Here is a 144,179-nt window from a genome sequence, read left to right as displayed (position 1 = left end):
AGTCAAAACATTTTTTTGGATTCTTTACACATTACTAGAAGCACCCAGTTGTAACATCAGTTTTGTGAGGTGACCTCTTTAAAGTGTCAGCATACGCATAACCAGATAAATTGCACCTATACATTGTGCTTTACATCATGACCACCTGGAGGGCTGTAAGCAGGCATGTGGAAGGGGCATATGAGGCATGAACCCTACAAATTCATAAACAAGAAGGAAGCCTATTCTTACCACAGTCTGCCATCTCCACATCCTCGTTTGCATCGGTTTCAACCACAGCAGATTGTGGTATTGTCTTTAATAATACATTCCGGTAAACCTGTAACATAAATAAGTCAGATCTACGTGGCAGGTAACACACGCACAATCATTGTACAACCAATTAACCATAAAACAATGCATCTTTTCTTTTAGGGGCACTTCCACTTTTTGTATTTTCATTTGGCAGTATTTGTGTAGGTTGGACACCACTGGTTTAGAAACTAAGTGTTAAGTCATGGAGACAGAAAACCTTTTCAGTTCCCTCGGTGTGCACAGCATGCTGTTTAGTCTTTCTTCAGTGTCCCAGGGCAGTACTCTCCTCGGATGATCTCAGATACCCCACATGAAGCAAAATACTTCCAAAAATAAGGCCATGTCTTGTGTGTATGCATGGTTATGCTATTAGGTGGCATGCTACTTTGCTTGTGACTTAATCTCTGCACCGTTCCGAGCTCCAGAAGGCTTCCAAGGTCACAAGCAGAGGTTGTCAGGCGCCGGAGGATCTTGGGTGAGTACTCATGTTAACAGGTTTATCCCCTTAACGACCAACGACGTGCCAGACTAAGGATTGCTTTCTTTGCCCAAACTATTGCTGTAATGTCTTAATATCGAGGCATTCATCAACACCGAAATCTGTTTCAGGGACCTCGTGTGATCCCTCCCCAGGGTATCAACGGCCTCAATATACAATATGGCGGCAGAAGCCTGATTTAACAGCGCTTAGGCTGTGATCAGCAATTGCCTCCTAAGCTCAAATGGTGTTGCTGAAATGCCTCGATTAGCGAAGCATTCAGTGACACCGAAAACTCGCCCAAAGACTCACTGTGGCCGTAGTGTGAGTCATAGCAAAAGATTTTGCCTCTTGCAAGGTGGCGGCGCTCAAAAAAAACAAAAACAAACAAGTTCCTAAGAGGGTCTTCCCCAGAGAACGCTGAGGTCCCCCCTGCAGGTTGAATGCAGGTCCTGCATTCAACTATGCAAGTCAATTGTGCCCAGCCTACTAATCACAATTAGTAGTAAAAATAAATAATGTGGTAACATCTGACGATAATTCTCCAGTGACATCAGTCAGCGGAGCCATCCAGTTGCAATAAAAGGGTTAGAGGGGAAAAAAGTTAGCACTGTATCTACAAGAAAAATACCGACATGGAAAGTGTAAATACTGGCATTTGAAATACCCATGGGGTGTCTAGTTTTCAGAAGTGTAATTTGATGGGGTAAATCGAATTGGTCGGATTCAAGGATGTCCCAAATAGAACATGCTCGCAGACTAACCAGATGTCTAAATAAAAATATAAAAAGTCCCCCAAACAACCCGATAAAGCTATCCATGGGGGGTGTCGCTGTACTCAGTGAGACGTATTTGTACTTGAATTTATAATTCCTCGTGTATGTCACTATCAATGTGTATGGGAAACAGAATAAAATGTCTACCACAAATTGACAAAGGCCGACGGTAGAAGGAGTTAAAAATACCCTGGGGTGTCCAGTTTTCAAATATATATGGTTTGACGAGGGAAAATTGAACTGACCGGCATCAAAGATGTCCCAAATAAGACATAGCAATCTGCTACTTGTACTCATTGCCGTATAACTTGCAAAAAACAGACACTGGGTATTAAATATTTTTTTGAAAAAGTCAGTGCTTTTTTCCATTTTTTATAGTAAAGAGGATATCATCAAAATAATGCTAGCTAAAGAAGCCATTCTTGTCCTGAAAAATATAATTTTTGTGGGTTCAGTAAAAGAGAGAAGAAAACTACGGCTAAACACGAGCACCGCAAATATGTTAACAGCCTCAGACATGAAGAGTACAAATAAAAACACACCTCGGTCCATGAGGAGTTAAAGATGAAAAGCATTATGCATGTTTTACTCGCATACAAAATTGTTAAACAAATATCGGGCAGGGTGGTGTGAGATCACCTCTAAATTTTTACCAACCGATTGCTGCTACGGTAGGATTTTAAAAGCAAGCAGGTATTTTGCCGCTTCCCGTGGGGGATTACAGAGCCAGACAGCCTTCACGCATAGCAGATCCACGAAACAAAGGACAATACTGAATACAGAGCGGAGAGGAAAACAAACATTGGGAAACCTACAATGAACTCATTTTTGTGTTGTGTGTAGATGCAGCAGAGAGTTTGTTTACTTACGTGACTGTTTGCCTGCGGCTGGTTTCTGTAACATTTCATTATGTCATGGAACAGCCTCTCCTCTTTTGTGACCTGAGAAATTATACAAAAATACACCAAGGTTATGCAGGTGCGCCTGTCATAAACAGTCACGTGTCTGACTGTAAAAGCCATTAACCGGTTCCTACTTTCCTCAAAGTACTAACTAGCCACACCTTCACACCTTTAACCCTTTCAGTATTAGGGCTTTAAACAAAAAACCCCCAAAACATTTTGCTAGGATATTTAGGTATTTTGCGTTCTTTTTATCAAGTCAAATTCTCATAAAATTACTACACTTTACACTAAAACACAAGTGTTTTTATTGGGGCGCAAGTTGCGTTTTTGGTGGATTACCAAATTGGGTGAAGTCCCCCACACTGCCCAGGACCCTTAATGATTGGCACTTCAAGCACAGTACCCAGTACCCTGAAATAAGGTTATGTTAAAACATACAGGGAACCGAGCATGCCCACGGTGCCAGAGCTAGCTTTTTTATGAGCAGTTCCCGGACAATTACAAACTGTATGCTGATTGCTCGGTTAAGCAGCTTCTGGAGATTAACTCTTCCTTCAGATAGCAAACATTTCAACATCCCTTTAACTGGGAAACAGGACTTGCGCACTTGGATTTGTCTGTAAACGACCCAGACAAAACAAATGAAAATGAACCAAAAATAATTTTCATTCAAATTTTGTTGCCTCATTCACGTTCTCGCACAAGGTCCATCTTCTCCACTGACCGCTTCCATGTCTCGCGGATTGGTGATTGAGGGAGAGGGTCTCCCCAAAGATAACTTCCAGTGAACTTCTGCAAAAAAGGCAGAGCATCTGGCGACATGCTCTCCCTGATTGGAGGATGTCACCAGAAGCGTCAACATTTTTGCCAAAGTTCACGGGAGGTCATGTCTGCAGAGATGCAGACAAAGAAAGGAGGACAAGAAGATGAAGAGGATGCTTGAGAAGTAACGGAGCTGTGAGACAGTCGGCAGAGAGGGTAGGGAGACATTAAAAGAGCATGAGAGAGTGAATGAGAGAGAGTGCGAGCGAATGCGTGTGGACAAGTTTTGTTTCCTAATTTAAAAAGCCCACAGAGTTTGGTCCGAAAAAGGAAAGGGACAAAAACAAACTGAAAGCCCCTCATTTGCAAATGTCTAGAAAAAGAGTGAAGGTTTTTGGGAGGCGGGTGAGTAACCGGCCACAAATGGCAAGAGGCGCAGAGTAGTCGTATAACCTTTACATAGGCATGTAACTAAAGACACTACAATGGCATTGTGATTGAAGACAAACACTTTTGAAGCTCTAGGCGTGAGACAAAGACTTTTCTTATTATTGTTATGGGAGGTTTACGTATTCACTCGATGCATTGGGCAGTAACTGCATTATTTATACCAGTTCCAAAAATCTACACAACACCTGTGAGTTGGTTATGAGTCAGTCAGATGATGACCAAAGCAAAAGTAAAGAAAATACTACCTTTAAATCATAGTGTGTGGAGTCTACACACACCTTCTATTCAGGCAGAGGTAAATACATATAAATAACCTGCGGAAGGAATAAAACATGGCCAAGGGTGCTGCAAACAGACTGCTGGGTAGTCCCAGACAAGACAATACTGCACAAAAAGCACGTTTGGGTCCTTTCTGTGACTTGGTGGTTACAAATTAACTTTTCTTGTAAAATGGGTTAAAAATATAAACCACCCCACCCCCCCCACAATCATCTGCAAGAGCAGAGAATCCACTCATGCTTGTCCTTCTTAGAACTCGCATAACCCGGGACCTGATTTCCCGATGGTGTGTGATCAGTGCAGGGACACCCGAGGAAAGCCCTGGGCAGTTTCCGTACAGAACCCGCAGGATTTCTAGGATTTTAAGAGCCCACTCCTGTGGCATCTGCTGTGACACAGTTGGAAGAAAACAACCAAAAATAATTTAAAGAGCAAACTTGGCAAAGATGATGCCTTTATTGGCTAATTTGAATTCAATAGACTGTAAGCTTTTCAATCAGAGAAAAGTCTACGAGGCTTAGAATCCATAATTGAGTTGGTCAATAAAAGTGTAATCGTTACCAGATTCCCGCTCTCTCATTCTACAGCCACCGGTACAACTCAATACTTTATGAAAAGGAATTCAGGAACTGTTAGATTTAATCTGTCATTTGCCTGTAACCATTGTCAAGGGATGTCTGGAAGGTACTGGCATTCCATCTGCTAATAAAGGTTTCAGAAGCCAGAAAAATACCAGCAAGAAATTAAAGTATTCTAGGTGGTTGGGCGGCCCTGTTCTAAAGCCCTAGCGCCAGATGTACATACCAATTCTATTTCATTGTCTTCTATGTAATTTCTGAGCTGAACTTGGCACTTAAAGCTTCTGAGGGCATCCTCCTCAGTCACACTGCCATCACTCTGGAAAGAAGTACACGAAGGAGTGATTGTGTTGGGTATAAGCCACAGCCATGTATGTAGTAGGAATGCCATGAGGAGTTAGGAAGCAAGTACAGCATAGAAATGTCAAGCAAAGTGTCATTCGGCAGCATGTGACCAGATTTGTTCCCCTTTTACCCCCTTACAAATTAACTAACTATTCAAAAGCCAGCCACTTAACGCAAGGAGAGATGGAGAAGAATAAATATGCAGAGAAGTACCCCTCCTATGGTGTATGGTGGTTTTTAATATGCATATACTGTGTGTTGTAACCTGGAAACACTTTTACACGTTTAGTACAGGGCTTGACAGACACCCAGGGTTTTGCAGGACTGCCATCATGAATTGGGTGTAGAGGGAGACATGAGGCGCCCAGCGGTGTCACATAACGCATGCTATGTATCCACGCTCACGTCACTCGCTTCAGCGCACAGCCGTAGGAAAGCATAGTGTGCGGGATTCGCGATGGCAGAAGGCAGGCAGGTGAGAGGGGGAGTACTGTATGAGTGTCGATATGCTATAGTGTCAGTCAGCGATGGGAAGTTCGGGTCAATAAAGTGAATCAGATTAATTCGAGTCATTCATTGAAATGATCCGAATCTTCAGATCATTCATTGTCACTCACAGGAGTTACTATTTCCCAGTCCCGCCCTGCAGTCATACTGACAATTGGCCCCGCCCCTTTTATTAGTCAATGAACCCTCCTGCCTGCCTACTCTAGTGATGTCACTGAAGGCAGAGAATCTTAGAGATTCGAATCATTCAGAGAATCACTGACAATACTTTTATAAATAAATACATTAATAATCTTCACTGCCCCTTAGTTTGCCCACCTTTACCTCTAACTGCACCTTACGTTAACTTTATTAAATTAACCCTCAGTCCTCCGCATTTAATAAACCCTAAAGACCCCATTAACCACAACTGCCCCTAAATGAACCCTTAAGACCCCATCAACAATAAATGCCTTTAAATTAACCCTAAACACCCCATTAACTATACCAATTTATTAGGTAATGTATCTGGAGTACATGCAATTAATTTAGGGGCCGTTATGGTTTATGGGGTCTTTAGGGTTTATTTGGCTGGCTCCTATTGCAGTTCTACCATCCTCACAATGAAGTTATATACAGAAACAGCAACGAGGCTACAACAGAAGTGGGTAAATACGGCCAAACTAGTAAAGATAATATAAAATCACTGCTTCCGTCAAATAAGAATGTCAGTTAACCAAAAACACCCTGATCCTTAGTGCATATGATTGCTGAGAGCATTCAGGAAGATCGTTACAATCTTACAGGAACCGCCTTTACCTAAAACTATGCACCGACTCGGGTCCCGCCGGGTCTGAACTCTTATGTGTAGGCGCAGAAGGTGCTTTCTTTGATTCCAGAGGCAGTGCACACGCTAGTGCTTCAATCAGCAAAAACCGACAGCGGAGGAGGAGGTGGCGTCCACCAGCTCTGGAGCCGCAGCATTTGTACCAAATGAATATTATTTTCAACGGGTAAAGAAACAGTAAAGCACGTGGATTGTACTTTAATATTTCTGTCGTCGGTGGGGGTTCTATAGCCTCAACCCTCTCAAAGCACACCTAGCAGGCCAGGGTTTAGATATTACTCAGCGGTGTCTAAGGTGTTTAAAGGGCTTTTGTTTTTTTTTTGCAACACCTTAGACACTGCTGAGCAATACCCAAACCCGGGACTGCTAGGTGTGCCCCGGGGAGAGGGTTAAGGAGCACTGCTATAAGGCATTAGATTTCTCCTATAAAGTTGCACACACTAATAATTATGCCTGCCCAGTATTGTCTACTCTTGCATTAATTAGTATTCTAATACACAGCATTTTAACAATCGTTCCTGCCTCTATCGTATAAAGGTCTGTCTAACCCCTTTACATTCTGCTTTAACAGAACAAAGGTGGAACCGGAGTTGATCCTTTGCAACAACCATAGGACACGGTACGCGTTTGTCAGACCAACCTACACCAACTGCCGTAACGCTGTATAAGCTACTCCAGAACCAACTTTGCCCACCAGCAAAAGAAAAAAGCCATTCTAGTACGACAGACGCGACACCAAATCACACCAAAGCTTGAAAATTAAGCAGAGGAAAGTAATTGTTTTGGCGTCAGTGCCGTTTTGTCCAGTGTTGCCGTTACACTCACCTTTCCCATGATATACACAGCACAGAGAAGAAGCTGGTCTATGTGTCGGTCTTTCATCAAGTCTGTGCAATGGACCAGCGAGTATTCAAAGAGTGTCCAGGTCTTCCGTCTTAAATCATTAGAAACATCCAGCTTCAGGCATAAGTCTCGCAGACGAACGCTCGCTAAGTGGTACACCTGATGAGTACAAATTAACATGGCTATGTGAACGAGACTCAACATTTCAAACACCAATTTCATTGCCATCCTCTGATCCTCAAACTTGGTGGTAAAAGGCCAACTGCCTTTAAAAGGGCTTTGTTTCACTTGTTCATTCAAGGGTATGAAGAACACTCCCAGAGGCTTTGGGGTCACAACCACAAGTGGGCAGTATTACAGGGTCTTCAGGGTGTGGGGGTCTATTCATCTCGGCTATGATCTCAGGTGTACTATAACCAGACCCCAGCCTTCATACCTTTGATGAAACTCTACAAACTGGGCTTTGGCCGTTTTTACTGGGTAAAAATAACTAAATTCAATTATAATGGGTTTTCAGAAACTTATTGTTGAAAATGGGTGTAAAGAGATTTGTATATTGCCAGTTGCTACCCGATGATGGCTTCATCAGACAACTGAAATCATAGGCAGCACCTCTTACCTTCCTGAAGAACAGCGCCAGAGAGCCGGTTTTCTTGGGCTTTCCAGCTGACGTGGGACACGCTTCCAGCGCTCGACCCAGCTGATGCTTGTAGGACGGGCTGATCAGAGCCTGCGCAGTGAGGGGGACCTGAACACCATTCTCACTTTGTGACGGTGGAGAGGTCCTAACTGATGACAAATGAAAAGTTTATTTACAAACAAAATGCAGTGGAGGTAAACACACGCAGGGGAGAAAATACATAGATGTATGCAACGCATTTACTCATCTACTAGCACTAATATTCAAAAGTTCTCTATGCATTGAGGCTACTATTCTCTCTTCTAAATGCACCAAGAAAACATCTTAAAACGAACACATGTACGCCAGAAAAAGTATTCCAAGGAAAATGTATATACGACCATTAAAAACTTTTAATTGAGCCTGTGCAGTGTGTGAAGAAAGGGCCAAAAGATCTAATGACTCAATTTTCCACAGGGATAGGATCACAGCTTAGTAGAATACATTTCCCGTCAAGAAAAAACTAAACGTGTATAACGTGCATTGAAAAATAGCTGTGTTAAAAACAGTCAGAAATATACAGTTGTGTCTTCCGATCAGGTGAAAAACCTCAGACGGTGTCTCTTAATGTCTCTCTTCTGCCCTCACCTGGGCTGCGCTTGTTTGTGTTCATATAGCAGCGTGCAGCAGGTGATGTTCCTGCGGCTACACATCGCCCGGGGACTGTACATCTACCGAAACGGTATCAATTATCTCGCTTTCTTATGAGCAAGTGCCCTAAGACAAATGCATACTTAGGACCCACTAATCATGCTGATTTCCCGTACGAGGGATTCAAAACAAAAAAGAAAATTGCTGATACTAACTACCTCATGGAAAGATGGTTATGTGCAGCATCATTAGCCATGCGGAGCAGTATATCAGAACTACAGGTCAGCACGTAGCGTTATCTTTAAATAATAAGAAAATATTTAGCAGGTGTTGCCAAACTACTGCTAAGCGATGACCCCCTTAACAAGTGTCAGACTTTTGCTTCTGTGCTTTGCCATTGAACATGAGAAGATTTGGCAATTTTATCAGCCGTTGTCCTTAAGGGGTTAAATAACTTGTTTGAGACAGTGTTACAAATTTGTATAAAACAGGCATAAAATCATGAAAAAAATAAAGATTAGTGGAATGTTCTATGAACTCTCAGCACCGTCTATCTGCACACAACTCGCTCATCATGCAGGGAAATCCTTACCATTTAGAGCCAGTCTCTGCCCTATGGGCACAATGGGTTTATCTGGCGACAGGCACAGCCGATCAGCCGAGGTGGGGTTCAGAGCGATTCGTATCCTGGTGATGTCTGGTGTGGTCACTGGCGATTCTCTCAGACAGTCATCACCAAAGAGCCTCCTCTTCGCACTTCCAGCCGCGGGAGAACTGTATCGGTCGTGAACAGACAGTGGAGACAATGGCTGCAAATCTGAGATAAATAAAAGAAAGGGAACTATAACCTTTCCAGCCAAGCCGTCAGTAATATCAATGTGTGTGTATGTATAATTTTTTTTTTGGCCAAGCTTAACCTCTGGCACAAACCCATGCTGTTCAAATGTAAGGCTGCCTCACCTCGCTTGCTGGCGCCTCCCAGGTCTGTCCGAACTTCTTTCAAACGGGGGTGAATGATTGGTGAAGCTGGCATCATCGGCAAGTGGCCTAAACCGGGTTCATTACCAGATTCAAAGTTACTGGGAATTATAACCTTAAAATAAAAAACACAAATTGTAAATTCTAGCAGCCAACATACTGACCCGTCAGGAACTCCCATTCTAGAAGGGCGAGATGATGAGAGGAATACAACTCTCTCTTCTGGAAAGAAAGGTCTAAAACTAACCAAAATAAAACCAGCAAAGTGTGGAAATGAAGCTCATACCCCCAGCAGGACAAGACAAAATAAGGTGCTAGTGAATAGAATATATAAAATTAAAAAAAAATGGGGGGGGGGCTGCAGCTCACGTGCCTCCCTGTTCCCCAGAACATAACTCACTACAGCCCGGTGCTGACCAAGACATCGATAGATGCAAACACACCAGGTTTTTGAATAGCGAGCCTCCCTATATACCCAGTGAGTACGTGGTGTACACGAATAGGCTTCACGTTTTGTAAACAAATGACAGGGTATACGTACTTCTTCACACGTCGGCACATTCTCCGCAGCTTCAACCAACTCCCAGAGAACCGAGTCACTGGTCCAGGCACGACTCTCCAAGATCTGCTCTTCAATGCTGTTTAGGTGTTTGACCATATCACGAGACAAGCCATCTTCAGAGCGAATAAATACTTCTATCACCTACAGAGATTGGCAATGCTTAGAATATGAAAGCCTTGTTAAAAGAATCCACCCTGACAGCTAGCAAGCATGTACCAAATAAAATCAAAACAACCTAGACTGATATAGTAGTATTAGGCACAATTATTACATATATTCTAAGCCAATACTTTGTTATTGGCCCTGAAGAATGAGCAGCTCAATAAATTAAACACAAAATACCTGGTATGCCCTAAAGGCAGACATTTAAATTTAACCCCTTCCTGACGAAGGACATAGTATGTCTCCAAGTGCCCGCAGTTGGTGCCAGAGGGTGTACTATTACGTACTAACGCTTCAAGCTGATGCACAGGAGATCAAGCCGTCAATTGATAGTTTGGCAAAACCTATGCACATGGGGCATCTCCATATTCAGGGAATGATGCAGGACACAAACTGGTTGTTTCTGTGAGTGGACATACCCTAGGCATTAGCATTACTAAGTTTAAAAAACAGATTTTTTTTTTAATGAAAGTGTTAAATATGTCAAAACAACCAAGCAAGCAAGCTCTACTTGTCTTGAAAAAACCCACAATATAAGATTTTTGTGGGTGCAACGAGGAAGAGAAAAGTTAAGGTAAAACAAGGATGTAGCAGAAAAATTGTAAAATTGCCTTTGTCCTGATTTTCCAGGGTTCCGATAAACACACAGACAACCTGCCCAAATGTTAACCGAACGCCTGTTTGGACCACTGGAAGCCTCAAGGATCACCATCAAAAATACCACAAGAAATGGCTAATTTTCTAGCAACAGGTATAGAAGGCTACTGTACTCACAAACTACAAGCTCTCAATAATAACCCCTGTAAAGAGAGTAATGTAGATTTTTTATGAAAGTATGGACATTATGTACCTTATAGAAGTAGAAAGGGCTCAGCTTTAGAACCTCAATGGTCCATGGGAAGATACGAGGAGAGCTGTACGCAAAAAGTACTATTTCCAGACAGCAGGTTATCAGGGATCGGTGGAATATGTCTTGCTCCAGTAAAGCCTAAAAAATATAACACAAGTTTATATATACATGTAACACACACAGTATTTATACTAGGGACGTTCAAAAAGGTTCCACACTTTTATATTTTCATTGGAAACGGTGAAGGCGGGAGGAGAAGTAATTGGTCGTGTCTTGGCGTGTCATGTGACTAGTTCTGCCTGGCAAGCAGCCTGCCCTTGCAGTTTAGTTTTCACCCTGTGGTGAAGACAGCTGCGAAACTTATAAATTGCACCAAAGAAGAGCGGCGTTCTGTCATACGCTTTTTGTGGGCAGAAGGTGGGCCGGGAGCACAAATTAATCTTCGTACGTGTGCTCAGCTGAAAAAGGTTGCAGAGGAAAGCTGAGCGTTGGATCTGCCCTGATTCATGGCAGCCTTAAGTTCAGTAAAGTGGATTCCAGGTGGGTGTCTGAGCAGCAAGCGCTTAGATGTTTGTTTCTGACACATGGCCCGTTATCGTGAAAAAGGTGATGATTTTCTGCAGAAGATAGCCTGCAAACAGCTCATTACGAGTAGCAAATGAAGGCTTAGATAGAATGTGAGAACGATAAATTGAATAGCCTGCCAGCAGAAGCGGTTGAGGAAATTTAAACATGGAGTAGGCATTGGGATATTCTGAATCTAAGGACATGACCAAGGGGCGATTAAGGTATAAAGCAGGAAAATAGGCAGACTAGATGGGCCAAATGGTTCTTATCTGCCAAATTCTATGTTACTTCAGCCATGAAGATGTACAGAATAAATAAGCTCACCGTCATATCCTTCCCTTGAAGTCTTCGTGATTCCTGGACCACTATGGTCTCTAATACTTTATAATAAAGAATCTCAGCCAGCTTCCATCTATTGATGGCAAAATCTGCAAAACAACCCAGCATTACTTTGCAGACTATTGCACACATTGAGGAGATGGCTTCTATAATATTAATATATATATATATATATATATATATATATATATATATATATATATATATATATACACACACACACACTCTACATATGGATCTAGTAACAAAACAAAAATTCTTACAAAGAACAGTTTACTGTCCCTGACACCACCATATAGAAGAGATGGCTAGGGTGTCTCTGTAACAATCTTGCAGAAACTGTTCAGTGTTATTTAGTGAATATATTTATCAAGGTACCAGATTAAGTATAGGAATGAAATATATATATATATATATATATATATATATATATATATATACATACATACATACATACACACACACACATATATACACACATATACATATACACACACTCTCAGGTTACCCAACTACATAAAACGTAAACATAACTTAGTAACATTTAAGGCGGCACATCAGAGCTATAAGAAGTGTATGCACACAGTCGCACTCACCAATATGGGACCCTGACTGCTCTTCTGTTGATTGCGTGTAGTGATAGCAGAAGCATTGTCCGATCTCTCGGACAATATTTAGTATATTATCAGTGGGATTGCGAGCACATGACCTGCAATAAATAACATCACCGACATGATAAGCCAAAGCATTAACTTGCCTGCCAATACCATAGCTTCTGACAATCGCGATGCCATTTCCACTGGCCTGTCAATTGAAACAGAGGCTATTTTGTTTTTAAAATTGTATACGCTGTACAGCTCTGCCTAACGGTTCCCAGAGGACTTATTAGTTAAAACCCGCTCCAGTCACCTGTTTAGCTAAAGAGAACAGACATAGCGATCATATAATGTAATTATATAAGGTGATTTACCTGAACACACTGATTAGCTGTTCACCTGGACCATTTCTCAGCCCAGCCACCATGCTTTGCAGTCTGCTCACACATTGTGTCGCTGATGAAACCGGAGTGATCATAGCTTCCTTCTCCTTCAGGTATCTTCTACCAGTCAAGGGAGTGGACGGCGCAAATGACCTCTTCTGTAAGATGTTAGCAAAACATTCTAGGTTCCATAAAACTGCATAACAGACTAGCAACGCATTTAAACAGCATACACAGTGTTACTTTACAATCAAATTCACATTTTTCAATGAACCAACCGCACAGCATGTTATATGAGGCATCGCAGCGACCAAACTACGCGGCGAGGGCATTACAGACATTCATAGCGTTTGTGACGCGAAGACCATTTACAACAGTCACCTTTTCAAAATATTGCTGCAGGTTGGACTCCACCTGTTTCCGCGGAGTCCCGCTTGCCACGGTAACCTCAGAGATAAATTTCCTGGGGGTTCCAATCTCTTCGTCTGCATCAACTCCCAGAAAAACACGCTCATCGAAATCTCCCACCGTCAGAACATATTCCTCATATTCTTTATTCAAGGCTTTGCTGGACAAAAGGAACAGGAATAAAAAAATAAATAAACAACCAAATAAAATAATTAGATTTTATTTTGGTCCTGGAAAAACACCAAGGTCCACACTCTATACTCTACTCACTTGTTGTCTGTGAAAGTGGACGTATCCAACAGGCAGTCTCCTTTTAGAATCTAGGATAAGAAAAAGAATGTCTCCTTAAAGTCAAATGTTAAAATAAAACAGGAACTTTACCTTACGTGAGGAACCAACTACAGAACATATAGACTTCTGGACATCCTCTTACTAGTTTTCTACATTTTAGAGTTTGGTATCTGCAATGAACTTACTAGAATCTGCACACATTATTAATTATTGTTTTATATATCGCCATCATATTCCACTGTGCTGTACAATTATAAGTTTCAAACTTTCTAGGAAGATTTACTTAAATTATTGATAAAGATCAACTATTACAACCACCACTTTAGTCATAAAACCCTTCAGCGCGTAGCATTTCTCCCCTAGGGCTACAGAAATTCTGTGTATCTTTGCCTAACAAGGTGTTTCATTGTCGAGATGCCTGGTTGCAATCGGGGTATATTGCGGCATGTTTGGCCCCCCAACCAGCCTGGCACTGGATATTGAAACACCGCTGCAGAGATTTGTGTCCATCCAGCCATAGAAGGTGTGATAGGGTTGAGGCTGAGCCTGTCTGCAGTTCAGTAAAGCTCTTTTCACACAAATCGATGCATCGTTTCTGTATGGACCTCACTTTGTCCCCAGGACATTTTTTTGTCAAGACAGGAAAGGTTCCTCCCCAAAGCGTAACTATAAAGCTGGAACCACAGAACCATCTAGAATGTTTGGTTGTCGATCTCTTCACTAGAACCAAGGGTCCGATAAGCATAAGGAATAATATATATCTATATCTATTCTTCTGCCATTCAGAGTTTAGCAGGCTGTGAGATGGTAAAGTGTGATCCATCACTCCAGTTAACTCATTTCCACTGCACCAGAGTCCAGACACGGTGAGCTTTACACCACTGCAGTTGTGAAGAAGCCCAACTGTATGGAGCAGCCGATAAACCTCAATCTTGGACTGATGTTGGATTCCACAGTAACCCTGGAACCAGGTTTGCACTTTTTTGCACATCAGCACAAGGAGGACCCGTTACGTGACCTTTGGTATGGCCCACTAGTTGCGTCTCTGCATTTCCACTTTAGAACGGCAGCTCTCGCAGATCATGAGAAACTTGACAAAGCGACTTGGTGGGACGGCATCCAATGACGATGTCATGTTAAAAGTCATTAAGCTTTTGTTTGTGGGGGCTGCATGCTTGAGTAAATATTCTGTAAGCAAAAGGGTTTCCATAAATAGCCAAACCCACAAACTGAAGGGGTCTCCATACACTTTGTCATGTAGAAGGAAAGCACCCTGGCAAGAACAATTATTTGGTACTGCAAACCGAGGCGGAGGGTGGCTTGAGAAAGTTAGCTGTGAAGTTTTTCCCACATATTCCACGGGGGAAATAGTACAAAATTGGTACATAACCATGCAGAATATTAAAAACAATACAAGCTTTACATAGTCTAGGTCATCTAACAAAGGTAATGCTTTGTTCACGATAGTACACTAATAGTACACTGCTAGATGCTAATAGTACAAGATTCTAAGCAAAATATTGCACTGTTTTGTCCACTTGGTCTCACCCTAAGGGGCTAATTTTCCAAATTGACCGCAATTGACTGCAACTGACTTGTCACACATTTGGTTTCAAGATCATGCTATGCCCCCAAAGGTGTTTAAAACCAGGTACAAGACCATGTAGACCCATTCATGATTAAATACATACCCTTCGATCATAAAGTTTTGCAATATAAGGCTTGAAGTAATGTTCCTTGATCCCTTTGGCTTCCACTTTAAGTCCATCGTGCAGGTCACATAGTACGTCAATTATGCAAGGAGGATCAGCAGCGTCATCAGCATGCGCAGACAGCATATTTTCTGTTCAGGAGATATTGGGAATGAAGGTTTAAACAAGAGCTAATTTTCAACTGAATTTTTGGTTTCAACAAGACGACAGGTTACCAAGACGTACCCGCAAACGATGGGTTCAGAAGATCTTCCTTATTGGGGCACTGCAGAGCGTGGTTATAAACAAGATCCAGACAGCACAAAAGCAGGTGATAAGAATTAACCAAATCATCTCCAATCCTGCTGAAATTACCTGAGAACAAGACAGATTTGCCAAAACATATACACTTATTCATATTTTCAAAAAGGTATCCCAACCGTGCACAGGCATCTCAATTAAAAAGCCATTAAACACCCTGGATGTTGGCAGCCCCGGTCTAGATACACTCATTTGATTCACTAAGATGCCGCATACTTTATGATGTCGCGTATGTTTTGGTGTATGCTACGTAAGATGTACAAATAGAAAAATAAACGGCAAAATATTTTGGTTTCTGCCGACTCGCTGTTGTGTATACATAAATGTGTAACCGATTGTTTCTATGCCACAAATGTCTGCCAATGTGTTTCCACCGTATATATTTACACATTAAAAAGACTACTTACCCTTGGCATATACAAACAAGGTCCAGCAAAAGTTGAAGAGATCTTTAACGCTACACTGTAGTCTTCTGCAAAGCAAGGTATAGGTGTTAAGTGTCCATTGATTGCTTTTATAAGATGGGTCTATAGCAGCATAGCTGGTTAAGTAGCTTTGAGATAATAAACAAATGTGCAATGTTAACACGGAACAGCCTCCCATCAGAAATGGTAGAGACTATAGTGAGATAATTTAACCATGCGCAAGATAAGCATAAAGCTATCCTGAATCTAAGACACGACCAAGGACCGAGTGTCTACATCGAGAGTACAACACTGCTTATGCCCTGAACACGTCTTGGCACGGATCCGACAGCTTAGCTGTACGAGGGACGGCACAGGAAGGCTGCCCCGGCGGCTGTTCGGTGTTAAGAAGCTGTCTGTTGTATTTTTTGAGACAGACGTGTGGACTGAGAGCCGCTCCAGACGCTTTACCTTTGCTTTCTGCTTCTAGGCAGCCGTGGAGGATCTTCACGTGGATTCTGGAATATGTCTGTAAATATTGGCTCAAATTTCTTGAAAATTACAGTAGAAACCTCAAAATTCCTCTCCAACCTCTCCACTCGATCTCGAAACTCTTGAGGAAGGTTTGACATGTCCATCCACTTCTTCATTTTATTAAAAAACTGAATCAGACTGAAAAACAAAGATCATCGTTTAAGATACTTAAATATCAGGTAAAAAAGCACGTTTATCTTGCTGCACTGCGGTAAATACAACGTCCAGTTCTTATCGCACTGATAATTTTAATAGATATAGCAGGCAAATATTTTAATTAGCAAAAAATGCCATAAAACATTTTTTTAATTGCTATTAAAGAGGCAAAAACATGGCCGTTGTACCTGAGCAGGTAAATAGGGCTCATAGAAGATGACAACACAACACTTTTCCTATTTACATATTATATACAGAACCAGTTAGTTAATATACTTGATAAACAAGACGCAAGATGAGAAACTCCACAGTAGATTCAGTCCAACAAAAATTATTCTGATCATTTGTGTTTTAATTCACATTTATTTTCTCCAGACGAGGGTGATGGGTGCGCGCTCCCCTCTGCATGGACTGATGTCTATAGTAGCAGCCGCCCTGGCTCCTAAAATATCCGTGTGAAGGACATGTGAGAAGAGACGTGTGAAAGGGACACATGGTTCTCACCCACAATCAAATTGTATGTTTCAGAAGAAGCGAGTGTTGGGGGGGTATACGCAGCAGCCGTACAGATCCGGCTTCTTGTAATGTTTTACGCAGCGGGTAACAGCGGTCTCCATAATAATAACCGACCTTAGCTTGGCGGAGCGCAGGATGCGGGTTAGCGACACACCATTCCCCTCCATGGTGCCTCTTCCAACGGTCGGGATCACGCATCTTCGGCACTCGGCGTACAAGGCACACGCCAACCAATGTTTTATTTCTCCCTAATCCATACAGAAAAAGAATGTTCGTCATTAAAGCGGGAGAATGTGTAAATTATATCACACCATATGCATTGTAAGTCGATATACAGTTCATACATTCCATAGGGAATAACAGCCATACAAGATAAAAACGTGCAGTTCCAGATATTAGGTTTGCTATAAAATAAACATGCATGCAGGGTCCGCGCACGTACAGAATCTCAAACGAGGGCGACTGCAATCCAAACACCGGCAAAAGAAAAAATTCCAGGATATACAGAACCAACCCCGCGGTTACCGACGCTGCCAGGAACGTGGCATTTCGGGACAGTCCCGCGTTTCCTGTTACATGCAGACGTTTTCTGTATCAGCTGTCGGCAAAAGACGTCCATAAAATCCGGCCGGTTTCATGAGGACCAAAACACCAGCCGTGTTAGAATAATCCTTCACAGAGCAGCAACACGCTAACGATGTTCTACTAGCCGGTAAACCTCATGTATGCGTTTGCAGACCTAGTTATTATATATATTATATTAATACCCCCTCCCCCCCAGCAGACGATCATAACGTGGGGATTAACAGTTCAGCAAAATATCCTGACATACTTCCACTGGAAAACAACAATATTTGCAGACAAATCTGCATTGGTGCTCGGCTACATTTATAGGTCCTAAAAGTGCAGTTAAATAAAACGACAGTCGTGGCACCAGCTTCTGCTCGCCGCGCCAGGAGCACCAACCTCTGCCTAGCGTGCCTCCCTTGTCGCACCAGCCTTTGCTCACCGTGGCTCCCTCACGGCGCCAGGGGCACCAACCTCTGCTCGCCGCGCCAGGGGCGCCAACCCCTGCCTAGCACGCCTCCCTCGCCGCGCCAGGGGCGCCAACCCCTGCCTAGCGCGCCTCCCTCGCCGTGCCAGGGGCGCCAACCCCTGCCTAGCGCGCCTCCCTCGCCGTGCCAGGGGCGCCAACCCCTGCCTAGCGCGCCTCCCTCGCTACGCCAATCCCTGCCTAGCGCGCCTCGCTCGCCGTGCCAGGGGCGCCAACCCCTGCATGGCGCACCACCCTCGCCGCGCCAGGGACGCCAACCTCTGCCGGGCGCGCCTCCCTCGCCAGGGACGCCAACCTCTGCCTGGCACGCCTCCCTCGCCAGGGACGCCAACCTCTGCCTGGCGCGCCTCCCTCGTCGAGCCAGGGACGCCAACCCCTGCCTAGCGCGCCTCCTCCTTGACACCCCTCATACACCGAATCCCTGCACCTCCTCAGCCCCTATTCATGTACTCTATACCTGCAGGCGATTACCCGTCGCCTGTCCAACCCTCACCCGGTTCCCCTACACTCACCTCCAGGCTGTAAGTGCTCCATGTCTTGGTGAAGTTTCTCAGGGTGTTCTCTGCAGTTTCTTGCTCCAGGTTCAGCTCCCCGCACAGACTTTCCAGCTGTTCCCGAACTTCCTCCCCGGGACCTCCGTCTGACGAGCTGGAGGACTCGATATCCACTTCATCCCTCTGCATTCCGAGTGCTCGCTATCCCCGCCTCACGCACTGTGGAATTGTCGGCGTTATACCCCCCGGTTCCCACGGTCTCCCCGACCTGCGTTACTCGCCTCCTTCCCACAACCCTTCGCGTTCTCAAAAAGGCGCGAAAATCTGAACGTGTCACTTCCTAGTTTATAAAAGATATCCTTCCGCTATACAAAGTACTCGTCACAGGCGTTAGATTTTTTGAACACTAGCCGATAATATCCACTAGAATGGGGTTTAAAAGGAAAACATGAAGGGAAATATTTTGAAAGAAGGGAAATGCCAGGGTAAAGAGCGTTGGAAAGGGCGATGCGGAAGGATACCTATCGAATAAGCAACTCACGTTGCATTCTGGGATTTGTAGTATGCGGTAACTTTTAAAAGGCCACTTTAAAGGGAAAACAATTTGCGGAGAATGGGTGTAGTAAATGCATACTGTTCTTCTGACAGTTATTTTACCTCCAAAGTTGCCCCTGTTTAAGGTTAGGAACGGGGGCAAATGGGTTTATAACCTAAACTATGTAAGTGAAATACATTTTCTTCTGAATGACTTGCTCCCTTAGACAAATGGCTATTGCTGGGTCAAAAAGTGAAAATAGTGTTTTATTTTTCTAAAACTGTTCTAGTTTTTGCATAATATACGTTTCAGACAGATGCATATTAGCATACCTGGGAACTCTCCGGGTTTGGCTCGGAAACCTCCAGGAGAAGCGCCCCTTCTCCTCTGTGTCGCGGGAGTGGGGTCCTGATGTCCCGCTCCCCACCCATTTACCCTTTAAGGGGGTGTACCCTGCGATGCCTGGTGCCCAAAAGTTCCCATGTATGCATATTTTAGCCATTCATATTTCTAGTGCTATTATCTGTCTAATGCAATAGAACAGCACAGTCTTACTGACTCAGCCTGACACCCTGACTCATGGAGTCTATGGCAGAAAGGACTTCATTAGCATCGCCATAACAAATCAGTTTAGTCTGGTGATTGAGCAGGGAAGTCGCCCAAAATATCACGACTGACAACAGCGGCTTCCAGGTCTGTAGATAAAGGGAGTTTTTTTTTTTTGAACAAAAAGTAATAAAAAAAGTTTTCTTTTGTATTATTAGAGTAAGTTGGGACAGGCTTTTGGGAACTCCAAGCCAATGCCCTGTATCCCTTCCCAGCCTCCTTTAAGGCCATTTCGGTGGCTGATAATACTGCAGTGTGGGGGCAGACTATATGGGCCAAATAGTTCTTATCGACTGTCAAAGTCTACGTTTCTAGCGGGGATACAGTACGGGGAGGACTAAAAGTTAATATTGGAGTCCAGTTTACAGAGTTCTTACTTAAATTAGCTTGTCCATTAGTCATTAGATCTACACAATTAGTCTTCTGCATCCCCTCTCTGCCTTTACAGAAACGAGGATGGGGATGCAGGAAACACTCTTTAGCGCACGTCCAGCATACGGTGTTTTGTTATATTCCTCTTCTCTGGATGCAGGGCTCTACGGCCTTCGGAAATCGACCCATTTGCCTGCCCTCTTCTCAAATCCACTCGTGAGGTCTGCGTCCACGTCATTCTCGCCCCTGATCTCCTGTGGTCTTGTGCAGGTTTAAGCGGTTTTAAATAATCATATTGGAAACCTTATTTCTAAATTAGTCAAAGGGAAACCAAATCTCAGAGCTGCTGGACAGATGAGGATACATCAGTGACTGCTGAAACTTTGAGCTTATTTAACCGTCCAACACTAGGTTGAATACTTTAATATCATGGGACTTAGGAGAATTAAAGCTTTTTTGAAGGTTTATGTTTATCTGTCGTGAAGAAAAAGTAGATAAAGGTCATGCAGGCTCACGTGTAAATGTGACGTTTATGAGGGGATCTTATTTGACTAAGGACATTAAACACACTTAGCAGTAGAGAACCGAAGTAAGACTGACAAGAGTAAGAGTGACAGGCCTGGAGTTTTTTCAATAGGTGATATGGACAGTGGAATGGAAGAACATCATGAGAAAGGAGAGTACAACTATCGGTGAAAGAAACATTTAATAATAAGCTTGATGGTCCCACATACCTGGCTAGTGCTGAATGGGTCCACGGAGCTGCCGATTATTTCCCATGAAGGAGGAGAAATAAAGCCAGTAAAACAGAGAACATATATTCCAAAATAGATGCCATGCTTACCAGAAACAATTTTTTTTGTGCGAAAGGACTGCAAAATTTCAACAGGTAGAAGAGGCAGTATCCACATCCACCAGGAGAGCCCAGATGACTTGCTCTTGTAGAGCTTTAACAATTGCAAGGGAACCCCATGCTGATGAATCCCATAAAGGAACATCTGTCCCTGAGTGCTTATCTGGCCTCTGAATCTCTGTCCCGAGCTTTGTTTCCATTTGCTCCCACAGGTCCATGTATAAAATGGACATAGGGTTAACAACGATCGCCTTTTTGCCTCTAGTTATGTATGTACCCATAATCCTTTGCAGCGCTGGTAGCAAGATTTCTGTGGGAAAAGCAAGTCTTCTGGCCTGGTGGATGTGGATGTGTGTTTAATAATGCTTTTGCTACCACCTTGATTTTAAACAAATGGGTTTTCCATCCCCTGTACCCCACCAAAAAGTATGCTGTGTGTGCAACATTTTACTAAACACGTTAAATTCCCATCAGTTACTTAGAACTTCTCTACCCCCGTGCCTTACATTTGTCGGCTGGCAATTCCCCATGAATCAGTTTATACACTTCAAACAATAACCACGGAACCCAAATATCATTCCTTCTCTCCACTCAATGGCTGGCCTTTCTATCAGTTTATAATCTCCAGTAAGATCTCTGTGCTTATTTAAAGCCACTTTGTGTGGTTTATTTTAGCTTGTCTGTACTCAAATGTTTATAAAAATGTAATCGATTTAAAAAAATACTGCATTTTGTCTCAGAAATTCCATAACTGAAAGAATAACCAATAATTACACCAACACATGGTTCTGTGTTCTAACTATAACATGATCCATTGTTTTGTAATACATTTTGTAGAAAAGGTGAAAGGTCAGTAATCCATTTAGCTGGTGTGTGCATATTGCATCACACAAATCCAATTATTACATCACACAAAGGGAAGACCATTGGAATTGACCAGTGAGAAGCAAACTACATGGGTAGGAAAAACAGGAAAGCATTACTAAGTCTGATTACTAAGTTGGTTACCTTGTGTTACATCACAGCCATGACATCACAAATGGACAACCAATAATCAGGTTATGTCTAAGGACAAGCAATAGTTCTATATGGACTAGAAGAACATTATATATTTAACTGGACACAGAACACTAAATCTTTTTCATTATCACATGTGGTACGTTTACTCCTTAGTATAGTTTTGGACGGTGTCTGTTTATCACCAGAAATTGATTGTAGCTGTAGGAAATAGTTGCTATTAGATGTAATGTCTTCTGCTACAGCCAAATATCATCAAGAGCACCTGTTGTCATTTTTCTGCATCTCAGTCCCTTTGTTTTTATGAATAGTTGAGTTGCTTGGCCTTCTTTCTTTGTCAGAGTTATGGCATTTTGGCCGCTAGTTCTCACCAGACTTCTCTGGACAGTAGAAGGATGTACCAGGGTCCCACTGTTTTCTGCCAAACATTCCGACTGTGAAGGGAAGTAAGCATGACGTGTCTTTCGTCTCCTACAGTTTCCTTGAACGACCACTGTGTCTATTGTCCTCAACACTTCCCATTTATTTGTGCTTCTTCCAAGGAGCTTGGGCAGAACTTCTGGAAATATCTGCCTGGGACAGACCTTGCTGATGAAGTATAACTACCTTGTGTCTTGTTGCTGTTCTCAGTCTTGCCACGGTGTACGGCATTTACATGAAACAGTCTTTAGCAGCCTCACCCTATTAGTGACTGTTCCTCACCCAGTTTTATTCCTCCTACACAGCCGTTTTAGTTAATGATTTCAGCTTACATATTACAATGATAATCATAGGCTGCTGTTTAATCATACACCTAACTACATGCCTACAAAATCCCTGGCAAGCATGCCTAGAAGAATTGATGCTGTTCTGAAGGCCAATGATGGTCATATTAAATATTGATTTAGATTTTTCTTCTGTTCGCTCACTTTAATTTTAACTAAATGTAAACTATTAACACAAACATACATTGCCCTCCACAGATATTGGCACCCTTGATAAACATGAGCAAAGAAGAATGTGACAAAATGTTTGTTTTCCTACATGCAGAATCTCTCCATGTCCTTCAAATGTCAAGGTCAGCACTGGTGGACTCTCCTCTTCAGTTCACCCCACATGATTTTCTATAGGGTTCACGTCCATAGGGCATTTTTGACTTGATTTTGATGTATGTTTCGGATCATGGTCCTGCTGGAACATCCAACTATTTTAAGCTTTCTGGCAGAGACAGTCAGGTGTGCATTTAATATACACGATGTCCTTTATCCTAACAAAATGTCTAGGTGGCAGAAAGCTGCCCCAAAAATATTAAAGACCCACCACTATATTAAGCTGTTGGCATGAGGTACTCTTCACCACCTCTGGTATTTATTGCCAAAAGCTCTATTTTGCTTTCATCTGACCCCAATAGAACCCAATCCCACTAGTGTCTGGGAAACTGAAGACGGTTAAGTTTGTTTTTGGATGGGAGCAGAGGCTTTTTTTTCTTGAAATCGCCCAAATAACTTGTGGTGATGTCGGATTGGAGTTTTGGAGACTTTCTGACCTAAAGACGCAACTTCTGCAGGTCTCCAGCTGTGATCCTTGGAGATTTTTTGGCCACTTGAACCACCCTCTTCACAGTGTGATGAGACAATATACACACGAGTCCTCTTCAGGGTTCATTCATAACATTTCCAGTTGACTGGAACTTCCTTATTGCCCTGATGGTGGGAACGGCCATTTCCAAAGCATTTGCCATTTTCTTAAAGCCACTTTGTATAACGCAACATTTTGCCTCACATACGTTATATTCCTGGGTCTCACCCACTGTGATGAATGACGAGAAATTTGGCCTGTTTGTTACCCTATTTATACCCCTGTGAAAGTCACGGTTTAACAATTTCCTGTCACACAGGTGTACTAAAAATGTAAAATATCAATAATAATAATAATTGTGACACTTATATTTTACAATTTTTGGACAAACCTGTGCTATGTTTGCAATTGTTTGATATCCATGAGTATTTTTTGAAAAAGATCAAAAGGGTAAACAATGAACACAATTTTTCACAACCTTCTTTGCTATTTTCCAAGGGTGCCAATATTTGTTGACGGAACTATATAATGTTTTGTCCGCATAGTCTTAACTATTTTTTATGCTTTATGGTTCTTTCATGCCAATGGTGTTCTTTGGAAACTTTTTTTTTTTCATTTAACCAGTTGCAAGCATTGTCGAAAAGATTGTGGGTTTGCAAGTTCTCAGTTCCATTATGTAACCGGTGTATTGAATGTAACTCACACACACATATGGAGTTGCCACCTCATGGCTGGATTCCAGCCTAGTAAAGATCCTTAAGGAAAAATACGTTCTGCTTCTGTCGTGGGGGCAACGTACAGGGGCTGGATACATGTAATTGTATAATATAGTATACATATGAGGTCATGTATTGATTCTTTTTATAGTTTTAACTACATACTGAAAAGCCAGCGGGCAAAAATCCTTGAAGGGAGAAGGCGTGAAGGGCCCTCTGCCAAAGCAGCTCTATAGAGACACACACGACACACAAACTGCAATTTCCCGAGAGCTCCAAACACAAATTATTACCAGTATTTTTTTTATGCAGTGAGGATCCATAAGTTAATATAATGATGGAAAAACAAATCAGTTACTTGCACAGTTAACAGTATTTCAAGGTCTTAATTTCAACATATACATCATTTAGAATCCCAAATCCAAGTGTATAAAAGACAAGTGACAAAAAAAAAACAAAACAAAAAAACAGAAAGCATCAAATAAATATTGCAGCGGTTGAAATGTTCAATTTTCTGGTTGACATGTCTGGACCGTTCTGATAAATAAGATTAAAAACGTGCGACGATCGATAGGAAATCGGAGTTAAGAGAACAGATTTTTAACCATTTCTGTACTGAAGGCGATAACAATTCTCACTTTTGGTCTTTCACATTATGTTAACTAAATCATCAATTCTGAACAACAGGACTTTGAACACAGCTTTGTACTGGGCCAAGAAATGCATGGTTTCTCCCCATCTTCCATTGTCTGTAATGAATACAGTTCACGCTGTACATGCTAGTATGTGTGTGTAATACATATCACGACACAGGACAGACCAGGATTATTAAATCATTTAACTTCTGTTCATGGGTTATTTCCATTGAGTCTCCTGTTAATCAAAATGAGTATTTTCTAGTAAAGACTTACTTAGAATCTCAGAGGTCTATATATTAAAGGGTGATCCAAAAAGTTTTTTTTAACATCTCATTCTTAAGGCAGCTCTGGTTAATTAAATATTAGCTTCTTGGTTACAAGCGACTTTACTGACCCATAAACTGAAATTTAAGCCAATTTATTAATTCCCAAACTATACATTTCCTGTATTGCTGTTGTGTAAATGTATAAGCAATACCTCTCCCAATTTAAAATCTTAAAATTGACTCATTCAGGTAAAAAATTATTTTCTGAAATCTTTTAAAGATAATGTTTAATATCAAAGCGCATATGCCTAGGATGTCACATTACACATTCTGGAACTTACCACAAACATTCTGCGCGAGTATTATTAGAGCGGGCAGGTTTTTTGGATTGACTATGGAAGAAAAGATTAGTCGACATACAGAATAAGGTATATTCTGATAACTATTTCGAAATATTTTGTAATAGTTACCACCGAACGTGCACATAACACGGCAACAGTCATAGCAACCCACGCACATTATAGAAATGAAGGTTAATCTTGGTCAGAGGACACTGGCACCTAAAATGCGGGGGCAGAAAACTGAAGAGGTGTGTGTCTGATTTGTTGGTTTGAATACAACATCCATCTCAACTGTGGAGGAGCTTGAGACAAACGTGTGTTGGGGATAGAGTAATGCATTGTTAAGCTTTCAAGAAAAAAAACTTATGGTTTTAAAAGCAAAAGTAATATATAACCTTTTCTCTTATAAAATCTCAAATGTACCCATAAATATTGACCTAAACTATGAGAATTCATACATTAGTTACTGGGACAGTCATTCATAACCTTCTAGGGGCATGTGCGCTACACACACGCGACTGTTCAAGATTATAGGGTTTCTAAAACGGAGGATCTTCTTGTCTTGGGTACACAATGCTCATTGACCTTTTCTGTTTATGTTGCCCAAGTAGAAGCTTGCGTGTTCTTTTTTTGGTCAGGCGTGATTTTAGATGGAGGGAACAAAACCTCTAATTAAAAAAAACCCACACACCTTACAAAAAAGTAACTTTGCCGTTAATGAGGACGTGTTACAGAAAATGACCCAGTTCAACGGAAACATCCCGCTGCAGATGAGCTTCAAACAGGCAGCGGCCGCCGGGCAGCACATAATACACGCGCACGCTTTTGTTGTAAGTTAGAACAAAGGAAAGGTTTACATTTTTGGTAATACTGGATCCATTGTTAAAATGTTAATTCTTTTTCCTTGCCCTGCTACGTTTTTGTGTGTATCATACAAACCACATACACAATGTAAATGAAGGGGGTCAAAGCCTTTCCAAATGTTTAGGGGTCTATGTTGGCACTTCAGAAATTCTTTGCAACAACTTCACGTGAGGGTGCGAGAGGCAAATATATGCCCCTCGGCACATATCCTTTGTTCTCAGGGGGCTTCAACATTAGGCCTATATGAGATGGTAAGCTTGATTTGGCCTGCCCTTCATAAATACACCATTACTAGAAACTATAGGAAAGTCTCACTTTTAAAGGTGGATCCCTTTTTCCGTTGCTCTAATATATTTTTGCAAACTTCCCTTGCTAACCAAAACACCCCTCGTCTTCTTTTAAGACGACCACCGACTTTTGAAGGGCAGCTATATTTCTCGGCTGCATTGACGTAAAATGCCTCAGCTCCAACTTGTCCATTAAATTGAACTGTGAAGCCGGCATCTTAGAACATAAGAAATGCAGCGCCTCATAAGCTTTTCAGATCTTGGAAGTCTCTTCTACAGACGATAGAAGAAACCTCTGAAGTTCCAAAAGCTTACGACAACTCTACATCTTTTTATGTTGGCCCACTGGAAGTTATCACCTTCGACTTAAGTCTCCATATTTGGAATATTTTAATTGATTTTTTTGGCACCAGCAAAATCCAGCAGCAAGGTTCCTAAAGCAAAGTGCTAAGAAATATAAAAAAAACAAAAAAACTTTTTATTATTACTATTCTTGCTCTGATTCCCAATTTTTAGTTTGTTTGCAATCATTTTTTCACCATTTGAGTGGATCTGATTGTCCCGGACCTGCAATGTTAGCATCACATTTCCTTAAATACTCGTAGAAGAACATCTTACATCTTCATTGGATTGTGGACACTTTTTTTTTTTTTTTTTTAACTTTCAATATTTTAGCTACGTTTTGCCTATAGTGACATCGCGTCAGATTCTGTTTCCACAATAGACCTAGAACATTTCCTAAAAAACACAAAATAACTGAACTGAAGGCTAGGTTTAAAAAAAAGAGAAAAACAAACAAAAAAAAAAACACCAAGGCATTTTCTGGAAAAACATGGTGCAATCAGGATAGTAACTAATGGAATGTCCCATCGACTGCTCCACTTAAACGGTATTATGCAAAAACCTATTAAATGGGAAAAAAATCCAGATCTTTGCCCAAAATACAAGGCTTGAGCCATTAAGCAGTCAGATTGCCCCATACTCTCTCTATAGTAACATAACACTAATTATTAAGTGCTTAATTTCCAACAGCCAGACTCCCAATAGTTACCTTCAGAACACGCAACCCAAATGTACTAATTGCCCAAACACACATGAAGCAAGTGCAGTATTTAACAGTGTATGTGCGATACACAATGTTTGTAGGAAAAAAAACAAAAAACCTGTTTAAAAAAATATAAGACGAGACTCGTATGCTTTTCTCTTATTGATTACTCAACGACAAAGTCATTCTAACTATTTCTCTTTCTAAATTAATATGTACATTTTTAGTTACTGTATATTTTTTTTCTATGTTATCAGACTAGTAACCATAATAAAATAGGGAAATACTTTCCAAGAGGAAAAAAATACAAGTTAGCACTACTGCCCACGCAGTACTTTTTTGTCCAAAATAAAAGTGTATGTATATGTATATATATTCCTAAAGGCCAGGACAGAGAATAAATGTTTTTTTGATGAAGCTCCGCAGTATAGCTCCTTTTACACACATCTGGATGATGTGAAAATTGCTCAGCCTTGAACAGAAGTAATGGCAGATATAGTTATACCCCCGTAATGGACTATCCAGAGGCCATTACTCCTTCCTAGTTCCTAAGGCCAGTAATGGTGCGGTGATAATTTAAAGCAGCAGTCCCTTGCTCATCTTGAGGACCCCAAATGGATGAACAATGTCCCACTGGCATTAAATTGTTAGCATGAAGTTGATCAATGGTTACTCTAGAAGATTTAATCCACATCTTGCAATGTGCTTCGTATCCGCAAGTCCGACGCTGCAAAGTGCGTTTCCCATTAGAAGCCCCCCTAACTCTTTCCTAGCTGGGCCGTGGACCTTAGAGGAGTCTAAACGGCATGTATGTACCCCTGTGTCTGCTGAACTACAGTGATTCCTACCTTTAATGATATTCTTTTATATATACACATATATTTCAAATCTTTATATGGGAATACTCAACTACGACTCCTTTTAATACATTTTTTAATAGGATTTGGGGGATGAAAAGTGCCTTATTTTTTTATAAGGGTGCTTAAAATAGTAAAAGCTGTATCATCCAAACGTTTCAAACATTCAAAGGATTTCTGGCCCCAGATGGCCAGAAAAAAAAAATGTTGGCTATAACGGCATGACATTGTTAACCCATTAAGGACAATGCATTGTGAGCCCGTCCGGGCTTTGTCGTTAAGGGGTTAATTAGGTCCTTGTACCTATGATATGGCCCATGAGCGTAAACAGGCAGATGAGATGCATATAATCAGCTGCTCCGTAACCGGTCCTGTTTTTCCCCCATTAATAAACCTATGCTGGGAGGCACGCTATAGCACGACTGGAGGCTATCTCCGCAGATATCAGACATTGTACTCAGATTAAAAAGATATGACAGAGACTTTCTGAATTTTCCACTAGCCAAGGTTCAATTCATTTGTGCCAAACGTAGAAGACGTTTAGATTGGGCAGAAGAAGCAATGTCGATGCCATCTCTCATTCAAATTCTTAAATGCCAGAAAAACATTTCTTGCACATTAATACATGAAAGAAACCGAGATGAGCTTCAGCACAGACAACAAAATGCACTATAATACTTTTTGACAATCTACCGGAAAACGTACCTACTTATTGCTCAGTATGCTTTAGAACTCCGACGACTCTGCTCTAGAACTCGTCCCATTAGGTCTCGAACATACTATTCCTCGTGTGTGAAAGGATCGTGGGCGTCCATCACTTAGAAATATCGAAATAGTTTTTAAATATTTAGACATTTTAAACTCGCACTGGGGGTTTAAGATGTTTGCTGCCGGCAGGGCCAACATCCGCCATACTAATGGTTAACAATCACCTGAAATAGCGAGCCTCTTGTTCTGCCAGCGCTGCGAGGGGAACCAACGCTATGCTGCAAAGCAAACGTGTTGTTCAGCCATCTGGCACAGAAAGGGTTAATTATCATACGCTGCCCACCACTAACTTACGCATGCAATGTATTTACTATAAAAAGATTTTTTTTTCTTCTTCTGTAACAGAAACGAACATCTTGTTTCTTACTGAAACGAGACAGGGAGCTCCGTCTCTCAGGGGTGTAAGCAGGAGCAATGAAAACCATTGATACCGTTTTTATGTCAAGCTTGCAGCGTTTTATGTATGCATGTTTATAAATACTACTGTTGTGCCACGTTGTCTTTAAAATAAGGTACATAAACCCGTTTCATATGCCATACTTTTATCCCACTTTCACTGCATACTAAAGTTTGAGAGCATGGATCTTGCCTTTATCTGGATCAGTGGACCCAAGGACATGTTGGATAAGCTGAGCTTTATGGCGTTGGTTTTCTTCCATTCTTAGTATGTTTATATGTAGCTGTGTTAAACATACTGGTGCCTGATGACTTGGAATGTCGTAAGGGGGCACGTCTGCTTTTCCATGCATTATCTTTTGGACATCAGAGCATAATGGTTTATTTAATTCTAATATCATGGCTCTGGTACCAGTGATTGGTTTTTCTCCATATACATTTTCTACTGTGGCCATTCCTTCACACTGCGCTCCGGAGAGCTCGGGTTCTGCCGCTTTATATAAAGCCTGTTTGGCTGTTAAGGGGTTGCTGCTTTAAGACCTTGTGCTACTCTCTGTCTTTACACCAAGTACAGAGTTGGATTCGTCTGCAGAGGAGAAAAGGTTAAAAAAAAAAGGACTGCAGTTGAAAGTAAGCAAAATATGGGTCGGTTTCTGCATACTTCTGTTGGAATGAAACATAATCTAATACAACTAAAAATAAAAAAAATGTCAACTGTATTTTGTCTTTCCCATACTAACTACAGATCATGGTTTTGTCTAGCTGTGTAAAGCAGCCGCAGATGCACCAGGGGGACAACACGTCAGTTTAGATATATTTTACTGACCAATGACCCAGAGATCTGGGTAAGCTAGAAATATCCATGGGGAGAGAACTCAAGTCAAGTTATTTGAAGGACAAATTCTAATTGGTTTTATCACGAGTCTCTCCTAAACCAGAATTGTCCTCATCTTTCTCGGATGCCGGCGTTTCGCTTTTATCCCTACAGTTCTGACTACCGGGAGACGTTTGCTCTTGGTCTGTGCCTTCGGCAAGGGGCACAGTCTCTATTTCAGAGGCTTGGGAGTCCCCTTTCGCCTTCTTTCTCTTTCTTCGTTGAGGATCAAGGCCACCTGATTCTGACAGGCGGTTGGGCTGAACCCCTGGTATTGCCATTCCAATGCCGGGAGACAGAAACATAGAGGGATACAGCAGACTTGGAGACATTCCCGGGATAAGGAACGGGTTGAAAGCTACAGGACTGCTGGTGGTCACTGCTGGTTCTGACTGCTCCTGGAAGGAGGCACCACCAGCTTTCTCTGAAGCTGCTGCGTCTTGTTGAGTGTCTTGGTCGGCATCTTTGTCCTCTGTGGCTTTCTCCGCTTGGGAGGAGCCGCTTTTTATTGTGCTTCCTAAAGATGTTGGCACAGACGATGAGATTGGAGAGTTGATGATACCACCAACACCAAACATCTGGGGCATAGTAGCCATGCCAGGGAGCATCATGGGTAACATGCTTAACGTGTTCTTCACGTCCTCATTAGCAGGTACAGTTGTAAATCCTGCAGGGAACCCGACCAGGCCAGTTAATGGGATTCCCTGCATGTTTCTCATGTTCTGAAGCCCCACTATATCCATTCCAGCTATTAAACCATTCATAAAAAGCGGGCTCATGCCAGATTGAGAATCAGATCCCACACTTCCCGGTGACTTCAGCAACTCGCTGCGAGGACGCCGTCCTCTGCGTCTGGGCCCAGCATCATGAAGAACAGGTTCTGATAGAACCCTGCCAAATTTGCTTTCAGAGAGAAACCCCTAAAGAAGAAAGAAAAACAAAAAAAACCATTACTGACTGAATTCAGTGTCGGCATATGTCACTAAGCCAGCAGCCTTGGTCAACTTGAGAAAGTGCAAGTAAATAAAATTTTAAAAAAATAATGTTTTGAAAAAAAGCATTCACCCCTCCCCCCCCTGGCATTTATTGGATTTCATGTAACAGACATACACAAAATAGTCCAAATAGGTGAAATGAAGAGAATAACTTTTATTTAAAAAATTCAAAAAAAATTGGTGCATGCATTTGTATTCACCCCCTTTGCTATGAAGCCCCTAAATAAGATTTGGTGCAGCCAATTACCATCATAACACATAATTAGTTAAATGACATCCACCCGTGTGCAATCCAATCGTCACATGATCTGTCACATGATCTCAGTATATATACACTTTTTTTTTTGGAAGCCCGAGGTGCCGTGCTTTCCTGTGAAGGCGCTCTGTGTGCTCGATTAAGAGCCGCGGCAGAGACCTGGAATTCTCTGGAGGGATATGCTGTCTTCCTTCCCCCCCCGGCCAGAAGGCCTGCAGGAAGGCCAGAACTTCTTGGTCCCCCACCTAATACAAGGAGGGGAACCACTGTAAATGTAAGGAGCCATAAGGCGTCCACCATCTCTCCCACCAATAAAGCTGGAGTCCAGCTTCACTGCGGTACTCAAATAAAAAAAAATCAGTTTCCAAAAATCAGTTTCCGTGTTCAGTTCATATGTGATATCAAAGTAAAAACCATACACATGTATTTAGAAAAATGTGAGGTTAAAGTAAAAAGAATATCCAGCTGGATTAAAAAGAAACTCCAGGCCCATAAGGGTCAAGCAGTAATGGAGTGCCGTGTAGCCAGCCAAGGTGCTCTTCCTGCACTTATTTGCTCCTCAGAAACAATGATGCAGTGATGTGAGTGTGCCCAGGACTTCAAGCTACCTCGGCCCTAAGGCCAGAAGACTAAGCCCCCCCAGTGGTACTACACTTCATCTTAGCCAAAAGGCCAAGAAACGATAGATACACCTGTTCTGCAGAGTCTGCAAAATTAATGAGCAAGCGGCAGCATGAGGACGGAGGAGGTCAAGGACAAAGTTTTTTTATCTTATTTGTTTGTTTCACAGTAAGAAATGTTTTTCATCTTCAAATTACCATTTAACAGACAGCAAATATTTTAAATATTTTTCTGGTCGGTTACTCTTACCCTGCGTCCCGTGTCCTTGTTCATCGCTGGCACCCTATCTTCCCCAGACAACATATTTATATCCAGTTTATTGGGGTCCTTGCAGCGCGGCCTCCTCTGTTTTGGCTTCTCTGAAAAACTCTAAAAGACAATATTGTAAGAAATAGTGCAAAGATCCTATTTCGTCACACAACATACATTAACGGCAACCAAGAATCAAAGGGGAACTGACGCCTTCACAACTAATTGCATTTATCAAAAACAAACTGTTTTTGCTTCCCAGTCTGTGTTTAAAAATAAGGGGCTGCCTAAAAGCATTCATCCTCAGCTTTCCCTTCTTAAATTTCCTCTTCCAGTAACCTAGGTTTCAGCATCATTTCAGGACAGGACAAAGGTTAACAAACCTCTGTGACACAACTGGATCATGGAAATGCTCATTGTGCAGCAAAATACACATCGAGCCCAGAAGCCAGGTAGCCGCGGCACACATACTTTACACTCTACAGGTGTACCCCTTTATGTCTAATATATATATATATATATATATATATAGATATATATAACCTAGTTCCTACATTTATCTGTGGAATACAACCTCTACTTGCCCAGTCCTACCATTACCCCTTCTATAACAGGGGCTGTGTGGCATTCTTACATCAACCTTGACTACGGGGGCCACGGCGAGTACTCTGGATTCCTCTAGTTCACAGATCTGAAATCTTTTCATCAAATGTGAAGAGCTTCAGTTCATGGTGTGTAGAGTTTGGAAATGTTTAAAACTTTTTTACAGGGGTGACCAATAGTTTAGCGGCGAGCAAAATTCTAACAATGATTAAACATTATGCTCCAATAACTTTAAATACGTTCTTAATACAGATATGCTTCAAACACTGATCAATACATGCGCGCACTTACACCGCCATACGTCGGTATGTCTATCGTGCAGTCTGATTGTTGTCGAAGCCACTCCAGGAGGCTCTTGTTGGGAATCACTTTCTCGGCTAGGGGTTTGGCCCCTGCGGCGGACTCGGCAGACATCTCTGCGTGCGCAGCTCCTGACTGTCCAGGCTCTTCTCGCAGGCCCTGAGTAAAACACAGCATGTCACAACATTGTTACTGCAAAGGTTTATTAAACGAGAGACACTTTGATATCCTCATAATACCAAACTCGTTGGGAATGCAAAATAATCATGAACCAACAAAAACAATCACAAAAACTATGTTGTTTAGTTTTTTTTTTTACAAATTTTTAAAGATTACATTATGATTTATTTTACCGAAGCCCCCCTTGTCGTGTAGACAAATAATGCCCTCACCAGTATTCCCGCATGCATCCCTCTGTCCTTGAGGAACATCAGATCCATCCCCTCCACATTTTTTCTTCTCCCTCTTCTCCTCCTCAGGGCAGATTCTTCGCGTCGTAAGCTTCCATTGACAATCTGCCCCGTCACGGGGTGGATTAACCCAGCTTGCAGGATGCCGGACAAGTCCATTCCCAAGGAACTCTGTAACCCACTTATACCGGCCATCTTGGGAGTGCTGGTATTCACTGAATAGGCGCTGGCGCCGGCAGCCTGCTCTCTGCATAGCTCCATAGCCGTCTCCCGCCATCCATTAAGTGTAGCAGAGGTGTGACCCCGAGGAACACCGAGATGCTCCAGATTCCTGTGTTTGGCATCTGACCTAGTGCTCTCAAACTCAAACTGTCTTCTTGGTTTCCGCTCATCGCTGGAAAAACTTGATGCCGCCAGTGGGTCCTGTACAATGATATTCAATGACTAATGAAGAATGTGACACACTTTGCCTGTAGTGTAATCTAAAATTGTGAAGCTATCAGTGTCAATACACAACCTGCATACCCAAATAACGAATATAGCCCCTTATATTTAGATTTCTTTTTGCTAGATCACCCAGGGAAAGAGCCAAGTTTTATGAACAGCTCAAAACGCTCCAGAGAGTTGTCCCACAAACATTGACAGGGACAAAGCCATTAAACGGACTGAATAAATCCAGAAAAAAGGGAAGCCCTTAGGTCGGCCTAATAACAAAAATCTATGTTCAACAAAGTAAAGGGCGGGAAGAAATGAGAACATGCATCTACCACATTTCGCACAAAAAAGGAAGCCTCAATGAGAGAAGGAGAGGTTATGGTGTCTTATTTTGTGTTTTTGTTCACCAGTCATCAGTTGGGGAGACTATGGACCTGGTGAGTACTTGATTTTTGTGTATAATTGCACAACAGTCTTACGTAAATCTTGAGAGGATCCTAGAGACTCGTGACAACCTACCCGGAAAGCATCTACAATAAATGTGTGAGCTGCACACTCCTGAAGATGACTCTGTTACGGACGTGCGTCTTACAGGTGTTGGCTCACCTTTTGTGCGTGTGACCCAGGACAGCCGTTGCTGTAGGGTGGGTTTTGTGCTTCTGGGGCCGTGTAGCTGTTCCTCGTACACGTTGTACTGTTCAGGACTGAAGACGGAACCATGCACTGGGCTTCGAACTGCTGGCTGGAGGATGGCCACTTTCCCTTCAGCACTGCATGGCAGATGTTGTCTATTCGGTTTATGATCACTCGATCCTACAAAAGCGAGAAGACAGAAATAACAGCCGCTTGTTTTCAGTATTGGCCTGTATCACCAGACCTTCGTTTCTAGCAGGACTTACACCATACAGAAAACAATGAAGGTAACAATGGCACTTTTGAGTGTTTGCCCCCTCTTCAGTTTTATACATAATATTAAACCCAAAAACATTTACGTAATCCACAGTGGCAGATTAGGTCAAAATGGGGCCCTGGGTTAGTAAAGCCAATATATGTAATACTATGATCTGCACAGGGAGATAACAAGCTAACGGTGCTCGCCGCTGGACTCTCTGATGCAACTTGAGAAATAAGTTTAGATTGAAGGACCTTGGGCCATTCCGAGAAGGAATAGAGGGTCTTCTCCTGAAGAAGCTGTGCGATGGTGGGAGCGCGTCCATCCTGAAAGTCGTGTGGCGCCTCTCTGGGGGCAGGCAAAGTACAGCACTTGGCCTCCTCTTCTGAATACTTATCGAGGACCTCTACAAGTCAAAAGGAAAACAGCCACATTAGCATATAAAACAGGAGGGGAGGAAATAATCCGAAACCAAAAGATCAGGAGATAATTAGGAATTGAGGTATCCGTCTCAATGCACGGGATTTCTGACAGCAAATAACACAGATCTGCTAAAGATGTCAGGGAAACTGGGTCGCTTGGGTCATAAAAAAAGTATTTTAGTGGGCCCACAAAGTAAAATAATGTTATGAAGACAGGCATACTAGCTTGTGTTAATATATACAATATAATTCTGTAGAACTATTGCGTTTACAAGTTTTCCAGACAATCTATCTCACCCACTCGCTGTTCTCGGTTCAGCAGGCTCAGAATCACAACCGGCTGATCTTGTGTTTTGTTTGTCGTGATAAACACAAATAGATCGCAGCTTTACCCAACTTTAATCTCTCTGCTTTACCAATATCCCCAAATCTCCAAACGCAAATGATCAGACAGATTAAAAAAAAAACACAGAAATGTACCACCACCCCTTATTAAAATTACTTTTTTCATCTGTCAGGAACTGTGAGTGTCCACTCACCTACTTTAGCTGATTATTAAAGTATGCATTCTTTAATCTGTAATAATTATACGTATTACCTTTGGGAGAGGTTGCAGCAGCAGAGCTGCAGTGCACCCCCCCCCCCCATGGACCCATATTTTGTGTTCTTCTTGGCTAATTCAAACAGCCAATCAGCGACAAGAAAGCTTTTTCCATTGAAGCCAATGAAAGCACTTCTTGCACGTATTTGAACCCTTGGCACTCTGGAGTGAGCCAGCGCTGGAGCTGGCTGGCAGTGAGTATAGCCTGTATGCGTTTTAGTGGGCAGGAGAAGCCAAACGCATCATAAGTTTAGAAGATGGGTGGAGGGTAAAGACACAAATGCACTGGGGAGTTTCTGCAAAATCCTTCCATGCATTTGCAAGGTGGACCAAAGTGCGTTTGATGGCTAAAGAGTTGCCTTAATCCAGAATTTTAACAAAACGCTTTTTATGTGCACTGTTGAGAAGAAGTTGTCCTCTAACCTGCGGCATCAGGCCTCCACAATCTCCATGTCCTCCCACAGTCTTTAATGTCTTCTGCCCGTCGGAAGAAAAACAGGAAAGAAGATATCCAGGGTCAAGAGAAACCCAGCATAAATAAAGCAGAGGCGGCTTAAACGCTTGCCAAGTGCAAACACTAAATGCATGAAATGCATGAAATGCAGCATCCACAACCCAACCCAAATCACTTTGTGAATGAAATCACAGGCATGAAACATGCAGGAGTATTACGTGATGAATGTTTCTGTTCATTGCTAGCCCTGGGTTCATGTGAAGGTCTGGACTGCAGAAAACCACCAGTGCAGCAACACATTAGTACACAAAACTGCTCTGTATAAAATTACAGCAACTCTCATAACATTGACTTTAGCACATTAGCGGTTATGTATTAAAAGCGATTCGAGCGCAAAAATTAGTTGATGGTCAGAGGAAAAAAAAAAAAAAAAAGTACTTCGAGTACTTTAATATGTAGTATGATGTAGCAGCTGGCCCCCGACAGCTGCCCTCCTTGTCTGTGGTTTGATGATTCTTCTTACTGATTGGCAGCTTGAAACAGCCAATAAGTGACAGGAAAGTGCTTACATTGAAATCAATGACAGCGCTTTCTGTGCAACACCTGCAGCATTCCCCAATGGGACACCACAACAATGGACTCAGCATCATTTGCATCATAGTGCATATCATGGCTGGAGTGTGTCTTTAATAATATATATATAAATACAATTTCCTGCATGTACATTATATAGTTTTGTAATCTTGATATTTATTTATGGGTAGTTGTTTGAAGCTACTTGATTGGATGTTGTAATGTTTTTTTTTTCAAAATAAATCAATAGTTGTGAAGATGCACTTGAAGCTCTGTAAATTATTACTAGTAATGTACAAAGACGTGTTCTTTATCGTCATCGATTAATGTAAAGAATAGGCACATGTAAGGAATGCTCTAATAATGCATGAGAATGGTAACCGAAGGACTCACCATTACAGCCGCACTCCTCTTCCACCTGTTCTTTCTTCACCTCACACTCTTCAGGTTTTACTTTTTCTGCCTTCTCAGAAGCACCTTTGGATCCCGCTGCTACATTTTCCTCAGCGTTCTTTTCTTTTATATCTATGGCATCGCTCTTTAAAAGACCTGAAAGCATATGGCCGGTTTTGGGTCTCAGTTCTAAAGCGTCCTTTTCATCCAGCAACTGAATACATCCAGATGCCGACAAATCTTTCTCTTCATTGAAATCCTGTACTTTTAGCTCTGTGCTGTCCTCCAATGGGGTTTCTTTAATGTCATTTAACTCTTTGTGCCATTTTACAATTGGGTCCTCTTTAATTTCCTGTAGCTCAGATCCCCATTCCTCCTTTTTATCCTCAGGTAGCTCAACGCAGTCTGGACTTCTGGAACCTTTGCCAATGGGTCCACAATCCTTGTCTTCGTGGATGTTAGGACTAAGTGAGGAATGATCCTCAAATGTTTTATCCAAAAACTCAAGATCCAAAGACAAGGACTGATCAACAGTCTGGCTAAGAGGGGTACAAAAATGATCATTGTTTAAAACATCTGAGGCCCTTTGTCCAATGCTTTCTTCATCATCTGCTGGTAATTCTAGATGGCTCTCAGTGGCATCAAATGGTTCATTTATTCGACCATCAGGTTCTCCCATTGGATCATCACATTCCTGTTCTTGGCTTCCGAGGAAACAGTCTCCAGTAGTAGTTTCTCTAGCAGGTGACATATTCTCTTCTTTGATTTTATTCAATGAATAGTCAGCTGGCTCATTCTTTACTCCCAGGCCCAAGAAGTTCTCCTGGGTAAGAGGACTCTGTTCACTGTTGGTGGCATCTATCAGCGTACTATTACAAGTTTTCTCATCATACATCATGCACATAAGAGACTCGGGCAAAGAACAGTCATCATGGCTGTTAGAGATCATTTCTCCAACCTGAGAGATGAAATTCTCACAACTGGGATCCTGAGGGCTGCTAGTTCTGCTCGGAACCGGCTCCTCTGCCGCCTCTATTTTAATCTTGTTTGCAGGTTCCATATTTGTGGACTCGCATGGCCTTTCCAAATGACATGTTGCAGACTCATACATCTTGGAGTTCATCTGGTAATGGCAGCACATACTCTCGCCACTGTCTCTCTTGTGCTGGGAGTAGTTCCGGTAGGCATCTAGGAAGGTCAGTTGGGGGTCATTCATGATGTAATAATCTGTACGACTCAGACCATGCTTAGCTGTGCCTATCAGAAGGTCACGATCATGCTTGCCACACTCCCACCACACAGGGAGGTAAAGACTGGGGCGACACAGTTTCAGACGGTCGTGGAGTTGCGGATGCCTTAAAACCTGCTCTCTGACTTTCCTTAGAAGTTCAATACGATATAAAGTCCTTGCTGCTCTTTCTTCTGTTATGGGGTCCAAATAAAGGGAGGGGTCAGCTGAGCCTAAAAAGACACAAACGTTTAATAACAGAAATATTTGAACAAAAAACATTTAATAAACAAACACCTGATGGGGTGTGAAACATTCCACAGTTGTATCACATTTTATCAGCATCATAACAAATATATAAGAGTAACGTTGTCATCACAGGACATAAGTAACATTGCTACATAAACTTGTCTTTTATCAGACCTGACAAACAGTGGAGTATTTATGAGGACTGCTGCCCTAGGCCTGACCCAGGCTAAGAAAGGTGGTCCCAGCTATACCCAGACCACCTCCATAGTGTAAATGGGCTGTTAACAAGGAAGAACTCGGATTTGTGACCCTGATTGCCCAATCGAGCGATCTACTCCTAGTAATGCAGCACAGAGGCTGCCAACTCCCTTGGATCAACCGCTGTAGACTAGGTGGTCGATAGAGGTTGGTCGCCGCCATAATTTGGTATTGTTGCAGGATGCTTATAGTCTCAGCAGAACCTTAAAATTCTTAACATTACAGAAAACTAATCGCATGCAATGCAAATTAATAAAATTAAAAAAAAAATAAAAAAAAATACTGTGGATCCCATCCACAAGACCATCTGCTGTAATGTATAACATTCAATACAAACACAGAATCAATAACTAAGAAACGTGACTTATTCCCCTCCCTTGTGCCGTTGTTTTGTCCAACTATCCCTGGACTTGTAGTTTTGACTTATAATGAACCTTATGTATCGGGTTGTCTTAGTCTGTCAATTCTAGTCTTGTTATTCCCCTTGTAAGATTGTAAGTAGCGCTAGATAAATTGTTGGCGCTATATAAATATAATATAATAGCAATAATAACAAACCCTACACGTCTTACAATGTCAGGCAACATACTGTATTAACAATGATACTAAAACCACCGAGAGTCATTCCTCACCATCATCTTTTCTGAGTGGTAGACGGCAAACGTTCCTGCACATGGCCACAAAGCTGTGGAAGTATTTCTCCAAGCTTTCATCTGTCTTCTTATCCAGTCGAGATAAACCTCGGAACTGAGTCCAGTCAAAGCACTTCTTCTCCGGGTCATATATGACTCCAAAGGATGAGACGGTCCTGTAAAAATCTGCCTGCTCTCTCCTGGTCCATCTACAAGATAAGAACATATTGGACAGAACGTGACCAATGGGTCTTCTGATGCATACGTAGAGGAGTACTCATTAAAATGACTCCCTAATGAAAATATTAAAATTAAAATATATGTAAAATTAATGTTTCTTACACAATAAAGCAGGATCAATAAAATACACAATAGGTAGGATTAAAAAGGTCATACATGCCTTCAAACAATACAGTGCTTTGTATATACATACCTTTTCTGCATCTCTTTTACCATGGGGTCCATCTCCCCTCTCCTGGCCATCTCTTCCTGCAGCCAGTAGCTGTGGTTGGCGGCCGGCAGAGGCTCTGGTCTCGCTAGTTCTTTGCGGTTGCATCGCTGGTACACAGTGATCAGCCTGCGTAGTCTTGCTGTGAGGGTAGATGCTACAGGCCAACACAATTTGTCTGACTCCGGGCTATCCTGGGCTTCAAACACCATGCAAAACATTAGCAGCAGAAATGAGGATTTCCAGGGAATAACATACAAACACTGCTAATTATAATAAACCGACTCTCGACTGGCGGGGCCAAAGGTTACCTCAGAGCATTTCAACAAAAAGCCAATGGTTATATCTGATGTACTTGATGATCAAAAATGTTTATTAACAGTGATTTGCACGAGCATCTGGATGAATCTGTCGCTGGTGATAGCTGTAAATGTTGTGAAACAACGTTCTGTGACATGGTGGTCACTACGATAATTTAGCGGGACATTCCCACCTTCATAATATATAATATATATAATATATATTTAAGTTCTAAACACAGATGCTTATGAAAAACAGGAACTGGTTTGAGGAGCGCCCTTGAGCTGTCTGACCCCAACCCTCAGACCCTTTAGCTCTTTTCAGAAGATCTGACGCTGGTTCAGGGTAGGACCTTCACACCCGTTCCAGGCACCAAGAGGCCTAGTTATGGTTCTTCTTTTATGTTATGCAAAAAGAAGAACCACAACTAGGCCTCTTGGCGTCTGGAAGAGGTTTGATGTTGGAGGCCAGACGATGAAAGCTCCACACTGTATATTCTCACCTGCACTGTTCTCGTCATCCGGCTGTCCATTCTGGTCCGAGCTTGGAGGAGCCTTTTCCTGACAAAATAAGACATCAAAATAAACTCTGAATGGTAATTTCAGGTGCATGAATTTAGCATTGAAGCTCCTATAACAGTAGAACAGTTTTACGTATTTATGCCCCCAAGGACATAAGCAGAGAGGGTGAGCTTCAGAGCACACAGATCCACACATTACCATAAACGCCACCCGCGTGCTTGGTGAGATTGCATATCATAAAGTAGGATTTTTTTTACCTTTTATGTAGATGGACCATGGCATTATGCCACTAATGATTAACCCCTGAATTAGTTTAATCTGATTGCCTCAGGGAAACATTATTTGTGGTAAATGATGTAGATTTTATTATTTATGCTGTGATGGGATTTGCGTTTTATTTCTGATGTCCCATAAGACTTAGGATAGACGCATTAGTGGTTGAACATTATGTACAACATTGTTTTTCCTTTCTTTTCATTACACGCGTCCTGTTCCTCTTTTAAAAAGGAACAGTGTAATGTCCCTGACACCGTAGTAAAAATGCATATTATCGTACCCTGGGAGTATTTTAATATGTATTCTTCCAAAACAAGAGAGAAATAAAACAAACACTTACTGACACAGAACATGCCATCATGCTGCAAACTCTTCTTTATTCCTTTGTGATTAAAAATTTCTTGCCATTGATTAACTGTTTAAGCAGCCAATCAGTGCCAGAAATATACTCCCATCGAAAGTAATGGGAAGACTTTACACATGCGCACCGGGGTCTACACCTCCTATGCGTAGCATTCGGCAGCTGACTGGAGGGGAGCATATTACATGCGAGGAGATGCATTCATGCACCAAACATATACATTAAAGTGCATATGATCACATATGAGTATCCCCTTTAGTGTCAGGTGCATATTGTGTATTAGAGAAAGAACAACTGCAACCATTTGCATGTCATAACCCTTAACATATTAACAATGACTTGCTAGTGGGTCGGGCCCATGTATAACAAATATGTCAAAGAATAAAGGCCCTGCTGTAACAAAAGCCTCGTGTATCACACCTGGTCGCTGCATAGTCTTTTCACAACCTGTATACAAGCAACTTTGGATCTAATTTTTTTCTTAGTAAATAAACTCTTTCTTCTGTGCCACAGGTCAATCATAGACTTTTGACATTTGTCTCAGACACCCCTGAGCAATCATGTAGGGCGAGTCTGTAACAAATTATGTTTGTCCTGGAAATTTAATGTCAAGGTTCAGAATAGTCATTCCTCTAACAAGCCAGTGATGCTTCTAACTGCTGCTTATCTGAACGCAGAGTCTCCACTGACCTCGAGTTGTGCGTCCGTCTTCTCTTCGTTATTTTCATCCTTTTCTGCACTGTTGCTTAAGGGAAAAAAAAGTTTCAGATCTAAGTATCCAAGCTTCAATGTTATGCCATTTACCTTAACCCTTAAAAGAACGCTACTTTTCTTCCCACTTACCGTTCGACTAGATCTGGAGCTTGTTCATTGACGCCATCGGCAGACAGAGAGCTCCTATCTGGCATTCCAACCTTCTCCAGGAAGCAGAGCGCTGGATCGGCCCTTATGGCGCAGTATCGTTCATAGCCTAGAAAGGGCAGTGAACAGAGGTAACCTCAGATTTGCAGGTACATCAATCCACAGGCTGTTTATTATGATCACTGACAATCCCTAATTTTAAATAAACGACTACAGAAAAAAAATTATATTTCTTTCAATAAATTAAGTATATTTCGCACAGACTTATTCTGTTCATCACTGTCTGACAGACCTCATATGGATGATAAATACCATGTTTATAAACCCCAACTAGAAGGGATTTATCTGCCTCTGCGTCCCACCAGTCCACAGGTATCTCCACATAATCGATGTCGGGTAACAGGATCTCCAGCTCTCTGTAACAAAGAAGGAACGTTAACACTGAGAGGATCCCCCCTCCATTCCAATTCTTACTGTGCTCTGGCTAACAAAGATGATTTACCCAGAGCTAATTTAGATTCCTTTAATGCAATGCTCAACAGTGTATATATATGGAGGTTCAAAACTTATCATGGACAAATGAAGGATCATTTGGAAGAGGAGGTTCTTACCGAGCATTTACACCTTCCAAAGCCTTGCTTGCAGCTTCACCTAAAACCTCGGCTTTGAGGTAATACAGCATCCTTACTCGAAGAAGGACCCTAAACGAGAAGACAGAGCCAATTTTATACATATTTACGTGTCCAGCGTAAAGGTGAATAACCTTCATGGGGAGTCAAGTGGTATTTCGTTCAGACTCCATGAAAGTAAAAACCAAAGCAATATTATTGCCAAAAAATAGGAAAATAATAAGATATGAGTATTCTAGTTAACTGACCAGCAAAATCACACGGATTAAATCATAAAGTAAGCAGGGGTAAGAAAAGGATCACATTATTTTATTAGAGTAAACCTTCTTTCTATATTGATCAAAGATACATACTCTCGCTGCTCTTCATTTCATGATCAGTGGGAGGTAGACAGAGAGTGATCCACAATCATGGGACCTGGCTAAGCTCCTGCTGGCTCTCAGAAGCCTGTCTCGGTTGTGAGACAGACCTCTGGACCGGACCCAAAAGCTTGACGGGCACAAGGACGTAGCTAGCAATGTTCAAAATAGGCACTAAGTGGCTATAAACCTCCATGCATTTTATAGCTCAGTGTGGTGCACTGTGGCCGTGCATCCACACATTGGCACGGTCTGTTCTGTCCTTATCCTGAACGTCACAGATTACATCCCTCTGAGATATTTGTAGGACTTCAGGACAGCTGAACATCTCATCTGATATCACTATACATCACAAAGCTCCAACACCAACACATTTCTCCTGCAAAAATGTGTGGCCATTCACAGTGCATAGTGATATCAAGGAGCTAAGGTTGTCCACTTTTATACAAACTCTTACGTTAGTGAATATACCCCCCCCAATGTTCCAAAGGCATTGGCTGGTACCATTCAGATGCTTACTTGTTACAGTGCTGCTTGAGATGTTTCTTGTAGCTGTCATCATGCAGAATGATCTCAGGGTTGCAGCTTGCAAGCCAGTCTGCGTTCTTTAGCTCTGGCAAAAGCATCTGATTCTTCAACTTTTTCCCTTTCCTTCCTCGTGGAACAGGGGCAGATAAACCTTAAACAAGCAACATACAGTTATCATCCTAAATGAGACTCAGGCTTCTAAGGAAATAGGGCAAGGAAGGACAAAATCCACAGATATCTACAAAATATAAAAAAAAAGTGTTCTAATCTATACAAATACGTATCGAGACCATACCAGCCTCTAGTCAATGTAGCGTTCATTACTACAACCGTACAACGAACAAGAGGTCACGCAGACTGCAAGAAAGGCGGTGAAAAGTGTTCTGTACAGATGTAGAATTCACACCTCACAGGGGTTGTTCTATCAATAGATGCCTTTACATATTGGCTGAATTATTTTTTTTAGCAAATAAGAATAAAGTGTATGGCTTGTTGATACAGTGAGAAATCAGTTTGCCATTTTGGAGACAGAAAGGAATATTTCCCTGTTTTGAGGCACAACCGGAAACAGCTTTGGATGGGTTTCTTGCCATGCTCTAGATCAGGGGCGTCCAACATGCGGCCCGCGGGCCAAATGCGGCCCGTGAGACCTCGAGGTGCGGCCCGCGTAAGATCGGCAGCCAGGGCAACCGATCTTACGCGAGCCGCGCCTCAAGCCCTGCTACTTACTTGTGGGAGGGTCTTCTGGACTGCACACAGAGGAAGCGGAGTTCACGTGACATCCTACTTCCTCTGTGCTTTAGCAGAGAAGGCAGAGGGAGGCCGCGCCCCCTGCTGAAGTCTGTAACCGGCATCGAGGAGCTGCCTTGCAGGTAAGGAGGTGGGGAGGGTGTTTGAATGAGTGTGTGTGATTGAGGGAATGAATCTGTGAATGAATGATTATATGAATAAATGAGTGTGTGTGTGTGTGATAGCATGGATGTGTAAGTGCTGGAACCTAGGCATGATGGGACTGCGATTGCTGTTAGCAATCACACTCCTATCATGCCAAGTCAGCCAGTACATGCTGAAACCTGGCCAGCTGTCCCCCTTGTGTATTGATGCTGCCAGCAGTATGGGGTCTGCACTTACAGCCACCCTGTACCAGCATGTACTGGCTGACTTGGCATGATAGGAGTGTGATTGCTAACAGCAATCACAGTCCCATAATGCCTAGGTTCCAGTATTTACTGGATGGATGTGTACGTGCTGGAACCTAGGCATGATGGGACTGTGACCACTGTTAGCAATCACACTCCTATCATGCCAAGTCAGCCAGTACATGCTGAAACCTAGCTAGCTGCCCCCCTTGTGTAGTGATGCTGCCAGCAGTATGGGGTCTGCACATCACTTACAGCCACCCTGTACCAGCATGTACTGGCTGACTTGGCATGATAGGAGTGTGATTGCTAACAGCAATCACAGCGAGCACAGTCCCATCATGCCTAGGTACCAGCATTTACTGGTTGCCTGGGTTGCCAGCATTTACTGGTTGCCAAGTCATATTGCTAATTTTGTCCAATTGTGTGTTACCTACTTTTATTAAAAATGTGAGTTTTTATTATTATTTTTAAAGGTGGGGGTCATTTTCGGTTTTGGCTAAGTGAACCCTGGATGTTTTGGTCCAGAATTTTCATTTTAGTTCATCCCTAGAATAAATCTAGGGAATCCGGAATTTGTAGTCGCAAAACTTTCTAGGCCCAGAAATCAGTGAGAGGAAGAGTAAAGGTTTTGTGTTATTTACTTTATTTTAATCTGCATATTTTATTAAAGGCCATATTTTTTGTCACAGTGAAAAATGAGTGCGGCCCTCGCACGTATACAATTCTGATGAAGTGGCCCACTGCAGAAAAAACTTGGACACCCCTGCTCTAGATCAAGGTTGAATTTCATAGACGTGTCTCTTTTTCACCTAAATTACTACGTCACTGGGCACAAAATAACACACAGTAAGTTTGCTGAACATAGGGGTACATTAAATAAATACTCCAGCAGCAAAGCACTGATACAATACCTGAATGATTCTGGAGAGCCTGATTCTGTCCATCCTTGGTCGGTGTAATAAGGTCCCAAATGAAACTCTTGATCTTTTCATCTCCCTTGTAGTGTTTGACACAGTAAACCAAAAGCGCCCTGCAGATCATCTCCATGTCCTTCTCATTCAAGTGCCATTTAAATCGGCCAAGAGTTAGAATGTCCTTCCAGCGTCCCCAGCTACGGTCACAAACAAAGCTAAATGTATATTGTTCATGTGACTCAAAATGATATATTTCTTAAGATCATTTTGGGAGAAAAGCAATTACTATTTAATAATAGTAAAAAAAGAAACTTGCACTATCCCAAATATTTACCCACCCAAATATGAGAAGGTTTTTCTCCACTCTGAAGCACTCAGCCCTGAGGTAGCGCCGTGTTTTGTCATTTAGCCTTCGGGATCTTGTTGGTCGTTCTTCCGTGTCGCTCTCCAGCTCTGAGAACTCCATCAGTTCATCATCCTCAAAGGAGTTGTAGTGTTTAGTCTGTTTCCGGACACGAGGACGATCGATGACCAGACTTTCCTGCGTAGGGAAGCAGATAAAAGTTTCCATGCCCCAGCCGTTTCAGAGTTCCCAGCTGCTGCTATTATTTACACCATCCAATATCTACCTTAAGTCTTCCTAGTGATCAAGTGTGGAAGCAAGAAGATCTGCGACTCCATCAGGAAAGAGAGATTTCATCTTTTAGTCCCCACCGATGGAGGCACAGATCCCCTGGGTCCACTGGTCAGCCATTAAATACAATGGCTGGTGTGCAGAAGGAACCCACGCCTTCTAAACATGCAGCATCTACATTCAATGCAACTTAAAGGGAAGAAAGCAAAACTGAAAAGTGGAGAAGATAAGAGATACTTAATCTTACCACAGGGAGATACCACTTACTTTCTCGTTCTTAGCATCTGTGTCAAGCTCAGCAATCTTTGCCCATTTTTGCCAAAAGTTAGGGTCATCAAGAGAAATATCTGTTCTGTTCCCAGATGATACAAAGCTGGCCTGGAAGATAAAGAGAAATAAAATGTTAGGATCTGATAGATCCGGTTAAATGAATAATTCATAGATCAAAATAATGTAACAAGGCGTAGGTGACCACCGTGACCTCTCATTGTTAGACAGGAAATGTTGACAAAGAAAATTACCGCTTGTAGCTGGTAATCACCCATATAAAGATACCAGCTTTTGTTTTGTATGTGTGCAATAGCCGTTCAAGTTTCACCTCCCAGAGCATGTGAGTTTAGTTTACACTCAATGCCCTATATCCAGAAGTTCAGGGGGCTATATTGAAGTTCAGGGGGCTACCAAAACGATGAGTAGTTTGCAGGATAAAAATTGTCAGGAACGACTATAGGAACTCAATATGTATAGCTTGGAGGAAAGAAGAGAGCAGATGTGATAGAAAACATTGATACTCAAAGGCATTCAACAGGTGTGATGTTTATTTAGGAGGAGATATGTTAGAACAAGAGGTTACAGTCTTAAAGCTAGAGGGTTCAGAGGTTTAGAAGATTTAATTTACATAGAGAATCGTAGTGGCAAAAGCAGTTAGGGGCTAAAAACGAGCAGAGTAGACGCTCCAAATGTTGACCTATCCTCTCCGGCCAAGGATTTAAATACCTTGGCAAACGTGGAGCCTTTCCCTTCACTCTGTATAGTGATGGTTTGTGTTCTACGCTGGAGGATCTGATCAATGTCTTCCTCGCAGAATTTGGAACCTTCATCTTCTTCGTCCATTAACGCTCCATACGCTCCTTTCCTGAGCAGGTCTTCTACCTCAATTTTGGATAGTGGTTGCACCTAAAAAAATAAATAAATAAAAGTAAAAATAAAACACAATACAAAGAAAGGACATATCAGTACCAGAGGGTATTGCAAAGTGTCAGTGGAGGACAGATGGTTGCATCACAGTGAACTTCAGCAAAAATCGGAGAGATGTCGTCAATGAAAGCTCCACCAAATTTACTGAAGTTTACAGGAGGTAATCTTCAGTGAGATGCGGACGAAGAAGGAATAAGAAGGTGAAGAAGATGCTAGAAAAGATGCAGAGCGGAGAGACACAGACGAGGTCGACGGAGAAGGTAGGGAGACATTTAGAGTGTAAGAGTGAATGAGAGAGAGAAGGTGTGAATGAGCCCACAAAATTCAAATGAAAATTTGGAGCTTTTGCTTCGTTTCCAGAGATTTGGGCGAATCGAAGAAATATAAAAATGTCGTTAAATTTGCAATTCGGACGAATCGGGATGAATCAGAAAGTCTAATGTATATCCTCCTGTAAAAACGTAGGATGTACGCTCTTTAAAATAACATTACATACAAAATTACATTCATTTACTTGTCACAGTTCATACATCATACTGAATAATAACGGCATCCTAAGGCTTACCCCATTAGTGTTTCCCTTTCTGTTAATGTCTTGCAGGACTGCCTTGTCGAGTCCCAGCTTTAAGCTTGCTTTGTCAAACATCTCCCGTTCGTAAGAGTTCCTGGTTATGAGACGATATACTTTGACTGCTTTGCTCTGCCCAATACGATGGCAGCGAGCTTGTGCCTAAAATAAACCAAAAGGTATTTAATCAAAATCTTTCTTCACAGACGTCTATAAGGTGGGTATTTAATGGAGTGAGCGCTGGTATGGAGAAGAGGACAGTAAAGAAAAATAAATCATTTTTAATATAAAATACACAATCAGATGTATAATGTTTAACAATTTTTATTGTTATAACGCAACATCAGGATGGAAGATGTGAAGAGCTGACCCATTTCGCCAAATGCGGCTTCTTTAGAAGTAAATAGATAAAACTGTCGCACACTACTGGCATGATGTAGATTATGAAAATATTGATATATTATATTTTGCTCCACTACTATATGGAGCATACTAGGGGTCGTATATCACTCTGTATGAATAACACTTGATTATATCTAATTAAGCAGAGTTGACAAGTTGACAATGCTTATCGTACCTGCATTATGTACACCGATATTTTATGCCTTACGAGACTGCTCTTACTATAATTATATCTTTATTATTTCATTATTTTAATTAACAAAGCAACGTTCATAACATCCATCGTACCTGTGATACGTTTGCAATGATTTCACACCTTATTAGCTTCTCCCAGCGTCTTTGTTCAAATCATCCAGTTTTATATTGTTAATTAGCATCTTTTTCTTTCCCCTTTTTATTCAGGACAGAAGCGTGCACTATTTTAGCGACACTATTTTATCTATCAACCTCTGAAGAAGCCACATTTAGCGAAACGGGTCAGGTCTTTACATCTACCATATAAAAGGTGAGAAGATGGAGACTTGATACTGGTAGCGCATGATATTTCCTTACCTGTAAGTCGTTCTGGGGGTTCCAGTCAGAATCAAAGATTATACAGGTATCGGCAGCCGTCAAGTTAATCCCAAGACCTCCCGCTCGAGTGCAGAGAAGGAACACAAAGCGATCGGAATCCGGTTTACAGAATCTGTCTATGGCTGCCTGCCGGAGATTGCCCCTAACTCTGCCATCTATTCGCTCGTAAGTGTATCTGCAACAACCAAAACACCGAACAATATCAGCTAACCTTACTACTTAATACATGGTGTGACTACAGAGCACCAGCCTTCCACCATATCGGAGGACAACGTAAAATTAGGCTACACCAAACAATACAATGCCAGGTCAGTCCTCAACGTAAGGAAAGAAAAAGGTGAGTAGAAATGATCTTTGTGAGAGGCTTCTGTGGTAGTCCACAGTTATACCAAGTTAAAATGTGTGTCTTTTCCTTAAACACTCCATCATATACAGGTAACCACATCTGGGACTCACCTTCTCTGAATGAGATAGTCCTCCAGGATATCTAAGCAGCGCACCATTTGAGAAAAAATGAGAACTTTATGTCCACCAATAATGAGTTTAGGCAAAAGCTTATCGATTAACACAAGCTTCCCCGCTGCCTGTATCATTGCCTGGAGCTGGAAATCAAACGCATCAGGGCTGTGTGTCTTGCGAAAGTCTTCAAGGATCTTCTCTTCAGCACCTGACAACAAAAAAAAAAGCCAATATATTTAAACCGCTTATTATAACACCAAGTCAGTCTATTGTGGATCACCAGCATCTCAAAAATCCCAACAATGGTATATGCTAAGAGAGCACAGGGGTCACATTAAACTCCTGATTACATTAGTATTCTAATATGTGGTTCTTGTTCTAAATGTAACAACGCCGTGCACATAAAGCACACGATTTATTTTGTATTGTTAAGGCATTGTCACATCGGCAGACCTGCTCACCATTAATGAGATAGGGGTGGTTGCAGCATTTGCGCAATTCCATCATAGTGTTGATAAGATTGGGCATGTTGTGCTGGTTGGCTCCCTTAGCCAGGAATGTAAAGTTCTTCTCCAGAATGGCCCGGTAATATTTCTTCTGGATATTGGTCAACTCAACCTCGATGATTGTTTCCTGCTTCGGCGCCAAGTTCTTTTCCACATCATCTTTCAATCGCCGGAGCATCATAGGCTTCAATATAGACTGCAGTTTCTTCACCTGAAGTATGAAGCAATAGCACAACTCAAAAAACATCCAGTTCACGTTCTTTGCGATAAAATTGTAGTATTTTATCACATATCGATACAAGTAGCTCTAGAGAGCTGGACTGCTAGCAAAGAGTAAAATCTTTCTGCGGTGAACTATGTGCATGATTCGGAGTAAAGGAAGGTAATAAAACATACCTGTCTTGTATGTAGAAAAACCTAACATGCTTTTTGGGATCATTGTGGACCCCAATTCCATTGTTTTACCTCATTACAGCATCCAATGCCCTATGGTATCCAACCAAGCGTTTCCCCATTCCCAGTACATAGGTCAGTAGGTTCTTTTTGATACCAATCTGGTAACCCTTTCTGAATCAAATTTTAGCCATTAATTCTTTAGGATAGTTTTACGAACATCAGAAACTTTCTCAAATCCCTTTACTAAATAAATGCAATCCCTCGGCATTTAGACATTACTGGGACACATTTTGCAAACCAACACACACATGCTATTTATACAACTGCGTACATTAAAACATAAAACAACTGCCCATCCTGGCAGCAAATCTCTCCCATTATCCCAGCTGTAACGAGAAATTATTTGTGCAAAACATTTTACTGTAATTGCAAAATCTCAATTTAATTGGACTGCATTTTCATAATAATTTTACTCTGATTGTATTTTTAGGATCAAGTTTTTAATTGCTGGTAACAACCAGCATATGTGCTATTCCAGTTCATAATACATTACAGCACAATGAACATTAGTGTCTGGTAAATAGATCTCCAGTGATCACAAGCACAAGATGTTTTGGGGGTTTCTCCCCGCACAAGCCATGGTTCTTACTCCGCTCAGGTCTACAAGACTGACACTGACCGAGCCAGAACAATGTTTGTTGTTAATGCAGTACACAAACAAACAAAAGTGTTATCGCCAACACCAAAGTAGTATGTACAAATGTTTGTAGCTGTGACGCTCAGGTGCACCAGCAGTAAAGAGACCAGAGGGCTTTGGAAGGCCGTAATTATAAACAAAGAACAAGGAGCGATTGAAGGGTTCACCATGAATTAAAGGTACATTTAAAATGATTTACCTGTTCTTCAGTCTTCAGATCTCCAAACTCCTCCAGGAAAGTGCTTTCCGAGGGGAACTGGACCGGTTCCAGAAAGTTTAACAGACTGTACAACTCCTCCACAGAGTTCTGCAGCGGAGTCCCCGTAAGAAGGACCTTGTGCTCCTGAAGATAAAAACCCCGACATATGTTAATCATTTTGAATCATGTGCAAACGTTCCTTCCAAACATGTCTTGTGTATATTATAATACCAGAAAAAGAGGGAACAGGCACCCAGAGAAAACGAAATCCTACAAATCTATGCTCGGAGCTAACAGTATTTACGATAATTAAGTACCAATAAAAAAACAATACATTCTGTCTGCTATTGTGTCTGCTATTGAAAAGCTACATTTTTTAAAAACGAGTTATTGACACAAGCACAGCCATGGCAGAAATCGTTGCTCAGGGGTTCCTCACCAAGGCCATTAGTTTTAGACCCTCAAGAAGTTTGCAATTCCTGTTCTTGAGCCTGTGTGCTTCATCGATAATGACGCAGCTCCATCGGATCTTCTTCAGCTCTGGACAGTCTGCTAAGATCATCTCAAATGTGGTGATCACCACGTGGAACTTGAAGATTCCTGGGACAGGTACACCCTTTGTGGAGACAAAAATCACACAACAAACATGGCATTTTAGCTATAAATCAGTGGCACTCTGTGAACCAACCCCAGTCTGCAAAACAGGAAAACTGATTTTACTTTATCTTTTATATTTTTTTATGTAGATAGTAAAACTAAAAAAGGTATGTAATGGCTACAAAAGCCCCCATACACTGCCTAAACTCTTACTGCTCACCAGTTGCACCAGTTTTTCCTACCTGTGAATCACGGTAGAACATTTCATATTGGTGTATCATCTGGCGACTGATTTGGCTCCCGTGGTAAACCACAGCATTTATCTCTGTCCACGTGCGGAATTCTCGCTCCCAGTTGGTGATGGTTGAGAGCGGAGCGATGATGAGGAATGGACCTCGGATGCCCATGAAGAAGATCTCAGAAAGGAAGGTGATGGACTGGATAGTTTTGCCCAAGCCCATTTCATCAGCCAGGATGCAGTTCTTCCTGTAATTACAAGCATTTCAATTTCATCCCCCATAGCAGGACAGAAGGGGCAACCAGAATTTTAGAGACCGAACAGAAAGGGGAAATACGAAGCACCTTCACCTCGTCGGAAGAAAACAAGAACGAGTGATGTCAATGAACTAACACGCACACATGTAAACATACACAAATAGGGCTTGTTTCTCACCTGTTGTACCAGTTGAAGAGCAGCCAGTTCATACCCTCTAGCTGGTACTCTCGTAGCTGGTTGTTATTTTTGTACGTGCGAGACTGTTCCAGTTTCTGCCAGCACTCAGACGCAGGGCGTTCCTGCAAGGATGCTCCAAACATTAGTGAGGTGGATGTGTAACACAAAAAAGATGTGGTTCACAGTAAAAAAAAAACAAAACAAAAAAAAAAAAAAAAAACAGATGCTCACGAAAAAACAGATAGTCGCTTCATAGCCTGCACTACAGCGAGTTCCCACTTGGAACAATCTCAAATGTAAGCTCTCTTGCACAATAAAAGAGGAAAAATCTCCATCTACAGATCAGTCTGATCCTGTCAACGGCAGTCTAGAACCGAAATCTTGGGGAAATTTCCCCTGCACACGGGAACCAACAACCAGGCGTAAGTTTCAGTCTTTTTTTGGCCTTGTCAGTGGGGTCCGGTTGGTATCCCTCTAGGAGCAAGGAGGGAACGCACTGTAGGACAGGCTGTGAAGGGGCCGTCTGTTTTTGGTGACATCTCAGATCTTCTCTGTATGGTATTTCACCCCAAGTGGAAAGGCGAGTCCAGATGGACCTTCTTTCTCATTTGGGCCTAGATGGATACCAACCAGAACCCACTGACAAGTGAAATATATATGTCTGGGGTTGTTGGTTCCCTTCTGCAGGGGAAATTTGTCTTACATTTCAGTTCTGGACTGTCCTTTGGGCAGAATCGGACTGATATACAGACGGAGAGCACAAGAGAGCTAATAGTCCTGGGCAGGAAGGCACCACCATAGGACTGACGTGGCTGTCTGTTCTTGGTGAGCATCTCCGACCTTTTCTGTGGCTTACTCTACCACGATTATATGCCTATTATACAATATACATTTGTGAAAGCTGAAAGGTTCAACTGGTTTACAACAAGAATTGTTTTTGCCATTATTTTTAATCTTAAAAAAATGAAAGTGTTCTTATAAAGTAATAATAATCTTTACTGACAGCTTTTTAATCAAATACTAAATTTAGCCACTTCGATTTTTATTTACTCCCTGAAATCTAAGATATCTACTTATTGCTAAAGCTTTGCCATTTTTTTTTGACACGCAAACTGCTGCCCCAGCCGCCCACACCGGGTTTCCATGAAAACCACCAGAGCAGAACGTGTTGCTGAAAACTGATCTATAAAGAAGATCAACAAAAATATAGGATTTCATGTAATATGCATCAGAGAGGAACACATTTAGAATATTATTAACTCTCCCTTAATTTACTAGCCTACAATTCTCAAATACAGACCCCCCTACTTTCAGACAATGGATTGAGCCGTTTCAAACCTTATTAAGAGTATTGCCAAAACCGTGATTAAATCCCGAATGCCACCGGTTATCTCCAGTTTAAATGTGTTACCTTAAGTGTATGCTCTGGAACAACTTGCAGTAATTCAAATTCCTTGACTTTGGCCGGGTCAACGTCTTCCTCCAGCTCCCAAGTACTCTCTTCATAAGGCAATGAGCACCATTTAACCAGATAATGTGTGACTTCCTGAAAAAGTATAATGCATATGCAGCAATACGTAGAACGTGTGTAGATCATATTTATTTTGGATGAGGAACACAAGGACGGGTGCATCGAGCTGAGGATTGCATCAATCGAACGTTCAATGATTTTAGACCTATTTGATCATAAACCTGCATTCATCTAAAAACGTACACTATATTCCAAATTCTAATAGATTAAAGAACACTTCCCTCTAAAGCGAGGTTCTACCACTAACCATAGCCCACCAACACAGCATTAAAATTCACTAAACCTGCAAACATACCTCTCCTGTATCAGAATCTTTCGTATGAGCCACTTCCAAGACTCTATCCACCTCCACATAGTCTGGATTAAACATATCTTCATCTGGCTAAGGAAGAGAAATACACACCGCACATTAATTGAATATGAAGCCATTACATCCCACTTCAGGCCCTTCAGAATAACAGATAAAACCTGCCAGACCAAACAATTATTGAATGCAGCCTGAACTCATCACTGACCTAATAAAAGCAAACCGTATGATGACTTAAACCTGTGCTTTAGTGAATACAGTCTAATATGCATCGGCAGATTGTATACACAGAGATCTGACCTCAGTAAAGATGTGCTTCATCAGTGCCTGCTTGTTCCGAAACCTCTTAATTTTCTGTTGGATTCTAGGATCCTTCTCCAGTTCTTCCATCGTCGCCCATTTACAATGGAGGTAAGAACTGCAGGAGAGAGGACCCATTACACGGAGGAACTCAAACACAGAAAAAACTCCAGAAAAACCACTTTCAACATCCCTACGGCAGCAAAACTACATAAATTGAATGGTTCCTCAGTGAAATCTCAGCACAGGTGGGGCTCGAAGCCTCCAGCCAGACAAGCTTTTGTACAGCAATTACCTAACCAAAGTTACTTATTAAATGCATCAAAATCTAATTACAAGTTCTCTTTTATAAGGGCCACTTGATGGGAAAGAACACGGACACAAAAGACTTCATTCCATTTTTTGCCAAGTGAGACTTACAGAAGAGAAAAATTGTGGAATCCAGACTGAACCTTAGTATTAGTACATCAATATAGTTTATTTACACTTTTTGGGAAAGGAGATAGACCACTAAGTTTGAGAGCTAAACATATGAGCGGCAACATTGGTGCCTCCATCGGTTTCCACCTGACTTTGTGCCATAAGATAGAAAAACATAATTTACAAAGGCAAAACGTTCGATGTGGAGATGGGTTGGGGTCAGACGGTATCTTAGGGATTGGCAGGCAGGTCCGGAGGTTTACAAAGTGCACAGGAACGGTACTTACAGTAGTAGACGTCTTAAATAAATTACATTCTAGTTAAAAAAGAAAAAACGGCCCTGGACGTATAAAACAAACTAGGACCAGCATCCCTAAGATATAGATGCAAAAAGGGTATTCAAATAAAAGTACAAAAAGTATACAAAAAAAGATTTATTGAATTCAGATCGCTGTGAGATCTCAGGCTTCTGGTGATCTGAAGTGTCTGTATCAAGGGGGGGGGTCTCTAAGGCACACTTTATCTATATCCTGGTATCTATCTATATATACACACACACATATTTAATGTATATTTCCCTACATATATATATATATACTCTCTGGAAATTAAATCACTGAAGATATGCTGCATTTTCCTTTTTTCTCATTCTAGGTCTTTCTAGATGAATAATCCACATTAAGGCAATCCGCTTTGAGACATTACAATAAAACTTACAAATTTCTGTATTTCACATAAAATTCTTCCACGTCCATTTCAATCCCACCCGGTGTTAACTGAAAGAAAGAAAAATATATATATATATATATATATAATTTCAAGGTCCACACCACTATGGCAGTCTAATTCAGAGGTCTCTAAAGCATTTCTTCCCAGCCATTAAAGAGCAACAATCCCCGTGACGCTGTAGGGCATGCGCTACATAACATCATGGAAACTAAACCTCTGCAACAGGGGGACAATTATCTGCTGGCTACACCCAGTCTAACTCAGTCTCATGAATTATGACCTAAACCATAAATGAGCCATCTTAGGACATGCTGAAAAGGAGTATTAATTATCTACAGCATGTGTCATTACAGCCGGTGAGCTGTTTTAGCTGCAGAAAATACACCGGCCTAAAATGTACCATTTTCTGTTAACTGCGGTGACATCATAAGTCGAGAAAAAGAATCCAAAAGCCACCCCATAGTAAAGTAAACAGCAGATCGGACGGTAAAAAAGTACTTTGTTTTGTACATTACAAATCTGATTTAAGGTCATGGTAATCATATTAATCTGACTATTTCCAGAAGAAGAAAATACGTATACTTTGCAATCTTTATGAAACGTTTGAAGAGGAACTGTCAAATTTCAAGTTATCCTCAACAAATTATTGCGCCGGCATACAATATACCAATTTTATCTGCTCAGATAACGGCTGTGAAAAAGTCCACAAAGAGCTGAGGTATTACAGTGCTGGAGATGGATGTATAGCGGAGCTGGCCGTAGTTGGCTCGATTCCCATGTTTAGCACAACCTGGATCATGAAGAATGGAGGATCCCGCACAACCCCGTCTTCCTGGCTAATGGTTTGGTCCTTTCAAGCTTACAAAGGCTTGTGAGGACTTTTCTTAGGTTTCTCCATGATTGGGATTGGGTCATTTTGTGGCCTTTAGATACATGAGCAGCCATCTTTAACAACGCATACTGTTTACAAGAGTAAGAGTGAAGGCCAACCTGTGAAGAGGACCCAACACACAACCATAAATAGAGGCTAGTGGAAGATGTACTTCCTTGACATCAAGCGTTGTCCTTTCTTTCTTTAACATGAAGGGAGCGTTGGAGGACTGATACAATGTGTTGGGGTCTGGGCCCTAATTTGATTCTAGGCTTGATCCTTTAGCTGTGAATTGCCAAGGTCTGTAAATCTCACTGCTCACCTCTTTTTGAATAATTCTTGAGGACAGAATCCTTTCTATTATGTTGGCATCATCTTCAGGAGGTTCCTGGGACACAGAAGGCGCATTAGGAGAAAACACACACCATACACACATGCATCGCACTGCTCTATGCAATCGTAACCGGCATTGGTGTCCTACACACATGCAAGAAGAACGCTATGAAACACTTTGTACTTTCCACTTTAATGCTTATTCTAAGAATATTTTGTGGGGAAATGAACATTAACAAACCAAAAAGTAATAATAGTAAAAAACATAGATCTGACACACACAATGTTTTATTAACAGGAAATATTACACAAAAACACACTACAACACAACGGACAGGAAGCCTGACAAATAAACCAAACGCAAATCCCTTTAATAAATGGGTGGCTCTGGCTTATCTGTTTTAAAGAAAAAATGTAGCTCCTTGGCTGGAATGTGAAATATTACCACGAAACGCTGATGTTTCATTTTTGTACAACAATCAATCAGAAGAAGTTAGGGACACATGGCTGACAAGTGTTTAAGAACTAGGAAGATAATGGCCCATAGTCATGCTTTCTAGCACCGGCCACCTGGACCCCCCCCTCGTGGGGAATGCGGGTGGGAGGTCCCGCTGAGGTCGGTTGGTGGTCTCCGCTCATGCCGCTGGACACACACTATTTTTAATGTTGTGCCGTAACGCAGCTCCCGCGACCCGGAGAGCAGGTACTTCACCCGGAGAGTTCCCAGGTACGCCCATACTCATAAACTAGAACACCATGTTGGCAGTAGATAATCTAACAAAACGTTTGTTGTTGCTCTGAAATAAAACCCTTGAACGTAACATTTCTGGGATATTTGTGGTTGTCTTAATACTTTTTTTTTTTTTTTTTTTTAAAGAGGCCGTCGTGCCAAAAATACTGTTTCAAGGCCTATTTTGGGTAGAGAAAGACAGTGAACAGTGGGTGGTAAGTCCTGTACACATTTTCAGTATTTAAATCAGGAGGTGTCTTTTTGCCACTTTTGTATTAATGCATGCATTGACGGAGAATGTAATCTGTGTGGATTAGCGATTGATATGTGGCACAATTCTGCCCGATTTCAGAAACAGCTCTAAAGTTTATCGTTTACGGGAGCCGTACCTCAGCCTGCCAGGCAAGCGTAGATGCAGACAGTGCAGACGCTCTCCCGGCACCCAGAACGGCAATCGTCTCTCCATCATCGTCCACCACTTTAAAATCAAGATCTTCGTTATATTTCCTCCTCTTCACCTGCCTCCCAGACCTGCGTTTCTGTACAATGGCAAGAAGAGGCAACGTGTGAGAGTAATCATGGGGTGGCTTAGCTTTAGGAGTCGGATATTATTTTTATCTTTTATTTACATAGCACCAACAATTTACGCAGCGCTTAATATCAGCATTCTCCCACCATTCCATGCATGGGGGCCCAACACTGGACCTATAGGTGAAACCACAGTTCTGTACCTGGCTGTCCAGAGACTCGGTGGACTCCTCGTTGCTCTGAGAAGCCGAGTTCAGCATGGACATCTCACCCTCCAAGCTGTCCTCGCAGGGATCGGCTTTCCTCTTGCCTTTCTTTTTTTTCTCTACTGGAGTTGGTCCCTGCTCCTTACTGTCGGTAAAAGAGATTACACGTTAAATGCAAAGAGCCAACATATAATAAACACTTTGATAACCATGAGTACAAAAAAAAACACCACAGTGCTCTTTAGAAGGCAAGGATTATCGATATAAACCGTATTAACAAGCGGAGAAAACCGACAACGTGAAACACGGCTGACACTTTAAGACAGTTGGGTAACACTGTCAATTGCAGATTGCTGTAGGTCAGTAGAACAAAAATCTTCGCCAGAATACATAAATGTGTAAAGTAATGGCCCCGTGTCCTAAGCGGCATATCTAGGATTTGTGTTTCATGAGTCAAGGAAGGGCCTTCTTCCATAGAACACGATGGAGGATAAGAGCCATTGAATTATAAGGATCAGCAGCAAAGGTCACGAGGCCAACTAGACTGGGTTGTCTGGAAATTTGCCGAGTTTGACTTTAACCCAAAGTTACTCCTTTAACCCGACTCCCAAGTTGTGTTGATTTGCCGTAACTCATCTATCCAGGTAGACGACGGCGCCTACCAAACAACCGTTACTCAGGGAATCTGCAGGAGCGTCACGCATAGACAATGCGGAAACCCCCTCCCCAATATCACTATGCATTATGCAGGGCAGGCTTAGCCCTTATTGCAGGAAAAGTTCACAGAGGCTGGCAATTTAATATATATATTTTTTACACAAATTGTAATGGCTTGTAAAATGTAAAAAACAAGCATATAAAGCCTTTTTTTTGCAAATAATTTACCATAAAATCTGATTTGTATTCTTACACGCTACTGATCACTCATTGAAAGTACATGCATGAGTCCCAGGGCCGTAAAATCCGATTCCTGTGCCTCGGGCGCTGGATGATAGTGATTTGCATTAGGTCAAAGAAAGCTGACACAGGAAATGTATTTTCTCCTTAGAATCAGTACCTCGACTGTAAGACCAGCGAAATGCAATCCCTGTTTTTTTAGGTAAATATAAATCGTATTTTACAAAAGAAAAATGTTTCGTGTGCAGAGATCACGTACACTTTGTCACCGACGTATTCTGGACAAAGCCAACAAAAGCAACGGCTCAATCTATACGGCAAAGAACGGGAGGAGGCGGGCGAGGGATCGGGGAATGTGGACGATGTACAGAGAAAGCGAGTCACTTCCAGATGACGTGTTGGATAAGACGGCGTTTAAATCCATAACCTATCCCACTGCGACGAGGAGGCAACACAATGGGTCGATGCAATGGATGCGGAGCGGAGGCACACGGTGTCTCTTCAACGGAGGGGCTGTGATCTCAAAGTTCTCCCTTTTTCTCTTGCCCCTTTTGCGGGGACTTAGTCTTCAGTGTGCCTGGCAGCTCTGTGCCCACCCGTTATACAGGTGAATGCTATATAATGGCATCACTGAGCAGCGTTGCATACATAAAGTCTGGCATGTTTTACATTTTATCTTTCTTGACAAGGCATATTTCGGAACACAAAGTGGTTCTATTAGTAGAAGGCTTTCTCTCCTAGCTGAAGGACCAGACGTACGGCGCATGCACAATGCAGTCTCCCCTAATGGCAGGGTTAAGAAATGAGCCCTGCAGGCTTCTCTCACTGCATACCGAACGGAGTGGAAATGTTTAACTTTCCTGCAATCTAGGGCTGCAACAACTAATCGATAAAATCGATAATAATCGATAATGAAATTCGTTGGCAACGAATTTCATTATCGATTAGTTGAATCGATTATTATCGATTATAAAATGAGGGTTTTTTCAGAGCAAACGCTCTGAAAAATCCCCCTCATTATATAATCCGTTTAGTCTGACTCACCGTCTCACAGCAGCAGCTCCTACTTACTCCCCCTCCCTGTAATCACTGTGACAACTGGCCCCGCCCCTTCCTTCTCCAGGCCAGAACCACATGGCTGTGACACTCATCTAACTGTAAGTATATGTGTATATATATATATATATATATATATATATATATATTATGTGTGTGTGTGTGTGTATATATATATATATATATATATATATATGTATGTAATATATATATATATATTTGGGCTACTGAAAGTTAGGGGAGGTGGGGGTTAATTTAGGGCCAGTTATGGTTAGTGGGGTGTTTAGGGTTAATTTAGGGGCAGTTATGGTTAATTGGGTGTTTAGGGTTAATTTAGGGGCAGTTATGTTAATAGGGTGTTTAGGGTTAATTTAGGAGCAGCTGTGGTTAATGGGGTGTTTGGGGTTAATTTGAGACAGTTGTGGTTAATGGTGTGTTTAGGGTTAATTTAGGGGATGCTGTGGTTGATGGGGTCTTTAGGGTTAATTTAGGGGATGCTGTGGTTAAGGGGGTGTTAAGGGTTAATTTAGGGGCAGTTATGGTTAATGGGGAGTTTAGGGTTAATTTAGGGGAATCTAAATCCTGGGGGCAGTGAAGTGGCATATGTGGGGAGGGCAGTGTGGCATGTCTGGGGAGGACGGAGTGGTGTATCAGGGTGTATAAGGCATATCTGGGGGTAGAGAAGTGGCATGTCTGGGAGGCAGGGTGGCATGTCTGGGGAGGATGAGTGGGGTATCAGGGGATATAAGGCGTATCAGGCACAGTGGCAGATGTGGGAGGCAGCGTGGAGTGGCATATGTGGGAGGCAGCGTGGAGTGGCATATGTGGGAGGCAGCGTGGCATATGTGGGAGGCATTGTGGAGTGGCAGATGTGGGAGGCAGCATGGCGTGGCATATGTGGGGAGGGCAGGGTGGCATGTCTGGGGAGGATGGAGTGGTGTTTCAGGGGGTATAAGGCGTATCAGGCACAGTGGCATGTGGGGGGTAGAGTGGAGTGGCAGATGTGGGAGGCAGCGTGGCGTGGCAGATGTGGGAGGCAGCGTGGAGTGGCATATGTGGGAGGCAGCGTGGAGTGGCAGATGTGGGAGGCAGCGTGGTGTGGTATATGTGGGAGGCAGCGTGGAGTGCTGTGGTAGGCAGCGTGGCATATGTGGGGGGGCAGCATGGCATGTCTGGGAGGCAGCGTAGCAAGCCTGGGCTCAAATGTGCATATATTGGGGGGCTGGTTGGGAAATAAAGACAAGAAATGTATTATCAAAGTTTTTTTTATTCTGCTGTTTGTATTTAACATCATTTGTTTAGTAAATTATTTTAAATAAATGAAAAATTTACATTCATTTTTTTATCCGATTAATCGAAAAAATAATCGGCCAACTAATCGATTATTAAAATAATCGTTAGTTGCAGCCCTACTGCAATCCCTTGGCTTTAATATACATTGAATGCTAGAAACTGCACATGCTACTACAAAACGATCATCGAAAAAAACATCTGCGTAAATACGTATTGGGTTATTTCAACAAATAATTATTGGCGCGGGTTTCTGCTAGCCGGGACCCCCGCCACAGTTAAATGTTAAATGGCTTTAACAATATCCATGTATATCAACAGAGGATCGTGCACCAAAAATGTCATAATTTCCCTCTCTTAATTAATACCGTGGAATATTTCTATATGAAGGTTATCCCTCAAGGAAATACTCTTGTGTAAATTAAAAACAAATCATGCTAAACTCAACATTGGTTACCAATTATTCTTTCACCCAAACAAACCTGATGATAGCCAGGTGAGATTAGTTTCCCAATGGCAACAACTGGGAGCCAAGGACTGATCACACTTTATGGAATTTGGGAACAAACAAATATATGTAAGAGCCCCCATACTTTTGTAGGGTCTAGAAAAGTACTAGGAGCGTAGACTGGGTATGACAATAATATTATTCTGGTTGACCAACTTTCCTGAACACCTTCTCAATATCCAAGGGTACTTTCTCTACCTGCATCCGCCATAAATCACCTTGATCAAAGTAGAAGGTATTCTTTTGCCATGAAGATAACAGTACCCAAAGAGGACAAAAACCAAACATTTATAGCGATTGCTTGATGTCTTTGTCTATCATAATAATCTCACCTTGTTTTCTTGAGTTTGGTTTTGGTAACTGATTCTGAGTTAACTTTCTTCTCCTTGGGAGGCTTAGGTTCCCGAGGTTTCCTTGGCTTCTTAGGCTCCTTGGGGGTCTTCGGCTGCTTAGGTTCCTTGGGTTCCTTAGGCTCCTTGACTTTTTTAGGCTCTTTGACTTTCTTGGGTTCCTTCTTCTTCTTTGGTTTGATCTCCTTCTCGGTTCCATGCTCCTTTTTTTTCCTTTTTTTCTTGACACCGGTCCCACCCCCTCCACTATCTTCCATACCATTGAGATTGGTCATAGAGTCACCATCACAAGTTTCTTGCCCACCATCGGTATATAAGTCATTGTCGGCCAAGAGGCGGGTTGGGGTGTCTAGAAGTGTAACTGTGTGGAAATCCCGGGGACTGGAGTCTGAAAACGGAGTCAGCACAGCATGTTCGCAAGATATAGAGGCACTGGACATTGGTGAGTAGCTAAGTGCTTTCAGTTTGGGAAGCTGCAAGTAACAACAGAACATTTTAACATTAGAAAATGGAGAAAAAATATCATCAAGCAGCATTTTTGTTATTTTAAAACCAAGCGCAACTATCACAACTGAGCACAAAACAAAGCTAAACAGCTTGGCTCTATACTCCCTGCTGGACAGCCTGAAACTTTAGATCATTTGTGCCATTTCAAGTAAGGAATCTCCATAAGCGTATTCAGCTAACCCACCAACAGAGGCGTTCTACAACCAAAAACGCATGGCAAGAGTCCTCTGACCAGGGAACCAGCAGCTCCAGGCACACAGGCCTGATGTTTTAGGGGTCAGGGCAAAGGCCACTTAGGCCATCAAAACATTCGAAAAAGATTTCAGAGCCAGCAGGGACATTTCTAGGATTCACAATCCCTGCATCTTGGGGTTATTTTATCTTATCTTGCATGCAAAATGTAGGAAGTGGGACAAAGTATGGTTTTTATTCTTTCAATACATTATATCTGATGGCACTCAATGGCATTTTACACAACAGGGCATCTCACTTTGCCGTGTGATATTGCATATTATGAGGCATAATGCGATTTAGTATGAAGCAAACTAGATTTCAGTTTGTTAACTTCGATAATAAAGAATCAAGTTCATTTGGAAATATTGCCTGGACAATATACTGTATATAAGTCACATTTTGGCATGCTTGTGATCTGGCATATTGTAAAGCATAAAGACCTATACATTTGGGAAGAAAAAATATGCATGAAAACATTAAATAAATCAAGGGGTCGATTTAGGGACAGGGTATTACTGGGAGAATAATATGCATTCATCACACAATATAGATTCTCAAAAAAAAATGTGTGTATGTATTGGCCAACTCCATGACATGCCATCACCATCCCATTACTAACATGCAAGGTAGAAAACCAAGACTGCAACCGTATTATTTAGATAGACTGGAGCTACCATAACCATACAGTGCATCTTTCTGCATAACTGGAGGCATAGCCCCTGATATAGATACGTTTTTAGTTAATGGAATTAAGGGATCTCCTGCCACAGAAAAGCAACTCATCATCTTATTAGTTGGGTGATTAAAACTTCCCTTACTCTCTATGTTACTAGACTGAATAACGGGCTTTTAAAGTTTCCAAAAAACTGGCTTCGTGAGAGGTAAGCCACCCTTTATTTAACAGAAAAGTAAATTAGACATTAGTGACTTATAAGTGGTATCCAGAGCAGGTTAACGTGTTTTTAAGACAACTTATGGTCCTTTAAATTGGTTAAGATAAAAGTCAAAATTAACTAGATTTTTGATTCTTTGAGTGACTATTTTGGACTTTGAATTATCGCAAATTATTAAAATAATCCCTGGTTTTGATCCAATAAAACATTTGATTAAAACTAGGTTTGCCTACTAGAATGTAGAATTTTATGGAAAATAATTCATAATTCACAAATTTCATCTTTCCCAAAGGGAAGAAAAAAAAATAAAAATAAAAGGCGTTTAAATGTCCAGATATCTACTGTTCCTAGAAGTAGCAAGAGCGTTTGCAATAAACAGAGACCTTCATTGTTAGATCTCTCTAGGTCTGCTTCCTGCTCCTTCTTCCCGTGTGCAGCCAGAGCGCTCGGACTTCCTACCAAACCCGGCGACTTCACAGCGATCCGCGCGGCCAAACGGAAGTCTACGGTTTAACTGCACAGAAGAGCAAAAAAAGAAAGGGCAAGTTTCGGAGGTATTTTTAGAACACCGCGGTTCCTATATGTAAAGCCATGAGTATTTTGCCATTTAGCAATAATCTGATAAAATAGCGGCTCTTGCGTCTACACACGATCGCCTTCAACCTCTGAATAATGCCGTGATTTATAATCCTTAGGATGGAACGGGAAGGTGTTGCTGCTTATATTACATAACGGCTACATAAATCTTCTGGCAGAAGTCTGTCTCCCAAGGACAGAATTTGACATCCGAGTTGAAGGATAGTTAATGCAGACAGACACACAGACAGGTCTCCAGTGGTATGTGTTTATATGGGGCAAATATATCGTCTGTAAGCTTGGAGATGTAAAAGCTAAAGCATGCGTGTGATTGATACTTGGTTTGTACTTCCAAATTTCAATCAAGGCATTGAAACTATGCCTAAAAAGGGACAAACACCATTCCAGCTCCAAACGGTGTTCCCCGGAGATTGTTTTGAGGGCAAAGTCTGCATCAGCTGATAAGCAGAGTACTTTGCGGTAGGAGATCGTCTGCTACACGCTGGGAAGTTCTGCCTCTGCACTAATTAAGATGCACACCGCGTCTCGGCAGCACAGTCATCCGACTGAAAGGTTGCACAGATGTTCATTGAAATGTGGGCTACGCAGTCCGCTCTACTAGCATTGAAAAGTGAACATACATATATACACACAATATATATTATATAGATATATATATATATATATATATATACACACACACGGCTAACTAAATGCTCAATCCTAACCCCCTCCATTTGCCAAAGCAGAATGAAGACACACGGGATCCACTCGTGTAGATTTTATGTAGATTTTGGGTACTGAAGGAATCGGGACAGATTTTAATTGGGGCAGACTTAATATTCTGAGGCATAGTTTCAAAAGTAGTCTTATCACCGTAACACCCAATGACGTCCAAACAAAGGTTGATGCAGTATTTGTTTTATGAATGTATTTAACCTACATTTAATTAAATAACTCATTACTAACCTGTTGCTCTTGTTTCTGTATCTTCATTATCAAGTTATTTTTTTACCTAGAACATAAAAGGAAAATGATTTTAACCCACAATACAATGACAGTAGAATCAGAACAATCAGTGGCACGTTTCTTGCATGATGAAACATTATTACCAGTAAACAAAGGATAGAAAGTATACATCAATTAGGTTGCAGCCATCTGATGACCAGGTAACTGGTCCATTGATGAAATTAATAGAATCTTCACACAGGAGAACATATGTTGGATGTTTAATAATAAAATATAGCCTTTTTTAGAATCTCATGTATTATTCTGTAAAGTTTGGGCATCGGTTACTGCTTTGAAAGAAGAGAAACCAGCATTCCAGATCACGACGGTATCAAACAATCTTAAAGTACTAGGAAGACCACCAGTCAATCTCATGCAAGAGATGAACAAAAGACATGTTTATTGAAGTGAGAGAGTATGTAGGGAGCGGTCCTGAGATGGCCCTCCACAATGCAGTTTAATTCAAGAACTCTTGCTAATTTAACTATACACTATGCAGGGCCAATTCAGCCCTTTTGGCGGGAAGGGCTCATCAGGACGGCCCGTTATAACGAGGGGGAAATTCAATTAATCGAAACTGCAAATCTCAGTCAAAAGTTCCATCAGACTTCTGCATAAACGAATAAACTTAATTTCTCCCATAGAAGCTAGGAATAAAAACACAAAAATGTGCGCAAGAAACGGCAAGTAGACTTGCACAGTCACAGCACGCTCGCACACACTCACACGCTCGCACACACTCACACACACACCACGATGTCTTAATCAGCACGGGGTCTCTACATGGTCTTTCACTATTGTATGAAGAGACCCCTGGTGACGTCTTAAACCCGAGCACAATGTTCTCAGAGAGCTTATTACAAGCTCACCTTTGCTATGGAGGTATTTGAAACACCTGTAGTAAAGTCATCAACAAAAGTTCAGCCCGGGAAACAAGTTGTCATGTTTAGTACCCAGGCTGTGTTTAGAGAAAGTTAATGGTGGTTAGATGTTCCTCACGGTGCTTTTGTGGGCTCAGTTCTGGGCATCTACTGTTGAGTGTTGCGGAGGGGAAAAAGAAACGCATAGATAGGCCTGAAAATATTAATGAACTAAGCAGCTCCTAATTACCCTGCAAATGCCAAGCTGCCATTTAACTCGTACGCTGGCTGCACATTCTAGGAATCGCTGTTGGCACAGTCGCTACGCAGAATACTGCCGCATGGTCCCACGTCACGAACCACTCGCACGAGAAAGAGTTACGGGACGGGCTTCATAACGTGAATCCCCAGAAAAAAATTAAAACCAGTAATCCTGTTCTGTTACGGACCTGAAACTAAGCAAATTTGCAGAATATGGTGCCACTGTGCTCATGAGCTTATAATCTAATTTCCATTGTTAGGCACACGGGAGAAGAATAACATTTAATGGAAATCCACCAAACTTCAAGGACAACTAAATCTACTCAAACGAACAAAATTCACATCCCAGGTAACCTAGCTTCCAGACGGTAGCGGAGCCTTGTGCCCTATAGGGTTTCAATTATGAGCCCCCAATCTAATATTAAACATATCTAAGTGTGGTTCTGGATGTCAAGAGGGGAGAAGAGATGGTGAAATGGTGTGAAGAGGGGCATCTCTGTCCTTCAAACACCACATCCCCTGCTCGCAGGTCTGAATTAATCTCCTCCTGGCGAGGACAGGCCATCCGACAAGGCTCTGCTTTCTACTGCAATATCCTATGGAGCCAGAGCGTCTGTGCCGACTCCTTCCACGCTAAGAAGGCGACTCTCGTGGGACCTCGCGAAAACACAGAAGCCGGATTTTTTGGCAAGGCGGCATTACCTATCCCTGTGAGACACAGCGGCGGGGGCTAGAGGGGCCGGCTAGAATCCATACGCAATGAATCATTCGGCTGCGTACACCTGCTTCCTGCTTCAAGGCCAAAAATCCGTATGCCAGGCCGCTCATTTTTCACGCCTACGCAAATGTGAAGTCGGGTTTGCCTGTACGGGAAATGGTTAATGATGCCATTCCCAGCAACAAACTCTGTTTAAAATGTACCAGTATGAACACAAAAACATAAGATCACATGGTAAAGAGACAAGAAAACCTTCCTTCAGGCATTCAGTAACCACACCAAACATCTCCTCATTCAACTCAACGATGGAGAACGTTGTTCTTGTTACAAAAATGTCAAAACATCTAACACACAACCAGGCATCCAACACACAACCAGGCATCCAACACACAACCACACACAACCAGGCATCCAACACACAACCAGGCTCAATGCTAAATCTATAAAGAGAGCGCGAGGGTTTATCTGACCTCCTGGCTCGTTGGCATCTACTCTTTATCCTACTATGTTGTACGTTGCTGCAAAACATAAATGTGTTCAGGTTGACCCAAACATCCGAGGATTTTGGCCTCCTACTCTTCTAGCTAAAACTAAAATTTGTTGATGAAGTCATCGATTGAGACATTTAATTATTTCAATAATTGAATTTAAACATTTAGCAATCCGTGGAAGTTAAATAGGAGCCGCCGATCAATAATATCCAATACTGAGATGACGTATACAGCATAATTAGGTGGTGACGCACGCTGAGCTAATAGTGACTAAACCTCCTGCAAATCTAGAAGTGACCGTTAAATCATTTGGAGTTAAAATTACTGGAAGAATGTTTGTAACAGATAATCCTGTCCATTTTTGCTCCATAGGACCCCCATTTGCTTCCCTCTTTTCTTGTTTGCTGGATATGAATGTAACACATGAGTGTTTGTATGTTAAACAGTATAAGTAAGTACATTGTTCTTAGTCTAAAAGCCTTACTTGGTTGATTAGATAATAATCAATAGGTCCCGATAGGTTGAAATGTTAGGAAACCTGCCTCAATACCAGAGGCCCTAACTAGTCACCATACATGCGAAGTAAACATATGTGCCTTCCTAGGCTGCTGAACCAAATAATTTAATAACTTGTAGCACTAAAATACCGTCCTCATTATGTTAACGTGTTAGAGCTCTTCAGTCCTGCTCCTCGTGGAAGGCGGGAGGGAGCAGGGTACAGTTGGGGGCACAAGGGTCCAAATATAAGGAAAGGGAACAGGGAGTGGGCAGAGCCAATCACTGATCCCCCTCTCAGAGGTCAAAGGCTGTCTGGGAGGACTGCTAATCAGCTGTGATCCCCAGAACACAAGGTGTGGTCATGTGTCACCAAGAGAAGATGTTGTTTGTTGCCATAGCAGCATAAAATACCCAAGGCTATCAAGAATGACCTCACTTGTTCCTACCCTACAAAAGGGTGAATTGATCGCCTTGGGTACACAGCAAATATTTTACCCTGTAAGTGTATTTGGAAAAACCTTGGCTTGCATAGAGGTGGCTTCCCAGACACTGTGCTTTTCTAGCATGCGCTTTGTCACCGTTCTGGGCCAGACACGAGCAGAAGGCTTTCATCAGCAGACTTCGCTGTGTGCCAGAGGAAAGCAGGCCACGTCTTCAACAAACCCCCTGACAGGTGAGCAACTGAGAAAATGAATTTCACAAGGATTAAACCCAGTGATACGTCCGCCATGTTATAAAACATACACTGTTTTTGCCTTAACCCCATCAGTCCCAGTGGCTTTTGGTACCTTAAGCCCTAGAGCTTTTTTTGCCATTTTTACCATATGTGGGTTTCATAAGGACTACTCTTTTCCGTGTTGGATGTACCCACACAAACTAGCCATCTTTTCTATCAGAACGTACAGGGCCTCCACTCGATCAGGCATGATCACTGATCACCCTATATACTGGTCTGATGAGTTGGGAGTCAAACGTCGTCTATGCTCCTGGAGTTCCCGTAACGACGGAGAATATAGATTCGCTAAGACAACCAGGAAACAAGCGTCCATAGCAACAAGCGTCGTCATGGTCAAGCCTCCAATCGCATCACAAGCAATTTAGGAGGGATTGGTCAGTAAAAGACACCCCCCCTCCGCATCTTAAACAGGGAGGAGCCGTTGGTTTAAATATCTGCGAAACGCGGGTTGGGATTTTTTGTTGTTGTTTATTTTCTGTTGCAAAACAAAAATCAATAATTGTGATTGCTAGTATGTAAAAAATAAATAAATAAAAAGTTTTTTGCAACTTCCTTAGTTCTTCTACACTTTAGATGTAACTGTTGAGCAATGACCAATTCTAACCCCCGACATACCCCACATACATATTTATTTTCCACAGCATGGGGTTCTTAACCTGTAGGCCTCCTCAGGGGTCATAAGATTTCACAAGGGAGCTGTTCTTGAGGGCCACATTCATCCCTTACGTGGTACCTTTATACGGTAGTAATTTTAATAGTTATGGCTTAATGGGTTTGGGGGTAGTGAATGGGGCGGGGGTTTATACTTTTTACATGTAGAGGCAATGGGATGTAAGGTTTTTGGGGGTTTTCTGTGATAAGAAAGGGGGCAACATTTATATGCCTCATCCAATTAACAGTAATAGGACCTCAAGCTAAAGACGGCAAATGGACTAATATTCTCCCAGTGTCAGTATTTCAGCTCTCTTTCTTGTAACGCTTACCGGTCTTGCCAACCACAGTTTTATAATCGGCATTTTATTGTACTCCGATATGTACATTCTCTAATTATTGTGTTCGTGGGTCAAACGTAAGTCCTCCCCAAGCTGCCTCTACGGAAAGCATGGGGCATACCTCAGTATGCTCACTGCTCCGCAGAGCTCCCAGTCAACGATACTTCCATCGAGAGAAGCAGCCGTCAAGGTTACTGATCATGTGCAAGAAGATTACATACTGATGTTTCCTGCTTTTCGTAGAGACAGCCAAGAAGGGCTTTAATTAGACAGAAGTCTAATCTTCTCGCTCCAATAACTAAAGAATGGACTCCCACGTGCATTAAAAATACAATATTGGGGACTAGACTGTTTCTTTAATGTTAGCTCAGTAACACTAATATTTAACACTGCTTTTACTTCACTTTTCTTGTGGGTTCTACGGAGGACACGATAGATTCTGGTAAGCAGCCCTTCGACCCATCAGGAATTACCTTTCAGTCTTAATACTCTAATTAGCGAGATATTTCTAAAGCTTTACTTAACCACGCCATAGAGAATAGGTTTTCCGAAAGAACCGCATGAACAATTTAATTCCTGGGAGACAGAAGCCACAATCCCGGGAATACAGACAAACCAGCACCAAATATGGCTAAAACGCCAAAGCATCTGCGTACACAAGGTGCTATCCTTCACTAGACACAAACATTACGCTTCTCCCAATGGATCATCGAAAACCAATAGCGGCCTATAAGGAGAACTTTCCGGAGCTCGAAGCGCAAGATACGTTTCTTCCTATTTAGCCGCTTTCTCGCACCGATCACTTTGGATTTAACGCTTCTTGCGTCCTAGAATAGGCGGCCCGCCATAAGAAATTTTTAAAAATCCAAAGTTTGTCTATGCTTGTAAATATGTTAACAGGGTTAGCAGATGCTCTGCTTTCAGTAAAACTAACTAAACGCCTGTTTACTTTGCCAGTAGCTGCTGCTTCTCTTCCGGCAGGGAGCACCACCAGGTCTTCTGCGCATTCACGGCTATTGAGGATGGGTGTCCAACGGCAGATAAGAACCATTCGGCCATCTAGTCTGCCCATTTCTGCTGGTGTCAAGACTCAGACAGTAATCAGTCCCGAGTCTCCTCTTATGTTCAGGATTGCTTTAGATCAGGGGCGTCCAACCTGTGGCCCTCCAGCTGCTACAGGACTACATCTCCCATAATGCTCTTTCAGCTAAGGGGCTGGGTGAGGACGATGGGAGATGTAGTCCTGCAGTAGCTGGAGGGCCGCAGGTTGGACGCCCCTGCTTTACCTCTACCACTCTACCACTTATGATGGAAAGCTGTTCCGGTTATCTACCACCCTCTCCTCAATGCATTTTACTTCAGCAGCTGTGATCTTTATTGAAACGTCACCTGTCTGCCACCAGCACCTTAGGCTCCCAGATCACAGAGGTGAGTTTTGCTTCAATACTTAAAAAGGGAACATTCAGGCCCAAAAACAGACAATACTCTTCCTTTCTCATGCTACTCAGTTTATGTGTTATGCAGGTAGCAGCTCTTTCAGAGAGAGGTTGAAATATTGTGCTAAATGCCAAGTTATTTCAGTGTTATTATAAGTAATAAATATTGGCTCTTTATTTTAGGCGTTTCACTTCTCCAGGATTACCTTAAGTTGGACAGCCACAGATATCCCTGTACATTATAACCGACGCTCTAAAACGCGAGCCTTAGTTCAATCAGTTCACGTGAATGTTTTTTAGAGCAAACTCTCCCTCCTCTTGTCGAGTCTGGGGATACGAAGATCCCGTCTCCATTGTTCGCAGCTCCAAGGAAAAGGCACGTCTGGGTCTGCGAGTCTTTTGGAAATGGCGACGCGCAGCAATACTTGGAGCTCATCCAAAAGTCTGGAGGCACACAGACACCGCATCAACTACTACCGTGTAAAATCCAAGCAAATTCCACCGCACGCTGCAGAAATCTCTGCCCCGATCCACCCCCTTCCCAAATCTCTCCATCTCTTGGCACCAAACCCAGCATAGAAAGAGAGAGATGAGAAAGATTCCTGCCCGGAGCATCCTCGTGCTTTGCAAACCAGCGACCCCACTCACTGCAAAGCAACGCATGCAACGCCTATAACGCCGACAAATTACATAGAAACTCTCCCTCCACGTTGCTGGACCCCCCCAAAAATCTAAACCCATTACACTACAGGCCGGAAACCATCCTTTATTTGCATCTGCTAGTCTTTGTGATTCCAGAGTACAGGGCACACATTTCTGTACTTTCGAGTAATAGGGAATATATTTATAGGCCTGCAAATTGACAACAAGGTTTTTCCAAATGCGCCTCGCTATTAAACAGACCAGTCAGCTAAAGTAACTGTTCCACCGAAATTAGTAAAATTTTGGTAAGAAACGCTGCTTATTGCTTTCCCGGCACAACGCGACGTCTGCCACGGCTTTCCTCCCGCGTGGTTGGGTTTAGCCGAGGCCGTGGCATCTAGTCCAGCTCCTGTTTAGCCGACTTAGGCAAAATATCTCAGAGGGTTTTTATCATCTAGAACAGGGGTTCTCAAACTGCGGCCCTCCAGCTGCTGCAGGACTACATCTCCCATAATGCTCCTTCAGCTAATGGGCTGGCTGAGGAGTATGGGAGATGTAGTCCTGCAGCAGCTGGAGGGCCGCAGTTTGAGAACCCCTGATCTAGAAGATACAGTAACTGGGAGAAAAGTTGCCAGTCCATCTATTATTTTACGGAAGAAAAACTATTCTAGTCTACCCAACGTTTTTACCCAATGTTTTTATTTCACTTACCACTAATAACTTTACTAAATGAAATCAAATCGTCCAGAGGTGTCCCTCTCACCCCAGAATTCACACGGTGGTTTAAACTAGGGCTGAAACAACTAATCGATAAAATCGATAATAATCGATAATGAAAATCGTTGTCAACGAATTTCATCATCGATTAATCGGATCGATTTTTATTGATTATAAAAAGAGGTTTTTTCAGAGCAAATGCTCTGAAAAACTCCTCTCCTTATATAATCCGATCTCAAACAGAGATCGGATTATAACACCGGAATCCAGATCCCCCGCTACGCTGCAGGGGACCTGGATTCCTCTCACTGTCGGCCGGTCTCTCACTTCCGTCTCTCTCCCCCTCCCATCTGCCTCCTCCCCCCTCCCATACATCACTCTGCCTCTCTACCCGGCACCGTTACTGACATGCACTTTCCCTGCTGCTTCATAGAAGCCACAGTGTAAGTGAAGGGCAGTAACGGAGTCTGTCTGTGCGATGCAGACCCCCACCGGCTGACAGAGAATCATCCTCTCTGATAGCCGGTGAGGGTCTGCATCGCACAGACAGACTCCGTTACTGCCCTTCACTTACACTGTGGCTTCTATGAAGCTGCAATGAAAGTGCCTTCAGTAACGGAGCCGGGTAGAGAGGCAGAGCGGTGTATGGGAGGGGGGAGGAGTCAGAGGGGTGTATGAGAGCCACCCTCCAATACACCACTCGGGCTCCTCCCCCTCTCATACGCCACTCTGCCTCTCTACCCGGCTCCCTGGTGTCTTGTCAGAAACGGAGGTTCACAGGAGGCAGAGTGAAGTATGGGAGGGGGGAGGAGGCAAAGTGATGTATGGGAGGGGGAGGAGCCAACGTGATGTATGGGAGGGGAGGAGCCAGAGTGGTGTATGGGAGGAGGCAGAGTGGAGTATGGGAGGGGGAGGAGCCAAAGTGATGTATGGGAGGGGAGGAGGCAGAGTGGTATATGGGAGGGGGAGGAGGCAAAGTGATGTATGGGAGGGGAGGAGCCAAAGTGATGTATGGGCGGGGGAGGAGGCAGAGTGGTGTATGGGAGGGGGGAGGAGGCAGAGTGGAGTATGAGAGGGGGGAGGAGCCAGAGTGGTGTATGGGAGGGGGAGGAGCCAGAGTGGTGTATGGGAGGGGAGGAACCAGAGTGGTGTATGGGAGGGGGAGGAGCCAGAGTGGTGTATGGGTGAGTTATAGTGGTGTATGGGGGGTATTATGAATTTTTAGGGCATATAGGGGGTATAAGGCATATGGATATTAGGCATATCAGGGGGGCATAAACATATCTGGGGGTAAAAGGTATATCAGGGGGCTCAGTGGCATATAGGGGGTATCAGGGGGGCATAAAACAAATCTGGGGCTAAAAGGTATATCGGGGGCTCAGTTGCATATCACTGGCATATAAGGAGTATAAGGCATATCAGGGGCACAGTGGCATATCAGGGGGCACAGTGGAATCTGGCATATAAGAGGTATAAGGCATATATGGGGGCAGAGTGGCAAGCTGGGGGTCAGATGTGCATAACTGGGGGCAGTTTGGTAAATAAAAAAATTTAAACAAGGCTTTTTTCTCAGTTTTTACTAAATATGAAAAATAGTTAACATATGAATTAATATTTACTAATAACTTTGTATTAAAACCTAGTTTGAGAAGCACTGTGTTTGGGTTCTTGTAGCTTTTATTATTATGTCAGTAAAATAAGAAGGTGAATAGAGAGAGAGAGGCCATTGCAATAAAGAGATGAAAGTGTAAATTGTACGTTTTTTATTGCAATTTTTCTTCAATTTAAAATAATGTATTTTTTTATCCGATTAATCGATTAATCGACAAAATAATCGGCCAACTAATCGATTATTAAAATAATCGTTAGTTGCAGCCCTAGTTTAAACATAATCAACACGGCAAGACCCAGGAGCCGACGTCGGCAGTGTAACCCGCTATCTGGGTTAAGGGTAAAGCAGGCAGTAGGTCAGAGGAGATATTTTTATGCACGTCTGGTTGTTTTGAACAGCGTAGTTTCTACGGGCAGACGCTACTTATTCTGCCATGTTTTCCCTATTTAAATAGTAATCCAAGTAATGGGACGTAATGACTTTCTCTATTCCCTCCTAAGCACACTTGGACACATTTATTCAATAAGCTTCACTTATCTGCGCAGGAGAAAACTCAATGGAATTGGGTCTGACTGGTGAAGCCACTTGAGTTTTGTGCCACTGGTCCCTTTCACTTTGTGGCGCGCAGGAGCACATATTCACCCACGCTGGGTATAGGATTATAACTGCGACCCCCTCCCGCACTAAGGGTCCGGGGTGGGCAATGAGAAGGGTTTCACCGTGCTTCTGAGTATGCCATATAGAAGCAGGAAGGAGTATTTCGATGTCACTGATGAAGATGCTCCTCTCCTTCGGTGGAAGGTAATCCCCTTTAAAACGGGGAATGATAAAGGAAGAAGACGAGAGCAGAAGAAGTATTAAAACAATGGCCCTGCCTCAAAGATAAACAGTACAACCTATGATCAGGATAGTGGGGTGAAGATGATGACTGTGGAACATTTTGATATTTACAGAATGGTCAGACCCGTTATAATATAGACAAATGCACAAAATGCCGACATATTTGGTTTTTGTTGGTCACACTTAGAAGATTTGCTGTATTTTGTGTTCGCACCGGAGCCCATGCCAAGGAGACCAGGGGTAATCCTAGTAAATATTCAGGTCCTCTAAGCAATAATCTGGCTTCTAGTTTTACGATCCGCCGCTATACTCTGATCACCATAAAAAGGTCAAAATGGAACAAGAGCACCCAGCTTCACATGGTAATCACTTTCCTTAATTAAGACTAAAAACAATTAAAATAAGCGTGTCCACTACAGCAAAGTGCATTTTCAATAAAAACACAGGTTTCCAGGAGTCAGCCAGCGAATTTGGGCCGTATTTGTAAAGTTAAATCTATATGAAGAGAACCTTTATCTTTATATTCTAATTAATTAATAATAATAATAATAATAATAAAGTGAAGCATTAAAGTTCATGCGTCATTTAAATAGAACGGGGACCAAGCAGAAGAATTTCTAAATGGACAGAACGGTTTTGTTATTCATATATAATTTTGCCCCGATACCCCATATACACACGTTCTGTGAAGTTTCGAGGGGAGGGTTTTTAAATTCCTACATCAATTTATTATGAATAGTTGCTATTTTATGGTTCAATCAAGAATTGGTGGTCTTCATACCCCATTCCTACAAAAGCTGCCAGAACCAGCTTCAAAAAAACAGGTGGAAGTCATCCATGGGAACGGGACGTATCATACATACAAGGTGGCTTCCCAGTGCAGGGTTTGTAATTTACATTTTTTTTTATATTAAATTTGTAATTTTTAGCTGTAGATACCAATAGACAATTTTATTAAGTTCACTACCAAAGAACAAAATAGAGGGTCTTAGAAAGTCACAGCTATACTTCAGGACATTTTAGAACACAAATACTATTTTTTCCTCTGTATTGTTGCGATACGGTACATGTGGACAGAACAGGAGTCCAATACTGCGGCCTATTTCACCGTAAGACACATCAAGCTCTAGCGGAAGCTGAGGTGCAACTAGAATTCTTTCACGGTATTGTATTATTGAGTAACAAAAAGCAGACTCCCAGTAATTCCTCTGTGACATCCATATCAGAGTTCCACGGAAGCGAATGAGAACGAGAATAATGGCGCAAAGCCAGGAAAATCCACGAGAACTAAATATCTCTGCCAACAAGACCACCTACGGTACACAAGAGAGCAACGAGGGCGAGGTGGGACCTGAAAATTGACTGCTTGAAATATAACAATTACAAGACGACCAATTTTAATCCTTCAGGATCACTTTCTTATGTTTGATGCAATGATTCTTACTGGTGATAAAATTTGGATTAATCATCTGCAATTCAAAGAAACATTCTTTATTCTATATATATGTGTGTGTGTGTGTGTGTGTGTGTGTGTGTGTGGAATTTATTGACCTAAATCTTCCCCAATGATAGTTAAACGTGATCTATATTACATCTGATGAAACCATAATAAAGTACAGCTTTGTAAATCTCTTGTGCGTTCCGTGGTTATTTTACTCCAATACACTAAATAAATCTATATTATAGCGTTTAAAAATATAAAAGAAAACTTACATTGGAAGCAGCCATTCTAGCGGTCGGTCCCGTTCACAGCACTCGGATGGTTATTTCTTGCCATTAAGCGATTTCTCCCCTTTTGAGAATTCCGTGTCCCCCTTTGGATGTAGCAGGTTTGTTCTACAAACCTTTTTAAGGTTTGGGGAGGAAAAATGGAAATCATATCAGGACAGGTGTTTAAAAAGGTGCTACTCTGCTGAATTTAACACTTTTATAACAAAATTTAGAAACGCCAGTCCTAGGACTATCGCACGCCAAGCCCCCTCCCATTAAGGAAATGGGTACCGTTAGCCCAAGAATCCTCCGACAATTAATGAAGCGCAGGGATGTCTGCAAAAATATGGCACGCAAGCAAACAGAATAAAAGGGAAAACTACGCGTCCTTCCAAACAGAAGCTCTCCCGATTCTTCCTGCTCGTGGAGATTACACACAGATCATGTACTTGGAGACTGCGCTCCAGAAACAATGGACGGCCCTGGTGAACCGAGTATGAATTCCACGAAATTTAAGAAAACGGTTTTAATAGATTTAAAAAAAAAAAACTTGATATCTTGCAAAGGTTGCGCTTTGAGAAACATTTACAAACACAAAGGACTCGTTCCAGGGTCAACATTATCGTCAAGAAAAACGTGTGTATGTTTATCTGTGGAAGGGAGAAGACTTCAGACAAATGGGCCTTATCACTCGCTACAATCCGTTAAAGGGTTTTTTTATGAATGAAATAAAGTATCGCCCTAAGACGCAAGCTGGATTTTACTCTTTAGAGCAGTGGTTTTCAGGATCCCGGGATCATTTATAAAACAGGTTTGGGGCGTAAGGATGTAAAGAGTGCGAGACACTGGTGTGCTTCCCAGACACAATGCTTCAGGAAAGTAATCGGGCCCAGAATGAATGAATGAATGAATGTTGTCAGGGGCTCACAGGTAAACTGTTCTGTTAAAATGTTTTACCTGCGTATTGTCTGCCCTCACTGTCTAGTCTTATCGCCTGAATTATTTTCTCATTGTCCCATTACCATTGTACCCGCGGTGGCACCTCTATAACCTACCTGCTGGGTTATGTATTATAGTTCTAATAGCATAAACCCCAGTGTTGTATACAGCAATGTCGGCCAGCATTGGTAGAAATGGGTTTCATCTCATTTTGTCCCAGTAAACTCCCTTTACCTGCAGACCTGGACGCCGCCATTGCTGTCAGTCATGTGATGTTTTGGGTGACTTTCCTGCTCAAACACCACACTGGGCCCCCCAAAGACTTTCACTAGTTGAACGCATCACGATGGGTGATTAATTGGAATGTATTCATTTCTCTCTCACGTCCCTATTTACTATGAAGGTCAAACACTGGAAGGTTTTTCCAGCATGAAAGTCTGAGCTGGCCCAGTATAATGTATAGTTCAATGGGTGAGGAGCGTTTGAAGAAGTATCACTGATTTAACTATATGTTACACAGGACTAACCACTATTTACCCTTCAATGGGGTTGGCTCTTCATAATGTATACTATACAACGTGTAGTCAAGGAGCTGACCCATCCGTCCAACTCTCACGTAAGTGCACTGCACTGTTTACCGCTGGCTGTATGTCAGGGTGTTTGTCTAATAGATCGAGCCAAGATAAACAGAGCTACACGTACAAATAGGTAATATGCCGCTTCCTGATAATGGTATACAAAACCTAGAACTGTAATAAAATAAAATAATAAACAGAATAATATAAACACTTACATTTAATCTGATACTAGTGATAAAAATGGTGCAGCCGGCCTTAAATGTTACCCCTTTGTGTTTCACCGAAAACGATATTAACTAGGAGTGGCAGAGCTCCTTTACTCTCCAAGTCCAAGCTTCAGCTGTCTGAGCAGAGGATGTTCTTCTAGGGTATCATATCCAGAAGGCCATAAATTATCCGAGCGAGAGCAGCAGTACTCCAGCCCAGCCGAGAGTCGGAAAACCCGTAACAGATGAGGAACAAGAGCCAACGGTATTAAACGGCCCAGCAAAGAAGCACCTTGATTCATGTATGTCCGGTTAACATGTGCACCACAAACATTATGGTTCTTTATATATGAAGGGAAAAAGAACCAATTATCAGGCCAAGGTACCTGTAGAATGCAATCTAAAACGTGAAGCAGGGTAGGGAGGTCTAAGGCAGACCTGGGCAAATCAAGTAGAATATCTCTAGCACCATGACTTTTCCTGAAGATGAGCTCCTGAAATGACAATTGAGGAATGATCTTGTGAGCCCTTCTGAAAGCCCCTTAATAAATTAACCCCTGTCTGCCAGCAGGCTTTGCATGTGTACTGAGATATACAATGTTACTCGTAGCATTATGACCAACCGCATGTATAAAACAGATGTTTTTGATAGATGCAGGATAATCTATCTGGATAATTTCCACCTTTCAGTCAACACCAAGGGTGAGCCTCAGCTTTGGGGACGAGAGGGCGATGTGTGTACAAGACACGGGACTCAGACACATTATTCCCGGGCGGCGGGGACTTATATAACAATACAATGGAAATCATAAATTCTCTTTGGAGTTTCTTGTTTTAAAAAAAGTCTTGTTTTGAAAGTAATATTTGAAATATTATACAGGGACACCGTCAGCCCCTATGGAGAAGCTTCCAGTTTTTTTCTCTGTAGTTTGTTTCTATTCAAAATCAGAGTTTGAAGTGCCGATTCCACACTCATAGGCACAAAGCCAAGATGCCAAGAATGAGAATTATCCGTGGCTTTACCCGGGTGCAGAAACTCAAGGGCAGAAAGTATATGGATTAAGACTGAGGTGAAGGAAGACCCTTGAAGGCGGTGTGGGAATAAGCAGTAACAATAAAAAAAATAACTGTACATATACATAACCGGTATATATATTTATATATATATATATATTTCTATTTTTGGCAAGGCATTGGAGAGTGCTTAAATTGGGCTGCAGCTGTAAACGGGGGAAGTATTATTAATATATCTTTTTATTTCTTTGAATACTTGGGCAACACGTATAGTTTATGGTTTTTTTTCCTGTTATATATATATATATATATATATATATATATTATACATACACACACTGTATATAACCTGGGAATTTCTCTGCAGCTCTCCCTCTACACGGGACGGAGCCGAAGCAGGTCTTATTACAAAGGGATGGTGAGTGAGGAAAGGCTCCCCACAATAAAGCACTGTGTCCTGGAAGCCCAGCAATCACCAAACCGCTAACAAAGCCACGTATTGTAAATTACGTCCTTCGCTCCCAGGCAGCATTACTGTCATAATTAATATAGATCTGTTACATAGTTTATTAAAAATTACTGTTCTTTAGCACATAATAAAATATGAAATGCGATAAGTAAAACGTCAGCTTGTTTTGTCAGAGAGCACAGAGCTACGATGCGATTCACTAACAAACTCTTACTAAAATAATGAATCAATATTAATACACAAGGGACTACTACCCCCATCACGCCTATATCTAAATACGCCCTATGTTAAAACTCACTATGGGCTGCAGTTTCTAAGACAAACACCCCTTTCAGGAAATCAGGATCCTTAATAAAGTCGATAAGGGAGGTAAAACGACGTCACGTACGTTCCACTGGAAGTGACATCATCAGGCGTAACGAAGCAGCGAGCAAGAGGCACTTTTAACCCACTGTAAGCGTACAGAATTATTAGTGAAGATATCTGTGATAAGAGCTTCACAAAGGAACTGCACGACTGCACACCATCCCTGGTGCTAGAGTCTGCTAGAACAATGCAGGTGTCGTCCAGGAAGCCAGCTAGAGCTTCACACGAGGGCCGGTGGTGGGATTACACCGCCATATATAGAGGGATTAACGAAGAGTTTCCATTTGGGGGTTCTAAGGTTCAGTTCCACTTATCTCAAGTTCAAGGTTGGGGGGGACCAAGGAAGCAAAACAGGGAGAATTTGAGCTCTAAGCATAACTTTTGCATCCGAGTTCCTTTGCATGTGGCATGTATATTGCAAGTTAATTCTAATGTAAGGCTTGGATTGCAATGTCTACTTTCAAATGTTATCCGGAAATTGTTTTAGGACAAAATGAATCTTGTGTGTTATAGGGAGGGTCTTGACGACATACGATAGATGTGAGCTACAACTTCCTTGAAAATTCAATGAAAAGTTTTGAAGTAAAAAAGGGTACGCCCTCCACGTACTACATTTTACAGTTCTATACACTGGAGGGATGTAATGCTGTCTGCTAAAGAAAATACGTATATTTAAATCCCGCCTTATGTGTAATACAACAGGAATGCTGTGAATATACACAATGCTGTACTGTGGTCAGTGGGGTAACTACGGGGGTCACAGCTGCCACAGGGCCCGTGTCTCTAGGGGGTCCGGACGACCCCTGCTACCATTTGTTCCTGTCACCTCGTGTGGTGTTAGCGTGTTAGAGTGTATGGTGTTGCGTGTGTTACTGTATGCCATCAGTGTGAGTGTGAGTGTATATTAGTGTACAGCAGAAGCATGCATGAGCATTTGGTGTTAGCGTGTGACTGAGCATATGATTTTAGCATGTGTGTGCCTGTTACTGTATGACGTTAGAGTGTTAAAGTGTAAGTTAATTACAAATTATTTATCAATTACTAACTTGATTTGCTAGAAAATGTAATGTTTTCATGTTTTCTCTAATTTATTTTAAAAACATTTTTTTAGCATTTATTACATATTTTTGGTCAGATATCTTATCGTTAGATACTTCAAAATTCCAATTAATATTTTATACATAACAGAAACTTTAAATATATGAAAATAGAAAAATAAAAAAAACCACAGCTCCTAGATCCAAACCAAATCTCGCGACCCCTGTTTTATCACAACCGCTACTTATAAATAAACCGCGCTGTTCTAATTCTGAACATTATTACGCACATATAGACTGCACCGCACTTCAAGGGCCTCCGAGCGGCTGTCACGTCACTTTGTATGACTGAAACTATCCCCAGCATGTAACAAGTTTATCTCCAAAAAGCAATTTTTACACTCCTTTAAACAAGTTCAAAGAGTTCAACTCTTTTCTTCTGGTGATCAAGAAGGCAGCCAAGGAATAAAAGCACGGTGTCAATTCTAATTCAGCTTTAAAAAAAAATAAATAATAATAATTTCAACATCAGTGAAATTAGGAGCTCCTATAAAGTAGGAGGAGGCTATAAAAAGTACCTAAAACCTTTCTATGTGTATGTTGGGATGATAGATGTATAAAACACTGTGTCTAGAGGAAACTGTTGCTTAACTAGATGTTTAGGTAATAAAAGGACGTTTGGAAGCAAAAATGGTAAATAAATACGAAAGAATAAAAACCATGAGATGGGGGAAGAATATGCTATATAATTAAAACATGCTGGCCCCACTCTTATGTTTTCTACGACTTAAATGGACATTGAGTAGTTTGTTGCCCCCCCCCCCATTGTCTCAATGAGTACCAAACATCACATATTCAGTACTTCCTAGCAGGCTTTCTCCTGAAGGTCATTCATTAAACCTCAACAGCGCTGGACAAATCCTTGGAGCCACGTAGCCACCACTCCGTATCCCGTACAGTTACCTACTCTGTGATATCCATGGGCAATTCTCAGGTGCCATGCAAGGTGCCCACATTGATGGAATAGTAAGGGTCCTGCATGAATCCCAGAAATTGTAACCTTTTTCTTAGGCCAGATCACGACATAAATGTTACCTGGAAAGCTTGCCAGATGGGTCAGGATGGGCATCCAAGCAGGCACCTTCAAAAAACACCGGGTGTCATAAAATGTTACAGGGCACCGGGCACACAGGGGAAGAAGCAGCCATCGTCTTCAGAGTTACGATCTGAGAAATACGGTTACGTTTTCATAGTAGAATCATAACATGAAGACCTCCAGAATGATGGCAGGAGGGGGTTAAACAGGGCCTAAGAAATAACAATGGGTGACCTAGCGGACAGGTAGATAAGGAGCGTTTGGTACCTGTACGTTTATACTAACATGGGGACGTGCTCACACCCGAGTTATAACATACAGGGTACCATAAAAACAGAATATGACATATTAACGTTTCAGACAGGAGTTTTGCTTTACGACCCAACTCATTAGAAGCGTCTCCCCTCTTCATGTGACAGCGAACGGGGGTCTCCTAGAGACAAAGACATTCCTAGAAGACCTTGAACCTGCGAGTAAAACTTCTGGACGAGGGACTGTAAGAGCGAGAGATTCCCGTGGATTATGTTTATTTTGTTACATTTTCTGTGTTTTATGTAGAGCTGAAACAACGAATCGATAAAATCGATAACGGAAATCGTTGTCGACGATTTCCGTTATCGATTAATCGAGTGATGGATTCGTCGTTGGAGCACTAGGCTCCTTTTACTGAGAGAGAGAGAGAGAGAGAGAGAGAGAGAGAGAGAGAGAGAGAGAGAGAGGAGAGAGAGAGAGAGAGAGAGAGAGAGAGAGAGAGAGAGAGAGAGAGAGAGAGAGAGAGAGAGAGAGAGAGAGAGAGAGAGAGAGAGAGAGAGAGAGAGAGAGAGAGAGAGAGAGAGAGAGAGAGAGGCATTGCAGGGTGTGAGACTGGGTGCAGGGCAGAGTGGGGGTGGGGGGGCAGGGCAGGGTGTGAGACTGGGTGCAGGGCAGAGTGGGGGTGGGGATGCAGGGCAGAGTGGGGGTGGGGGCACAGTGCAAAGGGGTGGGGGCACAATGCAAGTTGTTTTTAACATCTAGTTCTTAAAATTATTTTAAATAAACGAAAAATTTGCATATTGTTTTTTTTATCCGATTAATCGAAAAAATAATCGGCCAACTAATCGATTATTAAAATAATCGTTAGTTGCAGCCCTAGTTTTATGTTTATCTTTATGCTGTTTTCTATGTGTTTTTTGCGTGTCCTCTGTAACCAATACTTTTGTATAAGCACTGTAACCAGATTAAACATAAATTAATCAGTCTTTGTGCTTTAATTTTGAACTCAAGTAGCTTTCAAGGTAGCCGGAATTATCACATGACTTTTTTTTTTTTTTTTTTTTTATTGGAAAGTTTCACCTTTTTGACCAAATTAGGTTTTTATAGAGTTTAAGTTGTTCAGGGGGTTACCGAGGCCTCCTTGGGTATTTTTAAACATTAAATAGAGCTTCCAATGTTTGGTAAAGACCCCTCAGAGGAACAAAGAGACAGATCAGATCACAGCACTAGCGATAAGGTAACAGCTAGGTGCATCAGAACTACAATATAATAGCAGTAGTATAATAGTAATAGTCCAAATTTCTTAAAACCCCCAAAAAGTGTCAGTTATACAAGATTTTTTGCATGCTAGGGATAAAACCTTTTACTTTCATTTACATGTGAGAAATGGTTATTGTGGTAATACTTTTTTTTAATGGACTAACATTTTTTACGCGTCCAACCCCTTGGAAAGTGGACCCCAGACTTTAAAAGTTTGGGAAGCAATGGAGTCAAATACAGAATGGAGAAAAAGTGGTTAAAAAATGGTGTAAATAACTACAGGCATAGTAGACAAAAGCATCGCCGAAAATCTGGGGGTTTCTGTTGTGACCATAACATACAAACATGTAGACATGTAGACTATACACGTAGAGCGGCAAATCCATGTTCTAACTGTAATAATGTATGACTTTAACCATGGTGATCACGCGGACCATTGTTTCCATGACACACGTTTCCGCTGACCACCTCATGTAAAATGCTGCCCTGTGGTACGTGGACGTGTAGCCGAGTAACAGATTCCCTCTATGAGCTCATACTCCACGCATACCGGAGGACAGCGGTTTACATGACATCGTGGAAATCAAGGCCAACGTGGTCACCGAGGGGCGAGTCACATTGTTTCACACAGATCCTTCGACAATACGGCAATATGGCAAAACTTAAAAGTTTTATTTCAAACACAGAATTTGACTGCAGATAAGAAGCATTCGGCTCATCCAATTGGCTTGATTTTTTCCCTGATATAAAGGCTAAGGCCTTAATCAGCCACGGGGGTCGCGCGTTAAATTCAGGAGCGCATCCATGTTTAAATTCCCTCACTCTAACACTTCTGCTGAGAAGCTTTTCCACTTATCTACCACCCCTTCAGTAAAGTAAAACTTCCTTTCATTACATTTAAGCCTCTGACTCTTGTGCTAACATCTCTCCTCCTCTGAAATAAACTTCCTTCCTGTACTTTTAAACCCCTTTATTTAAACATTTCTATAACATCCTCTCCCTCGCTCCTTCCTCCAAACTATTCGTATTCAGACGTCTTAGTCCTTCCTGGTTTTTTATTTTTATCCTATAGAAGGATGATAATGTTTTGTGAGCATCTGTGCATATAGTCTTCCACAAATTCATACAGAAAGCAATTTGCATGGCAGAGGAGGGGCAAATTAAATAAGAATCGGCAGGTGAAGCTGTTTGTGGGAGAAAGAAAGGGGTAACATGTCAGGAAGTCAACAAGGAGACAGCAGCCACAACCTGCGGATAGAGAGCTAGCCTTAAGACCGGGAAAGGTAAGGTTTTCAATTACTTTAAATGCCGTTGCTGATCCTAATTTGCATTAACACACAGCAAACTCAGGCCAGAAATAGAAGATGTGGAGCGTCTACAGCGATTAGAAAGTTGCCCTAAATTAGAACTCCCTGTTTAGTTAACATGGGCCTGGCAGCATTCCTCTGTCGGTCAATCTGCCTTTCATCTCATCCCTTATAAAATAAAAAATATAGTGAAATATTCTCTAGTGCATAATCACACCGACCCAAGAGCAACGGGACATTTAAATATACTTTATGAACATTTTTTTGTAAAAAAAAGTTTATTTACAAATAAACCTAACTTGAGACCCGTCTAGTCACCTTGGCAACATTACCGATCGATGCTACCTCAATGGAGTAACCAGATGTTTTGACATACAAATAATTTAAAAAGCACAAGGATCAAGTAACCCAGCAAATAAAGTAGAATCATCAACCCTTAATATAACAATGCGAAGGTGGTCTTCATACAACCAAGTAAAGAATGCAGCGGTCCCAAACGTATGATGTCACAAAGAATGACATTTATGTCATTCGTAGCAATCTGTAGGTATGAGAAAGTTTTGAACGTTGCGGTTTGGATGAGGTTCGCTTGGGCATCGAGCCGTGCAGCGGGATAAATGGTTCAGGAGGAAGGGGCCCGGTATAACCAACACAAAGCAACCTTTTCATATCCCCTGCTGAGGGGCAAGGATGCCCATTTTGGGGAAAGAAAGGGCATATTAACATCTGCACCCACACGCAAGTTATCTCTGCATTTCCCAGCCACCGGATACAGGTTATCTGCCCCCTCAGGATACAGGTACCCGGTGAGCAGGAACAATGTTGCAGGCCTGAAAAGCATATGGATCTCACCTGTGCTACAGCACACAGGTACAATACCCCTGTCCAAATCAACATACCGATTACGAAATAACCATTCGTGTCCCCTACTAATCCAGAGTACGTCACTGACAAACTAAAATATCATTATTCCCCTCTAACTATGCACCTCCATGCCCTTGTTTCCTCCTGCCCCCCCCTTCTTCTCTCAATTGGTACTGCCCACCCCACACGCTTTATTGCAGTGGGCAGAACCAAAGGGGCAACGGAGGGGGATAGCCCGATATACACACACGGAAAAAAACTGCGAGGGAAAAATGAAGAAAGAGAGGAGTGGGAGGGCAAAAAAACAGGGATGAAATACTGCCGGCCTCTCCGGAGATGGACACGTTTGCAGGAACCCCCCTGTGCACCACACGCGAAGGAGAGGAAAAGCAGGGGGAATAAAATCAGATTCATTCATAAGAGATGCCCCGGAAAGGGCTATTTGCCCGCCAGACACACACAGGGGGGATGCGGACTAACAGAAAACGCAGCAAATTAAAAGTTAAGGGGAGAACTTACCTAAAATGGCCACTGCAGCAGCCAAAATACAAACAGCTATTATTTGGTGAAGTTTAGCACAAGACACCCTGCAAGGACACCCTAACATGGCTATGGAACGCCTCCTCTCTATTCTCACTGGCTGTCTCGGTGGCAGGCACCGAATATGCGCAATCGTGATTGGCGTTCGGCTTGTCAAACAAGTGGTGGTCGTTTCAAGGGCGGTTGCAGCGTGGTTGTGCTTTACTCCATTGTGCTGCTATTTGCATGTATGAGCTGAGCTCTGTGATTGGCTGAGAGGACAGTGGGGCTTGTGGGGGTGCAGAGTGAGAGACAAGGGGAGGGAGGACTCAGGGGGTTCTTGCTGGATATTTGAGCTCCTTTTTTTTCCTGTTGGATTCACACTAATCTTTATCATGCATTTCAGGCCAGGTGTGACCATCTTACACATGCATGTAGTGCTCTGCGGTCTGTGTTTTAGATACCTGAATGCCCACATATAAAGGATGCCTACCGTACATCCTGCATGTTTAGAGTTAACATGTTACATGCGTGAAGTGACTTCCCTGTCCATGGGGCAAGAGTGCCAATGGCCCCGTGCCCCTCTCGAATGTGATGTCAGGGTATGGTAGCATTGCCAACCCTACCCTGGGCAGTGAGTGCCCAAGTTACAGTTCTGGTACCAACCGTGTATGAAGGGTTGGCTTCATATAAAGCACCCAATGACAGGGCCGTTCTTGGCATCATGCCTCGGGTACATGAAGCATATTACTCCTAGGGAGACAGATCTAAAGTGGTGGCAGCCCCTAGGCTTCTCTCCTTTGAGCAGATCCCCTTATTGGGCCTAAACTCCCTTTGCCCCTCTTTCGATGGTAATGTTCCTCCTTTCAGGATGGGTTGAGCACATGGATATATCATGCTGCTCTGCAGCCCTAAAATGATCAATGTTTGGAAGCGAAGCAGAAATGTGTTCATAACTTAACTGTGTAAACACGCAATGGTTTTGTTTAATTGTATCGCTACTTAGATTTAAGAAAAATAAATTGGGAATGAGGCAAAAAAAGTATTCTTGCCCGGGCTGCCATTTTGTTTAGAAGCAATATGGGGGACATAGGAGCTCAGTGCATCTTTGTAGCTGGGTATGAAAATTTCCATTTTCCATTAGAAAATTCAGCCCCTGAGTAGAAAAGTTATTTTCTTCTTACAAAGGCAAAAGGGGCACCACAAACCTGAGGGGCAGATCTGAACAACAGGCTACTTGGATCTCTGTCTTTGAGGGACTGGCTTCCTGGGGGGCGATAGGGCTTTTCTGCCATGTGAGACTAGCTGTCCGTGCGGTTAGGGCTAACCCCAGAGTAGGAGGAATAGTGGGCAGGGAGTATGTATGGCAAAATGGCACTCTCCTCTACCTGGAGAAAGAGGAAAGTGACCCAGAGACCAGATGACCTTCAACCTAAAGAAAATGACTTGTCTTACCTTGTGTATCTTCATTATGAAAATATTTGGTACTGCTGAGCTGGGTGTATATACGGTATATACACTATATGGACAAAAGTATTGGGGCACCTGACCATTACACCATCAGGGACTTTTATGACATCAAATCCTAAATACAAAGACATTAATATGTAGTTGTGGGAATTTTGCCCATTCATCCAGTAGAGGATTTGTGAGGTCAGGCACTGATGTTGGATGAGAAGGCCCAGATCACAATCTCCGTTCCAGTTCATCCCAAAGGTGTTTGTTGGGCTTGAGGTCAGGGCTCCGTGCAGTCAGTAAAGTTCTTCCACACCAAACTCATCCAACGGTGTCTTTACGGCTCTTGTTTTGGGGCACAGTCATGCCGGAATAGAAAAGGGCTGTCTCCAAACTGGTTTCACAAAGTTGGAAGCATAGCATTGCCCAAAACGTCTTGGTAGGTCCCCTCCAGCATTCCCTGTTGGTGTAATGATCAATTATCCCAATACTTTTGTCCAGATAATGTATGTTCAATTAGGACTAACACTGGCTGGATAAAGTACCTATCAAGATACCTGTGGATTTTTTACGTGTGTCTGGACTCCATGGTTGTCATCTTCATGTTCCCACCAACAGTCACCGCGATAGTTTTACATTTTTAGGCATCAACATCACCTTGACACGCTTATGTCAGTATATAAGAGAGAGTATAAACCGCTTGTTCTTCCTGGTACTAAGTGCTTGGTTACTTGGTTGGCTTGTGCTGTCTATTTAGCATTCCAGATTCAGTTTGGTTCCTGTTACCAACCCTTGGTTTGTGGCTTTGGAGTAAGCTTGCTTAGCTATGACCCTGACCTTTTGGCCTTGGTACTGGATTGGCGTTTATCTCAACCTTGGAACTTGGAATATTCCTGTGCTGCTGGCATTCTGTATTACATTAGATTTGCTACGGCTAAGCCTGTACCTGTCTCTACTCCGCGACCTGGGTTCCACCTCCAGTTGTCCTGACAGTAACCTTATGATCACTAAAGAACTGGCACCACACTTTTCGAAAAGTTAATTTCATGAACCAACCCTACAGTAGATGTCCATATTATTGGTATCGTACATTTAATTTTAACTACAGTGTCTCAACGTCAGAAAGTTGTGAAAAGCAAGATAGTAGACATTGAGAGGTGGATGGAATTAAAAGTAATTTTGTGCTTTCTATTGAAATGTCCGGATACATCAGAATACTTTGTTTGTAAAACAAATAAAGCAACATCGCATGAAATTCTAATCGGACTCTCTACCAGGCAAGGGCAGTGAATGAGGATGTCAACTGTCTCTTTAAGTACAAGGCACGCTATGCTAATCAGGTCGCACAATGGCTCTTCATCGGATATACGATTCCCTGTATATCACCTTACAATTTATAATTTATTAATGTTCCATTATAGTCATTATCACAGATGTGTTAATAGAGAGTTTATTTCACACATCAGAATGTTTGTGATGGAGATTAAACAATAGTAAAGACCATTCTTACCATGTCATGTTGGTCCGAGCAGTTTGGAAGAAAGTTTGGACTTATCCTAGGAACGGATAATGTTTCTGGTCATGGAATCTGTTTTTTTACTGCATGTTTTTTTACTTGCCCGTTAAAGCCCTTTCTCCCGTCTTGCTTTAGCTTACCTTTCCTGGTCCATCTCCTGCTTTCAGACAATACTAGTGTGGCCGGTCCGCAGTGGCACTTTCACCGAATTCCCTCAGATTACATTGTAAGATCATTTGAGTGAGGCTCTCTCCTTGACTCCTTTTCATTGTTATGTTATATACTACTTGTTATGTCCTGTTTATCCATTGTACAGAGCTGTGCTATATGATGGTGCTATATAAAATAATAATTTCTAAATCTTGTTTTATGATATGGGTAGAAATCAAGAATGAATAGGGTTAGATGTGAGACCAAAATGAATGTTCAATGGATTTAGCATATCTCTACAAAATAGGGTTTGGTTAGTTTTTTTTTATCTACTGAATAATGTATTTATTTCAGATTAATGTACCTGTGTTTATTGTTTTTAGCTTTTTGTTTGCATTTTATACTTGTGATGTGGTATATATCACAAATGTTTTGGTGATTTAAGACCTAAATTTGACTATATCCTTTGGTTATCTAGCTTAGGAGTCACAGCCCTGGGTGCTCCTATGACCACTGGGGCCACTTTGGCCTTCGCTCTCCACATCTTCTCCAGTTCTTCTTTCAGGTCCTGGTACTTCTCCAGCTTCTCATACTCATACTCTCATTTGGTCTATTCTTCCTTGTCATCAGAGAGATGATCAGAACTAGATATTAAGGTTAAATATATTTTAGGTTTCTGCTGTTACTTGTACAATGCTCATATACCTAGATTTAAGTGATGGGCCACCAAGTGACCCAGAAACCAGCTTTTCCATTTTTACCCACTTTGTACATTGCACTGGCTCGGACAGTTATACATGACTGTAAAGTATTGCAGATTTTTAGCATTTATTCTCCCCAAGGCAGATTTGTTTCATGGATCACCTTGTTCTCGTATTTATTGGTACGCCTTTCCTCCTTTAAACCAGATGGCAGTGTTATTTCATTAAAAAAGTTTGTGGGTTTCCTAACTTGGTGAATCTTTTAGGCTGCACACTGAGAACTGCACATGCCGGGCTTCCTGGAGGCCACCATTCACTAAAATAAGAATTAGCAATAATTATTGTTTCATCTGGCCAACTGCACTGTGTATTATGAAAGGTCAATCCTTGTGAATTTACATTGGGAGATTATATAAAAATTCTCCCAATGTATGTTGAAATATGCATCATTCAGGGCCAGCTCTACAGTCCTGGAAGCCCACTACAAAGTTCTGATTTAGTGAAAAAAAAACATTTGTTCTTCCGCTGTCATGTCCGGCACGCAACACAAAATTTAAAGGGTAGAGTAAAACCCTGACCGCCTCTGATTAAATAATCCATGTTTGATGTTAGTGTTGCCATTGATTCTGTTATGAAGCAGCCCATATTGGTCGTCATATCATCATATAGCTCTTATACCCATGGTCAACGATGGACCCAAGGACGCATTCATTTACTCCATATTTCACACCTAATCCGTGCCATCACAAAGAGGGGAGATTTCAGGAGAGCTGAGTAGTTAAAGCACCAGCACTACATCTCCAATTCTAGGGCTGAAGACACAGCTCCTTTGCTAAATATATATATATATTTGTTTTAATAAAATCAGAGGCTTTGTGGCCAGGACATAAACTGGAATAAAGCCAGGTATTAATGGGTGAAGGTTACTAAAGTAGGTGGAGTAGGAGACATGATGTGGGTACAGCTACTGCTCAGCACGATTGCTTTTGCCTCCTATTGTCCCCTTGTCGGTCTTTGAGGAATCTCAGGAATCCAGAGCCAGATTAAGGGCTACTTAATCATTTATGATATGGTTTTATGGGAATCCTTAGAAAAATATGATACTCCAGATTTCTCCTTGTTGCTTCTCCTCTCTATATGTACATAAGGCAGCCTTTATGTGACCAACGTGAGTTGCAGACTTGTTGGCTCCTTTTGGAGGTCTGGTTCCGTAGTCGAGTGTTTTAAATCTCACTAGCGATACCCACATCCTTGGTATATTTTATGGATAAGTGTGACTATTCTAAGGATTCGACAAGAAAAAAAAAATAAGGAAGTAGTTTAGTTGAGAGAGGAACCTTGTAATAATGTAAAGATTTAGTGCTAGACACCGTGCTCATTGTATTGAGCTGCATTCTATTTTTTCCCTTCGTTCTGTGCTGGTCCCTCTGCCCTGTTCTGCATTCACTCTGTTCTTCACATCATTGGCAGCTTACATAGAATGCATTCCAGTTCTGCATCTGTCTCTCCTCCGTGCTGGGATTTTATGCAGATCTGATCACTTGGTTGTTACCAGAATTTTCATACTGCGGAGAGAGCCATTTTGCCTGATGGGAGATTGACGGGAGACAGAGGCGATATTTGCAATTGTACACACTTTTTTTTTATTATGAAATACCGATACAGTATATGTGAGTCTTCCCACACACGTATAACACATGCTTAAGCTATTGTCTAGGGATATGTGCATTCTCTTTGGCTGAGTAAGCGTATTAACATATCCCTTGTGATAATGAATTACGTTGTGTTGGAACTAGTGTGGCTAAGATCACTATTTTTAAAATAATATTTTTTCGAGAAACCTCTGAATATAGTAAAAATAAAGTCTGCTCCAGTCCTGTTTTCAAGTAAGATGTATATTGGAGTCTATTTTGCACGGGCTCCAATGCATTTTATTGCATGAGAATCAATGCAGGCATTCTTTTATTATTAAAGTTAGAAGGGAACTCTTTTGTCTCATGGAACTCCGCCCCCAGCTGCTTGCACTGAAAACAGGGAGCGTTCGTCAGTAACTTTCTTGCACACACGCAGTAGCTTGCCCATCCTAGTCAATAGAAGTAGCAGCAGCCAATCACATCTATGCTATCTGAGCACTGATGTTTTGCTAGCATACATGCGATTGGCTGCTGCTTCTCCCACCGATTTCAGCTCAGCTCTTATTGAATGAAATGCTACTGAGCATGTGCAGAAAGCATGCTTTCTGCTTACACTCCCTGGTTTCAGTAAAGGAGGTGAATACAGAAGTCTACTTTTCCAACTACAATACCTAAACAAAAAACACCCTTTTTTCTAGAATTTAGCTATACTAAAAACTGCGAAAACTGATCCTCTTTTGCAATGCAATAAAATTATATGTTTTAAGCCAAGTCTCTGTGAACGGGCAGAGTCTCAGGGATAGTCTGGATCTGACTCCTTTATATTCAAGTCTGATTAAATGTTTTTGTCTCACAAATTAAATTCATGCTTGTATAAAGATGGCTTGATCCAGAATATCTTTAGCTCCTGATTAATGTCTGACTGTTTCCATACAGGTTGTTATTAGAAGAACGCCATTTATCTCCATTAGAGCGTCACTACAGTAGAAACTTTCTTGTGGACTTTTAAGGGGTAAATATTTGAAGACTCCAAGATCAGCTAGTTAAGAAAGTTCTCCGCTACGCACATATCCCATATTAAAACTGCCAAAATTCTGATTTGGGACGTAACAGCTAGTAGAGAAAAGGGGACTGTTCCTCCTAAACAGGGACGCTTGGAAGGTATGTATATATGCAACCTGATCATAAAGCCTGGAGGTTGCAAGAACTACAGGGACTCTAGGGGAGTGCTGCCAAGTAAAGGCAATCCCTGCTCAAAAGCACACAAAGGATCCAGGCATTGTGTCAATGATTTGATATTCTAGACAGCCTGGTGGTTATATGTGGAATTACAAGAAAAAAATCTGTTTAACCCCTTAAGGACAATGGGCGATCCCTAAACAAATTGAAAACCATGTATTTTGAGCCCGTACATGTACAGGCTTTGTCATTAAGGGGTTAATGCTGAGACCCTCATGAGAAAACAGCCCCGGCATTGCTCTTCCCAGTTCTCTCAATGAACAAACACATTGAGTTTCTAGTTATGGTTATGCCGGGTTGTGTATGGACGTTTCTAGAACCACATATAGAGCTAAACAAAAGGATTTATGAAATAGTGTAATAAATAGGATTCACTCAAATTGTCTACACTTGATTTCCTAGATAAACGCTGCATTTTATATCTGATTTACATGCAAATAAACAGTGACAAATTAAATGTAATTTAAATTCAGCAAAACATATTTTCCGGAGAAACGCATTTTAATGAATTCATCCATGTAATATTTCTTTAAGTACATATTATGTTAATATAGTGAAAGATGGTTGTAAGACCGGTTTCACTGTTCAATTTTCTCTACTAAATTAATACTCTGAAAGCTTCATTATGTTTAATTTTTTCTTCCCCATGAAATCTATCGTCTTTACTGTGCAAACGAGTAGTGTGACAATTCGCATTGTGAGAATAAAATGGCAAAGCGCCTAATCAGATCATCTCTCATTAGCTAATAATGAATTACAGGGCCACAAATATTAAGTATGTAGGATTAGAGAGTATGTTTAATTATGTAACAGATGAATACTAAAGAGAACATGGCTGTATCGCTTACCACGGAGATGAGATAGGGCCTCGCCAAGATTGGGGTACATTGCTCAGTAATAAACGGCCACATAGTGTGATGGAACCCCCATATTTATGCTTCAGATAAGCGTTTTTAAATGGTGTGTCCTGGGTGTACACGGATTCCTTGCTCTGTAGTATGTACATTTGGGTCATATCAACAGCACCCTAAAATCTGAATTTATATGAATCTTAGGGTGTGCTTTCCTTTTTGTACTTTGTATAATTTGTGGGTTATTCAGCAGGTTAGGTGGAACAGCGCTTTAAAACGTTATAGAGTTGGTACTGATAGGGTTGAAAAAATGCCCCCCTGCAGTTTAATGCCCCCTGCATTTTTCTTTCCATGTGCTGCAAGCAAAGAATAAATTCATATATTTTACAAAAAGCTTGAAAGCAACCCAAGATGCTTGTGTTCAGCTCTGAGTTTCTCTGTCCTGGTCAAATAAAAAGTATCTGGATTTTCTCCTTTTAGAGTCCAGAACCCATCACACTGTACAAACACAACACGAGTATACATGAATGCGGGCAGGGTTGCAGTGAGATGTAGTGGTCCACACGAACAGGGTGCGTGGACCAGTCACCAACAGGCACCCGCTCACTGCTTGCAACATACCTTACATACATTACATACACACCTTAGGGACATCGGGAGACTAACGCTCGTGTCCAGAATGCAAAGTCAAGCCACAACTACAGTCCCTCTGGCCACATCTGTCAAGCGGCAGACAATCTCCAGTTACGAACACATCTCTTATTACCACTGTAGCCTAGTAAAATTACTACTTATTCCCCTCACCATGAGGAGGAGATAAAACAGAGCACAATATTATATTTTTTAAATATCCCCCCAATTGGATAACGGAGTGTTAGAAAAATGCTTATGTTATCATAAATATTATTGCTGACAAAGACAGTAGAAAATGTCTAGTCTATGATATATCACGAGTTGCGCCAACATATCTACTAAGAGGCGTAACCTGCTTAAAAAGTAACCAATCAGAATGATGCATGCTATTAGAAGCAGATAAGAAGCATAAGAAGTTATATAAACCATGTAATCCAAATACGTAATTAGACAACGCTTTGACTTTTGTGTGTTGTGTGCCTTGTCTCGATTATGCGCATAATCTAAATAAAGAAAAAACTTTTTCTGAGGAGAATTCGACCATTAATTCAACCAACACGGGGATTAGTAAAAATGTCGTAAATGTTCATAAATAAACTTAGCATTAAGTTAATACCAAACCCGATGGGTCACTTTATAAGCACTTTGTGTTGTCGTTATTGAATGTTGTTTATTATGCTCTTTTAAGAATGGCGGTTCATAGATCTCTCCTTTGTGGCAGATGCTCACCCTACTACATTGTCGCCCTTTGGGCCACTAAATTTTGTCTACCGTACACCCCCCTCCTCTTGGGTTGCAGGCACCTGTGGCCTCCACCCTTGACCCACTGATCATGACAAAACCAGGGCCAGCTCCTCGCCCCTCACTCTCCTCTCTATCAACGCAAGGTCAGGTTAGGCACTGATGTTGGACAAGTAGGCCTGGCTAGCAATCTCCTTTGCAGTTGAACACCAAAGGTGTTCGATGGGGCCGAGGTCAGGGCTCTGTGCGGCCGGTCAAGTTCTTCCACCCCAAACTCATCCATCCATGTCTTTATGGAACTTGTCGGGGCACAGTCATGCTGGAACAGAAAAGGGCCTTCCCAAAACTGTTCCCACAACTATGGAAGCAATTATGCATACCAATACTTTTTGGACAATGCTATGCTTCCAACCATCTAACACCTTTGGGATGAACTGGAGCGAAAATTGCAAGCCAGGCCTTCTCGTCCAACATCAGTGTCTGACCTCACAAATGTTCTACTGGATTCCCACAGAAACGCTCCAGAATCTCGTGGAAAGCCTTCCCAGAAGAGTGGAAGCTGTTATAGCTGAAAAGGGTGGACCAACTACATATTAATGACTATATATTTAGAATGTGATGTCATCAAAGTCCCTGTTGGTGTAATAGTCAAGTGTCGCAATATGTTTGTTCATATAATGTATATGCCTGCCTAAAATAAAAAGTGATTTACCAAAAAAAAAAAAGATTGAATGCAGGAAAGGCTCAGGGTAGATGTACGTAGTCTGGTTGCTAGGCTATCAAGCCTGTGTGTTCCTTCCACTTGGTAGCAGTTGCCATGGTAACACCTCCCTTGGTATCCTGATACTCAGCATGTCTATGCCGCGTTGCCTCTGGCTTATGGAGACCGTGGCCATGACAGAAGGGACAGACAGAACGAGACAATGAATGATAAGATCTCTGATTCTTCATGGGGAAATCACAGATAGAAGAATCCCTTTAAAGAACATATATACTTTTCACTCCTACATTACAAACTTCTATTTTATCTATCAAAATTCTATTTAGATAATTAGTATTAGTTAATTGTGCTTATAACAGCTTTTTGAGTATTCTAGTTGCTCCAAGTCTGTGCAGTTTTTTTTGTGCCTAAAGGACCTGAAGGGTATTTGAAGGGGTAACGCCACCATAAAGACACAATACAGAAACTGTTTTGAAGTGGAAACCCATGCCTTACATTGGTTACTTTATTCATCTGCATTGAATATTATTATTATTATTATTATTACAGGGACAATTAGTTTAACCGAAGGTGTCAAACTGCAGTTGTGCTCCCACCAGACCCTGTGGACACAACACTTAGGTGTTTTTTAATGTGCTGTTTCTAAAGTCTTTAACTATTAATAATTTTCTCTACATTTATATTTTTGTTCTGGAAGTGTACTTACACTAATGCTTAGTGAAAAATATGTGCATATTTGTTTCACTAGATGAGGGCATCCTTGAGTCTGCGTTCAGGATTGAGCCCAGTGGTGCCTATGGCAGGACAAAGAAGCTGTGGTGGTAATAGAAACGTTTTCCACAGAAAACACACACTATATGGAAAAAAGTATTGGACCACCTGACTTCACATGAATACATAGACATTAATATGTAGTTGCCCCCCCCCCCCTTTGCAGCTGTAACGGCTTCTACTCTTCTGGGAAGGCTTTCCACAAGATGTTGGAGAGTTTCTGCAGGAATCTCACCCAGTAGAGTATTTGTGAGGTCAGCCACTGATGTTGGACAAGAAGTTTTTCAATGTCCCCTTCAGCATACTAAGACATTTTGGATTATGCTCTGCTACCAGCTTTGTGGGAACAGTTTAGGGAAGGCCCTTTTCTATTTCAGCATGACTGCGCCCCGAGCCACAAAGCGAGGTCCATAAAGACACGGTTGGATGAGTTTGGTGTGGAGGAACTTGACCGGCTGCAGAGAGCCCTGCCCTCAACCCCATTGAACACAAGGCACAACATAATGGGGGGGGAATTAATGTGATTGCCCCTTTAATGTAACTCACATGACAATTTAGTCCCAAAGCATGCAGGCACAGGCTGAATACACATAGCAAAGTAAGAATTCAGTGCATACCCAGCGAATTCCCTTAAAAATTACGTCACACTATACGGCCGCTTGACCCACCACTACGTCAAAGAAACCCAAGTTTGGAGAATCCAAATTTTCATGGCTATATTCCTTACAAAGGAGCTGAATTGGTATATTTGAAACATTAGCCTACACAGATGCATAATTCCCAATATCACTGTGACCCATCATATCATGTAAAGGGGCTGGGACCAACAGAGAGCATTGTATAGTTTGTATAATGCAAAAAAATATCTAAAGTATGAAATTTAACTGTTTTCACTATTTAAAATTAAGTTATTTTAAACAGAGAAATTACGTAAGTAAAATTGTAACTAAAAACATGAGAATGGCCAAGGAAGGTGGATGTGTGAGCTGTGTGGATTATCAGAGTGAGTGCTTGTATGTTACAAGAGAAAATGTGTGGTGTGGTGTGGTAGGGGGTGTGTGTGTGTGTGTGTGTGTGTGTGTGTGTGTGTATGCATAAGTGTTTGCTGTTAGTGTAGAGCTGCCCCTGACATCATCCTACCCCCAACATCCTAATTAATCCCAATACCCAACCACAATTATTACACCCCCTATCATCGCTTCCATCCCCTATCACCACCCCCATATTGCACCACAATCATCCTCTCCATCTTCACCCTCCCTAACATAACTTCTTTATCTCCCTTCCATATTCATACAATATTCAATTTTTTATTAATTCATATAATTTAACACATGGGCATAACTAGAAACCACAGGGCCCCCTGACTTCACAAGCAACATGTCCTACAGTACCACCTTTGTGCTCCAGAACAGCTTGCCTATGTCATTCTTACCCCCCCAAACACTTACACATCCACACACAAACACCTACACACTCATATAAACTTATATATACATACATATTCATTCATACTTCCTCCCTCTCGCACGCCTTTACTTCAACTGCAGCTTTCTTGTGCGAGCAGTCTCGCTTTTATCACGGGATCACATCTTCCAGCGAGTGTCACGCCAGATACGACTTGGTACCCGGTACAGCTCTGACTGGCATCTGCGCAGCGGGAGTAATTATAGGATGCAGGGGCAAAATCAATTTTGTACACCCATTTTTTTGATACTTTGAACAAATGTTTTTGAACGTCACCATGTCTCTTCGTAAGATTTCCGTTGAGTTGTTCTAGTGATATCTACGTCATCACAGCACTGTGTTGTCTGGTAGCTGAGTAAACAAAGGTGTGTGTCTATTTTGTCTCTCGACCCAGCCCTCTTTTCTCATTTTCTGTCTCCCATTTTGCTCTTGTTTCTCTCTCCTCTTCCTTTCCTGTTTCCCATTTATCTCATTTTTTCTCTACTTTCCTTCTGATTTGGGCAAAAAAGGTGGCAAACATAGATCCATACCATACCCCCCTTGGGGGGGGGGTAGGTCAATGAGATGAACCATTTAAGGCACTAAGCCAGTGGGGGGGGGGCAGAATGGGCCATACAACCAACCCCATAAGAGCTTAGCCCAAAGCGAAGATTAAACTGAAGTTGCGAAACCACTGGTACTCAAAAAACCAAAACAAACAAAAAACAATTCTAAATCCAAGCTTTCCAGGTACTCACTTGATCTTAGCCAAAAGGCATAGTTTTAAATGACAATTTTTAAAGACGACAATCCACTTAAACACAAGTTCCTGCCTTTTCAGCAAAAGAACATTAGATCTGTTTTATTCAGTCCTCTGACTACCAACATATAAAGAGCCCCATTCGGTTCCCTGGCAGGAATATATCAGTCATATGACAAAGCGTTCAAAGGAGGGATCGCAGTTATCTAATCATTAATCTTTTTTTACTTTTATGGAAACCCTGAAAATGTCCATCATACCTCAGCCTTTTCCACAGTGCAGTTTCGGGACGGAATCCATGTGGGTTTTCCATTGTGTTTGCCAAAAGACGTTACGCTGATCTAGGCCGAGAACAGCAATGCTGCTGAAAATTTTCGACATACAAACAAGATAAGATCCGCAAAACTGAAATAATTCAGCGGTTTTTTATATTATAAATATAAAACGACCATAGACCAAATCCAAAAGATTACTTTATAAACTGATAAAGCCCAATTAAGACACCCGTAAGAAAATGACAACACCTATTTAAATAAGAATTTCTTTTAAAATTTATTTGACTAAATGTGTTACATTCAATATTGGATGTGTTCCTTGTTTGGCGAAAAGTATGAATAGAAATCATTTTTCGTGGCTGAACTGGATAAAGGTAACAGGAATCCCGCTACACAGGGTCTTTCTATTTACAGCGGCTTGAAACATTTTGTGCCCATGTTATGTACATAAAAAATACAGAAGATGGGGGGGCTGCCTCCTTGCAAAAGGTCATGCAATGTGTACATGATCTGGGGGCAGGCAGGTACTTTAAATTACACACACATAAGCTACCTTGTGGGGTAGAGAAGTGTGAGATATTCATTTACAATTCCAATGAGAATTTTTTTTTTTTTAAAAAAAGGTAATTTCTTTAATAAACTAATTTTTCATTATTAAAAAGGGGTCGGTGATATACTTCAGATTTATTCTGTGTTGCAACCAAACCGGGAAAAGGACGCACAGTGCAAGAATCTTTGATCTGCACCGTATGTGATTCATGAAATTCAAAATATTTCAAAAACAAAATTAAAAAAAGGAACAATATGAATAACAAAGCAAAGAAAAACATTACATGTTTAAGGTGAAAATTTCAGGCAAAAAAAAAAATTAAAGGAGAAACTTGACCAAAATAATAATAATAAAATATGTACTTATAAAAGGTCAAATTTTTTAACCTTAAACTAGTAGAGGGACCAGCCCCCTCAACAGCAACAATATCAGTTCATGCCGTTTGGACCTCAGCAGGAGGAAGTCGTGGGTCAAACGAAATAAAATGCCAATTGAGGTCAGACCTTTTACATCATGTGCAATTTTAAACAAAATGACTCGAACATTAATAAAAACGAAACATGGGCTAGAAGTGTTTAGTGTGGAATGAGGAGTATGGAGTGGATCGGTTTGGAAAGGACATCTAATTAGCATTAATCCTGCAAGTGCTTCTACTAGGTGAAAATGAATATGGATTTAGGTCATTCTACATCAAACGCTAGATGAATGAGAAAAGAAGACCCGATCTTGATTTTATATATGGATGCAAAATTAGTATAAAGAAACAACTGGATATACGACTTGGCTGTGCCTAACTCAACCAACCCCAACGCTCACTGTAGAAGAATTATTAATGATGTCATCTGATAGAACGTGACGTATTACTACTTCATTTCTGATTCTTAAACCAATACATTTGACAAGAACAAGGCAAGATTTACTACCTGTTCACCGTTCCAATAGTAACTTTGCTATCGCAAGTTCTAGAAGCCAAAAAACATTGGAATCAAACGTATATTTCCTCGAAGGTCAAATTGCTTGCAATAGATAGCTTAATGTTGAGAAGAATCCTGCAATGAGAAAGGCCTCCTACATCTTTCTCCATCAAAAAAAGGCATAACCTGTAAAATATGAAAAATAAATAAAAATGTATATCGCTTCAGTGTCTGGCTAGGAACAACAGGAGTTTATGGAGGCCATTTCAATATGGTGGCCTACAAAGAGGCACTGCCTAATATAATCACAGAAACATCTCAACGCTAGAGACCATGGAAGTGATCCAGATGATCTGAAAATGTTATTTAATCTGATGGCCAGGTGAGGTTAATTATCAGTTGTATAGAGTGCTTATTATCTGCGCAGGAACTGCTGTGACACCCATGTAGGCTTTTTTGTGGCAAGACAGATACTGACCAAGACAAAAAATGTACAGCTATATATTGAAAAATAAAGATTGCATACATATTGTGAAGTTTTTCCTTGAACCTCCCTCCTCAAGAATAGTCTCCTTGCTTACCAGAGGAAGACAACTACTGAGTGCGGAGTCTGAAACTCCTGCTTCGTGACAATTGGGGTCTCTGTGCAACTTGGTCCGTTAAAACACTGCGTAAGCCCGCATTTCTAGGACCTTAGACATACGCCAAATAGGCTCACAGACCTGCTTAACAATTCAGATCCCTTACATAGAAAGAGATAAAAATTAATATACAAAACAGGAGCGAAGAGACTGGAATAGTAGTTCTCGGGTAAACTAGGGGGGGGGCGATAGTCTATAAAGATCTTCCACATGCGGCATAGCAGATGAATCTACAGAGTCGTTGGTGCCATAACCAGTGCTAGCACCAGCCTTCTAATAACCCAAAAAGACTTCTGTAGTTTGGATTTTCAGTGGCGTGTTACGGAGGCTCCTCCATGACACATTCAGTGCATCAGCTCTCTTTTTTGGTTAACAGACACTCCAGGAGAGTTTAATTCAGTTTAATGCCCTCCCTCCGAGACCCAGACGGGGTCTTTGGTTTATGGGGTGCAGCTATTCATGCCCACATCATGAAAAAGGGTAGTATAAAACTCGGGCTCCAATTGTCTGTTCCTGTACTTGTTGACAATGTCTGTGATCTTCTGCTTTCGGCGGACATGCGGCGTGTTGTATGAATCGCTTTCCAGCCTCTTCCTCCGGCAAATATTAATGACTGTTTGTCTCACTAAGAAACCTGAAACCAGCAAAGGATTGGAATTAGTCACAGGTGCATCAAGGATCCCTAAACTAGCGCGTTTTCACAGATTATCTTCCAATTAAGTCTAAAACACGTCCCCCCCCCCAAGTACTGATCTGTCTCAGTTGGTGATGGAAAGTAATGAGCATATTGGTAAAATAGGAATAAAGCCGTCTGAAAGGCCAGGCAGCACGAAACAAGATGTACTCTAGGAGTAGTAATTTATATAAAACCCAGAATAAAATAAATGAATAAAACTAAAATGGTTCATTGCAATAGGAGAACCAGGGCGAACGGTAAAGTCAATGTCTCTAAACTACAACTCACCCAGGGCTCTCCTGCTAACCACCATTCCCTCGACTAACGGGATCACCATGTTGAATTTCCCTGAAGCTCCGTGTACTTTTACACGGAACAGGCCGGTGTACAGGGGGTGGATGTAGATCACTGGGACTTCTTTTTCTGGAGCGCTGTTCCTGGAGACAAACACAAATCACAATCACCGACTACGGCAGGCAATGCTAGGAACTTCAACCCAATGGGCTTTGCGTCTAACCTGATGGAAGTGCTGCTGTTAGTAGTGGTCTCAATGCCAGTGCTGGTTTCTGCCACCAGATCAGATAAAGGAAAGTTTTCTAGATGAAAAAGAGAGATACCAACATCACTAAAAAAATTTTTTTAAAGAAAAAGCATACAACCCCCCACCGAAAAAATGAGAACAAATAAAAAAGGAAACATGCACAATAGAAGGGCCCTCACAAGGCTTTTAACCCCTTAATGACATGTATGGGCTCAAAATGCATTGTTTTCAATGGGTTTTGGGACCGCCCATTGTCCTTAAGGGGTTAAAAATGCGCTGACTGCTTGGTTTGGGGCTTTATGGTTCATAAAGTTGGTTGTGAGACCCCTATAGTGCTTTTCTTGACCAGCACCGTGAGCGCCATTGACCGAACCGACCGTCTGACATGGTCTCTACACGCCTGGGATATTTTCTACAGATAGCCATGGAGATGAGTTTCTGGTGTCTTGGGAGAACAGACGCATGGAAACACAGATGGAAAGACCGTGCCCAGCAGGTTTTTTAAAAGGTGTATAGACTCGATACCTATATCGTCATACTGCTCCAGCCACACAACTGCCACCTTCGTCTCTGGACCCAAGGGTGGGACGGTACGTCCTTGCGGTAACTTCTTGGTACGGGATGATGGGCTTAGCTGGATAAGGCAACACACGAAAAACAAACATTTCTAAAGAAAAAAATATTTTTCTATTCTAAAATTCTATGTATTTTACAGTTCTACAGCAATAGGTTTTTGTTCAGAATAACTACTTTAAGGCTTATGATAAATTCTCATCTCATGTGGATTTTATGCTGAAAGAATAAAAAAAAGACGCCGCTTTACCCTCTGCGTGGAATTGAGGCTTTCCGTGTGATTCGGGAATAATTCAAGAGTTAAAGGCTGCTTCAATATCCCAGGGAGAAGGTCCATATTGGAGTCGCCATCAAACTCCGACACATTACTTTCTGTGGAATCCGCTGATGGTGAAAAAACACAAAATTCAATTACTTTGTGTAATTAATTCATCACACCAATGGCAAATCTGTTATGTCCAAATACAAATACATACAAGGATTATCTTTGATTAAGGACAACCATGTCAACTAATTGATTTGGTTTAATTTTGGAATTATTCTTACTTGAGGAATCCATAGGTGATGGAACCACGAATGCAATCTCAGTCAGAGCATCGGCGTAGTAAAGGACTTTCTTCTCCCCGTTAAAAACACTTCCACCAGAGTCCTCCGAAAAACCGGTTTCCTCTAAATTGTACAGAAATAAAAGCTTTTACTTTTACGGTAAATCTATAAAGAGTCAGAGGAGAGCCACTGGCCAATCTGCTGGAAGACCTCAAATATCGTGTCTATTACCCTTGCCATAGCCATATCTCTTGATTAAAAAAGCAAATAAAGTATTTCTCTACTAGCTTCTCCTGTCTCAGACATCACCATGCCCATTCTGCTCTCTGTATTACACCAGTTCACGTAACCTTATGCCTATTCCACCAATTCTCAAACTTGTGGTACTGACTTTTTCCCACTTTTGGGGTTGAGGTAGGTTGAGGTAGGTTGGTTGAGGTAGCACCATTTAAATAAAAGATGATTTCATGAGGTACATTAGTTGTACTGGCACTTTTGGGTGTGGGACCAAGAAACCTCTCCAATGACATTACCTATTACGTTACTATACATCCAGCTGTTCACCTCCTACCCATCCGTAAAAGATGTAAATGCTGCTACGGGAGCCAAGTTCACAGAATTTGGTAAATGGTAGGAGGCATACGAACAGCGACTATGGCCAGAAGTCACCTTTTCCTTGGGATGCATTCTGCATAGGGGTGTCCATGCCAACCAGTTCTGGTACTAGTCATGAATGAGTTTGTCGCGTTAATACACCGTGCCCTGCTGTGGACAAGGATGCTGGAACGGTTTTTGAATTCGTCCATTACACATTAAGAAAGATGCATATCCTACCTTGATCTTGCTGTTCGTTCTCACCAGTGCAGTTGATAGACCAGCTGGTAGAGACATGACCCGTCCAGCCGGGGTGCTTCCCTACATCCACTGGCCAGCCCAAGGACAGCAGGAACTCCAAGAAGTGCGGCTGTACATTACTAGAAGAGTCCATGTTCTTCAGGATCTAGAAATCAGGTAACAATCTGTTAAGAATGTTGCTCTGTGGCTTTGATTCCTCAACATGCACCATCTTCAAAACTCAGAAAGGCAAAAACCTCAAAAAAATATTATATGGCATAACCTCTGGTGAAACACGTATAAACGCCACAGACGTACCTCTTGGCTTGTTTTCTGGCCAGCCTTCATGTAGAAAATAAAAACCGTATCGAAGGGGCGGCAAGGTAACAAATCCAAGTACCCGATATCATCAAAGAATCCGGGGATGTGAGAGTCGAGTGCGATCAGGTGAGGAGGTAGACGACTGTTTGTAGGTTCCTACGAAGCAGAAAGTGGTTAATGCCCCACGCAAGCGGATATATCACCCAGCAGAGGAGTGCTTGGTCTTAAATCTCAGAAGAGTGCATGGAACAGAGAACGCGACACACACAGCACACTAAGATGGCAGCGTAAGCGCTTGCACCGTACTCCTCTTATCAAAGTTTTCAGCAGGGATCCAGAAGGTAATAGACCTCAGCCGATGCCTAAACAAGTTTTCACATGCCCACTTGGCTAAGAAATTGTCTCGAGTGTCTCCTCTTCCCGAGGGCGATATTTTATTAATAAATGTAGGATTAGAGATTACACGCCTAACACGGCTGAGCCCAATCCCTTCTCTAAACATATAAGATTGGGCCCAATTCATACTTTTTCAGGGGTGCTTAATTATCACACAGAACCAGAGAAAGCAGTGACATGTTTTTCACAGAAACCGAAGAGGCTTCTAAGATTTCTGTTATTAATCCTTTAGATGAAACAATAAAGACCGGATAGGGTAAGGCTCATTTGTTTAACGATTGATTGTATTAGGAATTCGTTGTTTGAGTAAATTGCTTACTTTGAGCGCCTCCAGAGACAGGAAGCCAAAGTGGGAGAGGAGTAAGCGCGCCGTCTGGAACTCCTGGGCAGGCGGCGGAGGCCTGCACTCCGTCACAGGGTCAGGGTAACTTTTCTTTCTCCACTCCTCCTCTTTTATGTGCTCCAGGGCCGTCTCATACTTTATTTGCTTGGCCATTCCGAGCTTTAACTTTTCGTGCCTCAATTCCAACTGACAAAAGAGCATAAAACCACGTCGCCCTCGTTAGAATATGGAATACCTCGCGTATGTAAACTATTGCGATGGAAACTTTAAGGATTGTGTGAAACATGAGTTGGGTGAAAGGTTTCATAGGCCCACATTATCTATAATACTAAATGCACTAATGTTACATTAATGATTTTTAAGGTCTTTTATACCACTTCAGTTGAACTATCCAGAGTAAAATTTAACACACATAGTCCAACCCCAACTCTTTCTCGTTCCCGTGTCTCTGGGCCCCTCACCTCTTCTGTAACGATCTCGTGCAAGTCAGGAATGCTCAGGTCAGCTTTAACAAAGGGAATTTTGTCCACTTCTTCTGGGAACGGACGGTGCTTCACGTTGTACTTAATGCCAACATTGTTTTTAGGCTCAGGCCTAGCCTCGGGAACGAACATCTGATAAAGAAGAAAGTGGAACTCAGATGCAGATCACAAAGACCACCATTGTGAAATAAAAATTCAAGGGTTACAAACCCTTTGCAGTGTGGAGTGTTTAAAATAATAACACAATGTGGTGATAAAACATGCTAATATTAAACATAAACACAACACAGCGTTACCCTCTGACAGGCTCGAGCTGTCCTAGAGAGGTGACAAAGCTGCATGGACCAGGCATGGCGGCCAGACATCCCTCGGATCAAAACAGTGATGAATGGGCTGGGATTGCCTGCAAAACAGTTAAGGCCATATTGTACGTAATGTGCAAGACAACAGAAGAGCCGACATAAAGTGGTCTATATAAGATAAAATAAAATAAATGGAAACACATATATTGCATGGGTTCCGTAGCTGCACCGCCAAAAAAAGCATCCGTGACACCATTAGTTCTGAAAACATCAGAAAAGGGGTCCTCTTACTTTGCTCATTGCCTAGCGGCTGCTCCAACATGGCCAGAATGACGCTGTTATCCAAGACAAAGTATCGGAAACTGTACTTGTTGACAATGGGCAGCCGTGAGTAGGTGACTAGAGTGGTCTCATTCACCAAGCTGCAGGGGGAGGCTGGGCCGCTAGGTGGAGGAAATGCCCCAAGCAGCTGCATGATACTGGGGGGAAAAGGGAAGAAAGAAGGGATCTTGTTTAAGAAGAACATTACACACACACACATATTTATATATATATATATACACATACTTTAAGCGTAGGCGTCCGACATCATATTGCACAAAATCACGAAAGACAGCATTTATCGAAAGGCTAGAACCATAGCCCAGCCGCAGCAAGGATGCTAAACACCTTAGCTGGCCTTCTAGAAGAGAGCGCTATATTATTAGGTATATTATTGCTGCGAGTGCAGTATTATGGACTGCTGGCTGAGAATTACTGTAAATGATGGACGCTACTCCGAGGCGCATCGATCTCTCACACATACCAGGTTAAAGTGGCTTCTGCTGCGTCTTTCACCCTCATCGAGGCTGGGTTGTGTTCCTTGTCTCCTTTGTAGCGGACCTCCTGCTGCTCAGAATTTATTGACTTGCTGCCAGAGATACCCAACTCTACAATCTCCAGCACCTCCTTCAGGCAGTCCTGGGAGAGGGAGAGATACTTTGGAATCAGTTTGCATATATTTACTGAAGCTGGAGGCTTGGTTTAGCACGTTTTATTCTAGATTAAGGAAAGATTTTTCCGTGTGACGTGTAAAAAGCTGTCATAGGGGTTCTACAATGACACACGACAACTCAGAAAGGACGAGCGTCGCAGCTTCTCCGTTTCTGACGCATGGGCATCTCGGCCAAATTCAATATCTGTTTAATTCCAAACGTTACTGCTTAGAATAATTGGGCTAACCGATTAGAAAAAGGCCAAGAAACGAAGGTGTCAAATTTAACTGCTAACCAACTTTTCCAAGATGCAAAGGATCTTCAAATTCCCTTTATGCTTTATTTGCTCCAATTACGTCTTTTAATAAGAGATTCTGGAGCACCAGGGTGCCTTACTATAACCGAGACGCCAAACTAGGATTCAAGGCGCAATATAATTATGGGTTTTATTCAAGTTTATAGTATAAAACAGCTCTCTGGTCATTTACAACTTATGGGGACGGAGCTTATTCATTTCATTTTTTGGTATAGGCAGCGCAGGTACTATGAATCTAGAAGAGTAAAAAGTAGTACATACATGCACATAGCGTTCGTGGAACGACGTACAGAAATCTACACAGCTAGTCACCTTTTCATTTAACATGTCAGGATGCTCCGTGAGCCAAACACACAGGCACTGGAACGCGGCTACAATCATGGAGTGGAGGTCCCGTGAATGGTAAGGGGCCGGGCGCGAGCACTGGTGCACGATGTATGTGCACACGGAACTCACGGCCCTCCTCCTGTCCGACGGGTCTATGTTAACCTTGACCTGGGAAGAAGGAAACAATTAATACCAAACACATCCACGGCTTAAATGCTACATGTCATAATCCTATACACTAACTAAACTCCTGTAATGAAGTACACAGCTTAATATAACACACACTATAACGTATGCATACCATAGCATAAGACAGCCTAACATTCTGTTTGCATGATGCTCTCTCCCTTAGTATGAAGTTGCTGATTGTTGTTGAATGGTAGAGGCAGCCTTTGTAAGGCGGAGCGAGGAGAAGCGGTAATGCGGTGGCAGCCACAGTTCTTTACGTTCGTATCATTAACGTACAATTTAGGATTTCGTTAGGAGGCATGGAGGGATATATTCCATGCATATCAGTTATATATATAAAAGCAATAAATGTTAAGGACCCTCTGCTATCCAGCGGTGTCGTTCCCCCTAAAATCTAGAAAATGGGTTCAAATTCAGTAATTTTACAGTATCCGTGAAAACGAAGACCAAGCTGGAGGGTAATGTTTCTTACTGTTGAAACTTCTGAACAAAGAGAAAATGTAGCAGAACCTAGTGGGTTGTAGAACTGAGTTGGCTCTGACGTTACAGTTATTACACTACATTATTACTATATTATTGATTTTTAAAACCCAAGTTTGTGGAAATTGGCTGGTAAGAGAGTAGAAACAAGCGTCTAGTTATCTCCCTACAACTTTCTACCTTGGATGACCTTCTACCTTTTTCACACGGCACGAGAATATCTTTGGCAAGCCTGTTTTCTCTCTCTTTGCTGATTTAATTGGGGGATGACATTATTTCTAAACATTTAGCATACAAGAGAACCTGATTTTAGAGACCAACTTCTGTGCAACATTCCTGGATCCGCTCTCAAGTTACAACGAGAATGCGTTTTAGTCTCTAAAATCAGTTTGTTTTTTTACTAATGCAATATGAGTCAAACATTCTGCATGATATGAAGACTTTCGGATGAGTACCTTGGCCAAACCAGACAGTAGCTCCAGGGCTGCCAACGAGATGCTCATGTCCGGCCTCCACTGACTATTCAGCCGCTGGGTGATCAAATGGATGCTGCGCATGAGCAGGCCGGCGGCTGTATCTGTATGAAGAGCTAGGATGTAACCGGAGAACGAATGCAAAGCAGGGGAGGGAAAACAACCACGCGTTAGTAACAAGAAGCGGCCAGACCATTGGCGGGATGCAGCCAAGTGAGCACAGAGACATATACAAATCAGGCACCCTTAACAATCCCGCTACAACCATTAGGTGACAGGTTGGGGTTAATCAACAACAGATTACAGTTAAGTAACAGGACAGGTAAATTCACAGCAGGTTCGCCACGAGCCGAGACACGGGTCTAGCATGTGAAATACATGGCACAATGGTTTATAATACCAGCAACCAAGCTGTAAAAAGCAAAGGGTTAACCCATCGGGGACCAGACTGGACATGCGTGTGCACAACGATATGGAAACTGCCCAGAACTCTACAATATTCAATCATGACACCTCATTTAGCGGTGAGGGCCACCTATCGTTCCGAAGCAAAGGCTGCGGGTCGGATCTTAATAAAAACCCAATGTACCGAAGCCTAGAGTCCCAAAAAGGTCTCATCATTCACGGGAATGCGGTTCTCATCATCTACTTGTCAAAAGTCGGATATTTTATTAAAAAGAAAAATATAGAAAATAAGTTTAGGTTTATTTTAGGTTGCTCTTGGAAAGACATGTGCAATGCTGAATAAATGTATATGAAACGTAAGCCTTCCGATAATAGACTGGTCTCTCTTGCTCCTAGATTACCGATCGTATATTCTAGGAGGTCTGCTGTGAATTAACTGCACTTTATAATGAGCCGTGTTCTGGAAACCCCATGCAGCGTATACCGAAATGCATGATACAGGAAAAAAAAGGATTAAAAATGTACGTTCCTGGTGTTTTTATCCAAATAATCTTTGTGATTGTTAGTAATTAATTTGCGTCTGAAGTATTGAGTGGATTGGTGTCATGACGAGAGAATTAAAATGATTACAGTAATGAGTGGCGGCTGGATTGGTACCTGGGTATCCTACGGGAGAGATAACAGCAAAGAAACAAAGTGTTATTACCATCCTGCCCCCCCAATCTATTTCACAATAAACTGCTAGTTACGCGGTTACAGGTAGAGATGGGAAAGTCAGAAAAAAAAACAAAAAAAAAAAACCACACAATAGGGGGGGGAAAACTGTTTTTTTTTTTCTGAAGCCATTTTTTGTTTTTATTTCCAGAAAAATTGGGAGAAAATGGGAGTGTGGGATATCCTCTTTGACAATGATAAATATGTTTATGACATGGCATTCAAACTATATTACATGAAAGTGCACCCAACTGGCGGTTTTCATTTGCGGTTGGTGCGAAGGTGCTGATTGGGCGAGTGTGATTGGTTGCATTTGGAGGAAATACCTGTTCTCGTGTATAGCTGAAACGCTCTTAACATATAGAGACCTTGTTGTTCCATTTGCAACAAAAAAAACAGTTTTATTTATTTTATTATTTACTGAATACGCTGTACTTTTATTTAAAGCATGATACTTCTACATACACTGCGTTTCATGAAACAAAATTGTACATTTGTAAAACTACTTTTTTCAATTTTTCTTTAAAAAAATTCCATTTTTTTCTGGGAAAAAATTTTTTTTTTCCTGGTTTTTCCCATGGCTTCAAAATTTCCAGAAATTTTACGTCTCTGGTCACAGGACAAAAAAAAATAAAAAAAAAAATCCAATAACTGAAAATGAAGTGTTCTTAACGCGTTCATAAAAAGGTCAAAACTGATCACTTTAGAGATCTGAAGAAATTAAAGTGAGCAACTCTGACCTGATGTAAGTTTTAAGATAAAAACTGATCTATAATGATTACCATAACCAAGGAATAATTCCACATATAAATATCTGATTCCAACAGACATTACACTGACACCAAACACAGCCGAAGACAATTTACAACACATGCATACAAAGTTAACAAAACAACAATGCACCATGCGATGGAAATGGCAGCTAAAGGACGGTGATACTGAACATCCATCACGACAGACATAGGATGAACATCCAGAACTTTACATGTACATGGCATGCACCCTTACCAACGCGTATTTAACCTGTTCATTGTCATGGTTTGTGCACAGCTTTGCTCGGTGATTGCTATTCTTGTCCTCAAAGGACCGATTAAAGAGAATCGGGCAAGCAACGCAAGGGTTCAAGACCCACAGGTGAATTAAGAGTGGAAGAGTCTCCTCTCCGCCATTAAACGCTGTTGTGCGTATCACTGCCCATAGGCAGTCATCTAGCGTTGCAGTCTCTGGGGATGCTTAGTATGGGTGATTACATCAGGGTCGCGCTTACAGCTGAATGGAAAGTTGGAATATAACCACCACTTAAGTCACATTAGCAAATTTAATGCCACTTCATACAGCCTCAAAACAAAAAACCACTAAACTTCCAACAATAAAGGATTTTTTTTTTTTAAATACTGAACTAGTCAAGGAAACGGTGTGATAGAACCCTGAGCCCAACTCATTGATCATATGGGAGCCTAAAAATGATTCTTGTGTCTTGCCTCCAGCAGAAGCTTGGCATACACTCCACTATCCATGGACATGAGTGATGGTACTTTCACAGGGAAGACTTCAACACCCACAGCCAAGAATCCCATGGACTCCTTGGGTACTACTTTCCTAATGGCTGAGAATCCTGCTTAACCATCCACCCTAGCCCGGTCTCTACGCTAACACGGAAGTTAGAGTCTAACTTACCGTAGTCCCTCAGCAGTGCCTGCGCCGGTCTCTCGCTGTCTGGAGTAGTGGGCTCAGTGCTGCCACCGCTGGCCGTGCTGATACCACTGTTTGTTCTGCTGTGGCTTTTCAGTAGATTATTCTCTATCTAAACCACAGCCACACAAAAGAGAACATATTTTATTCATGGCTGGGTATCGCTTACTTTACGAACAGTTAAGGTCGCACCAGTTCTCATGTCTCACCATTTCTACCTGGTTACCGGTTGCTTCTAAGAATGCAGAGTCTTGAACTATGTTCAGCATTGCACCTGGAATAGAAATTATGTATTAGGCAATGTTTCCTTCGGTCCAATGTGTCTGAATTCTTGCTGTAGATATAATTTGCGCGCCCGTGGTTGAAATTACTGTCTCCTACTCTGTTCCTTGTCCCAGGCTCTTAGCTCAAGTACAGTAACCACATGTAGACAAAAGCATCTCACCAACTGTTAATGAACTGGTAGATGGAAGATGGAGCCTACAGGACCAATTAGTTTTCCAGTAGGCTTCCCTGTCCTGCCTCCATATGCAGTTCCCCTGTTAAGGATTCTTGATCCATGAAAACCATAACCGGTATAGACATCGTGGAAGGCAATGAAATTTATTGGGTGTTTTTTTTTTTTCTTCATATTTTAGCAACAATTCTGCTCATTTCTCAACCAATTTCCATAGGATTCCTGGGTATAATTAGGTCTCATCACCATTTGTGTAGAAAAAAGGCTCCAGGCACTCAAGGGTTCCAGCTCAAGCAGATTTATTGAAGGACAACGCCAACAATGTTTCGACCTCACAAGACTTGATTAAGACCTCATTGTGAGGTCGAAACATTGTTGGCGTTGTCCTTCAATAAATCTGCCTGAGCTGGAACCCTTGAGTGCCTGGAGCCTTTTTTCTATTTTGATCTACTGGGGAGTTAACCCTTCCTGGCACAGTTAAGCACCTGCGTTCCTGTGGTGTGTGTGCAGATTCCTCATTCTGGTGACTCATCACCATGTGTGGGCTTCTAGTGTACACTTCCACCATAATTTCCCTACTTGCCAAGCACAGAAAATACATCGCAACCGCTGAGACATTCATACCTAAAATCATTTGAGTGTTGTTAGAATCTGTCTCCGTCTGTAGAGCTCCTATAAGAATATTGACAAGTCTCAGCTTCAGGGACAGGAAGGTCACTGGTTTATCACCAACCGAGCTGTCGTCGTTGCTAAACTTTCCCTCCAGCAGGACCTCAAAAGAGAAGAAAATAATGAATTCTGCAAAATAATTTATAGATAAAATGGAGAGCGGATGACAGCTGTTCACTATGGCACCTCGACAACATGAGAAAATCAAGGGTAATTACCTCGGATTTTACAGTCCCAAAATGGTGCGGAAGAGGCAGCAGCGACAGCAAGATGTGAATGCTCGATCGCCTTAGTTCTGTTGGGTTTACGTAGCTTTTAAACTTTGAAAGTTCCCTAAAAAATATAGGCAAAATAAATAAAGTCAGATGTTCCAAAGATCTTGTTGATAAACAGAGACACCAAGGACGGCGGCAATTCGGAAATTACTTAAAATCACAAAGTAAGAGAAGATCTGTGTCGTCAGCATTTTTTGCCACAAGGCAAATATAAACATGTGTTGAAAGACTCGTGGATCATTTTAAATGTACTACTGCCACTTGATGTGAACAATGAATAACCTTACAAGATCTGCCAGCGCTATTGATACATCCCAACCTGCGCAGCATTTACCTGTCAGGCAAAATGGTTTCAAGTGCAGAAATGAAGTATGGAACGACCACGTTGATCCCTTTGAGATCACAGCAGAAGAGAGCAGGCGAGTTCAGGATAATGCTGGCCAGCACGGGGTGGCAGATGAAGTCTCCTATTTGCAAGCCCTGGACTAAAACCATGTAAAACCTAATAAGAGAAAGTGCAACCAAAGTGAGCAAGCAATGTCCAGACAAAGGCATACAGTTGTTTTAGACATTTCAGACGGTTTCAGAAAGATTAGACAGGTGGGTTTTAAAGATATTATCACCAAAACCCAACACTCAGCCTGTTATAATGATGCGTTGCCTCCTGCAACAGATCAGGAGATCGGCTTTGACCGAGTGTTGACCTGTTGGGTCCTTGGAACATGTGGCCCGGTCATTACAATGTTGATACACCATGCTCAATAGATCATGGAAAGCAAATGCAATTATCCATGAAAAGACGACGGGAGCATCGGGGACGACAAAACGTGTAAAAGGCAAGTAACTGGGTGGCGAACGGCTACCTGGAGAGGTACGCGGACAGTATCTCTTCCCCGGTTTTCTTGCTGCAGAATATCCTGCATAAGGTACCGCATGCCTCAGCCCGTCCTGCCTCATAATTATCTGGGAATTCATTGGCATCAAACACGGTGCTCGAGCCCATGGTGTCGGTGGACAACTGAGAGCCTTTGCGACGAAACTCCATGGTGGCCTGCGTGGCCATCGCTGGAAAGAAGGGAGGAAGATTATTTCACTGGATAGTTTCACATCAAGGAAACGGTCCTAGGCTCATGGGAAACAAGGGCAAAAAGATCGAAACAAAGGATTTTACCCCGAGAACGACCAGGGGTCAGGAGTCCTACCGACTTATCTCAGTATCTTCAAATACGCTTAACAATAAAAGCACGCCTATGACACTGCTCTCCCCGGGTCTCAAAATCAATCATAACAAGCGAGAATAATGTAAAATAGAATTAAAAAGCAGAACCAATCAGGCTGTGTATATTAGGCGATAATTATGACGGGATTGGAAGAATTCTAAGCAAAAACAGGCAATTAGAGGAAAACCTATTAAAAAGGTATCTTTCGTGTCTATTTTCAGTGATGCAGTGAAGCCTGTAGGAGTAGGAAGAGGAATGGGTTAATCACGTTGTAATGTTTGGATTGGCTGATCTTGATATGTGGGATTTTTCAGTAAGGTCTATAAACCACGGAGCAATCACTGTGGATTCACGCGATCGCTGGCCGGACATCTTCCCGTCTCGGATTGGGATTACGTATAAAAGTAATTCTGGGGTTGATTTTAAAAAGTGGTTTTATGACGTAATAACCGCTAGAAAGGTCAGCAGGAACATTCCATGGATGGATATGTTAAGAGGACCTCTAGGTTCCCGCTTGCCCAGTGCCTGGGGACTTCTGAAATTTGTTGGACCCCAAAACCCACGTTCGTATCCCGCCATTTTGCCCTCTTTTTCTCATTGTTTTTTTTATATATAATTAGATTTGTTACTTCCCGGCAGATGGATTAAACAGAATGAAAAGCAAAATACACAAACTTCTGCTTATTGTATTCCATTTCAGAGGGAATTGTAAAGGAACACGGCGGGCTCCCTCTAGACTGATCATGTAACGTACGCTGCTGTCTATGAAGGGCGAACTTTCATACAGTTTCTCAGTGATAAACGGATATGGAAGGCTCTTTATTATTATAAATAAGGTATATAGTACAAGCACTATTGCAGATTTTCCTTGTGCTTTGGGTTACACAGCTCTTTACCTTTCCGGCGAGCCCCAGTTTGTCAGCGGTGTGTTCTCCATTTACATCCATTACATAAAAGTGACAAATTAATCAATACTGGTGGCGGTAAGGATCGCCACATCCAACCTTTCAAAAGCGATGTGATAAATCAGTATGTAGTACATATAACGGAGGCTAAATTCAATCGTCGACTCAGCGCCATTAACTATTTTCCATTTAGTGTTAAGATTAACCCGTAACACACAGCAGGCACCCGTCCAGCCATGTGGGTGAAGCTAAACGTGCCCGTAATGCAGGGTGAGATTAAGACCATTTTCTGCAGATCACACAAAGAAGCATTACATGCAGCCTGGGTCAGAGAAATGTATATTAAATAATAATAATTATAAAATAATAATAATTAATAATACCACCATTGTAACCGCTAGCGATATATATTTAGCACAAGGATGACAAAAAAATAAATAAAAAATCAAAAACTAGCCTGGTCCTTAAAACCAAAATGAATCTTTTTGCATTTTTTTCCCATGAGCCTCTGCTGCATAAGATGCAGGCAGCAAAAATAAAGTACAGTTCATGAAATGTACCAAAAAAATAAGTAAAACCAACACATGCACAAATATCAAACATTACATCCATATAAATAAAAAAAAACAATTTCAGAAATGAAAGTAAACTATGATTAGTGCAAAAATCCTAGAATTCATGACATGAGTTAAATGGGGAGGATTGAATACAGATTGATTTTGCTGTGCTAACAATCGTTCCCATTCCGACTGAAGAAATGAACCGTTTCTCCCCACAAGAAAGCGCAACATAAAAAAATAAAATACATAATAAAAAATAAAATAATTAATAGAAGGGAAAAGCAACAAGACAACAAAGACATTAGGAAGAAACAAAAATGCGAGCGGTTATGAAGAAATAAAATTAAGAAATAAAAACTATGGCAATTGAGGAGAAGCTACAGATTCCTACTTACAAGATTTATAAGAAAGAAGAATTTGGATAAAAGATGCTGCAAGATAACAGAAATAAAATGGAAAGAAATCAAAGGACAGAAGTAGTTACAAGAAAGTACTTTAAATTATGGCGAGAACTTTGCGTAACGGAAAGACTTACTATTATTTCAAAAGGAAAAAAAAAAATTAGATGGGAAGGGGTTGGGTAATTGCAAATCGTGAGGTCGGAGAACAGTGTGCACAACGATGAGTAAATAATCATAGGATGGATGGAGCGTTTTACTTACAGGACTAGGCTGATCTAATGAAATGCGTTTAAACCATCTCAGCTCTATGTACATTATAGCATTTACATAAAACATGACGTTCTCAGTAGATGCCGGTGAAGTTGGGGAAGTGGTTGGGGAACCAGGCACCCGTCATGGATTTTAGATGGATATCATTCAGATGTGTAACTGTTTGCCTGGGAGTTGAATGCTCTCCTCTCTATGCATTATGAAGGGTCAGCCTTTCCTGCATAATGGAGAGCCAACGTGGAAATATTTTTCTGAAACTCGGCTTCATTATTTACCCGTGTATTATGATGGATCAGCTATGACATCATGCAGGTGAACCCCCCCCCCCTGGGACTGGCCTTTCATTAAGTGAACTCAGGATATTTTACTAAACTAGAAGTAGTGCGCTCAGCACTCAGATTCAGTTGTTTTTCTAGCTTCATGGTAGATGCATGGCTTCTACAAATAAATGGCTAAAATGTGTTTAGAACCAGTAATTACCCCAAAATGCACCGAGTCCCTCAGCCTCCGGGTGCCTTTTTATCCAACGAGGTTGGATTAACTGTAATTTCCCATTACAGAGGGTCATGTATCGCAGGAACACGACTTAGTCCATTTAAATCAAGTTAGAAGCAACGTTTAAAGGCCTACCATAGGAGACCACATCACAAAATTAGAATAACCCGTTATAACTGTGGATAGAGCTGAGAGAGATTTAAAAAATGTCCATTTCATTACTGTAGGAATAACAATGGATGGGTTCATCATTGTATGCCCTCGGTCTACCCCTCCCCCATCTGCCCCAGTAATTCACAAATTTAATCTTGCAGGTAGGAAATATGGTGGCAATTCTAAGATGAGATAATGACTGTGGAGGTCTCGGTGGTCACCTACCTGTCATGCTGCTGTCTCGGTTCACTCCGTTCTGCAGCTTGCAGTGAACCAATGCGGCATCAAACAACCAGGAACCAAACAGGTTCAGAATGCTATTGACTTTGGGGCGCGTAGGGGCCGGCAGCGGACGAGGTTCGGAGCTGGCTTGGTTCGGGCTGGACAGTGGAGACGTGGAAGATGCCTGTTGCTGGACCTTTGTGCTGTGGGTTGTGCTCGCCTGCAAAGGGACATCCATACGACAGGATTAAACGCAACAGCTTTTATTTCAAGCCCTGTTACATCCGGGAATTGCCGGCAAAGGATGAAGCTGTCGTAGATGCTATTTTGGGTCTAAATGGCCAACTGGACTCCTTACAAGGTGAAAATGATCTCAGACCCTTAAAATTAAAGTCTAAGAATGGATCAACTTGTTTAAGATAAAATAAATAAACACACACACACTCTGCCGGACTTTGACTTACTGAGCTGGTTTTTACGGTGGTCTTGTTCACAGTGACGGTGCGATGCCTCCGGTTGTGCGGCGGGGTGGTGTTGGTAGCTGTATTCTGAGGCATGCTGAGTCTGTTTACCGGTGTAGGTGGAGCGCTGTCTGCTCTGGGGCGAGAGATACCTAGTAGTAGGAGATGGATTAGTCACCGGAGGTATTCCCCGTTTAAGTTGCCCCAGCAGGATTGGAAGCTTTTGTACTGATTAGCACCCGATTTAAGACAAACCTCCCCAAAAGAAGGTTAGATTCCGCACAAGCTACATGGAGTACCGATCTGGATCAGACACCACCAACAGATGTGCTTCAGCAAAAAATGTGTTCTCTGATTTGGGGTACAGCAATACTTTTCATTACTTTGTAACAGGTAACACCCTCCATACATTTCATTGAAAATGGACACAACGCTCCCCCCAAATCACCATGATTAGAAATCACAAGTGTGTTATTTTTCAGAAGAGGACAACGTGTAAAGCTGTAAGGGTTAAACGCCTTTATTTTCATAAACAATCCATGTCGGGATTTGGGTCTAGTTGTGGAACCCATTAAGAAATTGTATTGGGTTTTTATTTTTTTTATCCACATTACGGTTGTAAACCCTTCACAACTTAAAAATGACAATTTTAGGGCAATAATTGTTAATTATGGGGACAAAACTGGGAAAGCACAAGTCACATGATTGATTACTATAATATTTGAGCTTTATTATAACTATTGTACAATTGTCCTGGGTACAAAAAAGCCATACTTGACACATTAGACGTGTGAAAAACCCACTGTCTCATGAATACAATAGCCTCCGATAACGGTCTCACCCCATTTATGGTTACTTTGTCTTGTAAAAAAATATGTATTTACGCAAACCCCTTGTAATTTCTTTGTGCAGCCATTTAATATGCATGTAACTGCATTGCTTAATTTGTGAAATGTGATATTATACAGCCTGGGGTCACAGTTCTTACTGGTAAATTGGATTTACCAGAAGAGAACATTGCCTTAAAGTGAACAGTTTCAATAAATCAATTGGCTTTGTGAAAGGGAACCATTAACTGTGAAATATCGGGGGTCAAACAAACAAACAAAAAAACAGAACTGTGCCCAATCTTGATTACCAATCACCCCACCATACCTCTGCGGTGCAATCTAGATTTGTAAAATCAGAATGGGGACAATCAACTCCACACCATGACAACAGCATTCTGTTTCCTACAAGTCATATGAACCCAGCGGGGGTTAATCTGCAAAAGGACTCTATGCCACTTGACCAGCAAACATTTTCAATGATATTTAATCTTGAGATGTTTTACATATTTCTTTTTGCATCCAGGCATAATTTCTGTGCACTTGTATTCTGGAATTATAGTTAGTTCTTTATACACTACATGACCAAAAGTACATGGACACCCCTCCAAATGACTGAGTACATCAGCCACAGCCATCGCTATCAAGCGTAATAAATTAAGAACAAACACTGGCGGTAGAATGGGTCGTGGCAGCGCTGTAGGATGCCTCCTTTCCCACAAATCGGTTTGTGAAATTTCTGCCCCGATCCATGCTGGGTGCTATTATAGTGATGTGGAAGATTCTAGCTCAGCCACAAAGTTGCAAATCAGGCCATCTCATCCAACATCAGCGAGTCACCAAAGTTCTTTTGGCTGAACGGGCAGTTAGTCCCACGGAAACTCTCCAAAATCTTGTAGAAGGCCTTGCCAGAAGAACAGAGGCTGTTATAACCGCAAGCAGGGGTAACTCTATATTAACGCCCATGGTTTTTCAAATGGGATGTCCAACAATCTCATATAGGTGTGATGGTCAGGTCACTTTTGGTCATATAGTGGACATCTGTTTTAAATTTGGAACATTCACCTAAAAGATATTACTTTCATTCGAATCGACAGACTACAAAGCCAGTCAACGTATTACGTTATTTTGCTGGAAGGGGTTAGAATATTTTCATAATAGCTGCAGATCAAGTACCCCATTGCAAAGTAGGGCTCTTTACAGGTTTGGAAAATAATTTTACTTTCAAAATCGATTGATGATGAGGTGTACAGTCTATTGTATATTATGAGAAACAGAATGCTGTATGGTTCCAATGGAACATTTTGACCCAAAACATTAAACAGAGAATCAGTGGATATTAATAACCATGCACATTTGCCCCCCGATTATTTGTACCAAATAAGTGCAAGGTTAGTGAGAAGGACTGGATACCATATTTGGGTAATCTTTGGAACCCAATGTTCTTAAAGACTGCAACTCCTGAAGAAGAAAGATATGATTTTGCTGCCGTGAATTGGCTTTCAACCATTTCTCTGCACAACAGAAGGAACCCCTTTCTAAGCTTCACGTCATACAGCTGGCTGAGCATGAGAGTTGTAGTGCATAATGGCTCAAGGGCTAGCGGCTAGCCATAACACGCATATCTCCAAATTATATATAGATATTATACACACATAAGATCTTTACATTACCTAAGAAGGCATCTACCAGGCAGCTGACCCCGCGCATGGCTCGGAAGAAAATCTGTGGCAGTTGCTTGAGACAAGAATATTGATTGAGTTCTTGAGTCATACCGCTGACATTCAGGAACTGCTCCTGAAATTTGGGTGTTGTGCCTATAATGCTTGGATTGCTGAGATCCACCGGATTGCTGTAAGACATGAAAAGGATCAGCATGAATGCAGCGCAGACAAGCACACGAAAAAGCAAGCACAGCAAACACGTATACCTGCACGGGCAAACATACATTTGGATAGATGTACCAATATTAAGCAAGAAAGGCAGATATAGTATAAACCTCTAAGAAGAAAGAAGACAGCGAGGATTTCAGTAGCTCTCCCATAAAGCAACCAGAAGTGTAGTTTTGCAGGTTAAGGGGGTGCAGTACAAATATAACTAACTGCCTACTATGGTAACCCACAGTCCTGCAAATAAAGTTTAACAATCACAAGTAAACATTGCTATCAATATAATATAAAACATAAACTTTTAATATACACTTTAGTCAAATGATGAACACTTTGTTTCTATGTAAATGTTAGGTAAGGAGAGAATAGATTTTTTTAAAGCTATTTGGCAGAATATTGAATTTTACAGGAAGTTTAGGCAAGATTACCGCACCTCAACATGTGAAGAAATCGGAACCATGTCTGGGTCACGCACTCGTTGTCCATTTCCGCAGGAATCAGGCTGGCATCTTCTTCAGGAACCTTGAACGGAGGAAACGACGGGCCGTAGGTGAACCGCAGCAACCTGAGAGAGAGGCAGGGAAAACACGGATCACCAATGGAGATAAACGAGGAGGAACATGAGATGCGTATTTCTGTCCGTGCCGTAAAAAAGTTCATCACAAAGGCGTTTGCCTGAAGTGTGAAGGACAACGGTCATGATGTTTTTCACACAAGTAATTTACAATAGGTTTCTTAGCGCTAAATAATTAATGTCACCGGGCAGCTAGGACAACCCAAACCAGAGTCTCTCCTTTCTGATCGTGAATGGTAGTAAAAATAGGAGGGAGCAGCGGCTTAAACTAATTCCCCAGGTATGATGTAGTATGATTGAGACTTCTTAAATAAAAGAGGAATTGGAGCAGATTTATGCGTTCCAAATATCGTAAGCGCGTTTTTTTTTGCACTTTTATTTAAGAAGTCACAATCACACTACACCATATTGTGTCTCTTTGTCCTTTTGTCATCACACATCTATGCACTACTACCTGGACTTGAGAATTTCTTCAAGGTGCGGCTCAAGGTTTAATTCACAATATATATATTTACAGAAATACATTTCCGACATGACCTGAACAATTTACACATGCGGTAAGAAGCGTGTCCTATCTCAATGGTTCGTGAGAGGGAAGAGGACATGACCATGCATAATGCAGTTTATACAAGATAATTCTACACTTTAAAGTACTAGAGGGAGCAAGATATCATCCTCTACTGTTCATGTGTCTGCTGCTATTAAAAACAAATAGAAGCAATACCTTTTCTTTGTATATATATATAGTGTCAGTGGCATATTCTGGCTTAAGCCCTACTGGTGCAGCACTGCTGAATGGGTTGGTTGTGACAGAGGTCTCCGATCTCTCATCATCTTCGTATTATGCTTCACTGGAGTCACATATCCATCTGGGTTGAGCGCCGGGATACAATGTTGTATCCCAACCCTTAGGATGGTTGCCACAGCGGTCAGCCTCAGGGCAGATGGGGGCCCAGGGCAACTCACAACCTAAATACATTCCTTTCATCTGCTGGGTCAATGAAAGGAAATTGTATTTTTGTGCGTGATCTCATGTGGTTTCTCCCATCCAAGGGATACTGGACTAGTACAAGCACTTTCTTTACCTTGAAGTAAGTGCACAGATGGCTTTACTCCACTGCTCTACCACGGCGGGATGATGTCTCCAATTGGCCACCATTTCTTTGGCCGTCTTCCAGTAAGGCGGTGTGGGAAAGCAGCGTGTACAGGCCAAAAACCAGACCTCAAACAGAACTCCAATGAGCTTGTCAGCGAGGCTTTCTGCAATGCCCCCTAAAGGAAACGAAACCCACGTGGTCAGGAGGCAGAAGGTACAAACAAGGACCCCCAGCAGTTTTCTATCTAAAGTATATCGAGCGAGAAGTTAAGCTATATGCACTTAGAAAGTGGTTATCCAATACAGGAAAAATGGCCGCTATAAACAGATCTCAGCTGCTATGCAATAACATTGTGTCATTTCCCCGTCCCACAAACGTTTAATTAAACAATTACAATGATGACTAAAAATCTGGAACTCCAAAAATACAGAACCAAAATGTCCGCATCGCAAAGCGCATTGTTTAATTGGTCGTGAGGTCTACGTTGTCCTCTGAGTGAGACAGAAATGACCCCTCACTCTTATTTTTTGTTGTAAAATGTTGAAGACGGAACCAGAAGGTCCAGCATTTTTGTCCTCTATTTGATCTCTACGTTATCTTTTTAATCATTTGTTTTGTAGCTATTATACTGTGCGCAGGGCGTAATACCGAACACCAAGAGTTCACAGGCGTATTTACTACACAACACTCACGAGAGCTCCGTACGAAGCTCCTGGAGCGTTAATGCAGAGCCAAAAGGACAATGATCAGCGTGACCCAAACAAACCTGGCACGGTTGGCGCAGCCAGAAGAGTGTCATTAATCTGCAGCAAAAACAGGAGCAGCACCTCCCAGGTCTCACGTGCCATGCTTGTCGAGTCCCTGGCCAGCTTCTGGACGGAGCGCAGAACCTGCTGGCAGAGCCGAATCTGGCTATTAAACTGCTCCTGTCTGGGACAGAGGGAACAAGGTAGATTAATCATTTTAGCACAAGTACATATAAAACATATTTTTTATTTGTCATCAGGGCGATATAGATGCCAAACGGCAATCAGCAGGTCCTCACTGGTTAAAGGTAGGGTTTGTCATTTAGGACTAAGCCCTATGGCAGTTAGTACACAGGTGTTTTAGGCTAAAACATCCCCTGCCCCCTCGCTAAGTGTGTACTCATACTCTTAATATATACCCATAGGCCACTCCATTTACATCTCATGCTGTCCATATTACTGCGTTATTTCTCACCTGGGCACAAAGACGTTCTGGAGGTGCTTGAGAATGATCTGGACGTACATGTTGGGTTCTCTGACAACCGGTAGGGGGATGGAGTCCTTGGGAGACACGAGGGCCATAATCCAATCTGTATAAACATCCACGCAATACTTCACTGTATCCCCTTCCAGGGGTAACGTGAGCCCGTAACATATCACCTCCATGGTCCACTTCACCTGGCGTGCACAACGGAAATATTTGTCTGTTACTGGTTATAACTGGGGAAGGTCACACGCATTGATCAAATAGAAATATATCATATACTATAATAAAATACACTGTATATCCCGGACCAATACAATACTCGGATTAACAGAAGAAGCATCAGGGGGCCTGGAAACTTTGGTTTTTGTGCTTTTTGGCAGAGCGGAGAAAAGAATTTTCCTTTTGATTTCCGCTTTCTATATTTAAACAGAATGTTTGGAAAGTGCCCAGGAAGCAGAGTACAAAGTCATCTAAAAATCGACGTAAAGAGAACAGAAGCAGGTTGCTGTTGAAAAGAGTCTGCATTCAATAAAATTGGATTGCACTTACATTATGTCTCAAGTGTTTGCAACATAATATTCCGTCTTCCGTTACTTTAAGATACATTCTTCAATAAGGCATTATCTGGCCCAGAAATTGCCGCTGTTACCCCCCCCTCCGTGGTTAGACATTTCCCGCCACTGATTGGCTACTTCAGCCAATCAGCGACAGGAAAGCACTTCCATTAAAAGTACAGCATTTGCCGAGGCAGAGCTGGAGCCGGCCAACATTAAGTACACACGGGGCAGGGAAGGGGCAAATGTATATGAAAGAATCTCCAACCGGGTGATATACGATGGCTGAAGTGTCAATTTAAGTAAATATCTCTGGAAACGCTTCAGGGACATTCAACGGTGCTGAGGATACCGTATCTGATGCTGCATTAAGTTACAAAAGCACAGAAGGGGAACAGCACCTTTAAATTGGAATAGCCAGCCAATAATTAAGCCATACCTGCAAACTCTCCTGGTTTGATGCAGAGTCTCAGGTTAGTTTCATTCTTCTCCAGGGGAGAGCTAAGGTTACCTGGGGCTAGTTGCACATGTGTATGTGACTAGCTCAACCTGACACACAGCTAGCCACACCGCCTCACATGGCTAGCAATACCCCCCTCTACAAAGCCTCTTCCCCTAAAACAAGTAGCGATATGAGCGGCCTACCGGGCAAAGTCTACCAGGTATATTTTACAACTGGTGCCTTTTTGTGATGTTTTGATTAAGGTGTCACATCATTAACTTAAAAATATTAGTCAAGATTGTGCTAAATCGAAATTCTGGATAGCACAGAAACACAAATGGTTTTTTTGGTCAGTGGAAGACAACTTAGTCCTACACAGAACATCTCAGCGACGTTCTGAGCGACGTTCGTCACAGCGGGCTGGGTATTAATAGAAGTTCTTCCAAACCGGGAGTCCACGGGAGAAGCCCTTGTGCCAGCGCCTATTTTTATCTAAAAGGAGACGCTGAGGAGCGGCACTTACTTCTTTGTCTGTTTTCAATATGCTTTCATGTCCGGAGGAGGGCGAGCCGAGCGCTTGGCCCAGCGGCCGGACCACTGCGTTCGCCACTTCGCGGCCCACATTTTCCGGGTAGCTGTGCAGCACGCTGGTGTGACCCTGGTCGTTCTTGATGACGAGGTGCAGAGTCCTCCACTCTGAGTACATGGTGAGCGCCTCTCAGAGCCCGACGTCTGAAACGGGAAGAATCGGAAGAATGCTTACAATGGAGAGGAAGTCTGGAGTCGCTAAACATGTCCAAGGAGTATTAACCCCGTAAGGGCCGGGAGATACACCGGAGCCACTCTCTCCACTGAACAAAATAACGACTGACGTAGAAAAAGTGAAAGCGCACAACCGCTTATACCTTATAAGAGTATAAAGATTCACGCGGCACCGACACGCTTCCAGACACACGCAAAGCGCGGGCATGAAACCGATAAATGCTTTGTTTAGGAGCACAGACATTTATGGTAGATTTATTTAAAATGTAAACCCCAAAAAAGGGTATTCACAGAAACAAAACACATATATATAATAAATATAATAAATCACTGCCGGGAGGGGGGTAGGTTACTACTTGCTCACAATAAAGAAATTTAGGCTCCGCTGTTTTGGGGTTTTTTTTGCCTCTTAACTTCATAAAAATCATAAATATCAGGAAAGGATTTTTAAAAGACAGAAAGAATCCACTGGCACTATTCTTGTGATGACCAAGGCAGGCAGGCAGAAATTTTATAATAAGGCTACAGGACCATTAAAAAAATAAAAACTAAAAATATATATATAAAAAAAAAGGTAATTTGTATAATGCTCTTTAAACGATTTAGACAAACCATCGCCTACAAAATTGGCTAAAGAATATTAGAAACGGGCTACAGGTTGTGTTTAACTTCCTTTTAAACAATGTTTACACACATTTGCAACAGAAGTTCAACAAAATGCTAAAACGTTCACTATTCTAAAACTATTTCCAAAAGTATAGAAGGCAGCAAAACACTTTTAAAGAAAAAAATAACCCCGTCATCGCTTACTGAGGGGCTTACTGAGACCCCCAAGCGAATGTGCAGAAACTGCTCACAATGACTGGCAGCGAAACATCCAACCATGGCTGCAGCTTCTCCTAAAGGCACATAATTGATTTTTTCTTCTTTGTTCAGGACTTTGTATGGGACATTGGGAGTGTCGCTTTAAGAGTCACCTTAAAAGAATCTGGAGTGTGTAGGAAAAGACAACAAAACTAGAATTATCTAATCAGTTTCCTGTCCCTTCTATCCTGGCAGAGTCTGCCTGAACACACCAATAACAATCAGCAACTTAATGGGGTCGAGTGAAGGTAATGGGGAGGAATAATCACCCAGATCCAGAAAACAGGAGGTCAGCATACACATAAGGTGAATTTTAAATACATACGTCCTTTTCTGTAATCATCACTGCTTAGATTCGCTTAGGACATTAAACCAGAAAATCTGATTAAAAGACATATTCTGAAGGCGGACGTTCGCTTAATACATGAAGGAAATTCTTAAATCGAGCCCCGGGTCCGCCAACCATTCATACCAATAATAATAATAATATTTCACTTACACCTTTACTAGGGATTCTAACACCGAATATTCCATGTCGTGCCGGGTATCTGCCCCGCGCTGAATAAAGACGCCACGATTATTCGGAGCAAGTTTCCCGTCTTTGTTTGTAAATGGATGTTATTGTCTCATCGTTGAGAGTCTCCCTATTGAGGTTTTGTTCTCTAGCGTGTACCGCAACGCTGTTCTGTCTACCGCTTCCCTCGAGCGTACGAAGCGACAGCCCGGCAGCAGAAACGCAGAAGGGACGTCCGTTCACTTATTTCACATGCTGTCGGGAGTGACCCCGATTGACAACATATTGATGCAAGGCGTTCAGAGCACAGGACTGAATAGTGCAAGATACTCAGTAGGTCTTGGTCATCGACAAATTCTGTGTTTATAAGGGATGGGGGATCGTAAGGTGATTTTTTTTTTACTGAGAGGGTGGTAGATAAGTGGAACAGACTCCTAGCAAAAGTGGTAGAGGCCGATACACTGAGTGAATCTAAACATGCATGGGGTAGGCATAAAGCTATCCTGAATCTAAGACAAGACCAAAGACTGTAAAGTCCGATTCTTGCCATCAGCAAAAACAGACTAGATGGGCCAGACGGTTCTGATCCGCTGTCAAATCCAATTTTTCCAGGCTTCTATAGTTGGCACCAGGAGTACAAATAATACAATAGTTATGATGGGGGGTGATTACACAATGAGTAGTCACTACAATGACATCATTCTGCCACTCAATGTCTCAGAACCATCCAGTATTTCTTATGATCAGAAGCGGTGGGTATAGCGGTCAGCGGCATAAGCCGGGTCACGTTCCAGCTAGACTTTATAGATGGTATTTGATAGCACACAGGTGTCTGCGATTACGAGCCCGCTTAGGTGTTAAACGCGTTGGATGGTTCTCCCCATTTAGATCGTTCCCTGTCCTGTTTTTGTGCTTTACTATTACGGATTAATAAATGTTTTTGTTCTTAGGTAACCGCCAGGAAGTCAGTCTGAGGTGGACTTGTTGAGCGAGACCCTCCTACAACGTTAGGACAGGATTTGGCCCTTTTTGAGACCGGCTTACGCAGCGAATCCCAGGGATGCGTTGGTTATCGCCAGTTAAATTAAGGGCATTTTTTCTTCTAAACGCTAAAGTGATTCTGCAAAGCATACTTTTAAGGGCCGCTTAATGATTTTCTTAAGAGAAAAAAAAAAAAAAAAAATGTAATTCTACTTTTAAAGTGGTTTGACATTGGATTAGACTAGCTGAGAGGGATTGTGTTTGGGTCAGTATTTGTATGCTTTTTTGCATTATGTTACGTAATCACTTGCATTACAACCTTGAGGAGGTTCAGCCACCTTGGATCTGGCTTGTGCTCCTCTACTCTTGAAGACCTCTAACGCGAGCCAATGCCGGCTAGCCAGAGTTGTGGTAATAATACAGGTTTGGTTGGTATCACAGCATCCAAAACAAGCGTTCTTATCTAGATGATACATGAAGCAGATCTACTGGAGCCCTTAATGGCGATGGCTACCCCAGTTATTTTAGGTTTTGTTACATGTTACATGTAGATGCGGTGACCAAGATACCATTTTTTGTTTTCCAAAGCGTGTAGAAATATATTTTAATAAGAGACTATTTAACTCATTAGTGCCAGACAGTGGCAGTTGGCAGCAAAATCTTCATTACACGTTAATTGTCTGTGCTGACCTCTTTGCGGAAGTGATCTGTAACTCCTCGGTAATGCAGTGGAGAAGGCTGGTCCCACTGATGTACACAGAAAAGGCCCTTGAAATGCATACATATTGTTTGATCTCCATTATATGGGTTTATGTGTCCAAAATGTAAGATTTTATTTTAAAGTCTGGTGTTCAGCCTGAGTGACCTTCATTAAGTAACCTCTCAGTCCTCAAAGTACAAAACAGAAGTTATGTTTAATTCAACTGAAAGCAACTTAAAAGCTATCATTTTACATTTATGTTTATTCAGGGAAAAATTGCTTAATACAAAGAAATAGCGAAGGTTTCGAATATTATTCTAGAATACAGCAGGCGGATTGGCAGAGGAGGTGCAGAAACGCTTCTCTTTCTGGCTGCAATATTGGAGAACTTTGAAGGCCTCTCGGAGAACTTCAGCAAAAGGGCGGAGCCACAGTTCTCATCACGGGCGAGAGGATGTGCGCGGAGGCTCCGCCCTTTTGTGGAAGTACATGAATAACAGATCTGATGCCGAGGAGAAGACAGGACAACAAGAAGAGGTAAGAAAAAGCTGTGAAAAAGGAGACGTGGACATGGAAGCGGTCGGAGGAGAAACAGAGAGCATGAGATCAACGAAAGCAAAAACAGCGATTATGATTTTTTTCCCCAACAGGGTCATCTTATGTTCAAAACTTTTTTTTTCCTCTTTCTCTATCACAAACCTCTTTACAACTGGACTGTGTGTCATATTTTGTAGCTTTCGTGACTAGTGCACTAACATTTTTTTGCAGTGTTTCCGGAAAATACAGAACCCACACACAATATGTACCATTATATTGATCAGATCATCGATGTCATCTCATAATCAGGGTCGTCTTAGAATTGAGCAAGTTGGGTAAATTCACTTTGTAAAGGCATAACGGAATACTTTTTCATGGACTCAATGCACACAAGTTCTGGACATACCGTATTTGCTCGATTATAAGACGACCCTGATTATAAGACGACCCCCCAAAATCTGAATATTAACTTAGGAAAAAAAGAAAAAGCCTGAATATAAGACGACCCTAAAGGAAAAACGTTTTACCAGTAAATGTTAATTCATGTAAACTATTTTTTTTAATAAAAGCTATGATTGAGAAAAATATTTTTTTTGTTTTTATTTCCTTGTATTTTCCAACCTGCCCCCCAGTTATGCACATCTGCCCCCAGGCTTGCCACACCAATATGGCACTGTGGCCCATGATATGCCTTTTAACCCTCTATATGCCACTGTGCCCCATGGTATGCCTTTTGACTCCCTATGTGCCACTCTGCCTCCAGAAATGCCTTATACCCCTATATCCCATTCTGGCATTTAGGGGGTTAAAATGCATATTATGGGGCAGAGTGGCATATAGGGAGGTATAAGGCATTCCAGGAGGCAGAGTGGCATTAAGGGAGTTAAAAGGCATTGTATAGAGCACTCTGCCTCCAGAAATGCCTTATACCCCTATATGCCACTCTGGCATTTAGGGGGTTAAAAGGCATATTATGGGGCAGAGTGGCATATAGGGAGTTATAAGGCATTTCAGGAAGCAGAGTGCTCAATTAAATGCCCCCTTAACGCCACTCTGCCTCCTGAAATGCCTTATAAGGCATTCCAGAAATGCCCTATGCCCCCATTTAACACACACACTTACCGGTGCTTCCAATTTCCTGCTGTATTGCCGGGGCAGTGGGTTGACGTCTCATTCCGCTGCAGCCGGAAGGAGGTGGAGTTGGCAGCGGGGGTTTGTCTGCGTCCGTCGCATATACCTTCCCCCGGCTGTCAGAGATCAGAGTTCCCCGCACCGGAAACTCTGATCTCTGACAGCCGGGCTGCTAGCCACACCTCCGTCCGGCTGCAGCGGACGTTGTCTACGCGGATCGTGTAGACGTCAACCCGCTGCCCCGGCAATACAGCAGGAAGCACCGGTAAGTGTGTGTGTGGGGGGGGTGTGTTAAATGGGGGGCAGACAGGAGGATCCAGGTCCCCTGCAGCGGTGCGGGGGATCTGGATCTTAGTCTCCTAATCAGACCTCTATTTGAGGTCTGATTAGAAGACGACCCCGATTAGAAGACGAGGGGTATTTTTCAGAGCATTTGCTCTGAAAAAAACCTCGTCTTATAATCGAGCAAATACGGTATGTCTCATTTTCCTCCTTCCCCCTGCTTGACTTTACCGAAAGCAGGAAGCGGCAACTGGTATGTGCAGGAAATGTTCTTATGGATGCTCCCTGCTTTCAGTAAACAGAGAGAGCGAGCGAATCAAATTTTCCAATAGCGAAAGGATACATGTATGAATTTGCATGTAATAAAATGTGGTGAAGAATACTTTAACTTTACTATGAATGACCAACCTCACTGAGCTCTGGCAGCAAGAACAGTTTGGCTGGCCCTGTATGATGCATAATGAAATCAATGAGATTTTTTTTTTTTTTTTAAGAAAGCCACCGTATTCCACATTTTCAGAGCCCATCCGGCCATTCCTGACCCAGAAACTTGGGGTGAGCTTCATAATGCACAACGAAGTCAGCAAGCTGAAACTGCAACTCTCCTGCTTTAGAAAGTAAACCCCTCTGCATCTGAAGCATTTGAACAAGCTGTGGCAGCCTATAACAGCTCATAAGGCAGGGGTGTCCAACCTGCGGCCCTCCAGCTGCTGCAGGACTACATCTCCCATAATGCTCTAAGGGGCAGGCTGGACAACAAATCCCGATAAGATGCTTAGGAAAAATGTATACATCGTGAGTCCCAGTAATCATGACAAGTACGTCATCCATTTAGTCAATGAGAGTGATGGGGTGACAAAAAAACAAATTTGTCACTATGGCAACCATACAAATGTTCATATGCACCTAGAATAACTCTTTAAAAATAACCTTTAATGTGTCTCCTACCAGCCCCTGGCCACCCCGCAGCGGCACCTACCAGCCCCTGGCCACCCCGCAGCGGCACCTACCAGCCCCTGGCCACCCCGCAGCGGCACCTACCAGCCCCTGGCCACCCCGCAGCGGCACCTACCAGCCCCTGGCCACCCCGCAGCGGCACCTACTAGCCCCTGGCCATCACTAGACATTGTCACCTTCAAAGCCCACTCATCATGCTCCAGTACCACCTACCCTATCCAGGCATCATCACATGGTGTCACTCATCACTCTCAGGCATCAGCAGAGTGTCACCGGTACCAGCATTTACCAACTTTTCCTCATTCAATGTCACTTAACGTCCCCAAATCAACCTATACCCCACCACACACCGAGTTTGTGTACCCCTTATGACCCCCCCTCCTCGTTTTATACCGGTACTCTACTCTGAGGCTGCAAACCGCCTGTTCATTCACCGGATACCTGGCGGCGGCAGCAGCAGCCATCTGGTGCCCCGGGGATCCCCAGCTCCGCTCTGTAAGTTTACTCGCCTCTGCCCAGCGCTATCCCACCCTTTCTCTCCAGTAAGTTTTTGCCCGTCTGGCCTGTTGTCAGCGGCCGAGGAAACGCGCTGACCTCACCTCGCAGAGTAGTCGGGAAGCTCCTCTCTCCGGCCTTCAGCATCAGTAGAACTCTTTCCTTCAAGGTGCCCAAGGCCCGGCTGGGTCACTGCTTCCGCAACCCACTGGGCGGATGGAAACCAGAGCCGCCGCAAGATGGCTGGCTTTTCGCCCCGATCACGTGACGGTCGCAAAGCCCAAACCTATTGGCTGAGAACTAGGTACTTACTCCAGTTGTCCAATGGTAAGAAATTGGCCCGTACCATTACCCGGAAGAAGGCGGTCTAACAGAATTTTCAGTTTGAGGCTTGGAACGCGTCTTGTTGACAGTGACAGTTCTGTGGCAGCCGCGCATGCGCTAAGGTTGTAAGCAGTTCTGTCTGGCATCCTTATTCATAAGCTGCCCTGCCCTGTGCATTCTACACAATGTTATTATTTAAGACCTCAAATAGAGCTCTAAAACTTAGATCCAGATCCCCTGCAGTAAAACAAATGTCCCCACACCCAGTGATTTATTCACGTTTGGTGCTGGTTGGGGGCCCAAGCAGGTCCCATTACTATAAAGGGGTCCACTCACTGATTGTGGTACAGCATGACTCCTGTGATTATATAGTAATCCAGACACTGGGGGTGCACACCATTTCAATTACTTGTTAACACATATAGCTAATCTGCCAATCACATGACAGCAACTCAATGCATTTAGGCAGGTAGATGTGGTCAAGACAACTTACTGAAGTTCAAACTGATCATCAGAGTGGGGAAGAAAGGGGATTTAAGTGATTTTGAACGTGGCATGTTGGTTGTTGGTGCCAGACGGGCTGGTCTGAGTATTTCAGAAACTGCTGATCTACTGGGATTTTCACGCACAACCATCTCTAGGGTTTACAGAGAATGGTCCGAAAAAGAGAAAATATCCAGTGAGCGGCAGTTGTGTGGATGAAAATGCCTTGTTGATGTCAGAGGTCAGAGGAGAATGGGCAGACTGGTTCGAGATGACAGAAAGGCAACTGTAACTAAAATAAGCACTCTTTACAACCAAGGTATGCAGTATACCATCTCTGAACGCACAACATGTCCAACCTTGAGGCTACAGCAGCAGAAGACCGCACCGGGTGCACTCCTGACAGCTAAGAACAGGAAACTGAGGCTACAAATCGCACAGAATCACCAAAATTGGACAATGGAAGACTGGAAGAACGTTGCCTTGTCTGATGAGTCTCGATTCCAGCTGCGACACTCAGATGGCAGGGTCAGACTTTGGCATAAAAACCACGAAAGCATGGATCCATCCTGCCATGTAGCAAAGGTTCAGGCTGGTGGTGGTGTAATGGGGGACATTTTCTTGGCACACTTTGGGCCCCTCAGTACCAATTGAGCATCATTTTAACGCAACAGCCTACCTGAGTATTGTTGCTGACCATGTCCATCCTTTTATGACCACAGTGTACCTGTCTTCTGATGGCTACTTCCAGCAGGATAATGCACCATATCACAAAGCTCACATTATCTCAAACTGGTTTCAATAACAATGAGTTCACTGTACTCCAATGGCCTCCACAGTCACCAGATCTCAATCTAATAGAGCACCTTTGGGATGTGGTGGAGATTTGCATCATGGATGTCAACAAATCTGCAGCAAATGCGTGATGCCATCATGTCCATATAGACCAGAATCTCTGAGGAATGTTTCCAGAAGGCTAAAGAAGACACACCGCTGATGTGGTGTGCTGTGGTATCTGGCACCAAGATGTTAGCAGCAGATCCTTTAAGTCCTGTAAGTTGTGGTGTGGGGCCTCTAAAGATGCATCCTGGTGCCATGTGTTCTCCAGGTGACGCACCTGGCAATTCACGTGATGTAAAAGAAAACGTGATTCATCAAACCAGACCACCTTCTTCCATCGCTCAGTTCCAGTTCTTCTGTTTACGTGCTGATTGTAGGCGCCAGCAGGGGTCTTGTCTGGCATCAACCAATGAAGAGCAGCTGCACTTTCCCATTCATTCTTTAGTGTGAATGCAGTTATGTCAATGCTGTTGCTAACTGTTACAGTGTTATACATTTGTTTGATTCATAGGTTTGCTTCTGGCGATTTATATGAAAGATCCAACTCTGTCCCTCATTCATAAAAGAACCAATAGAGTCGCTCTTACGGATCTTTAAATCCTGGTGCCCAAGCCGGGTAACCTGAAATGAGCATCAGGTTAGAGGGTTAGGGATCTATTTTCCTCACACTATTATCTTTTTCTCCCTTGTTAATTAAGGAAGACTTAAGATAGGCTAGAGGCAGTGGGTGGGGGGGCAGGGAGATTAAGATATTTTTTGTGGTGCATTTGTGACATCGTCCTCAGCCACATATGCAAATTAGCTGTTCTTCAAGTTGGATAAGAAGTTGGGCAGTCTCCACAGTGGCCAAGTAGACCCACTGTCTATCGTTTCTCCGAGAAATCAGGAAAATGGTAATTTGCATCCAAATTGCATTGCTGTCATAGGCATGTTAATTAGTAATAATTTGTTCTATTGATATGCCTTTTCTATGGATATTCTTGTTGACAAAGGAAGTACCTTCTTTTTCATGGAATCTTAAAGGACCATTAAAGTTTGAAAATAACTGGCATCTCTGATTAAAAACAAAGGTTATTTTTGCTTTTGGAATTTTCAGTCAAGAATGTATATGTTCCAAGTGATAAGTTGTCGGCTGTCAGTATGTGTCTCAGCCAATTAAATGTGACAAGAAGCTCAAGTGATCTTCTCATACTGCTCCTGGCATGGTTTTTTTGTGTTAAATGTCACAGAAGCTTCATAACTAATCTTTATGTTTACTGAATTTCAAGATCCTAGCAGAATTCTAACTGAAATACATTTATTTTTCATAATCTCAGAATAGTTTGTCCTCCTGAAGAGAATAAAAAACTCTCCCGAAACGGATTCTTTAACATATTTATAACATATATATTTTAATAAGTATTACACCATTCACAGCCCTATGGACGTTCTACTACATCCACACAAAAGGCGTCTGAAGATAGCCTGGACACCCTCATGTCCCAGCAACACTCCAGTGTGAGAGTGCTTGGTGGAAGTGCTGGTACATCTTCATTGTTGGTGTCATTGCTCACTCAAGGGCAACATATTGAGAAAGGGTCTGTGTGTTATTATAAGCCAAGTCTGTATTGGTCACCTGGCACAAGGGGCAGATGCCCGATATGCCACTGGCTGACAGAGCCCCATATTCACACAATATACTGCTCCACTGGCTGGATATCCCGACTGTACGCTACATTAGCATGAAAATGGCCTCTCATATCCAGCCATCGACTGCACCTGTGAAACTAGGTGGACGCTGGCCTTAAAGTGCTAGAGCCGCTTTGTTATCCCTAGGCCGGCCATGTCATGAGCTCAGTATTATTCTTTCTCTTTGGTGCGGTTTCTAACATCTCCTTATCAATTCTGTATTGTAGAAATACTATTCACCTTCTGTAATAACAGCCTTTTTAATCACGGCTCAACTTTTGTGCTCATTTTGGTAAGGTTTTTTGGATCCGATATTGCATTTCTCTAACAAGAGCACTTCAATGCCCCTTTGGTTGGCCTTGTAGCCTCTTAAGCCTCTGGGGAAGTAGTGGTTTCTGCTTGAAGGAGATTGTGGGGAAAGTGGGTCTACGTTTATGATGCTGAGATTGCCGCTCACTTTGGAGAGGAATATTTTGAGGGGGGTTTGGAACATCACTGATGTTATACATATGATTTGATGTAAAATAATAGCTTGTTTTAAGAAAGTTTGTATAGGAAAATCCCTCTCTGGTTGTCACCTGTTCGTTTGTGAAAAGATGTATTTTGAAGTCCTTTACAAGCAGGACACCAAGTTCGATAACATTGGTAAATCTAGCAAATATATCTGTTCTCCCACTATACGATATTAAATTATAAATGTTCCTGCATAAATATACTTTATTTTCTTCATCTGCCCTGAGACAGTAATACCCCTTGGTGGCAGTGTTGTCTTAAAATTAAACAAAAAAAGCCAAAGCGATCTTGATTGCTTTCTACAGCATTTCTAGATGGAAAAATAATAAACACCAAATCATTTCTACATATTGTTCATTTGCTGAAGTTGTAATTTCACTTTTCAAGGCCATTTATCATAAAGCTGCCTGTTTTCCTGTTCCATCGCTCAAGGCTGCATGTTATATTTCACTCTGCTCCGCTGAGAACCAAAGAACTAGAGTCGATTCTAAAGAAACAACTCTCAGTGTATTACTAGAGTACATTTTATTAAAGTCGCTTCTCCCGACTTTAAATTGAAGTGCGTGCCATTCCAAAGTAATTTATTACCAGGGACTGGAACAACAATTTCTCTTTTGAAGTACAGCTATTGAAATGGAGAACTTAACCAAAGTATTTTAAAACTGATTTGTGCGTTCCAAAAAATATTTTTTTTTACGTGAAGGGGCTGGGAGTGGTGTGGGATATATTGATGACGTTGATAACAGAGGAACAGTTTTCTAAATAGAAGAAATAGCCATAAATATTTCAAAATATGTATATTTATGTATATGATTTTTTTTATTGCAATTTACCTTATTTGTTTACATGCTAAATGCACCCCCTAAAAAGTATTTGCTAGCTATTGTTGTTAAAAAAAAAGTGTTATATTCCCTAAATTATTATATCATTATTTAATTCATTATTTTACCCATCTTTTATTGAATTGATTTGTATTCATAGCAAATGTATTTTGTGAAATTCAATATATTGAGGATCAGAAACTTAAGATGCCAAAACTTTATGGCTTGCCGGATATGTACCATAGTTGAAGGCTAGTTGTACTATAATGCAAATTTATTACTTGTACACTTACCTTTGGAGGACATGCATCCACTTTGAAGAACACCTTTGGATGGAGTTCTTTTATTGCTGCCATTATTTTCATACGTCATCGTCATAATGCTAAGAAATATAAAGAATATAAAAGAGAAAGTCACGTGGAATGGTAGGCACCTAGAATCATCTCAACATTTAGATTACTTTTGCCATTTCAATTCCACACAAAAAAACCAAGAAACTGTCAAATTTGAAATGCTAGGCACATTTCATCCTAGCAAAAAAAACAACACAGACAAATGCAATCATAACATTCAGGGAGATTCAGCTTTCAGTATGTCTGAATTGCTGTTCATTTTCCATGTGGTCCCTGTTGGTGTTTTTAATTGGTGAAGAGGTCATGGACACAAATGTACAAGGAGTCTTATCATTGTACCAGTTGGGAGCATCTTACCTTCTACCAAGCAGTTTTCCTCATCAAGAAGATCAGTTCTCTATCCCTGTCTCTATTGCCGACCATGCATTTTAGCACACACAGAATGAGGGTCACCTGAAAGCCCTTACTGTCCATGTTGTTCTGGTTTTCAATGGGTTACTAATGAAAAACCAAGCTAGAGTGACAAATTACCTCCTTTGTTTAGTCTTTGACACACCAGTACTGTATATAATGGAAGTTTTTTTCAGGCACAGTCCTGGATCTAATGGCATCCCAGACAACAATACTCTTTGGAACCCCCCATTTTAATTTAATTTATAGACACATTTTCCGTTTAGCTGTTTATATGCACACCATTGTTACTTTTTGTGAACGTCCTAAGCTAGGTAGAAACATCCATAGAGGAAAGAGGGATTCTGGGCCCAAAAATGTGCCTGACACTCCTTATTCAGGCTCTCCAGGAAGCTATCAGTGACAGTTGATGATAAGACCAGTCTTGATTTTTGCGTTCCATATGGTTAGCACTTTGCAGTTAAAATGTTTTTGGGCAATTCCGAGGCTGTTGCACTAGATGGTGCTCTAAATCTTATGTTTTGAGTGGAAAACACTTGATATAAAAGTACTTTAGGTGTCTAACCACCTATAAATGAGCGTTACCTCTGTATGAGGTTGTATTAGAAGGGTGTTGAGGAGGTAATTAAACATTAAGTAAACACTAAGTGATTGACATAGCACCCTAACATCTTTTTTGCTTCGTATTTAAGAAAAATAAGCCTAAAATAATTTTGTATTCATGCTCCCAAATACTATTTTTGTGTGTGAATAGTGACAAAGAAAGACTAAGCTCACAATCACAGGTGTGCTAAGACGGGTCCCGTAGAGGATGGCATCGATGTGTCTGGTAACCAAGGTGCCCAGTGGCATCACATAATCCTGCAGTAGTAGGGCAACAGCTCGCACAGAGAGTGCAAGCTGCAGTGAAGATAGGGCTCTATAAAAGGAAATAAGCAGGGAGGAGGAAAGAGTTAGGGAGGAGGAAAGAAGTAGGGAGGAGGAAAGACAGGAATGGAGACATGTGTAGGCTGCATGGATAATGGGAGAGAGATAGTGTGTGTATTTATGTGTAAGTGTATGGTGTTGAAGAGTGAGGGTGTGTATGTGTTAGTGTGTGGTGTTAGCATCTGTGAGAAGATGCTGCTAGCATGTGCATGTTACTGTATGGTGTTAGAGAGCGTGTATTAGTTTATGGTGTAATAGTCTCTGTATGATGAAGTATGGTGTTAGCATTAGTGTGTGCATTAGTATTTGGTATAAGCATGCATGTGTAGACAGGTGTTATAGTGTGTGTATGTTAGTGTATGGTGTTAGTGTGAGTTTTTTGTGTCAGCTTATGGTGCTCAATTGTCAGGGTTAGTGGTGCAAGGGAGAGAAGAGAGGGAGGTAGCATGCATATATGTGAGTGTATGGTATGTATGTGCTTTCGTTATGGTAGAACGCCATGATTAATAGGTCAGATTTAAAAAAATGTCTTTGTAAAGCTCCTCCAGTCTTGTCTCTAACCACCCCTCAAACAAAAGTGCCCTTCTTTAAAATGTTGGGCGGTATGGAACACAGCAAGCAATGATACAATATCAGATACTGAATGACCAGACAGGTGATCAGTGTAATGTATGTGTAAGGTCAAAGTGTACAATTATTACAAATGCCTTGAACGCTTCCTCGTATATTCATTTTCACTCAGCATAGTCACAGTTTTCACCTATACAGATCTTTATATCAGCTTGTTGAACTTGCAACCTCCGTTATTGTAAACGCAGATTTCCTACAGTAGGAAAAAAAAGCTACTCAAATTTCAACCCAAATTGTGTCAACCATGGTGGACAAGTCAAATGGGCTAAAGGCAGACTTTTCTTGTTTGTGGACCCTACCCAACCAGAAATGCCCATAGGTTCTAATACATTATATGATTAACAGTATCTACCGAATCAGCCAAAGAATCTCAAATGGCATATGCACCCCACATTTAAGAGTTTCTCTACTGCTGTAACAAAAGAAAAGAATGATGGTTCTAATAAGGAACAGCTCATTCATTGTGCAAATTCATCCGAGAATTATTTGTCTCAGTCTAAAACCTATGCAGGAGCTAAGCCATTATGTTAGATCTGAGCTGCAGTTCCTACAGAAGAAGCTGACATGAAATACATCATTAATAATTGATAGTTTAATCTAATATTAAAAGTACAATCTAATATTAACAAAACAAACATATATTTTGCAACAAATCATTCTAACCTTCTCTCCAAGAAGAAGTCCTTAGACCAGATTGAATATAGATACATGAATGGCCATACTAGATTTGGTGAAAATTTAAGTTTGGGATGTTAGAAGTAAATTAAATTCAACATTAAAACACACAGTTATGGGTAGTTGGAATACTGTTTAGTATCAAGTAGCAGTTACAAGAGATATCGAAATGACTATGTATGAAAGGAAATTAAGATGTACGTCAGTAGATTATTTTTTTGGTTTATGGGGGGATTCAGCAGATTCCCCCTATGTATTTACCTGTTTTCTCACCCCATATCCTTCTTGCCACTGTGCATAAGCACAATACTTATCGGCATCCAGGTCTAGCTTTGGCTTAGTTCCACGGTGGTCTAATGAAACCTTGCGTGCATACATAGAAAGTGCTCATATTGGTTTGAAGTGGTAAACGGCATTGGAACTGCAGCTTCTCTTGTACTTTTTTCCCCATAAGGGTTAAATAATGCATATTAAAGTTCTTACAAAGTACTTATATGTGCGTTCTTCATTTGCAGGGCTGTAGAAGAAAAAGTAGCATAAAGTAGCAGGATCGGGAAATAAGGATAAGGTCATGTAGGTAACATTGCAATTCAAGATGCAATCAACACACTGAAAGGGGCTTTATTGCTACCATAATATCATTTTTCAGTAATGTGACCCACAGACCAGAGGAGACTTGCATCATCCTCGTGTGTTTATTCAGGGTGAACTAGTAGTGAAGAGGTATCAATAGATAAAATTGTTGTGATAAGTTCTAAGAATAAGCATTTGAGGAGAAAAGCATGAGATGTTTTTCTTTTCCATTGTCGTGCTATTGACATTTATTTTTAAAATTGAAAGGATAATCTATTTTACTTTGTCACTAGTGTCCAGCTTTTATGGTAAGTGCATTCTTCATGCATTACATTTTTTGTTTTCTTATGTTTGTATTTATCATGTTCATGTTCTATAAAATATACATTTTATTGGACATAATCAATGTGTAACTGAATAGTTAAATAGTTTGTACTTACGTCACAAGAAGAAGGCTATTAAAAAATGCTATTCTTGATAAGTTAGCCTGAACCCGTTCTCATGTACATACAGTTAAGTCTTGAATCCTATGCACTTTTTTATATTTTAGGAATTATAATTTAGGATTATTTTTTAGTAATTATGCTTATTGTAGTAAATATTATTATTCTCTTGTGTAATAATCCACTTGATTGTACCTGTTTAATGGAAACAGGTACATTGATGACATATTTATAATTTTCGAGGGTACATTGTAATCTAATTATAGATTCCATGAGGTTTTGGTAGTCAAATAAGTTACTTTTCTCAAAAGCACCGTAACGTGGACCAGTTTAAATGGAGATCACTGATCTCCCCAGCTGACCCATTATCACGATGGAAAGTTGTGCCGAGTGACCACACTCCTCCATAGTTTGCTTTCAGAGGGGACAGCAAGCAGCGCTACCCTGGGTTATGCGTAGGGCTGTGCCACAGGTAAATATATAGTAAGTATAGATATATGTCTTGTAATATGAACAGCCTGACAACGTAACTTTGTCGCTTGCTAATATGGAGGCATCATGATTGGACAGCCCCTGGGGGCCAGTCATAATTGTGCATAAAATTCAGATATTTACCACAAAGTAATTGATATCACAGACACATTACAGAGCAGATTACAGACATTGGATTCATTAATTAAAATTATATTGGGTTATTACATTTCGTTAATTAAATGAGGTTTACTCAGTGTGGCCCACTGACAGGACTTGCAAAATATATAAATTGTACCAAAAATATAATAAATAGAAACTTTTCTGTTAATATATATATAAAAGTATAAGATTGAGCTTAATAGGAAGAAGGTCACCAGGGTTATGTAGAAAATAGTGATTCAGTATGTAAAGTTTTAAAAAAAAACCAGTTGTATAACCATGGCAACAAACGGAAATAGTCCAATCAGCAGGAACATTTCCCTGGTTGCTATGGTGAGAAGACACTTTTTAAACCCTGCCCCAGAATCACTTTTGATACATAATCCCTTGTCTGACGGTCAATTAGGAGGAGCTCCGATGAGTTGAGGTCCATCTCCTAAATGTTCCTTACCTCAGTGGTGTCTTCGAGGGCAGGTTTTAGCAAAGATACCCTAGTCACAAAAATAATGGCCTCCACGTTAATTGGAGAAATCATGGCAGCTCCTCGTGAGCCGAGTTGGACACCCTCCTGCTTTACCAACTCACTTGCCTCAAGCTGTTTAATGCCAACCCTCCATAATGCCAGGCTTGACTCATTGTAACAAACATAAAGAGTTAATTTTTCTTATGAAACGCGAAGGCTAAAGAAACTATAACTGTATTATATGGGGAAAAAAACATTAAATCCTCCCAAATTCCAGGCAACTGGCGGGTTAATACATGGTTGTTCTGTTATTCAGAAAATAATTGCATTTGGAGCAAGTTTTGTTCAGATGGCGTATGTTTAAATAGAGAAAGTATGTAAATCAGAATTGAACTGCACTATCTATAATTCACGAGATAATGTAGGAAAGCTTTTCACAAAAGCTTTTTTTTTTCTAAGCAGCAAAAAAAAAAAATCCAGCAAGTTTTCAGACAGGACAAAAAAATCCACTTATAGCATACCATCAATTCTTAATTTTAGCACTAGAAAAAAAAAATGATGGAAAGTAAGATTGATTTGAGTGAACAAAAAAAAGAGAGAGAATATGTTTTCTTCATTTCATATTTCAACACGGAATTACATATTTCTAAATTGCCATTTATAAACTGGGAATTGATTTTATTTTCTCGGAGGACAAAAAAAAAGTGAAATGTGGGAAAAAAGTGGATGCTTTTATTTTACCTCAATAGAAATATTGGATACAGTTATATTTCTGAGATAAACACCAAAAGATTCCA

General features: G+C 41.8%; 3 protein-coding genes across 13 annotated transcripts in view; all 3 read right to left on the bottom strand.

The window, feature by feature from the left end:
• Positions 1-18,879, bottom strand: part of RBL1 (RB transcriptional corepressor like 1) — a 25,633-nt gene extending 6,754 nt beyond the window's left edge. Inside the window, exons 1-20 of one of the 2 annotated variants that reach the window (XM_053453785.1) lie at positions 18,638-18,879; positions 17,186-17,319; positions 16,337-16,537; positions 15,869-15,933; positions 15,387-15,515; positions 15,141-15,292; positions 13,429-13,478; positions 13,132-13,318; positions 12,742-12,908; positions 12,368-12,480; positions 11,757-11,860; positions 10,866-11,003; positions 9,833-9,994; positions 9,274-9,406; positions 8,906-9,130; positions 7,663-7,832; positions 7,026-7,202; positions 4,749-4,841; positions 2,418-2,489; positions 232-319 (exon numbers count right to left, since the gene is read on the bottom strand). In XM_053453785.1, the coding sequence (XP_053309760.1) occupies positions 232-319; positions 2,418-2,489; positions 4,749-4,841; positions 7,026-7,202; positions 7,663-7,832; positions 8,906-9,130; positions 9,274-9,406; positions 9,833-9,994; positions 10,866-11,003; positions 11,757-11,860; positions 12,368-12,480; positions 12,742-12,908; positions 13,132-13,318; positions 13,429-13,478; positions 15,141-15,292; positions 15,387-15,515; positions 15,869-15,933; positions 16,337-16,537; positions 17,186-17,319; positions 18,638-18,808 (2,731 nt within the window). In that variant the 5' untranslated portion in view covers positions 18,809-18,879. The remainder of the gene's footprint in view (positions 1-231; positions 320-2,417; positions 2,490-4,748; positions 4,842-7,025; positions 7,203-7,662; positions 7,833-8,905; positions 9,131-9,273; positions 9,407-9,832; positions 9,995-10,865; positions 11,004-11,756; positions 11,861-12,367; positions 12,481-12,741; positions 12,909-13,131; positions 13,319-13,428; positions 13,479-15,140; positions 15,293-15,386; positions 15,516-15,868; positions 15,934-16,336; positions 16,538-17,185; positions 17,320-18,637) is intronic. The other variant, XM_053453786.1, reaches the window with a different exon arrangement.
• An 11,660-nt stretch (positions 18,880-30,539) lies between these two features.
• Positions 30,540-88,222, bottom strand: CHD6 (chromodomain helicase DNA binding protein 6). 5 transcript variants are annotated; one of them, XM_053454161.1, is made up of 40 exons: positions 88,117-88,222; positions 78,213-78,343; positions 66,658-66,703; positions 65,496-65,626; positions 63,461-63,951; positions 59,375-59,522; positions 59,033-59,182; positions 57,903-57,968; positions 56,698-56,756; positions 55,561-55,678; positions 55,249-55,335; positions 54,834-54,968; positions 53,423-53,544; positions 52,992-53,235; positions 52,592-52,768; positions 52,153-52,296; positions 50,816-51,071; positions 50,352-50,562; positions 49,875-50,070; positions 48,918-49,082; positions 48,152-48,331; positions 47,423-47,533; positions 46,860-47,062; positions 46,519-46,718; positions 44,457-44,616; positions 43,561-43,650; positions 43,262-43,365; positions 42,932-43,058; positions 42,779-42,833; positions 41,433-41,490; positions 40,616-40,829; positions 40,183-40,391; positions 37,816-39,276; positions 36,819-36,872; positions 35,627-35,778; positions 35,087-35,293; positions 34,028-34,468; positions 33,627-33,794; positions 32,733-32,852; positions 30,540-31,531 (listed from the first exon to the last, which is right to left on the bottom strand). In XM_053454161.1, exons 4-40 carry the CDS (start codon positions 65,499-65,501, stop codon positions 30,641-30,643), a joined length of 7,980 nt encoding a protein of 2,659 aa, XP_053310136.1. In that variant the 5' UTR covers positions 65,502-65,626; positions 66,658-66,703; positions 78,213-78,343; positions 88,117-88,222; the 3' UTR covers positions 30,540-30,640. The 5 variants fall into 5 exon arrangements, with proteins under 5 accessions (XP_053310136.1, XP_053310134.1, XP_053310137.1 ...); XM_053454159.1 differs by lacking the exon at positions 65,496-65,626; XM_053454162.1 differs by lacking the exons at positions 78,213-78,343; positions 88,117-88,222 and adding an exon at positions 68,520-68,680.
• A 14,600-nt stretch (positions 88,223-102,822) lies between these two features.
• Positions 102,823-133,867, bottom strand: RALGAPB (Ral GTPase activating protein non-catalytic subunit beta). 6 transcript variants are annotated; one of them, XM_053453429.1, is made up of 32 exons: positions 133,730-133,867; positions 126,926-127,134; positions 125,395-125,597; positions 124,940-125,103; positions 124,162-124,348; positions 122,936-123,067; positions 122,287-122,465; positions 122,027-122,074; positions 119,790-119,938; positions 119,329-119,545; positions 118,180-118,215; positions 115,963-116,164; positions 115,434-115,601; positions 115,043-115,157; positions 114,780-114,927; positions 113,908-113,972; positions 113,684-113,810; positions 110,870-111,003; positions 109,731-109,913; positions 108,934-109,088; positions 108,420-108,607; positions 108,123-108,229; positions 107,806-107,958; positions 107,321-107,530; positions 106,603-106,761; positions 106,285-106,450; positions 105,451-105,573; positions 105,155-105,288; positions 104,857-104,965; positions 104,308-104,386; positions 104,079-104,227; positions 102,823-103,748 (listed from the first exon to the last, which is right to left on the bottom strand). In XM_053453429.1, the coding sequence occupies exons 2-32, from the start codon at positions 127,106-127,108 to the stop codon at positions 103,555-103,557; spliced, it is 4,566 nt and encodes a 1,521-aa protein (XP_053309404.1). In that variant the 5' UTR covers positions 127,109-127,134; positions 133,730-133,867; the 3' UTR covers positions 102,823-103,554. The 6 variants fall into 6 exon arrangements, with proteins under 6 accessions (XP_053309404.1, XP_053309405.1, XP_053309406.1 ...); XM_053453430.1 differs by having other exon boundaries at positions 110,870-110,991; XM_053453431.1 differs by lacking the exon at positions 118,180-118,215.
• Positions 133,868-144,179: the final 10,312 nt, after the last annotated feature.

The sequence above is a fragment of the Spea bombifrons genome, chromosome 13, assembly GCF_027358695.1.
Source record: "Spea bombifrons isolate aSpeBom1 chromosome 13, aSpeBom1.2.pri, whole genome shotgun sequence".
Lineage (NCBI taxonomy): Eukaryota > Metazoa > Chordata > Amphibia > Anura > Pelobatidae > Spea > Spea bombifrons.
The sequence above is the reverse complement of the archived record's forward strand: the minus strand, read 5'-3'. Positions and strand labels throughout refer to the sequence as shown.

What these genes read in the sequence shown, in the direction of transcription:
- CHD6 (XM_053454159.1), bottom strand. Translation starts at nt 66,684, where the DNA reads ATGAAGATACAGAAACAAGAGCAACAG. An exon ending in TTCCAGAGCATACACTTAAG is followed by an intron (nt 53,545 to 54,833) that starts GTAACACATTTA and finishes GCATCCTTGCAG; the next exon opens with GAACGCCCTGCGTCTGAGTG. An exon ending in AGTTGGGGTTTATAAACATG is followed by an intron (nt 43,059 to 43,261) that starts GTATTTATCATC and finishes TGCCCTTTCTAG; the next exon opens with GCTATGAACGATACTGCGCC.
- RALGAPB (XM_053453429.1), bottom strand. Translation starts at nt 127,108, where the DNA reads ATGTACTCAGAGTGGAGGACTCTGCACCTCGTCATCAAGAACGACCAG. An exon ending in GGCTGCGCCAACCGTGCCAG is followed by an intron (nt 124,349 to 124,939) that starts GTTTGTTTGGGT and finishes CGTTTCCTTTAG; the next exon opens with GGGGCATTGCAGAAAGCCTC. An exon ending in GCAGAAGCCACTTTAACCTG is followed by an intron (nt 108,608 to 108,933) that starts GTATGTGTGAGA and finishes TTTTCCCCCCAG; the next exon opens with TATCATGCAGCTGCTTGGGG.